We start from the raw sequence: 144,179 nt of genomic DNA on the forward strand, positions 1-144,179 counted from the left end.
TTCAGCGGAAACCTTTTCTTATGCACGATCTTTCAGTTATTTTTTTAAAAACCCAGAGGGTCGTTTATTATTTTGGGAAATATTTATATGTGCCAAAAGCTAGATGAGTAAATAAATGCCACACGTTTCTCAAGCTAAACCAGTCCAGCACATCATCAATCACATCATTAAAACAATGTGATTTTAACTCTTCAGTTATTTCAGTATGAAGACATAAAGGTAATGTGTAAGCTTTAGAGGTGCTGCTGTGTACAGATGTTATACTTTTTCACAGAGCCAGGATATGCATTTCTAGTCTTTTTGCAAAGCTGTATTAATGGGCTGCGATCATATGGACAGATAAGAGAGAGATATTGACATTCATGTCTAACTCTCCACGAGAAAACAGTGCGAGTTTCCCAAAATGTTGAACTATGCCTTTAATCTTAGGGGAAAAGAACATTCTTGGTTTGACACGGTTTTCAACGATCTTCGAACAAAACACTGTTGATCCTGACTACTAAGTCATGGAAATTCATGCAGCTATCATCACTCACCAGGGTCTGTCACAGTTATGACAGACCCTGGTGAATGACGATAGCTGCATGAATTTCCATGTTATTTCATATTAATAAACTGTTTGGGTTAACACACTTGGGGGCTCCGAGTTTCACCGAACACCGTGAAAACCGATACTCCTGTTTAAACACCCATGTGTCTGTCCAAAGCTATTTTCCTTTTGTACTGAAATGGATTCTGATGTCTCCACGATGAACCTTTTACGTAACATTCGCTTTGCTCCATTTCTGTTTCGCCAACTTAAAATTAAATTGATCAAACTAAAGTCCTTCTGAATTAACTACAATCTCTGAGTTTTTTAGAAGCAACTGGTTGCTGCTTTTGAGGCCAGCAGAGGTTTTTTTTTTGTGCTAATCAAATACCAGACTGAGCTTCCTGCTCATCATATCCTGGTTGGCTGACAGCTCATATTGTGACAGGTTGTGGTTGGTGTGTGTGGTGAGGCCTCAATCTTTACTTTCCATGTGAGACCGGGGGCTTTCTGTTCTGTTCTGCCTCTCTATTCTTTTCTCCTGAGTACAACCTTGCGTTTACTGTTTTTAATCCTTACAGCACTCATTCAAATTGTAGTTGATCTATTTCTTCTCTAATCTCAAACAAGCAAGGGATGTAGAAATATTTGTAGCGTTGAAACTGAAGGGGAATTTATGCACCATTTAAGAAGAATATTTATGTCCTGCTTGCTTCAACTGAACATTCTGGCATGCAATACAGTGAACCCTCGTTTATCGCGGGGGTTACGTTCCAAATAGAGACCGTGATAGGTGAAATCCGTGAAGTAGTAACCTTTTTTTTTTTTTACAATTATTATACAATGAAATACTCCATAATACATTGAAACCAAAGAACAAAACCTTTTTACAGGCCCAAGCATTTGTTTAACAAATAAAAGTACTGTATAAATGTTTTTTTTTACAAATAACTACTGTACTGTAAAATAATAATTTGAATCATCAATACGAACTGAAGGCTTCAAATTGCTGAGATCGGCACCGCCCCACTGCGACCCGAGTCATTGGATTAGAACGGGAGGAAATGAAAAATGATTATGAAAACAAATACAAAGTACAGTAGGACAAATAGTGACTCGTGTATTTCACTGCTCTTCTGACTGAGCCGCTGCATCCTGACTCCGCTCTGCAGCGGTTCTTTCTTCTAAAGCCGGCGGTGCAGGTGTGGTTTTTCAAGAGAAGAACATAGTTATCGGTAGTTGTTGTTGCTCTTTTTTCTTCTGGGCAAAAAGATTCTTATAAACCGACATGCCACCATCGATTATTTTTAATTTGGCAAGCTGTTTTACGTACGTGTACATATTAAACCGCAACGTTATTGACAAACAGGTAGAGAAGAAGCGGAGAGACTGTTTAGCCAATCAGAATGCAGAACACAATGCACGATGCAAATCCGTGAAGCAGCGAGACCGTGAAAGGTGAACCGCGTTATAGCGAGGGTTCACTGTAATCGAATAAAAACAAAAAAAGGAACTTTTTACACGAACGAGGCAGGGGTTCAAACCGTTTGGGCGCTCCTCTACGTTTGCTTTCAATGTATTCTCTCTGCAAATCATGCTGCCAAAGTACAATATTTCTGTCACTCATACCAAGATTATTGGTTTTGTTCTAACAGGATCCAATGCAGACAGTAAGCGCAGATTCAGGGGTGCCGGAGCCCACTCCAGAAGACTTTGGCACTGCTAACAGCCTCAAGAGAAGCTCCCTAAACATTGAGGCTGTTGAGGAGTTTTCTCAAAACATGGCAGAGAACATAATTCAGTTGTTTATGAGCCAAATGGAAATGGTAGAACCCAGGATGCCCGCTTTCAATGAAGACCGGGAGATGTTAGCGGAAAAGTTGGCGTCAGCAGTGATTGAGATTGCCCTGAGGGAAGTGCGTCGAGGTCGAAACGTTGAGGATCAGACTTCAAGATCCGCCGGGGTAAAAATGGATCATGAAATGGTTGAAAACCCGTCTTTTGTTGATAAATCAGGAAAAGAAAAAGACTTGTTGGACACGGACACAGAGATGGATCCAGCTGGAGAGCTCCAGACTTCCAGAGACACCCGGCCCTACTACCCGCCTCTATCCCAGTCAGGCCTTCCCGTCGTGGGATCCCTCGACTACCCCGACGCCCCTCCGACCACCCCTCTCCTCCCTGAACTCGAGAAGAGCCGACAAAGCTTTACCCGAAAGCTGAAAGGAGGTTTGGCAAAGGTTTTCCTGCCCTCACCTCCGCCGCCAACTCCGAAGGACAGAGAGGACAACTCAGGCGGCCCCATCAATGACCCTCGGGTGGAATTAATGGAGTATCTGATGCATTCGCTGTCCACGGATGATTTGGTAGAAGGCGGTTTAGAAGGACGACCTCAGTGGGGAGCCAACATGGAGGCTTTTGCGGAGGCTCTGGCGTGTGATATCATGGACTGGGTCTTGAGGGCCAAAAACAGAGAGCAGATAGCAGCCGATAGCGATCTTCACCGCCTCGCCCAACAACTGGCCGAAAGCATCATCACCTCCTCTCTTGATGAATCTAAAATGCTCGTCTAGGATTTTAATGGGATCCTATTTGTGATGACCAGCACATATATACGCGCACACACGCGCGGTACCTCCGGGCTGACCACCACCGTCTGATATTTTCATTGAAGTACGGTTTACTTCAATAATATTGTTCTGTAATCTCAAGTTGTTTATTATCTTTTTTCTTCTTCAAGAATATATTTCCCAATAAAGTTGAATTAAAGCTTGTGGAGATTGTTTGATTGTGGAATATTAGATATTCGTTGGAAAAACTGTCCACTGATCCAACAAAAAGATGGTCTGGTACTTGTTAGGCAGCACACATGCTGGACGATGAGCCTCAGGTCATGGTTTCATTCCAAGATGGATAAATACCCTTTGTGATTGGGATCCAACAGCAATAACCATACGTGTCCATTAGATGGCAGCACAGGAGAGTTGTTCCTGTTTACTTTCAGCATTAGGTCAGTAAGGTTATCCTCCACATGACAAGAACTTGGGTTTTCCATCCATAAACTAATTTGTGGCAGTTATTGTAGCTTTATTTTTCATTTGTTTGTTGGTTTGTCAGGTTTTCTTTAAAAAAAAAAAAAAAAAGAATTAACAAAAATAAAGACTAAATCCACTGTGGCTTGACACAACTATAACAGAATCTTAAACTGGGTTGTAAGTTAATTTGTATCACACCACTCTATAATGAAGTTTAACAGTGGGAAGTTGGTTGGTTAGCTCTTCTTGTAATCAGCCTCAAACTCTTGGTAGATGCAGTGTGATTCATTCATCCCCTGGACTGAGCCAGCGCGTTGGATGAAACTGTGCTCTGGCTTGGAAACAACCCATTTTCATAATTACTTACTCACTGAGGTCAGATCCAGGAGTAAGAGGGAACCACGGTTCGTAACCAAGCAGAGAAACAATGCTGAAAAGAAGTCAAATCAGAACACAATCGGGAGAATGCCAGATTCACTGAAAATGAAAAGCTTTGCTGAACTTTTAAAGAGCTGTTTCGAATAAAGAGTTTTATTTTCCTTCTTAGTCATCATGGTTTCAGCCACTTGTTGAAAAAGGGGCTGCTCGAGTACACACAGGCCTTCAGTTCAAGAAAATGCGTAATCAGGGCACAAACACTTGGACTTTTGTTTGCTCTCTCATGTTTCCACGTGTTTGTCTAAACACTCCAAAAAAAATAATACAAAGCACTTTTCACTCCTACAACACAGATGGAGCGAGTGGGAGAGAAAACAATGTATGTGTGCACAAATATTAGTGTGTGTTATCACTTACAGCCTTTTCTGTGTGGGAGAGAATCAACAAGGAGTTTGAGCACAACCTAGAAACACACAGTGTCCCGAATAATGACTTTATTCCATTTATACTTAGGATTTAAAGTTGAAAGATTTAATGGATGGATCGCTATGAACATGTACATGAACAATCACGGTCCCCAGAGGACTTTGGTAATCCCTTGTCTTCCTCTAGCAACGCCGAAGAGTTCACAATCGTGGTTTTAAGCCAAATGTCTCAACAACTGTTGGATAGATGGCTATGAAATTTGGAAGCTGCAATAGTGGGGCAATGCTCCAATGAAACAATGAAATTCAATCCAGTCTGACTGATGTGTGAATTTAAAGGCTTCTCAGATGCCAAAATGCCGCAGAGCCCCTTTCAAATAGGCCTTCCCCGACACTGATGAACAAACGTTAATCCACCAGGGACGAGCCCGTCAGGTATTCATGGCGAACACAGTACCGTGTTGAACGACAGCACAGTACGTTCAACTCTTTTGCCACATAAATCTACGCTATTTTGGTGGGGCCTTCTGTGTTGCCACGGCAACTGTACCACCAGACTGGTCCCATTCACAGCAATTCGAAGGCGGGTTTTTTTTTTCCACACAGAGCTAAAGTCTGTCTGAACGTGGATTAATAACGATGATCTTTGTCAACAAAACATCAGCCCGCCTGTGTTGCCATTGTGAACATTGAGCAAGCTACTATTAGATTTTGGCATTTGCCGATTCTAATCGAAGTAGTCGCTGCTGGACTTTGGCGGTATTTTGATTTGTACATGCTGTTGGTTGATGGCGTTCTCCATAAAGTTCTGCAAAATCCAGCGCTACATTTGTTTTGGACCGTGTTTGGTGACCTTTGCGTCGATGAAGCACACTGACACGGACCCAAATTGTAGTCTGGAACTGGGTGAGCGCGGGGATGCCACAGCCACGAGCTGACCTTCACAGAGCCACGAACATTGCGAAAGACTCTCAGTCTTGTTGGCTGGGTGTTGCAAGAAAAGAAGTGGTTTGTACAATACTGTCCAACCATGTCAAAACCGGCTCCTTTCTCAGCTCCACACAGCTGGCCAATATGCTGGGGCTGTCGGTTTCAAGGAGTTACAGAATCCAATCGGTCACAGGAGAGATCCAATAAGCACTATTGATGGACTATATTGGCTACTTTCAGTGACATTTTTGTGTTTAGATTTACGCTTGTTTGGTAGAGCCAGCCAAAGGAAAAAAAATTTGCCATTTTCCCTTTAAACTTTGAAAACAATCTGACCGCTGTTCTCAAAGCTTTTCGGAGTTGAAAATCGCAAAGTTTAGCAGATAATTTGAGGCACGTACGCAGGCAAACAGAGCACAACACACAGACACAGACATAGACACACAGACACACAGACACACACACACACACAAACACACACACGTGGACTTGGCTGCAGTATGCGATAGTCCCTCAGCTCTGATACATAATATGGCACGGAATGCTTAGTCTGAACTTTTAACTCCTAACGCTGATCACCATTATGTTTTCCTACCACTGGATGCTAATTGACTGACACGCTCGCAAATATGCGCGCTGACGTACCGGTACATAGATAAGCTTGTGGACAGCTGTGGTGTCAGAGGAGAGAGACACACACACACACACACACACACACACACACACACACACACACACACACACACACACACACACACACACACACACACACACACACACACACACACATCTGGAGAAAAGCTTGTTGTGTTGCAAAGGGGTCGGCTGCCAGAAAGCGAGGGGGACCGAAGGAGGAGACGGAAAAGGGGAGAAGCGTGATGACACGCAAGAGGATGTATAGCAGGAGGGTTTCTACATACAATAGTAGGAAAGAAATGGCAGATCATATTTTATCTTGTCTCTCTTAGTGAAGGGTAAAGCCCATAGAGATGACATGTATTCACCATGAAACAAAATTTAAAGTAACTCCAAATAAGAAGTATTTTCCATGGAGCAGGGCAGGACTTATTGAGGAACTCACTTCATTACTTTGTTTGATAAAAGTTTAACATTGTATGGCTACATTGGTTCTTAAACTATTAAAGATTATCACGGTCAGGCCGCAAAACAAAACAGTCTCCTTAACACGCACAGTATATTCTAAAGCATATGGTTTTCATCTAATTGTTAAAGCAAAATTAAATTGTTTTGGCCACATGCTGGACCACTTGCTTTGCGTCCCTCCTGATTCACGACCATTTTTCACCAACTATCACACTTGATCTTGTTTGACCGCGTTATAGTCACCAGCAACACACAGCTAAGGCATGTGAACGTGGACTCTTTTGTTGTTGTTGTACGCATACAAAGTCTCCTTCGTCATTTTCTGGGTTCAAACTTTGGACATAATCTGAAGCACATGTTTCGTTTTTGTTCCAGATGAGTTTGACTGACTCCATCGGACAGTTCAGACGCTGTCAGGTCGGATTAAATGACTTTTCAAACATGGAAGTTTCAACTTCTTCATAGAGCACTTTGTAAATCCAATCTCCTGGCAGCAGTACAAATAAATAAGTAGAACTGCAGCTGCAAGACTGCTGATTCCAGTAATGTCTGGGAAACTGGTGTCCTTCATTCAACTTACAAAGAAGTGCCCTTTAGGAAAGTGTCAAACCAACAGATGTTTTAAGCAGCTTCCAGGTTTCAACAGTAAAGAAGCCGTTGGCAGAAAAAAAGCTTCTGTGCTCGACTGAATTTTAAAACATGATAAAACGCAGGGGAAACTGAAAAAAAGAAAAACTCTGGAAATATTGTTTGAACACGGTCTGATGCTTAACTAAGTTTAGTGTCAATGTAGATAACAACAAGAGCAACATTTGGAGGCAGCCGAGAGCACCGATCAGTCTGTTTTTATGAAGATACCATTGACTATTGGTTTTAAGTTCGTAAATCAAAGTGAGGCATCGACGCCCCCGCAGAGTGGAGAATGGAGGCTCAACCACATCTCTACCGCTGTTTCAGCCATGTGCCACACAAGGTTCTGCTTTATTTTTCGATATTGGCTCCCGATATAGTGACTAAATCTTATTATGTTCCTATAGAATGTGTGTAAAACGGGAAAATAGGCCCAACAAAGTTGACTCTGGATTTTTTTGAAATGCGCAAGAAAACCTTTTTCATCGATTCTGATGGCAGGATATTGTGCACAAAAGTTGTTTCAATTCTTAATTAAATTTCCGATGACTCTAACTGTGATAGGTGTATGTATACCCCCTTCCCACCTCGTGCACATATGGTTTTAGTAGATTATTAGTCTTTGACATGTTTCAAAACTGCATGTTTTATTAAAAATAAATATTATTTTGACCCATCACTAAGGCCTCTCTAATTTGGTTGTCTCATTCTCAAAAGTTACTAAAGGGGAAGGCGTGCTGGGAAATGCTCATTTCTACATACATTGACCTCACTGCCTGCCATTTATGATATGTCGTGTGTGTGCGCCGTTTGGGGCGAGGAGAAGGGTACGAGGAAGTCAAGTCCCAGCGAGGAGTCCCACTGGGAAGCATAGTTTTCACATCTGGTGCTAAAAACCAGTGAAACTTCGACATATTGTACTTAGGAAGAACATTTTCACAGCTTTCACGAATCAGAAAGCATTTAAAATGTTCTTGTGGACAGAAGAACGCTCTCGGATAATGTTGTTGCAGAGTTTCACACATCAAAGTGTCGTCCACTTTTCAACACAACCGAATGAAAAAGAAAAAAGAGGGAAAAACGCCGGGTAATAAAAAGCCTCCTGTTGTTTGAACGGATACAATTTTGTTGTGCTTTATTGTTCGTTTCATGGCCCTAAAAGTATCTGCCTGTTTCTACAAACTTTAAGGAGACAAGTTCCTCCAAATGGCAGCGACCCAAACCCGCCTCGTTTGCCTCCCGTCACTGATAAACAGCTCTGACGGCGGGCACACACACGCCACTTTCCAGCTGTTTGCACGAATAGAAATGAAACAAAGGGAAGGCCTGTATCTGAGCTATTAACACCGTCTCTGCCTCTCTCATTCCTTTACAGCCTTTATTGAGTGTTTAAGGGGAAAATATGAGCTGCAGAGCGATTCCGTGTCCAAACAAGCCAAGATAAAGATATTAAGTAGATTTGAATAGGCTCGGTTTAAAGGTGATTTACTGGAAGTCTTTTCTTCTTGGTTGCAATAAAATCTAGATGTTGTATTTATCCCTCCATGAGGTCCCATCCCTTCGGTGACCTGAGAGCGGCTTCGTGATGTTTTTGGAAACCGCAGTTCAAATATTGAATTGCGGCAGCGCTGATAAACTGGAGGGCGTTGGGTAAATATTTGCTCTCAAACAGTGTAAAGCTCTAAAATAGACCATAGATGCACTGGACACACAAACACCAGAGCCAGCCGAGAACACACGAGATTAAAAGAGGGGACAGAGAAGCAGGAAGTGTGTTTGTAGTTACTTCAACATTAAAAATAAGCTTTGGTCTAGTGGTGCACCAATTTCATTTTTGTTATCAGTTAATCTGTTGTTGATGACTGAATGTTGAGTATTAAATGTCCAAAAATAGTCAAATCAGCTGGGTTTTGTTAAAAGATTGTATATAAAAGTGGACATAGCTTCCGGGTTGGAAAAATGAGGTCAATGCAGAAGTGCCTTAAACTGTAATACCACCGGGTGCCACTAGAGGCTGACTCCAAAAAAACCTCTGGCTTCATAGACTCCCATTCAAGTTCTTTCATGAAATACAAAGTCAAAAGTTTTTTTCCCACAAGTTATTTCATTGTTGCTGGCTAAAGCCAGTCCTTCTTAATAGTTTTCTAGTGGTCCATCTGAAAATAATCCTGTCATTAATTAGAAAAAATAATAAATTTAATAAATAAAATAAAGATATTCTCTTTATTGTTTTCGGGCATGAAGAATCAAGCAATTATTCACATTTCAGAAGCTGGAACGAGTGAATTTGGGGATTTAAAAAAAAAAAAATTTAAGTCATTCATTTTCTGCAACTCAACCGATTAATCTCCAACCTGAATCTGGAGTGTCTTTTTCAGATTTCTTTTTTTGTCCACTCTTTATTGCTACTCTGTACTAAGAGGTCAAGACACAGACAAGGAGAACGCGCTATGCCAGGTCATTCTGAAGCTGAGAAAAAAACAAACATCAATCAATCTGGACCAAAGAAACCTGTTTCAAAACAACAAAAATATTGCAAGATATTTCGGTAAGAATTGACAAAATTGTAACATTTGACAGACACTCTAAAATACGTAGAATATTGGTCGGGACGGGTAAGGACACGGTAACCATATACTCTCTCTGCCACTGACAAACATCACGTGAAGTGTGATATATTCTGGAATAATATAAAGTACATTGTAAATGTGTAAATCTTTAGTTTTCATTGTAATATGAGCTTCAAAACATGGCATGTGTTCACTATCTGTTGGGGAAATGAGGAGCCACGCTGCTTTTAATAATCTACTTCGTTATCTGTTATTAGTTTCCTAGTTATCTTGTGCTTTGGCAAAGACTGGCATGAGTGTACGTGCCACCATTAAAAGTGAAAGAAACTGTGTGCGCGTGCATGAGAGAGAGAGAGAGAGAGAGAGAGAGCATTCCTCCCCAGCTCCAGGGTGATGAAGAGGTTAAGCCAGCCCCTCTCTGCTGCGCTCTCTCTCGGTTGCAGCCCACCACTCCGGCTGCCTCCTCCTGCAGCTCCAGTCCCACTTTACACGGCAGCTGAGCGCTGACCAGACATGGACCCATCCAAACTTTAACTTCCAGGTCTTCTTCTTCCTCCTCCTCTCCTCCTCCTCCTCCTCCTCTCCTCCTCCTCCTCTCCTCGCCTCTCCCGCTGAGCTCCGAATGAAAAGCTCCATTGGCAACTGCGGACGCATGGAAATCTAATTTCACACCAACTTTCGCTCAGTCGGTCAAAGTCTGTGGGGGCTATTGTTGTTTCTGCTGCTTCCCATTGGTTTCGTGGTCTACTCATGCGTCGGGAATGCCATGGCCACTCCGAGCGCACAGCAGCAGCACCAGGATTATTTCAGATCGGTGAGCAGCGAGTCCACGACCTACATGATGGTCCCGGCCGGCGGGCCGAGCGGGACCGGGCGCAGGGAAGCGCCGTCCAAGATGTGGGTAGCGATGGTGGTCATAGTGGTGGTGGTGTTGCAGATCGCCTCCACCACGGGGCTCTTTGTCTACCTGAACATGTCCATATCACAGGTAAGAGCTGCTTTCCAGCCGCGCTGAGTGCTTGTTTGGGGTTTTGGAAAGACGTGTGTTCCTCTGTGGGAATTTTGGTTCTTTATGAGAGACTAAAGCCTTAATGGAAAGACGTGTTTGCGCACCGAACTGGCGAATCAGTTTCAGTTTAAATTTACAGTCGAGTACCACATATAGAGTTTACTTTTGGTAAAGTTGTGACGCCAAAGAAAGGAGAAGAAATCTGTCAAATTGCGCACAATATTTGCTGGAGTAGCTTTTTTTTTATTTAAAAAAAAAAAAGAAAAAAAAAAAGCAACTCTATGTAAATCAGCGACAGAAAAGATAAAAGATCCGTGTTGCAGCTTTTAGGGAGACATTAAGTGAAAGCGTTGTTTCATTTTATTTCTGCAGGGAGGTCCGCCTCCGCAGCTCGACGGGTGTCAGCCGTTCGGGAAAACGGGCTCTGCCTTGAACGGACGCGTTAAAACAATGCGATGCGGAATTTACAAGCAATCAAGCCGCGGGGAGAAAGAGCGGTCTGTCCAGCAGCAGCAGCAGCAGCTTATCCAGGAGAAACGGGTTCGATTGCGTGCGTAAAAAAAAAAAATTAAAAAAAAGAAGGGAACATATTGGAGCCATTTGGGCTGGGCAGAGAGAGAGAGAGAGAGAGAGAGAGGAGACAGAGGCGGCAGGGCTGCTTTTAAGTAGGTTGCAGATGGTGTGCGCAGAGGTGAACTATGCAGGTCAGTGATGCTGCTCTCCCCCTGGGGGGGGGGTTCGATTTAAGCCGTATATATCTCCCGCCGTGATAATATACAACTGTAACGACTTGTCTGTAGTCCTCAGCTGTGAAAATACAGCGACCACACTGCGCTTAAAGAGCTATTTCGTCAAAGAAACAACTGTATTATTCCGCCGATCTTCGCGGGAGGGAAAGTTTTGCACAGATTCATCCGCAGGTTAGGTTCGAGTGCACCGTCTTTTAGCTCTAAGAGTTCAAAAAAAAGAAAAAGAAAAAAAGAAGCTCCAAGTTCAATCTGCTCCTCCTTGTGCCATCTTGATGTTAATCGAGTCCCAGCAGGGGAAACCACACTGACAAGTGAAAACTCAAATCATGTTTAAGCCCCTCGTCTGTTGCTACCGCTCAGTGCAGGGAGCCATGAAATTCGGGAGATAGGTTTATCAAAGAGGCCCCTATTGTTACAAGCACAACGGCAGGGGTTCCCCTCCTCTTCCTCCTATCGAGGAAAAGCGAATCCGACCCATACACTTGGTTTTAAGGGCAGCGGCATGGTGTATATATATATATATGTCGAGGTGAGGTCCAGGAGAGAGGTGTTGCACATGGTTCCTGGTACCCTTCATGGAGGAGGCGTCCACGTCGGACCTTTCGAGGAAGATCCGCAGGGGTGGAAAAAGGTGGAACTGATGGACGATCGCGACGATGCGTGAATTCCAGCGAGGGGTGCGTTTTTAAACTAAAGCTACGCTGCCAAAAGGAAATTGGCTTCGATGGTGCGCCGCGCATCTCTACGCGAGCGCCTGCCGAAGCTGCCACGCATGAAGGAAGAAAGATGAAATAGAGCGTTTTACGCCGGCGTCTGCAGCCGGTCCTCATTCAAAAACAGGTGAGATTCACTGGAGAGATTTCAGGCTGGGGTTGTTGTTGTTTTTTTTTTTTTTATCTGGCGTTCTTTCTTTTTCTTTTTTCTTTTTATCAGAGATGAGTGACAGGAAGCCAGCCATGCAAAGGTCAGTGTCGAGGGTCAACACGTGTACGGTGAAAGGATCGAATCTGGGAGTTTTTGGCCGGAGAACGTAGTTGAAACGAAACGAGCAACAAGCGGAAACATCCATTTTGGGCTTTTCGGCATCTCCATCGTGTCACACGCTACGGATTTGGTGTGTCTTTGGGGAAAAGCTCAGACGTGGAGTAGGGGGACTGTTGAGCTCAAAGGTTGAGCTGCTGATGTTTCGGTGAAGAGTCTTTGGCTTAAAAACACCCATGTTTACCCCAGGTAAGGGAGATCCGGGTGGAATACACTCATAATGCAAAGATACCCCACTTGAAATAGCACCGACTAACGAAATGGTTGGTGGTTTGTCTCGCGAAACCGAACGTGGCACTGCTTTCCCAAGCCCAGAACAGCCGGTAATCAGAAAAAAAAAACAAAAAACGAAGTAATTAATAGCCTGTAAGTGACGATGTGCAGATGGAGGGTCAGAATCAGACATTCAAATATCGGTATTTTAGCATTATTCCAGTCAGAGACACTGATTTCAGTGACTTTTCTTACAGACAGTTTACCGACAAGGTTTAAAATGGAGTGTGGGATAGAAGAAGATTGTGATATAATCTATGTTTGTGTCAGTAGTCCCTGCAATTCAAATTAGAATTCAACTATTTGATCTTTTTGTGGACTTTTACCCAGCGATGCGCATCAAACTTTGACCCTGTCTGCTTCCAATTGCCGCAAAGGCAACAATCCCACATCAGCACTTTCGGCTGTTGAAGTATCTGAATGTAATAACAATGTTTGCCTTTATTCAATGACAATAAATGGCCCTTCAATGTGAATATGTTACCAAGTTAAAATGTTCATTTATGGTTCATCTTTTTTTAGACGTAGCCGGAATTCGCATCAGGAACAGTTTAGAGACGACACAGGACAGAGACCAGATGAAAAACACGGAGCTGTGTGTGTGTGTGTGTGTGTGTGTGCGTGTGTGCGTGCGTGCGTGCGTGCGTGTGTGTGTGTGTGTGTGTGTGTCGGCCGCATGCGGGGGAATCCCCCGCTTCTCATGCGAAGGCCAGCTATTTTTAATCTGGAAACAGGCCCTGCTTTCTATCGCTGCGGAGTTACGCCCCTCAATGCCAGCTTGACAAGACAAAAGGTATTTGGAACAATGAGCATCGCACAAAGAGGAATTCTCCGGTGTCACCTCGTCGCTGCGGCACTCGCACGCAAACAAACCGGCACGCGTAAACACCGACGGCGCGGGCCTCGCCGGCGCGCGGTCGTCCGCTGGTTTTCAGGTACTCACTTTAAACCCGAATGCTGCGCAACGAATCGTCGAGAATTCCCAATCTCGATTCGCGCCCCTTCAACCAATGGCAACGCGGCATTACACCACGTGATGAGCAACAACAACAACAACAACAAAAAAAAGGATCGTGAGCGATAAACCAAGAAAAAGACAACGGTCAGAAAAGTACTGGTTCACGGGTTGAATAAGAAACAAGAGACTGAAGCCGACTGGTTTTATGTTCAGTGATTTATAAAGTTTAAAACGACGCGGCCACCTTTCTGTTGTCCAGAGGTGATACGCAGGAATCACACAGGTGTCCTGCCGAGTTGTGCATTAAATGCAGCTCGCAGCGCAGCGAGGGACACTACAGATATTGAAATGATTTTGCCTGCTGTTTAAATACGATGTCATCTTTTCTGGTCAGGTTCATCCGTGGCGAGAAATCATCTGGAGTCTGTAGCTCTTGGAACATTTTCAGTGTTTTATTAAATTTAGTAGTTGCGTTTTATTAGTTGCAATATTTCTATTAATAATACAATTACTATATATATATATATATATATATATATATATATATATATATATATATATATATATATATATTAATTTACTAGAATATCTTACATCCTACATCGGGCACTTCTGTCCAGTTCATGAGGAGCTGCAAAAATACACCCGTGGCTTGATTAGTAGATTGACAGAGTAAGAGTTTATAATCTTGCACCGATATTAATAAGACGTCATGGCGTCCATGAGCTTCATCAATACTATAAATTACAGTTAGAAATCAAGACATTTGACATCATTTAATGATGACCTTTTCTCTCGTGGATTTAAATTGAAAGGATAAAGTACGAGCAAGCCTTTTATATTGTATGTTTATAGTTCACAGCTCCTTTAAGCCGTCACAGAAGATGTACATACGCTCTTTGGTATTAAATAAGTGATCGTGTATGTAGTACATCTCTTCATGTATTTCTTAAGAACTTTTTCTCCGCTGTGGGTGAATAAACCCTGAAGATAAAACCCGACCGGCCGTGTTTCAGTTGCAGTTCCAGTTAACCGGTCGTCGGGAAACTTTCTCAATGTCGCAGCTTGTATCTGGGATCACATGAGCCTCCAGATCTGTAACAGTTACAGCATTTGATTTTATATAAAACTCGAATGGGCGTTCGCTGCACTCGGACAAGAAGACACACATCCAGACAAGCGGATCCATTCGATCGGGGTATTTCAAGGATAAGTGGTCGTATTCATGCGCGATTGTCAGCATTTCAAGGTTCTTGTGTCGTTTCTGTTGATTTGGGTGTCATTTCAGGCTTTTCTGCATCATCCCCGTGTGTGTGTGTGTGTGTGTGTGTGTGTGTGTGTGTGTGTGTGTGTGTGTGTGTGTGTGTGTGTGTGTGTGTGTGTGTGTGTGTGTGTGTGTGTGTGTGTGTGTGTGTGTGTGTGTGTGTGTGTGTGATTGCCATTGCATTCCTTACACTTCACTGGTCCACTTTTATTATTGTTTGGCTTCACCGATAGGGTCTGACTCACCCTCGACATTCAACAATATACCCAGTGTGTGTGCTTTTGTGTGTGTGTGTGCATGTGTGTGTGTGTGTGTGTGTGTGTGTGTGTGTGTGTGTGGTCTAATTTACCCAGACAACGTTGTCACTTAACTTGGGTGTTTGTTAGGGTCTGTGTAGATGTGTGTGGTCTCTTCAGCCCAAAATATCTTACATTTTTGCCCCTTTGTTTTTATCTGTGTATATGACTTACGTGTGTGTTTGTGTGTGCATGTCCTCATGACCGGATGACTTTCAAACTGCAAAAAAAAATTGAGAAAATATTGAAAAATACTGAATAATGTCCGGTTTACAAAGTGCCTACACGAGCTCGGGGTTGTGGTTTAAAAATCACACCAGATGCTGGGGATGGATTAGGGGTTGGCCTCAGGTTACGCGAGGTCAACGGTTAACATTACGAGACTCAAAAGTAGATCAGAAAATCAGATGACGTAGCAGTCATCTACCAGTCCTACTAGCGGATCTCTGTTCTCGGATGTCCGTATAATTACCTTTCAAAAGCTCCTTGTTACGAAGATTGAAACAACTGGACTTGTTTCTGTTCCGGTTTTCAGCGGGAACCGATCAATTTACAAGCGACGGGCTCAGTTTTGTGTTTCTATTGCGTCATCCTGTTCGCCAAAGGTGGTTTCAGCACAGAGAACGACTCTCATAGCCAAGAATGGATGGATGACGCGCTGCAGTTTCAGACAGAGCTGCAAGCTGGTCGTTCATTCATTGATCAGTTGATCTGCAGAAAATTAACCCGGAACAATTTTGTTTATTAATTGTTTTCGGCAATTAAAGCAGCTTCTTAACTGCTGAAGATTTACTCTCCTTCTTTCTCGCTCTCCGTGTTTTACCTTTTACAAAATCCATGTCGCAACAGGAAGTAGCAACAATAACCCCCGAGCAGCAGCTCATCATCATATAAAAAGGCCGCCCTGCTTGGTTCTTTTCAGTCTTTTGAAGGGATTTAGCATTTTAATGCATCTGTAAATGTTACACCGAAACCGAAAAGCTCCTCCCTAAAACTAATTTGCAAATTCAATGCTGCCCGATGTTCGTCAGCGACCACCAGGATGATAGGGATTGGGTTGAAGAAATACGTCTTTTTCCAGATATATAACAGTGACGTCACCCGTTGGTTTGTGAACGGCCGTCATGAAGCCTCGAGTTCGGATTTTGGCCGGCGCCATCTTGCTAGTTCAGAGCGGTTTGGAGCAGGAATGGGGGGGGAGCCAGCGGTGGATCTGATTGATCTGATTGGAAACCTGACAATACCAATTTAGTGACTTCAAATTTCTTGAGAATGTTAAATGGGAGTCTATGGAGCCAGAGGCTTTTTTGGAGCCGACCTCCAGTGGCACCCGGTGGTATTGCAGTCTAAGGCACATAAGCCTTATTTTTTTCAGACCCGGAACATGGATTACAGTCTACGGTGCAGCCAGATCATTCTGCAGCCCTGGCACAGCGAGGTGTAGATAGGTGTTGCTAGACAACAAAACATTAAACTGAATATTTGGATATTTGCCATCATTGCGTTTTAGTCATCTAAAACACACAACCGTGTAATCACGTCGTCAATCCGATTTACAGGTGGCCACCTTTGTTTGCACACCAGCCATCTGTCTGGCGGACTAAATGCTTTAATGTGACTGTTAACGCCCGCAAAGGTGGAAGCAAAACACTTTCATCGTGATGCTTTTCTTCACTAAATAGCGCCATTAGAAGAGCCAGACAGCAAATAAGAGAGAGCCGTCTGACTTTAAACAAAAGTCCCCGAACCACAATTACACTCGCTTCACGTGACAGTACAGAAGTAAGCCACGAGATCTGTCCTGCAACATGTTACCGCCTACTAAAAGCCGCCTACTAAACAAGTAATCAAACGTCCTGCTGCAAGCAGATCTGATTCTAAAGATGACTGGTAGGAAATAGATCTATGAGCGTGCTCATGTCGGTGCATACACGTTTCCCCAGTCCGACCTCCCCGTGTGGCCTCAGCCGCCCGCGCCAAGACATTTCTGACGCAACCTCGTAGCGCAGGATGAAACAACGGAGGCCAATCACTCCATCGGTACATAAATCTGCTTCACATTTATCACACACACTGGATCGGGTTTTATTGGTGAGAGGTGAGGTCAACGTGACCGTTAACGGAGTCAGAAATACACAGGTGTGTGTGTGTGTGTGTGTGTGTGTGTGTGTGTGTGTGTGTGTGTGTGTGTGTGTGTGTGTGTGTGTGTGTGTGTGTGTGTGTGTGTGTGTGTGTTGGGGAGGAGGGTGGGGGGTGGACGTGCAAACACGTGTGGATTACAGGAGGGTCTGTGTCAATGGGTGGGCATGAGAGTGTGTGTCGGACTTTAACCTTCACACACGAGTGAGAGCACACACACACACACACACACATTTCACATGTTCATGATTAGCAAATCATTTTGAGTAAAATCAAAATCGTCACCGCAAATATTTTTGATTTAATTCAAAGCTACTAACAACGAACCCACCTCATGCCAGACTCCATTGCCAAAATACACAATTCTCCCTCTCGGTCTGTCGTTTCACCTCTTACAGTCTCCCCCCCCCCCCTTCCCCGTAGTCCCAGTGTGTTTTGCCTCAGGTCCACTTCAGAGAATCGAGTTACAGTCAGTTTTAGGGCTCAAGGGTGGGATGAATATTTCAGGAGTGACACAAGCAGTTTTTTTTTTTTTAGTTTTTAGTTTTTTTTTTATTTTCTGAGGTGGGAGTTTAGAAGTTTAAGTGACTCTCTGGCAATGTGCTCTGTGCATCTAAACAGGCCTTGGGCACATGTCCAAAGTTACATAAGATGTTTATAGGGGTGTAAAACACTAGGGGAACTAGGAGAATGAGAAAACAAGAGGCTTATATGTACTTGCATAGGATCAGTGGAAGAGCACATATTCCGCCCTGGTTTCTGCCTCATGTCTTCATGATTTAAATTAAAATGACAAAGCCAAAGTGACATCAGTGAAATGATATCTAGCACAGACATGTTGGCTCGAGCACACAAACAACCCTGAACTTTTTAACTCAACAATTTTTTTTTTTTGTTGGGTTTTTTTGGCCTTCGTAAGACACTACGATCATATATGATGCATGAAGTCATTTTAATCCCAAAAAGAGAAGCACATGCAGAGGTCAACTCGTGGCGACCCGTCCATGAGACGCAGCGTGGCGTCCGCGCACGGAACCTGCATGCGCGCTCACTGTTTTCATGGCCAGGTCATTTGGACGAGGATGAAAAGGAAAGCCTGGATCACAGGGGGGGGGGGAAGAGAGAGGAGAGAGCGAGGTAAGATGAGAAAGTGGACCTGAGAGTTGACAGAGCCGGAGAAGTGACAGAGGAGGAGGAGGAGAAGAAGGAGGAGGAGGAGGAGGAGGAGGATAGATGGACTTTAATATTTGAAGTTTTAGCCGAGTGTGGAGGAATTTCAAAACACAAAAACAAGTACAGGGGTTTGAGTCCGCTGAGGGTTCTGAAAGTTAGCAAAGATACTACACATGTCAGAATTAGTTTAACTATTGGCAATCTGGAGTACGACTTGAGCCTCTTGGCCAGCGGATAGAGATTTTGTATGCCATAGCGTCAGACCAAAGCCAGATCTGCGTTCCGAGGTTAGGCACACATTTCATTTTACAATGTCTCCGTCATCAATTTTGCCGTTAGCCTTTGCAATTACTCTTATCTTTTAAATACTTCACTGCAATTGACATTTAATATCCCCCAGATACCAAGACTTGCATAGAAGATAGAACAACAACAAGGTACCGGGTAAAAGTCTTTGTTCAGTGTCTTTAAAGTCACGTTAAATCATGAAACGGTGGATTGAAAATGAGGAAGGGGGGAATCTGAAAGAGACGAACGACGGAGAGTGGGAGAGCTGCTGCAGATAAAAAAAAAAAGATGACAGGCTGTAAGTTCAAACAGAAGAGGAGAGGAGAGGAGAGGAGGCTGCTATACGTTATACTACATCGCCCGGCTGCAGACGTACAGGCGCGCCACACAGAGACCTGGGCTGAACATCTTGACACGCGAAAACAGGATATTTGCGTTCCCACGTTGGAATGCTCATTAGGATGTGGCTACAGCTGTGTGTGTGTGTGTGTGTGTGTGTGTGTGTGTGTGTGTGTGTGTGTGTGTGTGTGTGTGTGTGTGTGTGTGTGTGTGTGTGTGTGTGTGTGTGTGTGTGTGTGTGTGTGTGTGTGTGTGTGTGTGTGTGTGTGCCAACAGCTGCGCGTTATCGCTTTGTTTGCTCAGTCAACATGGCTATAAAGCGCAGATAGATGCTGATTTGAGGCCCCATGAATCTCCTAATAGACTTAAGCTACATCTGTTAACTGCTATCAGTGGGCGCTCACCTTCCATTACACCTGCTGGCAACGCTATCTGTACTATCTTTACAGCACTGCAGAGTCAACTGAATTTCTGTTGACTCAAGGGACTAATCTACATTCATAATTCAGTTTTTGCAATAACCGTTGCTGCCCGACGACACACAGCAGCGATTTGATCATCGGAATCAATCGGAGGCAGGTCTTTAGGGAATTTGTCGTTTCGTCCGACCAAAATTCCGAAATCTAAAAGTATTTCATTCACTGTGTTAAAAGAGTGAAAAACATTTACATGATGAATTGTTTTTTTCTTCGTTCTCCAAAAAGAAAATTCAGGCAAAAATCTCAACATATTCCACCGTACAACTGTTTCAAAAAGGACAACAAAATGAAGATATTACTTGTAGCTAAACTTAAAACACTCGTGAATAGAATTGTTTTAAGCTCAGTTATAAATTTGTCTAATGTTTTTGGAATAAACAAAACCACAAATTGGTTGGAAGAACGATAGGTTTAACAAAACATGAAAAGGGACCTACTCAAACTTTATTAACAAACGAACTATCAATTATAAACTTGAAAGGAGTTTGGTGGCATATTTTGAAAAATATCTCTTTCATCCACACAAGCAATAAAAAAGTGGCATGAAAATGTCAAAACATTGAGTGTCAGCATGAAGCCGCAACTAGCTCTCAAAACAAAATTGTATATTTGATCAGTGTTCAAATTTGCACATCAATCCAAAAACTGCAGCAGATATGATTCTGTTATTTATGATTTCTTCCAAATGGCATTTGAAACACTTGAAACTGTACTTGTTGGCATTAGATCAGGCTCTTTTAATAAGTGTTTATTAAATGATACAAACTTTGCAAGGTAATCAAACCCATGCTTGGGCGTTTGGTCAAAAAAGAGGCTCCAGAGGCTATCTTATAATTCACAGTGTTACGAGGAAACGGATGGATATTAATGCAAAGCATACAAGTAGGAGAAGAATGGGGCACCTCTGCATTGACCTCCAACAAAATGTCATTCCTCGCATCTATCCAGCTTCCCTCATTTCCAATCTCCACTGTAAGGGTCCATATGGCTCCCATCACATTGTAACCAAATCCTTCCCATACTTTCTATACATACATCATATCAAAGGAGCTACTTTTGTGACAGTAAATTCAATATATCGGTGTTTGACCGTTGGCAGAACAAAATATTTACACTGTAAAATCTAAAAGATCAACCAATTAATTGTGAAAATATACATTGATTGCAGCTGTGGCTAAATTTAGGGCTAATTAACTGGCGCTGAATTGAAATCTTATGGCCTCAACTGTTTTGTAATGAGTGTACTGATGAATCAAAACATGATGGTGATGAGCATTGATTATCTTGTAACAATGGCACATGCGGTTGTTATTATGCACAGCCAGTCATCATGTTTTGGCACATCGCTATGTCGTTGTACTTGTGATAAATGCGAGTGGTTTTGCCATCTAAACCATTAAGCACTGGTTTTTTTTCTTCTCTCCAAGTGAGGGAATAAAATGTTCGCAGTTCTTTTGATTTGCTATTGTTTGCCCTGTTTAAAGTTTCTACATTACACTGTTAGTACAAATTCAACACTTTCTGCATCCGTTTGAAATTAAAATTCTCTCTTTTTTTTTTGTATTCTTTTGGAAGACAGAAACCCATCTCTTAACGAGGCTTTTATCGTGAAACGTTTTCAGGAATGTGTTGTGACTGAAATTGGACAATAATTTGGATGGTTAATCCAGAACGACTGTTGAAAACAGCAGGATTATATTGTTGATTTGATTAAATTATAGGGATGGAAATATACATTAACTACTTATTGTATGTGAACTTGCCACCATAGAAACTAAACGTCTGTTATACGGGGGAGAAAATGTGGTGGACTAAACTGAAGTGACTTAAAGTGAGATTTGAGTTGTATGTTATCGTATAACTCCTGTTGAAGTGTGTGTGCATGAACGTGTCTGTGTTCCCTGATTAGCCAACGGTTGATTGGATGGAAAGTCTCGAGCTGGTTCAACATGATTTAAACCTGGGAATGGGTGTGCAGCTCCGTCCTGGCAGAATAAGGAGAGCTTGTTAGTGTCTACTCACAGACACACACACACACACACACACACACACACACACACACACACACACACACACACACACACACACACACACACACACACACACACACTTATTGTGCCTATGATATCAACATTTTGACTTGTCCTTCTGTCAGCTCTCGTTTCTGTTCTAATTAAACAACTCTAATCTTTCCCACATTTTACCACCCACTCAGTGATTAGCACTGTCGCCTCACAGCAAAAAGGTTCCGGGTTCAAATCCGGTCCTGGGCCTTTCTGTGCGGAGTTTGCATGTTCTCCCTGTGCTTGCGTGGGTTCTCTCCGGGTTCTCCGGCTTCCTCCCATCATCCAAAAACATGCACCTCAGGTCAGGTTACCTGGCACCGCGCTAGTGGCAGCCTGTTGCAGCAGCTCCCCCCTGAGAGCCCCCCTGCTGTAGTGAAGAAATTTCCCCTCGGGGATTAACAAAGTGTATAAAATCCAAAAAAAAACCAAAATCAAATCTGCCTCTTCCACAACAGTTGCCTCCTGACACTGAAATGGTTTTCCCATTTGTCTTTCTGTAATGTGACATCAACTACAAAGAATCCTGTGGTTTGGGCTTTCAATGAAAGCCAATCATAACCTTTGATCATTGCTTTCGCAGACCGAAAAAAAAACCACAAACACATTACCACCGATGTTCCAAACATCCTCAGCCCTTCACTGAGCTCAAGACTTAAGCAGAACTCTGGCTTCATTTTTCATAGAATAGCATTGCCTCGTTAGAAGCTCGTGAGGTTGTTGGACATGCGAGAGCGCAGGTCATCCAAGAATCAATGAATCAACCTCTGAGCACCCATTTGGCTTTGTCGGCAGCTGCTAAATGGAAAACCTTAACAAGAAAAATTCTGGGAAAAGAGATGAAGTCATGAAACTGTCAGGCAGCCGGTCAAAGCTTCCCTTTAGGCCTTGACTTTTAACTAATGGTGTCATTTTTAGTAGATGGTTTTGTCTGTTAAAAGTTGGAGGCAAGCAAGGTCAGGAAAGCAGATACTGTCTCAGTCGCTAGGTAACAGCTCTTTAACGCTGACATTTTAGCTCTCGGGGAAATTACTCACCAAACTGATTATGTTCGCGCTACAGAGGAATTAGAAACAACCTTAGCTTTTACTCTGGCTTGCATTTTATATGATTGGTATTCAAAGTCTTAATTTAGGGCTCAGTTGACTTTATTTTGAGTGACTAAATCAAATAAAGTTATCCTTTCCAGACTTTCCAGAGGCAGAAAAGAACCATTCACATACTATACTTGTTTGGACAGACACAGATGTCCTGTTTCCAGAAATAGCTACATGGATAACTTGGCTTAAAAGCCTAAAAATCTCATGAATACTATGAAAACATGTCCGACCTAGGATTGGGCTTTCCAAAATATTATCTACGGGCAGTGACCGCCAAGAAACCTCTAGATTGTAACAGATAGAGATTTTAATGGTTGAAAGGGCTATTTTTAGACTGATGTCAGTATGAACCAATAAAATAAGACTTTTATATTTTTAAACCAAAGATTAGGCTCAAATGTTGACCTGATAATGCCACTAAATCAAAAAGTCATGGGATCCTCAAAGTTTTTATAATTCAGCCTGAGGGTGAAATGAATAAGCATACCAAATTGTTGATTTTGAGGAATATCATGAAGCTATAGTGCCAGAGTGGTTAAAACATTTTAAATATCAGTGTTTCTCAGAGAGTGAGGACAAATGCTGCTTTCAAATGGAACTTGTGAGCTTAAGTTAAGTCGTAAAAACAGCTTTGCCTGTCAACATGGACGCCGTCTAGAAGCTACAGAGGCTAACAATTTAGCAAGTTAACAGGGCGTGAAGCAGGAAATACAAAGGCAAAGAGGGAAAAGATGATGCCGTTGGGAAGATCAACATTTTCCTCAGATGTAGGCTGTTATCCAAGTTATGAAGGCAAACTCTACATGACTAGAATAATAATATATTAGCTTAACATCCAACAAAAAAATAACTTTCATAGCTTATGCCATTTCTGTAAATGTCAGCAAACACATCACAACTCGAGACCTCGAGGCTTATTGGAAATTTTTAGCCCCAACGTCGTGAATACCACAAAAGTATCGCCGTTCATATGAACTCTTCTCGCGTACATGGTAAATGCGACTCCATTTGAACGCAGCAAAGACCCTGACATTATGTAAAGAGCCTTGCGATTGGATGAATACAAGAATCTAGGACCTTATTACCTCCTCCATAACCTTAACTTATCATCTGGAGGAAGGCGTTTAGTAGTCTGTAAGAATTGGAATAAGTCCATCGTCTTGCTTCTCAGAAAGGTGAAGGAACAACAAGATGGCTGCAAAGAATTTCCTCAGTTTGGATCGCAAACAGGTTCTTTGGCCTTTTAAAGAGTTGGCCGATGTGCGACTTGACAGCTTCAGCAACATTCAACACATCTCACTAGATGTTCAACATGTTTCTCAATACGTAGCACAAGTGCACGATGATGGCTTCAACTGAACGGTGAAAATAAAGCACGGCAACACATCACTGGCGCAGGAAAGGCTTTAATAAGCATCACACTGCTGTGGCTTTGTACTGCAAGTCGTGCAATAGGTCTGATTGTTACCAAATGAAGCCCAATTGAGCCAAGTCACAACTGAAATGAGCAACACATTGCAAATAATATTTGACATTGAAGGGACAATGTGTGGGAGCCGTAAAATTACTGACTTTAAACTTGGAGTTATGTGTTATTAGCTTCTCCATAATGCAAGTGAAAACGTATGCTTTATTAGATTTAGTATACCTATTTCCGTGCTGCTATCATGATGTTAAACCTCATTTCTCACCTAGTTATCTAAGCCTTCTCTTTTAAGGATTTGCAGCTTCGTGATCAGTCACAGTAGCAGTGACAGCTGGTGATAACCTTTGACCTGGGAAGTACAGCAGAAAAGTTTTGCATTAAGTTCTCGTGTGTTTGCTTTGGTTTATCTTGTAAATGTTTAAACTGTTCGCTGCAGGGGAGAGTTTACTTTGGGGGTCTCAAGGTTTAATGAAGTTTACAATTACACTTAAAGCCGGTTTGTCGAAGAAAATCACGTAAGTCCCCAAGTCGTTAATGAACAACCGCTGCCGAAAGAAATCCTACCATCCGATTATTTACTCAGCCTAAGAAGTAGGACGGAAATAGAACATGTAGCAGGGAAGGAAGATTTGAAGAGGAATCACTGGAAAAGTGCAAAATATTCTCTTAAAGTACTGTTTTAATATACAAAGAGGTCAAAAGTTTGTGGACAAAAAAATGCATCATTTGAGGAGACATGTTGTTTAAGTTGGGTTATTTTAGCAAACATTTGGTTCGCTTTGGCAAAAACTGCATTTCAGTATTTTTGTATATTATATTCAAATTATATAATATTCTGCCTTTTGTTAAGACTTAATGGAAGTATAATACATTTCAGGCCCCACTGATTATAACCACATGCGGCCCCTTTCACCAATATCTTCTGATGGGTTTTCTTAAATTTATTCCTTAAAAAAGTCTTGAGAAAAGTCTACATGACATTCATGACTTGTTCTTAAACCGCAGATATGTTTGCACGTGTTCATCTATTGTTGAATCCAATTTTCCTCGGAAGTCGAAAGCGCGTGCCAGTTGTTCCTAATTAGCATAAGTGAAGGCCAATGACCATATGAGGACATGAGGCCGATGAAACTGGAAGAGAAACAAGAAGTTGAGCGAAACTAAATCAAAATCAAAATCTTTTAACATATACAAGAAGCAGAGCTCTGTCCTGTTATGTTTTATACCTCAAATAACATTACGCTGACTGAATCAACTTGACTAAACCTTACAATAATCTTCACCCCAAACTTTAATGATTTACGTTTCGACGATTTGCTTTCTGTCTTCAAAAGGGAGGAAAGTCTCAACAATGTGACAGATTTATGTCCCCACAACATGAGTAATACAATTAGACACAGAAACAATACAGAGGTGCAGCATCCAAGGAGTTGTGTTTTGTATGAGACGGTAAGGACGGAGAATTCCCAGAAGGCAACAGTGTGTTTATTGTGGTGGCTGGTGACACTCGTGCCAGAACAGTGGCTACACAGGCATGCACTCATCTATGCATGAAAACACTTGCACAAACACACACAGGAATGATGTCACTGCATTTTACCTCAGGGATGTCAGCTTGCAATTCCCATTTTAGAAAACCTTTATGAAAACACTCGTGAAAACTATTTTGAATAATAGGTTTTGTCTCTTCTTAGACGATGGCAAAAACGCCCTTGTCAGCTTTTCTATTCCCCTTCTCGTCCCCTTTTCAGACTTAAAACAATGTCCCTAAAAATAATTCTAACCTTCATCTTAAATATAACCTTCTCAGTCATTCAAAGTGCCCACTCTCCTTGGTTTTTTTCCTCCCCATTCTTGTGGGGACGTGTGGACCCCACCAGAGAAAACGGAGATCGTCTACAATTTCTGTGATTATAACAACATTATTATTATAACAACCTACTGAGTCATACCACCTCCACACAAAGACACATTTACACAACACAATTGCCCACCCATGCTGGACTTGCCCACCCACAGGCAACCAAAGGCCCCCACAGCAGCACGCTGACCTAAACGGGTTTATAAAGTGTCGTTTTACCGGACTTAGTGTGCGTCCTTTGGTAAAGCCTCTGCCTCTAGCTGGACTTATTCGCTCCAGTTTTGATTCATCCAGTGGTGGGAACTGCAGTCTTGAATTTAGTCTTAACTTACAGCAGAATTGTCAAGTGGGTCTTTGGAAGAAGCGAAAACCAGTTGTTCAGCCAGTCACGGCTGAACAACTGGTTTTTGCTTCTTCCAAAGACCCACTTGTTCCAAAGACAGCTGAATAGTTTAAGGTTACTTTGGGATAAAAGTTTATACCAAGACTACAAATGATTTCCAGCTTACACCCATTTCTAAATGCTAGTTGTTCCTATTTTGGGGATGGCGTCGAAGGCTGAATGTCTAGATCGATTATGAAGGTGTCAACAGATATTTGGATTTCTTGGGTCTGATTGGAGAATGCAACTAATGTATCTTAAGCTACCGTGTAGTTGTCGTACTGGTTGAGTATGTGTGTGTGTTAAGTATCAATTCGTTATTGTTCACATAAAAGAAGCTTATTCAGCAGTTTGGGTGGAGCTCAGCTATGTGAATAAATGTTACTTGTTTGGTCAAAATAGCTCTCAAGAGGAATAAAGGTTCGAGACCCCTGCTATAAATTAATAATGTAGATATCAGAAACCAGAAAGATGCGCTGCTGTGTATTGTCATTAACAGCTTGGGCATGTTGTTATTTAAAAGGTTTAGAACTGAATACAAGTTGCGTAAATGTATTAATTATTAACCTGGTGCAGTATTTGCTTGTTGTACCACTTTACCAGCTCGTGTTGAGATTCTGGGAACTATTCGTTGGCATCAACCTGGTGATAAACTTTGGAATGATTGGCTCTCGTAAAGATAACCATTAGATTTAATTTCAGAGAGATTTCGCCGTCTTATTTTGGAAGTTTCATAGTCAACATACCTCAACATTCCAGCCTTTAAGCACAGCATCAATCTCTCCCTTTTTCTGTGTCAACCACATCAACTCAAAAGCCGCCCTCGAGCATTTCCGTCCTTACCTATGAACAGGTGACCGAAACAAACTGGAAAGTCCTGACCTCTTCATGCTCCTTCCTCTATGCCCGTCATCTTTTTTTCTCTTTCCACATTCTCCAGAAAACATGACGAGAACCAGAAACTTAACCCTTGGAACCGACCCAAACATTTATGGCCACCGTCACCTGATCAATTCCAGTACACAGCTCATGTCCCCATAAACCTACAGTTACAATAAACTCTTGAGATACCCGCTCTGTCTGTATCGTTATCATGTACTTAACAGCCCCTTCTAAAACTAAACAGTAACATTCTCGATTGTTTTAAGGAACGAGGAAGTTAAAAAAAAGAAAGAGAGAAATATCAGCAGGCAGGTCCGCCCTGCTTTTGTATGTCTTTAAACTTTATTGAAACTGGAACGAATCCAAAACAGCAAAACTGACAAAGAAAGGTCAGAGTTCCACACGCAAGAGCTGGGAGTGGTATTCGGCCGTCTTGCTGTGGGGTTGTGCACACTATCAGGGATATCATGCAAACATGTGCAAACACACAAAGCTGCATTGCATTAATCTGCATTGCGTTTGGCAGGTAAAACAATCACCAGGAAAAACACGGACAGCTCGAAAAAAGCAAGTACTGGTTAGGTAGGTTCCAGCATTCCTCGTGATAAAGAAGAACCAAGTACATACATACGGCGAAGACACAAAAGATCACACAAGGACACGAAGTAACCGCCTCCCACCAATGCTATTAATACCTTTAAGCAGAGGCAGGCTAGCTTCTGGATTGATTTTGAAATTATTTGGTGGGGAGGGCGGGGGGGGCGGAGCAAGTGAAGAGTTTTTACTTCCTTAACTGAAGATTATCCTCGAATACTTTAAATTATACACAAAATCCAGGTTGTTTCCTATGATTTAAAGATCCAAAAGGGAACCTCGACTTAAGACAGGTTTCTTTTTTTAAGTTGATTGGTTTTCCTTGCCGTAAGTCATCGCTACGGCCGCAATGTCATGTATCTGACAGCTGAATTGAATCTAACATTTGTCAAATCAGACCAGGAAGGTTCATTCATGCAGATTCCCAGGTGACCTTTAAGCTCTTTGTTTTGATTCTGGAGAACTTGATTCCTGAGCGGGTTCAGTCGCAAGTAAAAGCAGCTCATCAAAGCAACGAGGGCTCCCGCTCGAGCTGCAACAGCTACTTAAATGTGCAGCAATAAAACACGTATTGTTTGACTCCAGTGAAATATGTGGAGTCTTTTATGAGCAGCACTGTCTGCTCCACACATGAGGCTCCGTTACAGTCATGTGATATGCTTCTGTATGTGTTTTTAATTTGTCTTTTGAGGCTCAGAATTAAAGTCACAGGCTGATTCTTGTTCTCTGGTTGTGCACCGTGATTAAAATGGAGATTTGTTAAGAAAGACCTCCTTCATCATTGTAAAATTAGCCTTAAAGCTCCACATCAGAGCAGCGTTTTCTTTTTTTGGGTTCGCAGCTATCGGCTAAATCAAAGTGAAAAAAGCAGAACTGAAACTTCAAAGGCAACATATTTAGGATGAGGTCACAGCGAGAGGAAGGCTGAGTCGGTGAGTTTATGGCAACAATGTGATTGAAATTTAAAAGCAATAATGGGCCCATCTAGATTCATGTACCTGCCCGATAGCGGAGGTGAAAGTGATTCCAGGCCATATGAAAGAAATGTGATGCCTACAACAGAGAATAATCAACCACACATCGTCTAAAACTCAGTATTTGTTGCTCACAATGAAGGTTCTTTCACTGTTGCAGGGTCAGAAATGTTAGTTCAAATGTGGTGTGAAATGTCATTTTCCTGTCACAGGGCCTGAGTCAGGAAATTATCTGTATTGCTTCTTCTTATGCCATTTTGAAAAGTACATGGGCATGACCTGGGGGGAAGTGAGCGGTGGATCTGACTCTTTGTGATTGGAAACCCTGCGATATTTACATCTCGCCCACCGATAGCAGAAACTTGAATGCGCCACAGACCTGTCAATCAAACAGACATGCCTCCAAAAACCTGTCTTTTTGATGCTTAGTTCCCAATTAATGACGGGATTATTTTCAGAAAACTAATAAGAAGGAGTGACTTTAGTAAAAAAAAAAAAATTAAAAAAAAAAAATTAATTTAAGAAAATGTATTGACTGTATTTCATGAGAAGTTGAATGAGAGCCTTTTTAGAGCCACCCTCTAGTGGCACTCGGTGGTACTGCAGTGCAAGGCACTTCAGCATCTGCCTCATTGTTCAGACCCAGAAGCTACAAACACTTTTCTATTCAGTTTATTGCGCCTGATGTTGACGAGGACAACCGATTTCGACATTCTAAAAAAGAACCAGCTGCTCTCGGGGGAAATTTACCAAGACCAAGCGTGCATTCTTGGATGAGTGGCATCTCAAGGAAAAACAATTGAACCACTGAGAGGGGGGAGGGGGTTGAATTCAGAAGTTGAGGATCAGTCCTGGTGGTTTTTTAATCACCCTTAAGCCAGAGTTGTAACTTGAGGATAACTTTCCAAAAGCCAGTTTCATTCACTGTGACATTTTGAAACATCCACATTGCAGATCTATTAAGTCTTTCGAGGGCGAGGACCATGAAGCAGGTTAATGCCCATTTCTCATTTAATGTCATCTTTTAAACTGTCTGTCTCCCTTCCTGACTGTCCAGTTTGGCTACTCGACTGAAGTAAACTGATGGTGGCATGTGAAGCCGGGCCTGGACTCGTGGTTGCATGAACCCATGTTAAGAATGGCGGTTTCTTTTCCCCAATCCTCTAATGATTGCGTCCTTGGCTCCGATTTTCCCAAATACTCCCCTGGAAGCTGTTATGTATGTGTGCTAGGCTCTGGCAGGTCTCCTGTGGGGGATTGGGGGGTGGTCTTTTCACTGCAGCCAAAAACTTGGCCCGCACTGTGGGGGTGAGGTAGAAACTCACAGTTTATCCACGGTTCTTAATCAAAACTGACTTTACATTTTTTCCTCTTGTAAATACCTTTGTGTATGATTGGCAATCAAATGCTCCTTAGCACAAAGTGCTCAGTCAGATCGCTCCTTAACAAGATGGATGGCGGAGAAAGCTGTTGGTCATTAAACATATGCCGGGATGAATCGGTCAGCTTCACCAAATAAATCAATGTCGGCACCACCCTGGCCGTTCGCCAGACACATCGAAGCCCTGGAGGGATGATAAAGTGGGCAAAAACACACGAGGCTGCGCACGAACCCGCAGGCACACGCATTTAAATCAAATATGAAATCATGGACACAAACCCGCATGCAAACACTTCATTAACGCAAATCAAAATGTACACGCAAAAACTTTTATGTTCATGCAAACATGATTCTCCCTGCTGGAGGTTTTAATGATCGCTTTTGGCCAGTTTTTTTTTTTTTTTTTTACCAACGAAAGTGTGTGCAAATGTCTGAGCGCAGCAAAAAAAAAAAAAAAAAAAAAAAAGCCAATCTCTCATCTTAACAGTCAAATACCCGCTGCTCGAGTTCAAAGGTCACCAATCACGCGCCCGCCAGGCGTATAGTAAATCCAGTGGGCTGGTGTTTATGACCGTACAGACTTTCTCTGAATTCGATCAGCATTTCATTTCCATTACTTCCACAGCATATGTGCTAAAATCCACATGGAACGCTGTTCAAAACCCCAACAGCCTTACTTGTAAAGTAAAAACATTACGAATGTGGGTTTGGTGCTGGTGGTTTAATTTTGCACACTTTTTAATAGGGAAACCAATGATACGACTGTGTTGCTTTTCAGAGATCTGGCACCAGGATACACATTTAAGGAATCAAGAAAATATTAAATCTATCAAATATCGTTAAAGACACGAGCAAACATTTCTGCCCTATTTTTGTCAAAAAAAAACAACAACTACTTTTGTAATAAATATATAGGAGCACCAAAAGAATTTAGAAAATGTAGAAATTCTCAATTCTGCAACATCAAATTTGACTTGTTTTTAATTTGGTTGTCTTCTTGTTAGCTCCAGAAGCTAAATGCTAACAGGCTAACCATACACGCCCCAATATTTGGAGATAAATGTTTATCTTTTTAAAATATACTGCATTTTTTTTTGTATGAACTTACTGTATATATGAACACCTAAAATATTAATTTAACAGCTGCCTCCTTTTGTCCGCAAGTACAGAACGGAAAGCCGAACAAAAACAGCAAACTTCTGTTTGTTTATTCAAAAATGGCTCCAAATTCCACATGAATCTTTTTTTTGGTCGAGACACTGCAGCTGAAGAAAACCCCTTTTTGTTCCCTTGTGCTTCTTCGTCTGTACTTTTCTGACTCTCTCTGCCCGAAGACTCATCACATCTGAGATTGACGATAACTTTTAGAGCCTCATATTTCTCTGTTAAACCAACCGAAAACCCACTAAAAATGTTTTACTTCTTCAGGCACTTTAGCGTGGACTAGTTGTGACTCCACATGATGAAGGTGGTTTTGTACGCTCGCCGTGTTTTATTTAACTCGCACACTTGTGTATCTCGCTGCCTCCCGTGTTTGGATGAAGTGATTTATGTGCGGTGCCACTGCAAGCGAGGTCTCAGCTGTTATTTCACCCTGCTGTCTTGTCCGCTTCATCACATAGCAGAGAAAGTACAGTGAAATACAGCCAACTCTCTCTTTCTCTTTGCTGTTCATCCCCGCACACACACACACGCGCACACGCACACACACACACACACACACACACACACACACACACACACACACACACACACACACACACACACACACACACACACACACACACACACACACACACACACACTCTTGGTCCAAGCCTGCTGGATTTGAGTTACGTGGCCGCCTTCTCCTCTTCCTAATCCCCTGAAATGAGAGTTCTGGGCTGCCAAGGAACTCCCAGAACACCCCACCCCCACCCCTCCCACACACACACACACACACACACACACACACACACACACACACACACACACACACACACACACACACACACACACACACACACACAGAAACACAAAATTGTAACCGGGTTTCCAAGTGGCCCTCTGAGATATTCTTTTCAGGGTTTGGTGTCCAGCGAGGGCCAAACACAAACACACACACACACACACACACACACACACACACACACACACACACACACACACACACACACACACACACACACACACACACACACACACACACACACACACACACACACACACAGTCAACTCCATTGCACATACACACCGAGGGCAGGCCACACACACACAGACACGCACACACATAATACATATGTACATGCACACACACACAAACGCTCACACTGGGAAGGGAACAGTGAAGCATTGTTTGCTGCTTCCTGAGAGAGCCGGCATCAGGATCACAGGAGCTCTGTCAGCCTCTCTCCGGAGCCCAGTCATCTAATTCAGTATGGACGGCCATCAGACACCACATGTCCTCTGGCCAAGACGGGATATAAAAAAAAAAAAAAAAAAAAAAAGGTGCATGGATCACTCAAACGTGTGCGTGCATGCGTGTGTTTCCTCTCGCTGATGATTTTCGAAAAGCAGACCCAATTGAGACGATCTCTTTTTGACTCCGTTGTCTGGAGAACAGTAGAGCCATAAATTATTTAGGTTCAGGTTCAGAGCTGTAAAATAACTTCCTGACAGTTGGGAAAATGTTTTCAAATTAGACACATTTATGGCTTTTAACAGCTCTGATGGTGCACCGCAAAACCAGCAAGAAGGAAATTGATGGGGTTGGACTTAAAGGTGCAGACAATACTCAAGAGTTTCACAATGTATTTCAGCATATGTTAAAAAGGGAACTGTGACCCAAAGTAAAGCTGATTTTCAATACGGGCGTCGGTACAATATACGAGTTTCAGTACCGATACTGAAACATCCCTTTTCGATGAGAGGATTCATTTCATCATCAAATAAAATGATCAAATATTGAGTGAATCCGGACTCAAAATGTGTCAACACATACGATTGTGTGTGTTGCCTGACTGGAATAAAGTCTAAAGTTGGTGAAGTTATGATTAAAACCAGAAGAAAGAGATCTAAAGAATCTGAAAATGCCTTTGATGCCGAGTTTTGTTTGGGGAAAACTCCACTACATATTTTTGAGGTTCGTTACTCAGTCCTACTGAAAGTAAACAGCAGGTGCTTTGTTAATTTTCTTTCAACAGCGGAAATGACGCAACAGGAGCACTTATCATTACAATGGAATTTATCAGTACACCGATATCTTATCAGTGCCAGAGATTCTGCACGTAGCAATCGAAGATAAGTCAGGTAGACCGGACTATAAAACATTCAGCGAAACAACGCATCCCTTTTCACTCCCCCCCCCCTCAAATCACCGACTGGGAGATTAGATTAGATTTGACTTTATTAATCCCACGGTGGTGAAATTCTGTAATTCGGAGGTAAATCTGTACTGTGTTTAATAACTTAGAAAATCATTGTCTCACTTTTTAATACCAAAATACATCTTTTCGTGCGTTCTTACTAATTCTTATCCTTAGGTAGATAACTCTATGTTTAACTGATTCTAAATTCAATTCAATTTCACTTCAGTTAGCATTAGCTAACATTACCGAGCTGCCGTAGCTCATTGTTTGGTTATAACAAAATAACTTCGTTGAAAGCCAGCTAATAAGTTGAAATATACAGACTGTTTACTGAAGACACATGAACATAATTTGATTTATCAAACAACATATAAGTGAAAAGACAGTCATGTCTCTCCAGCTGGAGCTACCTGAATGTCATCACAATAGAAAACACTAGACCCAAAGCATATGAGTTTTTGAAAGTTGTGGAAGACGTTGATAATTTGCCTCTTTTGCTATATTCTATTTTAGGTATGACAACTTGTCACATCTGCCAAAGTCCTAACTCGTGCTTGTAGCCAGATGTTTCACCTCCAAGACCCCGGAACACGCTTTTATTCCATCTGTGCGTAAAAAGAAATGATCGGGGACCGCGTATATTGAACTTCAGCCAATCTTGTGTTTAAAGTGCTTTTGCTGAAACGAAGTGTCATGACCAAAGTTGGTCATGTCCACTGAAAATATTTACAGTTATTCTCACCCAGTCCTCTCATTCTTGATATCTGGACCGGGGTTATACAGACGTATTCAATCTCGTTTAACAACACATTGGAGAGTTACATTAGATGTTATATGCCGCAAATGTTTTTAGCATTTGTTAACCCGACGGAGTCCTTGCTCTGGAGCCAAGGGAGGGGACGAGTCGTCAATGTCAACACACTGAGAAAATACATCGCTCTGGGGACAAACTGCACTGGGAACAGAATATAAGATTCCCCCCCCCCCGCCCCCCGCCTTCCCCAAATAGGAAATTTCCCCTCTGAGATTAGTTAAGTATGCTTTCATAGAAGAGCAAAGGTACAACTGCAAAACAGATTATGGGCTACCAGTAAGATTATAAATCCTTTTTAGACTTTTGTCTGGGAATTAAAAGTGATTAATCAATTCTTCATCACAAGTCTTTTCTGTAAAACACAGAGAATAAATTGGGTTTTTCTTTGAGCTGAGGTGGACCTCCTGTCAGTTTATTGATTTTTTTCATGTTGGATCATTTGGGTGTAACTAATTCCTGAAATGATAGCTAATGGAGCTGGCTCAGAATTTTTGGGATTTGGCAAAGAGGAGTTGGGGGTTTGGCAGATAAACTGCTGTCAAAGGAGCACTCGGGAAAGGGGGAAGGGTCTTCTCCTCTAACTGTTCATATTTAAAACCTGTGGAGCGGTTCCAGATGCATGCTCCCGGGGCAAGGAAATGATGTAGAGGCCGAGTCGCCCGTCTCCGGAGGCATTGCATGTCTCCACTGGCCTACAGAATATCTCACATTTTCCCTTCTGTTTTCCAACTGAACCAAAAAGCGCGCGGACTACGAGAAATAACTGATACAATCACTAGAGCGAGGATCTCATTTCAGTTTCTTGGCCTCAAAAAAGGCAAAGGGTAGAGTTATGATGCAAATAGATGACGGGACAATGTAACAGAATAGTCATGCGAGAGGGAATAAAAGACCACGGCAAGCTAACAGACCTGCAGAATTACAGGGTTTGATAAGATCAGAGAAGTAAATGAAACCTAAAGGAAACTTGGAAGAAAGAAGAGCCATCTTGGCTCTGAGGCGGTTCTGACGTCCAGTTCGAGCCAGACGTGTGCAGGAGAGCCCCAGCATTTCTATTGAAAGCATAAAGAAACCGTCCACATGTTTAAATAAATTCAGACATAAAACAAGTTTCTCGGACTCCTCTCTCAATCGGGCCTGGAAGGTATTGACCTGTTCGACACAAAGACTTTATTTCTAATCGGTGTGGGTTGAGAAACGATTATGTAGATCTGTCAGTAGGTTGGTCTACTTTGTTCTAGACTGAAGTTTGGCAACAAAAAATCAGATGGATTGCCATAAAATTTCAGAGATGTTCAGGGTCCGCAGAAGATGGAGCCTCCTGACTTTAGTGAAACCCTGGGTTTTCTTTAAGCACAACCAGCAGCTCGCCTGTTTTTTTCTAGCCCTATAATGCAGAATGTAATGTTGCATCACTGGTTGGCCTTATGACTGTTACATTTAAAAAAAAAAATTCAATTCCAACAAATATGAAATGACAAATTAATTTGTCATTTTATTTTTATGTTAACATTCTCCCAGTGTCCTCCTTTTTTCTTTTTTTTTTACCTTCGTCTGATCATTAATCATCTGGTCAAATACAGTCAATAAGTGAAGCTGGTTGTTAGAGCGCCCTCTGCTGGAGGACTACTTCAATCAAGCTGTTTTGCATTGAGACAGTAAGTTTGAAATTCAAAAACGTTCAAACAAATGCTCGAATTTCTGTATCCGTTTACAATTAAAAGCCTTCCAGCTGTTCATCCACAGTGAAGTCATATATTAGCTTGTGCTTTCATCAGGTCCAACTCCAACTTAGACCTTGCCCAGTCATAAATTTTTGTTTATGATCAAATACTTGCAAATCTAATAGCATTCCCGCTGACTTCAGGTGTACTTTGTGTTTAGTGCTAATTAGCAAATGTTACCACGCAACACAAGATGATAAACTTAATGTGAGATTGTGTAAGTTTGCCTCGTTTGGATGATTACTTCCAATATTGGCAAGAAAACCTGCAAGTCAGAAATAGATTTTTGGAGCGAGATGTGAAAAAAAAAAAACAACAACAGCGAGTGCTTCAGCCAACAAAAGCTGCACTTAACAACAGCACAATTAGTAAAAACTGGAACTATGGTTTACGGACAATATATGTTGCATGATTTATGGTTAATATAACTTTCATGCGTTCAGAAATTGAATTATCTCCACTTGCTATTCTTAGGGAGACGTTTCCTCATGCGGATTGAATCCAGAGAAAACAAAGTACAGTAACTTGGTGATAATGTCTTTCTCCGTTAAGCCTCTGGCCTCTTTCTCGCACACTAATGGAGCACAAAGTTGACTTCTAATCGTGTTTTTTAGCTCAGTGCAGTGATGTGCATGGGCTTTATCTCCTCACCAACATGGACAGCACTGTTTCCCATAATGGATCAAACACTCCCTACAGGCCCTGTCAAAACTTAATAGACACACACGCACGGTCTGCATAATCCAACCTTTTATTCTCACACACAAAGACACTCCCCAATAACAATTAATCCGTCAACCAGATCCACCAAAGCAGGGAGTGTGTTTTGGCAGAGGCGCCACGAAGGATCGAAACCTACTTTCAGTCCACTTCTTGTGCCGAGTGAGCTCAGGTCCGCTCATGCATGTGTGAACCTCCCCGTCCCTCCTGCCTGTGGTAGCCGTCATCACACGCCTCCTCACAATAGATAAACTGTCTTTGCCCAGACTGCACTGTCAGCGGGTTTTTTTTTTGTTTTGTTTTTTTGGGACGTGTCCCGTTTGTATGCAGATGATGCAGGATGACTTACTGCGCTTCCTTCTCTTTCAAGGCGAGACTGAAACACAACAAAAAGTATGCGGAGAATCCAGTGATTGAAGTTTTAAAGCTAAGTCTTAAACAGTGGTGGAAAGTGACAAGGAACAATAACAGTCTGTACTTATATCCAAGTTTAACTTTCCCATCATACTCTTTACTTTTCAGATTATGATGTCATTTGAAATATAAAATGAGCGGGGGGGTTGAAGACAAAGATCCTATGATGGAGTGGAACAAGTCCATGGGGGGAAGAGGGGGGGGGAGAGTAGGTTAGGGGTGGTTGGATGGAGAAACAGGACTTTCACCCAGAAGACGGGTGTTTGAGTCTTAAGGATGCAAACATCAACGTGGAATTCTTTTAAGAAGCTTACCTATGTATCGTAACATATTTAACTTCAGTAAAATTACGTATTTCTACCAAAAATAAAAATAAAAATTCTGAACCCAAACCATGTGGTTTTGGTGCCGAAACCTAAGAAAGCTTGTTCCTATCACTAAAACGCCAGAATGGTTGGAGCAAACCTATAAAATAGAATTTATCATTATAAATCAAACTACCCAACAGTATATAAGGCGTCTCCTCTCCTCAAACAGGGACGAGATTATAGTACTATTTACACATTATAAATAAAAGTTTTAATATTCCAACACTGCAGAACTTTTACTTTGTTTGGATAATTCAATACAGCTGAGCAATGGGTGGATCTTTAACAGAGACGGGTTTTTTTTTCTTTTTTCAATCCTTCAAAAAGTTTGTCGCAATGAAATTATCCGCACTTTGTTCACCACAGGAAAAAAACAATTCCTACAAACCAGCAGCCCATTTAAACAGCTGTAAAGCGAGAGAAGACTCAACCTCCCAACATTGTGTCTTTTCTCGTGCTTCAGTTCGAAAGCAGACTGTTTCGGTTTCACGCCCGAGCACGCCGCGTGGAGTTTACTGCCAACACGTTACATAATTTTTTTTTTTTTTTTAGGTTTCTGGGGCGTGCAGAGTTTAAACAGCTCTTCAAAACCTCCTTCTTTGCTTTTATACGCTGTGTAAATTTGTCCCAATATTTCGGCCCTCCCAAAGCTGACCTCAAACTAGACGTACAGTTGTAACTGGAATGTGCGACCGAGTGGAGCGCTGACATGTGTACCTAATTAAAGACATGATTTGTCCCAGAATAGACAAGCGAAGCCATTAAAGACGTGACTCATCTTTTCAGAGTCGGGCAACGTGGTGAGATGTGGCCCCATTATTTTCCCGTAGGACCCCCCCAGACTTTCCAGTAAACGCCCCGGTGCCTCCCCGCCTGGTTTGCAACAATTTAAACAACACGCTATCTTCAATGGGAACAGGGAGATCCACTTGTGCATCAACACGAACGGTATCGCTGTGGGGAAATGTAAAAAAAAAAAAAAAAAAATACAAAATTAAAAAAAAGGGGGAGGGTGGGAAAGGAAGGGAACGGGCAGATAGAAACCACAGGAAAAGAAAACAAAAGAAATGGGTTTCATTAGAAAGGGAGGTCGAACGGGAAAGAAATTAATAACAATAAAGAGAAGGGGTGAAGGAGGGCAGCTCTGTAATCTCTCCCTCCTCATCAGCGCTTGTTACTGAGTCATTAGCAGGTCGTTCAGACCGTGACGCTGACAACCTCCCTGAAGGATACACACAGGCACGAGATACACACACACACGCACACACACACACACACACACACACACACACACACACACACACACACACACACACACACACACACACACACACACACACAGCGAGAGAGAACTCTACCTTTCCGTGTCAAACCTGGGAGGTGTAGCAAAAGAAACAACTTCCCCTTCGCCCACAGAGGAATCGCTCATTTAATTGTCTCTTATTAGACGTCTTTGATACGGCCGTACTTTGCACGTGTGTGGCTTTTCTCACCGGGAGAAAGCCTGCACTAAAACACATGCACTCCCTGCTGTTACACAAGGAGTTGTGTTGCAGCTGCCCGATCCAGTGATCCTCCATGTGCGCCAAAACGTTTCAGCCGCATTTTAATCTCCGGCTGCTTCGGTTTTGGATTCGCAACGCTTCACCGAGCGTTTTCCTGTCTTTGTTTTTTTTTTTTTGCCGGAGGTGGGGGAGATTTTGGTGTCTTTCTACAGGACGAACGTATCGTTTCTCCCGCCGACAGTGAAAGGACATGTGCACGTCGGCCTTCTGTTTGCGATCTGTCTTCTTCTTCAAAAAAAAAAAAATATGAATGATGCGGATTCTGCACCAGAGATATATTTGAGGAACTGAAAAGATAAAATGAGAAACAGGTGCAAGATGAAACCGAAACTCATGAAAGTACAGAGAGAGTGATGAGACACCAGAGGACGAGTAGTTCGACTCGACGTCGTGCGCGAAGACGGAGGGAAATAAATGACAGCGGTGATGTCTATATGAGCTCACAGGAGCTGTTGGAAATTAATACACAGAAAAATGAACATTGATGATGACGGTGATAAAAAAAATTGTCGCGTTTAGAATGCAGTTATTTTGAGTGTTAATTATAAGATTATCTTGATGCTTTGTGCTTCTCATGAGGGCCAATTTGCATAAAACAGTAAGAAACTCTGATGTTTGTCCATAAATACCAGAAACAAGAACAGTTTTTATCCGCAGCCTGTCACTGTTAAACACTTAATGTGTTCAATATGACTGGACCTTTCTTTCTTTCTTAGCTGTACGTACGTCTATTTATGTTTTATATGTCAATTTATGTCTGTCCGGTTGTTGTTTTTTGCACACCGAGAGAACAAGTTACAACCGGAGTCAAATTCCTTGTATGCGTTAAACAATAAATAAAGCCAATAAGCCAATAAAGCTGATTCTGATAAATCTGATGAAATTCCTGTAAGGGAAATAAATAAGGTATACATAAATATGACAGGATCAAGCGAGGCAGCATGCAAGAGTTTAATTTTCAGTCATATTTTGTGCTGTGGTAGACTGATGAACGTCTAGCTTGCTTCGCCATATTTGACCAGAGCTCGGTAGTCATAGTAACATGTTTCTGGTATTAGGAACACATTAATACCAGATTCTGGTCTAAACAAAGGAATTAAGACAAGACGATAGTTGCGTAAACTTTTTTTTTGGTTTTTTTTGTGTGTTATAATGAAGTGGTCTAAATTACATCTGCTGTTTTTTCTGTTTGCCCTTTAGGTGCGTAGTCAGGGAGTGACGGAGGAGCTAAAGTGCCTGAGTTTACTGAACGCTCTGGATAAGGACCAGGACATCCCAGACCAGCTGGCCCAGCTCTTCGGAGAACCCTGCATCAAACTGGCCGAAGGCATCAAAGCTTACATCTCCAAGGTTAGAATATTTTTATTTATTTATTTATTTTTTTAAACTACATCACTGGCATTTAGAACAACACATGCGGGGTTTCACTTAAAGTTTCTATACATTTGTTTTGAACATGATGATTAATGGTCAGTAACTGAAACCCTGAAAACATTCTTGCTTTGTTTGATAATCTTATTGTAACGTTAATATGGGTACGAGTCCAGCCTCCAGCAGAGTCAGTCTAATAGGTAGTGGTGGAGATTAAAGTCTCACACACACTCACATAAAACTACAAAAACTAAAAACAATTCATTAAAGTTGGATTTTTAAGAGCATTATTTCACCATTTAATAACTTTTGCTTTTGTTGTTGGTGTTTTGGGAACGGAAACAACAGTTAAAAAGGAAACCCGTTGGTCTGCAGAAAATTAGTGCCGACTGATATTTCTGTGATTGCGTGTTTCACGGGGCAAATTGTACATTAAACGCATCGTTTCCGGGCTAATATTCCTCCCACATTCTCCATGACCAATGTTATATGTCAACAGAGTTACTGGTAAAATCATAGTGGAAGCGTAATTTTGTAAACCCCCTCCCCGCCACCCACCCACCCACCCAAAACTTGATATTTGTGATATGAACCCTGAATGACATCAGTTGGTCGGGCTCCACTGTCCCGGGGAACCGAACAGATGGAAGCTGGTTTCAGCGTGAAGGAATCTGCTCGGTTACAGTGAGCTGAGAAACATCTGCACGACTGAGCGTCTGGGTGGGAGTTTATTGGGCGTGCTTGTCACCGTGATGGAGAGTCCTTCTGCTGAGACTCATCGCATTGACAAAAATATAAATATTAACGTGCTGCCTTCAGACTGACATTTTGAGAGGATGCAATCCAAAGATTTTTGTCTTAAATTGACAGCATCTCATGTAAAATACTTAAAGAAAATGAACTCAAATATACTTCACATCTAATAAATGTCTACAATTACTGAGTTTCTGGTCTTTAATAACTGTTTCCAGAATAGATTATTTCTCATGAAGCCATCATATGGGTGGCTGATGGAAGTTTTTGGACCAAACTTTTTCCCCACGGTTTCTTTGGATTTTTTTTTTTTTTTAATTAAAAACATCAGATGCACTGCATTTAATAATAATAATAATAATAATTAAAAAAAAAGGAAGAATGTTTTTTCACCATTTAAATATGACTTTATGGCTTATTTTCATCTGCTTAATCATCAATTACAGTCAGAAAACTCAAGTGTGCTCTTAAAACAATAAGAAAACAATATAAGACAGTAAATACTAATCATATGTGTATACTTGGAGTGAAGAGGAGTATTATTAGAGCTGGAAATGAGAGCGAGACACCTCGTTTGTCTCAGTTTGTACAAGACTGACAAACTCATTTCCTTTAATTCTGTGGAGAGACCGTCGGCGGTTTCAGTCTTACGGGAATGAGCCTGACCTTTGACCTAACAGCCTCCGAGAGTGTGTGTACACAGTATAAACAATAATGTATCACAAAACCAATCAATGATTGATAGGACCAGGTGTGGTACCACTTTTTTTTTTTTTTTTTTAAACTGGTGTATTTCACGAGTGTGTTCCTAAGAGTGTTTTGTGCCTCTGGCTGGTTTGAGGCACATGTCAGCACAAAGGCAGATTTGCAAATCCACGTTCATGTGTTTGCATGCCAAGTGTTTGGATTGAACCTGCTCGGCCTCTTATTATCGTCTCAATCTGTGCTGTCATTAATCTGCTTGTGCCAACTCAAATAAAAGTCGGTGCTCACCTGCAGGCAGCACGACTGTAAACAAGTCTTGTGCAAATCCTCCCGCTTACAAACGAACCCTCAGTGGATGTTGTTACTCGGCATTTCGGCAAATCAGTCAACGTGCGTGAAAGTTGCTGAGTTTTCGCCTGCTGCTTTTTTTTTTTGCGTAGTGACACAATAAGGAAGAAATGTAGGGCAAGATTGAGCATCAACCAAAATAAAAATGGTTTCGATTTAAATGTTAACATACGAAACGTTGCTCTTACGACATGACCGACAACGTGAACTCTGAACAAACCATGTTAGCTGTTGAACAAATCTATGTGACGGATCCTTGACTCATTTTATTCAGTGAATCTTTGCTCTTGAAAAAATGTAAGTACTTATGATAGTGTATTTGACCTCATGCTGTATGTTGTGTCTACATCTATGTTGCTGCAAATGTAGCTTTTCCGTTTCAAGCATTTACTGAATGTGCTGTTGTGTCAGACTTGAGTTTCTGGCTTCTGTTGGAGGATCAATGCACCTACTGCTGAAAAGCACGCGTACCAAGGAGATACACGTTCTTTTAAATTACAAGCCTTCATATATTCTTCAGCAATCAGTAAAACAAAACACACTACAAATGTTAATACCCTCAAAGATGTCGCCGCAATCAAGGGGGCCTGCGCCAAAGTCTATCATTGGGAATTACGTTTGCTTGTTTTATTGCTGACAATTGAGAGCCAGGAAAACATGTAAGACATTAGGACCAACAAAAAGTTTTTTGTTTTTTTGTGCGCATTGAAGAAAATGAGGAGATCATTTGTTCACCATTGAGGATTAAGGGATTTGATAGATGGAATTTGTTTTCTTCATTTTTTTAAATACTAACACGAGTGTTGGCAGAGAAGGGAGAGAAGGGAAAGAAGTGCTTTCCGAAGTGTTTCCCATCCCACATGCTTGGTTTTCTCACATCGAGATGGTAAACTATATACAGAAAATGAGACGAGGACATTGTCGTTGTGTGGCCTGAGCAAAGTCTTTCCTTTGCTTCGGGCTCCAGATAGGTGGAAGCTTACTGAGTTGTGTTCTTTAAAAGGGTAATTACAGAAGAAAAAGGAGCAAATTGTTCTTTTTTGCTACATTAAACGAATGTAAAATGATGGTTTGGTTTCTTTGCTGTGACTGTACCTCAGATGGCAGAGAAGCCACCGATCATGGAATTTCTTTTCCGGGCCGAGTGTCATTGAGCAAAACCCTGAACCCCAAACTGCTACTAAATTGTGCACGTGGAAGAAAATAAAAAATTGAAATTTCTCCGGACAAAAACATCCACTGAACGAAATCTCAAACACCTCAGGGAGCCTCTTCATCCGTTTCAGCCAAGTTTAGGCTCATAAAGACCTGGCTTTGTTTCAAGACATCTGTTAAGACAAGTGGTGATTTTACAATCTCCATTTATTTTTTTTTATTTTTTTTTTTAATAGAGATGGAAATCTACATCGTATTTTGCACGCACAGATGTGTTTTTATACACAAGAAAACAAACAGTAGCGGGTAAGCGGTTCACGGTAATTCAAAGTTGGTTGGATCTTTTACTGCACGTCATTCCCTTGCTCTCCTTACCCACATTTCCAGACTCTACACTGCAATCTGACTCGTGAAATAGTGAATTACCGAAAGGCAAAAATTATCTTAAAAAAACAACAAAAGAAACACAACAGCTGGGATCCAACCTCGTATTACGGCAAAGCGTGAAATTGACACACCCGGCCACTTCAGCCGGACGTGAGATAGCTACGCTCGGGGCTGTCTAGGCGTAGGAGTTACACGTTTTGCTGTAGTGGACCGGCGTGTATAGTAAACATTTTTTGCTTACATGCGCTTAGAATCAGGTGGCGAAGGGTCACGTGACCGTCGTACCGCAACGTAGGTTGTGAGACCAAGTACAAAGCAGATTTTTTTTTTCCACCTAACCACGTGGTTTTTCCACGAACGCTAACCGAGGTTGTCACTTGTTCTAACCACAACCATGTGGTTTTGTTTCCCTGTAAATCACATGATTGGAACCAGGCAGCAGGTTTCATTTTCCGTTAAGTCGCTACAGGCCGAAGCGTGTAATAGACACGCGTGTCCACTGCACCAAAACGTGTAACTCTCACTCTAACTCTCCGTCTACGCTGCAATCTGAACCGCAATATAGTGAATTACTGAAAGGCGAAAATTGCCAAAAATATCTATTAATTTTTTTTTTTTTTTAAATAAAATAAAAAGGGGCACGCAACCGCTGTTAACACAGCAGGGTTATCAATAGTTCTTTTATGTATGGTTTCCTCTTGGGCCGGAGGTGGAAACTTGGTCGTTCATTGCCAGACGAAATAATCCCACGTAGATAAAAAAAAAAAAAAAAAAAAATACACAAACAAACACGAGTCACATTGCTATGAGCCAGACGGTAGTAAACAGACTGCAACTGACACACATTAGTCACGCTCGTCTCGATGCATATGTTGAATCAGCATAAAACTACCAGCGACTCCAGGGAGCTACTCACACACACACACACACACACACACACACACACACACACACACACACACACACACACACACACACACACACACACACACACACACACACACACACACAGTAATTCATAAGCCCACCGAGCCGCTCCATTCGTATAAGTCATCTTCTAGCAGACATAGCCAAGAGGACTTTTCCCACTTAGTCTGAATGCCTGGACACTTACAGCAGTATATCTTCAGCCCCCTCAGTTCCTGCCCCCCCCCCTTCCTCCCTCCCACACACACACACACACCTCTGTCTTTGTTTAACCCTCTTTTCATATTTTTTTTCCCTTTAGCTCTCTTGCTGGTTTACTTTCTCGACCAGTCTTCTTCTCTTTTTTTTTTTTTTTCCCAGCTCTCACCTCTTCACCCCGCTCCGAGTTGCCCTCTCCGCTCTACTTGCATGATACAATCAGAGAGTGCTGCTCCATGCCGCTGTGCACCTCAGCGGACGGGAACAGGAATGTCTAGTTTTTTTTTTAAAAGACAGAAAATTCAGGCACTCGCTGATGTGAGACATCCAAACAAATTAACATACCAACACAGAGACGCAGCTAACCCAAATCCAATTAAATCCGTCGTCTGCACTTTGTGTGGTTTTTTTTGTTACTTGAAAAGAGGAAGTGGAAATTTTAGCCTAATTATTCAACCAGTTTGGTGACTAACACTTTCAGCATGCGGCGAAACCAACCGCTATAAAAAAAAAAAATGTAATGGGAGCACAACGTTTCTTTCTCACGGCAGCAGTGTGACGAGTCGCTGAACGTCACCGAGAGTTGAAAAATGCTCACCTTTGAGTGAACCGCTGCGCTCGTCACCGTCACTTTCTACCCGACCGCCCTATCACGGTGAAGTAGGGGCGGGACATCCGCTGAGCGAACGCTAATACTAGCAATCACAGCTGGCTTAGGAATACACGGAGGTAAAAACAAAAATCTCTACCGAGATGTTTTCCTTGTTTAAATTGCGCAGAAAGTGCCAGACGAGCCATTTCCGCCTGCTCATTTCAAAACCTCCGCGGTGGTGCTCGGCGACCAGATCCGTCCTTTTCCTGACGTGCGCGGTAGGAGCTCGGTGTGAATCTGCCAAAGCCAAAAGGTCACTGTTAAACAACCAGCGTCGCTCCAGATGACACGTACAGCTCGCGGCCGACCGCTCGTAAAGGGCCCGTTTCTGCAGCTCGTCGGTGTCCGCGAGGCGTCGCAGCTGTTAGCAGCTGACAAGGTGCCAAGAGGGCGGGGCTTGTCACAGCTCCTTAAAACCATCGGGCGCGGCGCTTTTCTGCAACTCGATGAAATATTTTGGACTTTTATGACTGGACTCGAGTGGGAAAAAAAAAAAGAAGCGAATCCCGTGGTGCTGCAGAGATTACGCAAGGGCGAATGAAGCGCAACGCCGGTACGCAACTGATTTTGGATTAGGGGACGACGTATCTGACAAATCCAAGGTCAAAACTAAAGTTAAGCACACACAAAGATAAACCTATCTAAACCTCCAGGGACACTGTGTTCACCCGCTCCAACACGGTCTCCTCGCCTGTTCTGGCGCAGAACCGACAGTCCAACAACTCCAGAACAGGTGCTTGGATTCGGTCCGCTGATGATCCTCGGGTGCCCACCCAACCTCACCTGCACGTGACGGTTATAAAAAAAAAAAAAATTTAAAAAAAAGAAACAGAGAGTGAGACGTTTCGAGTGTGAGAATTAAGAATGAGGCGGAGAGAAAAGAATGGAAAACGTTAAAACGGCGTTGGCTCGCATGTTCATCTTATGAAACGTGTTGGCTCGGCGTCGGCCGGAGATTCCTCCGTGGAGCGCAAACGCCAAACACATGCACGCAAACTGCATTCAGTGCGAGTGAGTGATGACGATGATGATGATGATGATGATGACGATGTGACAAATACGTGCGCGTGACAGGATGACGGACGACGATGACGATGACGATGAAGAACACGATGCTGAGTGTGCAGCGTGCGCTGAAAGACGGGAGAGGAGAAAAGCCGGCGCCGGTGAAACAGGAAGGGGGAAATAATAGAAAAGGAGTGAAGGCAGGGATGAGGAGAGGATTAACAAACCCAGCTGGACAGAAACGCGTAAAAGAAGAAGCAGGTGAGAGGTGAAAGGTGAGAGAAGAGAAAAAGCTGCTGCGTTCACGGCCAACCGTGAAAAAAGGAAAAAGTCATCATCATGTCAACAGTGTGGAGAAGGAAAAAAGAAGGGAAAGTAAACAGGCTTAGTTGAACCTCATTAGGTTGAAGTGATGTTAGTTTAATGGCCAAACATTTACAATTAAATGAATGATGTCATTAATTAGAAACCACACTGGTGTTTTTTTGTTGTTTTTTTTCCCTTTTTTTTTTTTTCCACGTTTTAGCTATTTACTAACTCATTGGCACCACCGCACGTCAGATACGCTTTTATTTTGTTAGTTTTGTTCCTCCTGACACAACTAATATTTACACTTCAATTTCGCACGATCTCGCCCGACGTACGTTTAAACCGTCGGTCAACAATTAGTCCGTTTCCCCGTCGGAGTGGCGATGGAAAACACACACCTGGTGACATATGGTTATGATATAAGCTAACACGATGAAAAGAAGTGCGACTCTGACGTAGAAAAAAAAAAAGTGTAATCAGTCAAATATTTCTATGATGTGCAGCGTGCTCATTAATATAGGACGTGATTACACATTCATTTTTATCGGGTAGTTTAAAATAAACCTTTTTTTTTTTTCTTGACCTAATTCCTGCAAATTCACCGCAACAAAACTAAAACTAAATCATTTTTGATCGCAACAGTCACAAAAAAAACCCCTGCTGCTTAAAGACTCTAAAATACAACGTAAGGAGAAACCCCCTTTTTTTTTTTTTTTTAAATCACCTCCATTCATGTGAAGTGTGAAGTTAATAGCATAAACAAAACAGCTGGTGTGAGTCTGTGCTCTAATTGGCGAAAGGAACGCATTAAAGGAACGGCCATAAAAGCTCCGGCCTTTCATCCCTTGCTCGCACACTTGCGGCATAAAATGTAAGAATGCGTGAAAACAAGTGGCGTCCGTTCAACCCCTCACACATTCATTGTACTTTCTTGCATAAGCGAGTGAAAGATTTAAAGCTGGAAAAGTGAGGAGGGGGATTTAGGATGGCACGCGTGTGACTGGGGGTGGAGGGGTTGGGGGCGGGGGGGTTAACTCGGACACGGCGGGAGTTTCTGTAAAAGTTTCAAATGTCATCTCCTGGACTCCGGCTGTGGTGGACCGTTACCTTCACTCTTATAAGAAGCCGTCTGTAAGATTTAGGAACGTAGCATTCATGCATATGTTCCCATTCGGGCATAAATCGAAAAGTCGGCGTGTTTTACGAGCCCCTTCGGCTCTTTTCCACGGAGCTGCCGACGCCGCCGTCGCTTCTCCTTCACACGTCGAAGGTGAGGGCTGTTGAGTTGGTTGCAATTAGCAAACTTCACCACCAGATGCTACTAAATCCTTCACACTACTCCTTTAATTTATTCATCCTGGTCTCACTGAGCGGAGAGTTGGTGGTCAATCCGCGAAATGAAACTGGACGTAGCTTCCGGGTCGTAAATGAGGCAATGCATGTGCCTTAGACTGCACTTCCAACGATTGCCACCAGGGGTTGGCCACGAAATCCTCCGATTGAACTTCTCTGTTGAAATAGAAAGTGAATAATTTTTTTCCCCACAAATCTTTATATGGTGTCATTAGTTAAATTCCCTCCTTCTTATTAGTTTTCCATCTGAAAATAAGCAGTCATTAATTTGAAAATAAGCTGTATTTTCAAAAAGCATGTCTGTTTGATTGACAGGCCTGTGGTGCAGTCAGGTTTCTGCTTTTGGTGGGCGGGGGCGTCGAGTCTGCAGGTTCCCAATCAGACTTATCGCGAGCTCCCCCTCAGCAAGTTTAAATATGGTCACTTCTGGCTCTAAAATAGCCAAAATGGCGACACCAAAATCCAAACTGACATCACGGTCGGTCGCCGCTTGGCATCACACAAACATTTCTTGACATATTTCACCGCTGCTGTTAACCGACTGTGTGAAAACGGTCGGATGCCACAGTGGCTGAACAGGAGTTATTTTGTTTGAGGAAGAATGTGGCTCCTTCCTCCGGTTCAGGTCAAAAGGGTCGAAACCGGCTCCTCTGCACTTGTTCACCTTCAGCAGAGGAAGGAAAGGGATTTACCTTTTGCCTGAGAGAGGCCGGGGTTAGACCAGGGCTAGAACAGAATCTACGGATTTACCAAGGAAAACTCCCCCGGAACGAAACCCGATCATCATTTTGCCTGCAGGGAGCTGAGGTCTCCGTCTCTCTGCAATAATGTTGGACAAGAACACCAGCTGATTGTAATAGAAGACAAACAAGACAGCAGCCGAGTTTCAGAGTTCATCTTTGGCAACGGAAACAGAAAAAAAAATAAAAAAAAACCCCACTTCTATTGAGTATCTACTCTCAAGCTTTAGACCACATCACCTCGCCCAATCAGCAGATAGAAGCTACGTAGTTGTCGTGGATGTTTATGCCTATTTAGCGGCTCTGTGACCGCACCACATGATCTTGCTCATTATCGTTTTCTTCATGGGCCAACAGGGTTCCATGCAAACTGGGCATCTGCTGCTGCTTGATGATTAAAAATAAAATAAAAGTAAGTATAATAATAACAATAAAAGTCCCAGAACAGCTTCTGTTCGGAGGAGATTCTTTTGTCATCAGAGAAGCAGAATATTGCTCGCCATCTGCCATCAGCTCGACGTCTTGGCTCGCTTGTGGACTCAAACAAGCTGCTGAGGGAACATTTTTGTGACAAGAGAAAAATGTAAAGTCAGAGGCTGTAATTCAAACTTCATCTGACAAAGTTCGCCGGCACCTCCACCTTTATGAGTAAACGCCACCTATAAAGAACAAATGATTTAAAAAAAAAAAAAAAAAGGTATTTTTCATTCATATTATAATAGTTTTAGGATATTAATAATGACAATAATTGGGCATAAACATTTTAAAAAACAATTTTATTTGAGCCCACTGACCCGTTATGCTCCGGTGTTTGAGATTGTTCTCCTCTAAAACAACCGTTCACATTGTCTGTGCGAGCAGCTTCATACAACCCATATTTACGCTGCGATTATTTTGCGACTCACATTACGCCCTCTAGTTGTCGTAGCAGTTATGACGGGAGCAACGTGGGAAGTAAGGTGACGTAGTAGAAAGTTGGCATAGGGAGGAGGTTGGGGGGTGTTCAGATGAACCCAACGGGACTTCAACCAATGAGAGCTCTATCTGAGTCCCGCGTAAAAACAGAAAAGTCAGCGTTGGCGTACTGAGTTCGCAAGTTAACTTCCATAAAACGTATAACCGAGGCTACTTAACGTACATAGTGAATTTAACTGAAAACGGGATCTTATCCGAAACCCAACCAAACGTCAACCATTTCACAAATTGAACAACGTTTTCATTACTGTTGCCATGACGACAAAGGTCTCGTACGCCTGCTGTCGTCGTCAAATGAGCTTTTGAGGTGTCGGTTCCGTAGATGGCGCTGAAAATTTGAACATACGCGGTTTCGATGTCTCGGTGCGAGGACGTGTTGGTTTATATCTAATTGAAGGGTCTGACTGTGAGAGGAAACAGAACTCCGCCGGTCTCCCTTCGCGAACGCGTTGTCGGTGCCGTATCTCTAAATCTGCTCGCAAATATTTGGCTTTTGAGAGCTGATGCAAAACAGCTGTTTGCACATCGCAGGTCAGGGCGTGGACAGACCCGCTGCCGGCTTCAAGGTTTTGACCTTCAGGAAACTGCGCTGCCCGGCTGAACAGCCCCTTAAAGCTATATTATGCACTTTTAAGTTCTCTGACGAAGGAAGTTATTTGGATGTTCAAGGTTCTGTTTAAGGGCTTTTTTTGTGCCGCGCTATAATTTGTTTAATGTTATTAATGAGGTTTTTTTTTTAAAAAAGAAGTGTCTTCTGTGCCTCCCTTATCTGACTCATCGCTCAATGAGAATCTGAGTGGCCTCTCTGTTCCTTTCATGCCGGCCTCTGCTCGTCATGTTTGTCATATGAAAGACCGTTCGTGTCTAACAAGTGCACGGTTGGAAATCGGTGATGAAATGGTTCTTTTATTGAAGGAGGAATCAAAGACTAATCTATATAACAGGAAAGTGAGTGGCCTGAAATTACCCCAAAAACAAAATGGCAAAGAACAGTGTAAAAAAACAACAACAGTATATTGTGAATTCACAAAGCTCTAATTGAAGCCATAGAGTCCGAGGCACATGTTTCACAATTCATCAAGCACGGACACTTTATCACCGTGAGTCCTGTAGGCGAGACTTTTATACTGAAATAACTCTTTCGATAACTGCTTGAAGTTTGATCAAACGTCCTTCTATTCTACCACATGTGGTGCGCTTTAAGGAGAAGGCCGGCATTTATATTGTTCTTTGATTTCTTTATTTAACAACCCAAGAAAACCAAAATTGGAATTCCCTGCAGAAACATCTGGGTCTGGGTGCGCTCCGTAGGGAATCGTTGGCAGTCGTTCCATCCCACTGGACGTAGGCACAAATTGTTTTTAATGGTGGAGCCACATTTCTTTTCAAACATCAGCAGTGCGACGAGGTGCCGAGCGTTTAATTCTGCACAGAGATGGTCAACGTTGAGTAAAATGGCTGGTTGCGCTCGTCACCGTCGCTTTTTAACCCAGCCGTCCAATCACGGTGAAGAAAACTGGATCTTGTCGATGAGACCAATTCACTGTCATTGTTCAAAGGAAACATACAGAACACTGTGTGTGATGTGTGTTTGTTAAGGCCGGGTCGGCAGAAAATATAGCTTGTAACTACCTCATCACAAAACAATACTCATCAAAAGGAGGTTGTTCCCCCATTGGAGAATGATAAAGCGCTGGAGGACATGACGTAACCGTGCCAACGTGTTTATTTAGAGTGACCGACACTTGGTTTTGTCTGAGGTTTGTTTCAAGCCGAAGGAACACGTCGGCCTCTGGGCGGCACTTCCTTATCTTTCTCTGCTGTACAGTTAGCCATTGAAAAGCAAATGTCAGTCACTGGTATGTTTGAACACACACACACACACACACACACACACACACACACACACACACACACACACACACACACACACAGAGAGAGAGAGAGAGAGAGAGGGTGGGGTGGTGGGCTGCAGTGTTGTTAGTGATTTCCAGCTGATAGACAAACACAAAAGACCTCTGTGTCTGGCGTCGACCTCCTTCCCTCTCTCCATTCATCCCTCAGGCCAAGTTCCTGTCCGGCCGCCCCTGAAAAATCCTCCCCTTCCCTCCATCTTTACATCCCAGCTCCTTCTCAACTCGGCTGAGTTTCTTCAGCATTACCCCAAAAAAAAAAAAAAGAAAACACGAGAAGCTTTGGCGTTGTCAGGACATACAGCTAAATTCCAAGTCTCATTTTTATCTTTGGAGAATTTTCCCCAAAGCAGAACTATTCCCCTGAAAGGGAACAGCACATTCATCTGTACGATGTCATATATCTACAGAGCATTCCTGGGTATTTCAAAACTCATAATAAAGCTCAGCGTCAGACTTCCCGCAGCACCTGTACAGCTTTAAGTTGTACTACGTGAACTCCTGCTTAAAGCCAAAAGCGGCCTTACTTCTCCACATCAACACACACACACACACACACACAAAAAAAAAAAAGATTTCCACGCCACTTTCATTACCATCTAAATATTGAAGTTAATTTAGTGAATTAATAGAAGACTTGGTCTTCCCGGCCGGGATTTTGCACCAGAGCCTCACTGCTCAGAACACATATGGCGCGGACCCGCGCCGAAGATTGTTTTCTTTATTTACAATTAACAGATGTTCCACGAACGCTTTCACAGAGACGCTGTGATGCAACGATTTACTGATGGTCCCTAAATGCCTCTCACGCGCTACCAGTATATGCTCGCTAGCCAGCCGCACTCAGAGGAGCCAGAGGAGTTACTGCAGAGGTTTCAAAATGTACGTAGGAAATGGAAAAGGCGTTTCCGGACAATAGACGGCACCGAAACAACTCGGACCGTGCCATAAAAGTGTCAAAGTACAGAACCGAGAGACGATCAGGTCCAAACATCTATGCACACACGGTATATGATATATAATGTGAGCTTTTTTTTTATTGCTTTTGATGAAACATGGCGTGAGATTTGCGACACACTCAGCTCACACCTGGCGAAGAGAATGTGACACCAAACAAGACTTGGTATTGTACCGTACGTCGTGTTCAGCACGGGGTGAGTGGGAGACCTTCAACAGGGACTATTGCGATCGGGGAATTTGCTAAATAAATCGCAATAAGTTCAACGTTGACAAACTTTGACACCAGAAACTACTGATTTTAAATGTTTCCAAAAAACAAAACAAAAACAAAAAAATCCTCATTCATTCAGATGCTATTAAAAGCTCCCGTTTTCTTTTCCTCCATTTTTCCTCCACCGTTTTATCATATCGCATCGGTGCTTTAATCATCCTCACTTTGTCGTGTATTTTTTTTTTTTTTTTTGTCACAGCATCCTTGATTTACTGCATCTTCAGAGTTAAAACAGGCGGCTCTGATAAACCCGTATAAGGATGTAAAAACCTCTGGGAAGCACCGTTCAGCATCCACATATTTGTCCGTGGAACATTTACAGACCAAACATTGTTATACCATCACAACTGCTGGACTCATTCTCTCTGGCTTCGAGCATCGGTTAATAACGCCACCAACGGGTCCCAACAGTATCTCCTTGAAAACATACAGCAGGCTTTGTTCCGACCTTGAAAAATGTGACATTTTGGTTGCGTCTGATGCAGCCATGGTTGTATAACCACAATCAAGGATGTTTTTGTTGATTAGGTTTTGCTGAGTTTCCTTCTGGGGAAAAAAAATAAAAGTCCCTACAGTCTTCCCCCAGCTCGAGGAAGAGCTTCTGTGAGTCCTTAAATTGTATTAGTATTATCACTTGACCAGAACATCTCCTTGGCTCTGCTTTTTATCTTTTTTTTTTTTAAATTTTTTATTTATAGCCGTGCACCGACGTCTCGGACCGCAGTCTGGCTTTTTCTGCTGTCGGCATGAAAAATAAAATGGATAAATTGGTATAAACACAGCTGTGAGATAAAAGAACTCGCATGTTACGCCAATGAAGTCATCTCACTGTCAGCAGAAAGTCTGAAACCGCGCTGTATGTTTGATAAATGGAGCACGATTTAGACGAGCTGAAAAGCCCGAGCTGAAGGTTCGCCACCTCTCACCCTCGGAGAGACCCAACAGATGTGTTTTTATATGAAATATATTTCTGAAGGGGCCTCACAATATTTTCAAAAGAAAGCTGCGGTCCTTATCTAACACTCAACTGCAATAAAAATGATCTAAAGTCTTAACATGAATATTCTGAAAATACACCTGAAACAAAATAGATGTAAAAAAAAAAAAAAAAAAAAAATCTAATCCAATTTATTTTTTTATTTTTTTTAAATCAACTCAGTCCAAATCTTCGCTGTCTGCTGGATTTCACCAAACTTTTTAGCCTTGAGGTAAATCCCATTTTCTGCCAGTGGAGGTCCAAAAATCTGTCCCATGTTCAATCAGAGTCTGGACGCTGCTTGACAGCAGGACTTGAAGCACTGTCAGCAAGTTACAGCTGATTTTTTTTTTCTTTTTGTTTTTTGTGTATCTAATACAGCAACTCCTGATCTGGTACAGTGGACTGCATCTCTGGTTTACTTACCGGTTTACTATTTTTAGTACCTCTGGAGGGTCGTCAGCATGAAGTCACCGACGTGTCCCGACCGGGCAATTTTTCCTTTCAGCCGACGCGTGTTCGACGCGCAGAAGCAGGACAGCGACGTATTCTGACCCCAACCTATTTTCAGTATCTTCCATATTCAGAACACACACAAAACCGTGCTTTATTCATATCAGAGCGTGTAACGTACCTATTTAACCGAACGTGTTTAATTGGCTCCTACATCAGGTCGGGAGTTTCCGCTGAAACTCGCGCTCAGCGTTTTTTTTTTTTCTCGGCACTGCAGGCCCATCGGAAGGTTTCGTTGTGTCTCGCACGTCACTGGTTTAATGTCTGTCTATCTGTCTTGTCTCAGCGTGATAAGCATTGACTGACAAGGTCAAAGTCCCGGTTGAAACAATAAAAGCGATCGCGACGGGAGATAGGAGGAGGCCGCGGAGGCCGATTGTGGTGCTTACGTGCGCCGAGTAGTGCCGAGGCAGGCCTGAGGGGGGTGGCCTTTGTTTTCACGCTTTATCACACCGCAATCAGAAATGGGTTGGGTTTTTTTTTTTGACAGACAGGAAACCGAAGACTGCAAGCCGTTTTACATGCCGCAGCTCCGACGAGATCGGGGCATTTTCAAAAGGGAGTTTTTAAATTATTACTTTATGACTTGATATTTAACAGCGTTTATTCCCAGGGTTTTCACCGGTCAGGGAATTTAAAAAAAAAAAAAACAACTCTTTTCCAGATGGGGAAAGTCAGGGGGATTTGTTTTGGGCCAAGTCGTGGAATTTTGTTTTGATTTAAAAAATGTTAGTTGCCATTTATACAAATTTGTATATTTTCCATGTATGTAGCTATAACTATCAGTCAGCCGGTTACTGTCGGTGTGTATATTCGGTAGCACTGACGAACACTTTAAATGTCGCTTATTGGTGCACGAGCCGATTACCGTTATTGTTCGATAAATTCTTGGCGTCTGCAGCCAGCGTTTAGACATGGATTTCATTTCGTTCAATATCAGCCTATAATTAACGGATATATTGACGCGTCTCGCCTGCTCAGCACAATGGGAGCCCGTTTTCTGTTCATTATCTAGGTCACTGAATGTTTAGCCGTTTACTCAGTGGGAGTCAGCGACTTTGACTTTTCGACTTTTGCACTCGCGCTGTGACGCAGACGACGTAAGAGGCGACACGTCTCCGGGCACCCGCGACCTCGCTGTGACGCCTTCGTGCGGGTATTTGTGCCGAGAGATTAGGTATTCGCTCGCCGCGAAGTGAAGTGAAACTTAAAACACGCGGAGTCACAGAAACAGAAGAGCGAGGCTGTAAACCGACCGCACCTCCGGCCTACTTTCACGCCGCTTGTGTCTTTAGGAACGAGCGCCGCGTTGTGAGGGAGATCAAGTTCGGCAGACAGAGAGGAAGAGAAACTACGTCGTCTTAAGTAGAAACCCCGCGGGAGATCAATACGCGGAGAAACGCGTATCAGAAAGTAAACGCACACGCAGGGCGAGGCCCGATAATTTCACTAATCCACCGTTTGTTGTCTTTTATCCTGTTTATATATGACCTTTATTTAACCAGGTAAAATCAATTGAGAACCAATTCTCATTTACAATGATGACCTGTCAACACAGTCCACACAGTGACACAACTTGTTGTTCTCGGTTGCGAAACCAAACTGTGAAGTTGATAAATGAGCGAGAGGAAGAAGACCGAGTCAATAACACAGAGTCGCAAACCTAAACTCGATAAGCATTAAAAAAAAAAAAAAAAAAGGGCTGATGCCAATCTCCCTTCTTTCTTTTTTTTTCTTCCCCTCCATGTGTGTGTAAAAGTCGACCGCTTCCTCGACTGTACACAGCATTTGTCTGGCAGGAAACTACCACAGAAAACAGGTCAGTTATCAGAGGCCGGCATCGACTCGGCCACTGGTGCGTTACCTGTCGCGAAACCTGCTTCTCGGCGATAAACCGCTAACGATCGACTCCTGTTTGGACTCAAAGGCAGAAAATCACATTCAGATGACCGAGCGCACGCCAGCCTCTATCGCTCAGACTTACCTCAAACCCATATGGAGCCATGAACTACAGCATGTATCACTACATTTGTGGCCTTTTAGCTGACTGCATGTCAGAGGTTCTTTGAAGACATTTTTGTCAAACATTTCAAAACTCCGGAGAATGAATTATGAATTCGTGTTATCGCGTCTTTGCTCCTGCAGAGTTTTATATGTTGTGGTTTCAGGAGATAAGACGGCTTCTCTACTTTTAAGATTAGATTAAAAGCTTTTCTTTATCCTGAAAGTATACAGTTAGCGGTGACACTAAAACCAAAAGAGCCCAAATTCTATCCTATAAAGACCCGACAAAGGAATCTGGATGGAAGGCAGCGGGTCAACATTTGAAATGACATTTCATTAAAATGTAAACATTTAACAATTAATATTACAATTTCTGAATCAGTAAAATACTGCTCTTTCTTGTCTTGCCAAGGTTTTGAAATTTTAACAGCACATAAACATCAGCAGGAGAGAGAATCCAATCATTCTTCACGGATAAGAAGTAGGAGAGGAGTCTTCAACCAATCGGCATCTAGCCAATAGATTAAGGAGCGTTCAGAGGGAAAAAAAAAATAGCTGGAGAACTCTTGGCGTAGGCCAGTGTTATATAATAGGGAAGGTTAACAACCCTCTGCTGTACCGTGCCATAAAACGAATGTTATGAACTCTTCAACTGCACAAAAGTTACAGTTGGAAGTCGTTACGGTTCAGATTACAGCACCTATGGTTTGCTGCACGGTGTTTACACACTCTAAAACAATTCAAATTTAATTAAAACAGTACAGATGTTACTGTACGGCGACGTCACAATACCCGGCAAACTCCTTTTTTAGCGAACGAGAGACTGTTTATTGAATATTACAAACGGTGTAAACCCAGAACTACTGCTTATGTTTCACATAATCCGATCCGAACAGTGTCTGACGTGACCGTCTGCGTCACCGCTCTTCATCCTTCCTCCTCTACTCGCACCCGACCATGTGAAGGAACCAGTGAAGTATTGTGGTGAACACAAACTTGGATACCGTGAAGCTGCAGCACCGGGTGGGGATGCAATGAATACAAATATTTCCACTTTTTTTTTTTTTTTTGGACCGCGATCATATCGGCGTCTGTCTGTTTCCCCCACGGAGAAGCCGGAGGATCGCACGCCGACGTGACTCCAAAACCAAATATAAACGTTTCATAAGGAAGCACTTTTAGCCAAAGCACATCTCTGATTCACTTTATAAAGTTTCATGTCACATGTGGACTTTAATGGAGCGCCGAGTAGATAAAACGATCATCTTTTCACCGCTGTAGCATCTTTACTGCCTCTTCAAAGTTGCTTTGAAGTTCTGATTTTTAAGATTTCAGTCCAACAACAGCGGTGGCCTCGAACCAGAGCTGAAAAGTGTCGATTCTTTAAAAGATTAGTTGTTAAACCGTCAGTAAGTTTGAACCTGAAGCTATTTTCAGGGTGAGGTCACTACTTTCACTTTTAAGCTTACAACTTAGTCATTAAAGGGGCAGAACCATTCATGCTCTATCTTGTTTTTGTTTTTTTCAGGGCAATCAAGGCTAACCACATCTTTCATCATTTGATTTGACAAAGATTAAAGTTGTTTTTTTTATACTGGCCTTTATATAAAGGAAAACAAATGTGTCTTGTGAAATTGTCATGTTTGTGTCTCACCAGAAAATATTGTCAGTGGAAAAGTCTTTTTATAATTGTGTACGTTTGCGGGACGACGACGCGAATTCAAAGTCTTCACACAAACGAAGCACTGACATTTCTGGAAAGCTCAAGATGCGCAGTTTCATAGAAAATAACAAACATCTGCTGGTTTCAGACTCGTGTGCAAAGAGTTTTAGGATTTTGTACTGAATATAGTCGACAAACTAAGCAGTTTTACGGCAAAACAATAGACTCTGGGAAACTGACACAGCATCGACGCGTCAATCAATTGATTCATTGAAAAATAATCGAGAGATTAAACAATACTGAACGTAATCACCATCAGCCAAACCTCGAACAGCTTTGCAGCCTTGTTGGGAACTGGATCGATACTGGAATACTGTTTTTTTGTTGTTGTTGTTGTTGTTGTGTTGAATGCATCCTTAACTAAAACACGACAAACTTCATCATCAGCGTAGAGATGTGTGCGTGGTCAAATTTTTCCCTGTCGGGCATAAATCACCCGGCCTGACTCGGGGGAGGAAGTATTAAGGTCGGAAAGAGACCGTGAAGAAGAAAAACAAGGTATTGTAGAAGAGCTGTTGACTCAGCGAAGGTGTTTGCTTTGAATCGAGGCCAGCATTGCGAGGGAGCCTTTCGGAAGCGCGCGGCCGTGAAATTTCTGATTTGTGTTCCCGTCACGTCGGAGCCGGTGACACTTTTCCAGCCCGACGGTCGTCTCCCAACAGAACTGGGTCAAAGCGACGTCTCGATCTGGCTTCAAAACAACCTCCGAGCCGCACGTTGATCTTTGAGCAGCGGCGCCGACCGTTAAACAACCCGTGGCTGCTGCGTTTCGCCAAGAAGCCGGACGGCACGCACTCAGACGGTGAGGAATGAGTCGCCTCTCAGACCAGAGATCAAGGTTGATAAGAGTTTGTAGCGCGGAGAACCCCACACACACACACTCACACACACACACACACACACACACACACACACACACACACACACACACACACACACACACACACACACACACACACACACACACACACACACACACACACACACACACACACACACACACACACACACACACATCAGTCCAGGCCTGTCGGGGTCGAGCAGCATATTAAAGTATTGGGTTCCAGCTACTGCTAATCTGCAGAAGAAACGCTCCTTCATGTGCATACTTGTCACTCTTTCACTCTCCTTCTTCTCTTCCTCTTTCAGTCCTACCTCTGTACTTTTTTTTTCTTTTTTCTCACAAACTTGTCCACTCTGACTCGCTCTGTTTTCCCTACTTTTTTTTTTTTTTTTTTTTTTTTTAACCTCATTCCTCTTCTTCTCTCGTTTCCCCATAATTATCCATCATCTATCGCTCTCTGGTTTTCTCTCCATTTTTTTCCCACCAACTTCTGATTTTCGCCCGCTGCAGTTTTGTCCAACCCACATTTGATTTTATTCCCATTTCTTCTGCATTGTTTGGACTAGTTTTTGCACTGTTCAAATGACCACATAAAATCATTTTAGTACCTATTATGTCAAAAGAAGGCAAAGTTGAACATTGACTTTGTGCCACCAAAACAGTTCAATAAGACATTTTAAAGTTTCAATTGTGGCAAAAATGTTAAAGGACTTCAGAGTTTGAGCAGGTGGAAATTAAGATCTTTAGATATCAACTGTCTTGAAGTGAATCTAACAAAAAGAAAATACTCTACGGATTCACACTCCGTCTGCCATGTGCAGTTTCCAGTTAAATATCGTGATAATCTCAGTATCTGCTACAGTTGTGATAATTCTTTTGATAAATGTCTTTTTCCAATTGCTCCACCTGTTTGGACATCAGCGTGGCACATCCAGGACAAAACCTGCCAAAACCACATTGTTAAGGGTTAAGCAAGGTCTCGGTCTCGGCTGACTCTCTCCTTGTATAGTAACCTTACATTTTTTTCCCCCTCAGTCTCTCTGATGTCTTCTTTTTTTAGCTTTCGGCCAGACAAAGTCTGACTTGAAGAAATCAGTCTATTTTTATCTCTGTCCCTTGTTCCAAACAGGGTGAAAGATGAGAGTTCACAGCTTATCTGTTGTTGCTATTGCAGCTGGAGAAGCTTTTTCAGACTTCAGGCTGACTTAAAGCCCAAAAACACACTGCAGTGCAAGTAAATGTTTGAACGTGAATTTATAATAGATTATCTTTATCGTCACCGCAGTAAAATCAGATTAAATATTGAAGCAATATTTACTGGAAGCTTTAAAACAAACAAAAACAAATAAGTAACAGTAAAAAGAGCCTGAAACACCTTTAACGCTCTTCACTTCAGAGGCTACGTGATGATTTACTGAAAACAAAAAGTGCCGACGGCAGGAGCTTTTTGCCTTTCACAGTTAAAACACCGCATGACAAACAATACAAAGCCCCCGAAACACATAAACGTGACCGACTTCCTGGTGGGAGGTAACGCGTCCCAAAACAAAAACATCGCTAATGAAGGCAAGACGTTGTCATTAAACCTCGGACAAGGTCACGCGTCGGGGATTTGTTGCTCTCCCAAAGGGAATCGAAGCGTCACAAAAGGTTCCCGCTGTTTATTTAGTGGTTTTCGTCGGGGTGTCATTCATTTTCCTTCACGGCCAACAGACTGCATGATTCCTGCAGGTTCAAGCTTCGTGTCCAAACAACGTTCGCGCCACAAATTGTCCTTGAATTGTCCGTCCACGTGGCGGTGCAAGTCAACAACAAAGACGAGAAGTCCATCGAACGAGAGACAGGAAGACACAACCGATCCGTGATGCTTCCAGATAGTTAACGATGAAAAAAAGCGTCCTTGTTTTTATTATTTTCTCTCTGCCAAACTGTTTTATGAACCATGTTGTGTTAAAACCTTTCAAATTCGTGTCTTTGCGTTGACTTTTTAATGCCAATAACTTGCTTCTCGATTGGTCTGGACACACCACTTCGGCCTCCTGGACTTTCACAAAGTCCACTGGATACAGAACCAGTCTTCTCCTTTGCTGCAGCTAAATGCTGCAAACTGCTCGTATGAGTTATGTTATTTCTTTCCCCTACCTTTTTGCGCTTCTTCCTCTATTTCCTGTCATATTCCTGTCGGCTTCCTTTCTCACGACATCAATCTTACAAAATCATCAATTTCAGCGACCGGGAAAAAAAGTTCCCCAAATTTATCGGAGTTGAGAAAAGATGCAAACGTCTTAACACGAGACGACATGATTTACACGACATCCAAACGTAAACTTACAGAGTTACCAGGGTGCATCATAAAAAAAGCTGCTGCACGCCAACATAAACAGGTCTACGAAAAAAAAGCAACTTCAAAAGGTAGAGAGGAGGAAAAACGGACTTCACCTGGAAACACTAAATATGGCTTTGACATGTGATGTACTATTTAAGTGCTGCACGACTCGGATAACTGTCTCGACCTCCGACACGCAGTAACTCTTTCCAGGTTTCAGACTCCACGTAGACTGTAGCTGCAATGGAAGTTACCGTGTATCTGCCATGTGTGTTTTATATGTTACATGGGGGTACACAATCTGCTCTGCCATCCCGTGACTACTGTATCAACCGTCGACTCGCCCTCTGATTCAAAAGTCATTTAAATAGATATCAATCAATTTATGTGCTGATTTGAAGTTATTGTGCTATGTTTGAGTGACATTGTCAGCTTGTATTTCGTGTTGATTTCTTGGCATGGCACCGACTTTGCCCCCCCCACCCGGTGCCACCGCAGGGTCGGTATTTGTGGGGTCTTCTTTTTTGTGAAATTTCTAGACAAATACTGGTTGGCCAGCCATTAAATTTGGTAGAGAAATTCATGTGTTTCCCCAGAATTAATTGTAATAGCTTTAATTATCCTCCTTTTAATTTGGGTTTTGACCAAAAAAAAAAAAAAAAAAAAGGGCAAAACTACTGACGTGAGGTACTTTCCGATCAAATAGTTGTGGGTACTCCCTGAGAGGAACTAACCACCGTCCATTAAACAGGGTCCCAAGAACTACAATAGTCCTGAGTTCCTGTAGTGCAGATACTTCCGTATTTTACTACTGTAAAAGTTCCTCCGATCAAAGCATCGTCCATCTGTCTCAGCTCTACATGGCACGTTTTAATCCATTAATATGCTACATTAAGATGCCGGACATTGTAAACCAACTCAAATCAGCATGTCAGCATGCTGATGTAAACAAGTACAGAAGTGTGCCTGTACATGTATCTCGTTCTCGTTTTTTTTTTTTTCTAGAAAAGCCAGACATCTCTGTCCAAAGCTTGATAAGCGGATAAATCAGTCTTCCTTCTTCGGGGCTGCTTTGCCGTGTAATGAGGTGTTGACACTGCTGGAAAAGCAACGACTGTTTCAGATCGTTATAGTAGCCTTAATACCTGAAGAGACGGGCATGGGCATTTGAAGAAAAGCCCATTAGAGTTGCCCCGACTGTGAAATGACCCGCGATTGGCCGAAAGTCTTGGTCACGGACTCGATTTTTCTGAAGCCTGAGAGCAGAAAGGATCTGCAGAAATCTGGTGTTCCCTCCGATCACTTCAAACAAAACACTGAAATATGTGTATGGAATCTTTGCCCAGTGGTGCCAAAAGAAAAATTGAATCCATCTTGTTCACTTGGGATGAAACCAGATCCAAACAAGCACGTAAGAGCTACTTTTATTGACTAATACTTTAAGGCCTTCATTCGAAGCAAAAACAATAAAACACCTACGAATATCTGCAGCCAGAAACAACCGCTGTGCACTCTTTTTTCTATCTGCTTAAACCCACAATTATCCTAATAAAGCCTTTCTGCCTTGCAGTTTATGGAGCGTCATAGTACAAACAAAGCATTTCTGATTTATAGAATTAGATAATGGAAAGGCCAATTTCTCGGGGAGTTCATTAAATGCTGCTGCTGCTGTTGTTTGCAGACTGCTACAACAAGCCCTTACTACCTAGAATGATTCTGTGATGTTAGTCAAGACAAGCAGTTAAAATTGCTGCGATCATGTCGCGGCGGAGGGAAATAGTGTGTTTGATCATCCGCGAAGAATAACTGTAAAGTAAATTACTGTGTTTTGATGCCGTAGTTACATGTTGAAGACATTAGAAGTCGTTTTTCTCCCTTCAGAAGCCATTTTACAGCTGTTGAGTGAGAAAATTCAGACTTCGTCTCGGAGTTTCCGTTCAATGAAACGTTTGACACGTTTTACTTCATACAATGTGATTTAAACACTAACCCCGAGCAAACAGTGAGAAATAACCACAATAACTCTACTCGACACCGGTGTTCACCTTTAACCGCGGAGTCTGTCCTGATGCCACCGAAGGCTCCCGCTGCTGCGTCGAACGTAATAACCACACGCTGCCGCTGATTTCGCTCTTCAGCCGTCCGACAGTTTCCCCCCGTGACCTCTTTAAGCATTAAAAGACAGCAGAAGGTGTTGTAATTTGAAAGCGCGCCGCTCTGGAGTCGCCCTGAAAGAAGCCCGAGAGCCTCCAGTGGGTCCGCGCTCCTGAACAACAACGTTATATCATTTATGTTCAAGCGCAGCCACATGCCGGGCAGAAAATCTGTTGGCAATTTTCTCACTCGTCTTTCCGTGCGTCTGCGTGTGTGTGTGTGTGTGTGTGTGTGTGTGTGTGTGTGTGTGTGTGTGTGTGTGTGTGTGTGTGTGTGTGTGTGTGTGTGCGTGTGTGTGTGTAATTTTCTCCTTTCAGAACTTTAAGGAACGTGAGGCAGAGACAGGCATGCTAAGCCTCGCGAAACGAGCCAGCCCTGCTGAGTCGCCGCTCTGTACTTTACTATATTTGGTTCTCCTTAGTGTATATAAGATATACATAAATAATGGGGGGGGGGAGGCACCCTGCCTCCATCCACACACACACACACACACACACACGCACGCACGCACGCACGCCAAACCCCAGAGCGATCATGTCCAATTTGCAGGTCGTGTTGAGTGTTCGGCGCAGGAGAAACAGAGCGGCTGCCAAGAATAACAGGCATGTGCAGCTGGGTGACCGTTAAAAAAAAAAAAAAAAAAAGCCGAGGGGAATTTAATCATACGCAGGTTTTTGTGGCATTTTAGCAAATTAATTCTGGAGATTTCGTCTGATGGGGGCTCGGTGCCTTGCTTCGGGGCACCTCAGATGCAGCGAGGAGGCGATTAAAACGTTTCGTTACCAGGCGAGCGGACGTACAGCGGGAGGAAAAAAGTATAATGTCGGATGGAAATATAATGAGGGAACAAGAGCAATGGGTGAAAATGCGAAAGGAACTATGAATAAAAAGTGAGAGGGAAAAATAGCTGGTGTGGAGCTGAGTTATATATATATATATATGAAAAAAAGCCACCTGAGGTTTGATTTATTAAGTGGGAGACTAAGAGTCGATGCAGAAGGCACGAGTGTGTGAGAGTGAGAAAATACATCTGTGTGTGTGTGTGTGTGTGTGTGTGTGTGTGTGTGTGTGTGTGTGTGTGTGTGTGTGTGTGTGTGTGTGTGTGTACACACATATGTATTTCTGTGACCTGGCGGCCATACATCTGGGGGAGATGAAACCGTCCGGCGGGAGTGAGGGACAACACGGAGGAGCAGGAGGAAATAAACCAGAGACAGGACGCAGAGGACACGTCGGGCAGGAAAAAAGAGAAAGCGCCTAGTTTATTACGGCGAAGACAGACGGAAGAGGAAGAGATACCGGAGGGCGGACGGACGGGAGGACGGGCGGACGAGGCGTCCCGTCGTCCGACTTCGAACCGAACTGAATCCCAGCTTTGATTAAAATACGACGCGGCATTTACGCTTTAAAACTCAAGGGTAGTGTGAGCAGAGGCTGTTGTCCCATGATGCAACACGATAAAAGAGAGGGGGGAGCTATGAAGAGCTGCAAGAAAAAAAACAACCAAAAAAAACATATGCTAGTATTATAAGTTCCCAGGAAGTAAAGATGTTACGTAGTCTGAGATGATAACATAACTATCAAAGATGCATCGACGTGCCCAGAAACTGTTTAGGGCCCCCCCCCCCTCCCCAACAGAAGCTGGACACGGGCCCCTTCACACACACTGTTGAATGTAACAATACAAATTTGCCAGAATTTTATGTGATTATAATAACCACCTCCTTTCCACCTGGTGTATAACACTTAGGTTTTTTTTTTTTTTTAGTTCTAGACTTATTTCATGTATCGTTATTTTAATTATTTTATTGAAATGTTCCAAAACTACAAGTCTTCCCGTCATTTCGGCCCGTTTCAAAAAGTTACAACGTAAGACGGCATGCTGGGAAATGACAATATGTTTGTCCAATGACCTTGCCCCCTCTCGTTTGCGATAGCTTGTGTTGACATTGTGACAATTTTTTTCCTCAACTGTTCGACCTTTTCCTCCGTTTTGTTCGGGGGCGCCAAAGAGGGCCAGTCACACTTATGTCGCACCGCAGGTCTAAAAAGACACTTGTTATACGAGAACAATGAAAGAAAATACTGATCCAGGATGCAGAATTACTTTACTTACTTTATTAATTTATTCAACTTAAATAATAAGTACATTTTGCAATAATAAGTTTATTATGATGTGATTTTACCTCCATCTCCAAAGTTATCAACTTAAACATCGTTATATTTGGCTTTAGAAGCTACTCTAGTACGTATAAAACATGCATAAACATTATTTATTCTCTGAACTTAATTAACTCAATATTTACATTTAAATTTACATTTGAAACCTAACTTTTTTTTGCATTTTTATCAGATTATTCCATGAGTTCAATGTCTCTCTTCATTTTGTTTTGCTTTCAGTTTTGCCTTCAAGTTTTATGCATTTTTAATATTAATTGTGAAGCAAAAACTGCATGGTACACACAGCACTTATATTGCTTTACCGTTGTGTACATTTTCCACTTGTGATCAGAGGATGATAACGGTGACAAAGATGCTGTTAAGTTCTTTGTTCATTTCTTTTTGTCTCAGTTTTGGTGACCGACATGTTTCCAATTTTCTTTCAGGTGACAGAGAACATCATCTCCAAACAAACCTTCATTGGTAAGCATAAAAAAAATAAAAAAAAATACACACACACACACACACACACACACACACACACACACACACACACACACACACACACACACACACACACACACACACACACACACACACACACACTCTAATCCATCCGTCTCTGACATTCTCTGAATTCCTCTCTCCCCTCAGAGGCGAGAACCATGCCGCGCACTTTCAACAACTCGGGGTCAAAGTTCATGACCTCTGTGGCCCAACGGCCATCTGCCCACCTGACCCTCAGAGACACCAGCTCTCAAGGTGAGGAATAACAGATTTTTTTTTTTTTTTACTTTAAATGGTGAGGGATCTGAGGGCGATGAAATGAAAGTCACATTATTAGAGGAAGGTTCACCGCCGGATCACTTGAATTCAACATATGTTCTCCATTTCTGAAGCAGTAAAATATTTCCCCCCCAAACAAATTAAATGCATAAAACACAACAAGTAATAATTCCTCTCCTACATGCGCCTATTTAAATGGTGAAGACATCTAGACCGAGCAACATTAAGGCACCGACAGCGTGCTGATTTATTTTAACAGAAGTGGAGCCCTGACAAATCACAGCGGGTCAGGGGAAATTTTGTCAGAAAGCATCGGTGATTAAATTTTTTCAGAGTCAAACATTTAGTTGTTGCTCCAGCAGACAAAAAAATATCCGTTGATCTTGCCTCAATCATCTTTTTGCCTCTGCCCAAACCCTTAAAGGCAGTCTCAGGCTACTTAAATACACCTCAGACGACATCTGTATTCAGCCATCTAAAATTTAAAACCCCGTTTCGGTGTGAAAACTTTCTTCTTCGCCGTTTTTTTCAGTTGGCAAGCAGCAAAACTGCATCGCGGCCAACATCTGGGAACATCTGGAGGCAACACAGAAAGCTGCGCTGGCCGATGATATATCGGTCACGATGTCCTCTGATAAAAACCAGTGCAAATCGAAGCGATTGAAAACAGCTCTGCCGATGAACAGGCAATTAAAACGAGGAGCCGCAGAGAAAGTTGGAAACGAAAACGTAACGGGCGCTGCAGCACGAAGTCTTCGACCCTCGCCGTGCTGGAAAAGTTCGGTTTACCTTGTAAACACCGAGCTACGAGACAAAGACGCTTTGTTTCGACGGAAGACAAACTTAAGTTTTCAGTCTGGAGGGAGTGTTGAAAAAGAAAGAAAAACGTGGCCGTACAAATCCCTTCATCATTAATGTAAGGACACCAAACGCAGTCTGGGAACTCGCTCGGCCACTCCGGAGAAGGACCGACGAGCGACCAGTGTCGGTGGTTAAACCGCCTTTGTCCCGCTCCTTCATCACTGTGATTAGACGGCCGGTGACGGGGACGAGTTCACATTTTTAAACTGTCGGTGAAAAGAACCCGGGAAAAAAAAAACTGAAAAAAAAAAAAAAAAAAAAAGGATCAGCACCTCGTCAAGCTGCTGGCATTCATTAAAACTATTTTTAAAAAAAATATGCTGTACTGAGGGGAAAAAAAGAAGAGAAGTAGTTGCAGCGGTGGCAGAGTGTCGGACGGGTTTGGCGCATGCTGATTGGTTCAAATGAACCCGAGGTCCACGGCCAGAAGTATGGAACGACTGCAAACAGTTCCCTATGGACGGTGCCAGGTATTGCCAAGTATTCTGCTTCCTTTTATCTGCCCACCTTGTCTTTTTATGAGAGACTTGTGTGTCAACAACTCCGTCTTCCAGGAAAACGTTTTCATTAACTTATAGGCTGAATCGTTGAGGAATGCCAACACACCTGACGGTAAAACAGCCATTTATGAGGACAGAGTTATATCAATAATACGAGTGTCTGCTGTGAAACGTGGGTCGCGTGTTATCCAGACTTTCGTATCACCTGAGACTCGCGTGCAAGCTGAAGGGTGTCGACAATCTGGCAAAAGGATGCCGCATGTTATTTCCACTAAGTTGACAAAGGCCAAGGAACTCTGTGTGTGTGTGTGTGTGTGTGTGTGTGTGTGTGTGTGTGTGTGTGTGTGTGTGTGTGTGTGTGTGTGTGTGTGTGTGTGTGTGTGTGTGTGTGTCACACACACACACACACACACACACACACACACACACACACACACACACACACCCTCGGCCTGGACTTCTCATAAGGAAGTACAGCAGCAGCGAGGGAGAGACTCCGAGGCGTGACCTCTGATGCTTTTTGTTTTTCCGATAAGCGATTATTTCAAAAACTTGAGAAAAAACAGAAGAAGGAAAAAAAAAGAAGAAAACTGCAGCGCTACTTCACACGACGAGCAGGAAACAAGCGAGCGATGACAGTGCAAAAAAAAAAAACAACCCCAAAAACCAATTCAAACAGTTCCCGAAGCGAAGGCAATTACGTGCAAATCCTTCAGAAACAGTGGGCACTTTATTTGCACTGCAGCTTCTGTTGCTGACGACGGAGTCTCGCATTCCTGCACGATATGCCAATACGCGCACGGGTACGTACGGCAGGAGGACGCGGGAAATGGAGAACGCACGCGCGGGGAAAACACGCAGGTCCAGCACCGAATAGGCAAATATCGTTTCCGCACGGTCATCAGTACGCAGAGCCTTGAATGAATTATGTCAAACTGGAGGAGACCTTTTAACAGGACGCCACGCGGCATTGCCAGTGCGAGTCTGTTAATGGACTTCAAAGTGTACCGTCGTGGAAAATGAGGGACTCGGAAGGAAAAGACACCTTCAAGCGCAGCGTTGGGTTGCGACCGGAAGATATTTGGACATTATAAAGCCGTTCTTGTATCACTCGGCCGCGCAGCTCCGACGCAAGCGCTGCGAGACGGTCGACGCTGCTGCGTGCGTGCGGAGGCTAAAATAACATCGGCTGCTTCGGAAAGAGAACAGCCCCCAAAATAAAAAAAATATATATATTTTTTTTTTTTAAAAAGCCGCAGGGAAAACAAAGTTGCCAAACGGAGAACGGACTGCCGTCTGTTTTAAGGGTGCGACGGCCGCTTGCTCATCTTTCGAATCCAACAATAAATGTCAAACGTTGCAAAAGAAGGTGTTTACGGTTATTAATCAATTATCAAAAGACGGACGGTAGCAAAGATGTCAGACTTGCGCCGACTTGTCTCCAACAACATGCTACTATTTTGAGTATCAATTCCTTACTGTTGACGCCAAAGAAGCGTGTTCCAGTGGTTTGGGTGGAGTTCAGCCGTGCGAATAAATGTTAGTGTCAATTTGTCAAAGTAGCTCTAAGAGAGGGAGGGGAGGGGGGGGGAGAAAAGAAAATAGGCTACATGCACGCCGCGTTAAGACGTCCGCTGTTTGCATTAAACTACCAGAGAGAGGCGCATAAAGGAAGAAGATGACAGCCGAAAAAACAAACAAACTGAAATTACGAGTTTTACATGACCGCAGCTGTGCCGGAGAGGCTTCCAATTCAGAAACGTTAAGCACGTCGGAGCATGAAAAGGTAACCGGAGAGAGAGAGAGAGAGAGACTTTATGACCTAATTCTTGTAAAATGACAGAATAATGGCATCAGAAAACAGACATATAAAGAAATACTTCCAGTCGTGATCTCCGGTGTGCGCCGCCTCGCCAACGGGCTCCGTCTTCCACCGTCGGCACCGATCAACTGTGCAGGAGCGCGTCGCGCTACCGCCCCAAATTGCGACGACAAAGTTGCCTCCGGCGTGACGTAATGAGATTGTTCGCGTTGGTTAAGCAACGGCACCAAATTTCGGCCCGTAAACTTCTGAAAACCCCGAACTTTTAAGTCCCCCGTCGTGGGTGTATTATGACGTACTACCATTTTCTACTGTCATAAAACTGTCATGGGAATTTCAAAGTTTATTGGTCACTCGGTGTCTCAGATGTTTTTCGCAGCATAACTGAATCTACAGGGAATTGCGCATCATATTGCTCAACTCTGGCAGCTTGAAAACCGGCAGAGGAGGAGGAGCGCTGTATGTCATCACTGATTTATGCATGATAACTTTTATCAGTTGCTGCTCCTCTCGAGCTTTTGGAAAACGATCGCCCTCATCATAAAATACACCTTTCATTTTGCTCGACCAACTGGAAGCCTGGTTTACGTTTCCTTTTTAAAAAGGAACCAGGCTACGATTTCCAGACAGGAAAACTTGAAATATTTGGATCTCGGCTTCGTTGTTTTTCCCTGTTGCGTTTTCATTTCCGTCTCTGCTTTTTAAATTTTTCCAGCTGTGGAGTTTTATCGTTCCTATTTGTCTTCTGAATAATTTTTGTTTTGATCGTCTGTCGTCAGGGTTCCCTCCCTACCCGAACCCCGCGCCGGATCTCCACCAGTCCTGCCGCCACGTGGTCCGCTCATGGGCCAATCAGAGCTTCGGCGCTCACCTGCACAACATGACCCTGTCCAATGGGAAGCTGCGAGTGCCTCAGGACGGGCGGTACTACCTGTACTCACAGGTGACCAATCTACGCAATTTAGTCAAAATGACAAACAAGGCCAAGAAGATATTCTGCTCAAAGATCACTATGTTTCGCACTGTTTGTTGTTGTATTGTATTGTATTGTTTTTTTGTTGCTTTTTTATAAGGTAAAGACATACCTTTGCTATTATCAGGAGCATAAAGTTGCATGTTATAACTGTTCAATCTAAAGAAAAGCAGCCGCGGAAATACAGACAGTGAGCGATACAAATTTACAATCAGTTAGGGATCAATTTGTGGCGGAGTTGCACTTTTTGACACACCGGTCGCCTTTTTATCAAAGTTTATTATTCGTATCAAACGTGTCCAAATAGCATCAAATTTGGCAGCGCGCAATCCTCGGGTCCCCCGGCAACACGCCCACCAAGTTATGAAGCAGGTGGGACGAACGCTTGGCAAGATAGGCAGAAGGACAAACCTGCGTACACACAGAGATCTCTGGAGTTCTGGTACGCCTTCAAATTGTTCCAGGCAGCTTCTGCAAATGTGTTTGTTCACCAGAAAGAAAGAAAAAAAAACGCGGCTATTGGGCAACAACAACAACAACAACAACAAACGCGTCAACAGAGCCCCTCGCGAAATGTGACACTGCGCTCCGTCTACCTTAATGATTTTTGATTTCTCCGACTCAGTCCTGCTAAAACAATAAAATCAGAAAGCAAACTCAATGGCACCGTGCAGACACCTTAATCACCTCCCTCCTTTCCTTCACCTCTCTCCAGGTGTATTTTCGTTATCCCTCCCCAGCGGCGAGCGACGGGGACCAGCGCAGCGTCAGCCACCAGCTGGTGCAGTGCGTCTACAAGAAAACCTCCTACCCCAGCCCCATACAGGTACAGCAACAGCACTTTTTTTTTTTTACACCCGAAACCGATCGGAGATCACGCCGACCGACACAGAACCCATCGTGTAACGTTCCTTACCTTCATGTTTCTTCCAGCTCCTGAAGGGGGTGGGAACCAAGTGCTGGGCTCCGGACGCCGAGTACGCCCTGCACTCCGTCTACCAGGGAGGACTGTTCGAGCTGAGGGCCGGCGACGAGCTCTTCGTCTCCGTCTCCTCCCCCACCATGGTGAACGCCGACGATTCCTCCAGCTACTTCGGCGCCTTCCGTCTGGACCTCTGAGAGGACGGGACGGGAGAAGGGAGATCAGATGGGGACAACGGATGGATAATGAGCGAGGGGGCCTTTTAAATGTCCATTGATTGGAGAAAAACAACAACAACAACAACAACAAAAAAGGGTCATTCAGACAGACAGAAGTGCGGGAGGTTGGCCTGGATTTCAGACCCGTTGGCCGGATACGTTGAAGGATGGAAGAGTTGGGGTTTGAAATATTCCCTCGAGCGATGACCACTGCAAGAGGACGGCGTGAAAGGGAAACTCCATTAAGAGAAACCTAACCAATCCAAGAGCCAGATTATACAGCGATAAATGTACAATCACGGAAAAGCTAAAATGTGAGGATATTGATTTACAGTTGATTCTTGAGGAGGGAATTTGCCGTTTTAATGTCAAATAGAGAAGCAAGCCGTGGGAAAACAATAAACAACAACAACAAAACACTCAAGGGCTTTCCCGCGAGATGAGAGTCGCCCAGAAAATTAGACCACCCTGCTGCCTTGTTTCCCAACTTAACACACGAATCTCGATGCATCTCCTCTGTCAACGGCCTGTCTCTGTCTCGCGGGAAGCAATCGGACCTTAGATTTGGATTCCTGGACCGAAGAATGTACACGGAGTAAAAAAACAAAACAAAAAAAACTCGATCCTCCGCATCGAAAGATGTGAGGGAGGACTGTCGAACCGTAGCAGAAGGAAAAAAAAAAAAAAAAAAAAAAAAAATCAAACCAAAGCAACAATTTGTGGAGTATAACTTTTTTTTTTTTTTTTTTTAAGCGTGCCATGAGAGTACTGTACATATGTATGGCTGAGAATGAGATTTAAACAATGAACTGTGGTGATTTTTATTTTTTAAGAAATTCATATGTATTTTACTATGACTGGACTTAAAACCACTCGGGCTATCTGTGGACTATCTACTCGCTACGCTAAAAAAAAAACTGTGGAGTTGATGCAACGGCTTGTAGCGGAGGACGAGGATTTGCCTCTTTTCGCTGGACACCGAAAACAAACTGTGTAAAAGAGGCAAGGGCTTTTTTTTTGTTTTTTGTGTGTGGGGGGGGGGTGGGGGTGGGGGGGGGGAAGGGGGTCAAGAGCCTGCAAGAAAAAGAGGAATGAAAACAAGGAGGAGGAAAGAGGCCGAAACCTTGTAAATGGCAAGAAGAACGAGCCTGGCAGAGGAAGATGAAAGGAAGAGAGAGAGAGAGAGCGAGCGAGCGAGAGACGTGGGTGTTATGCAGTCGGACCAGTCGTTTTTCTGTTTTTCTGGCGTTGTTAAGCTCTCATCTCCTCTCTTTTCACTTCCCCTCTGTTTTTTTTTTTCTCCCCCCTCTCTTTTCATGTGAACAGTTCTATCTTTTCTCGTCTTTCTGGTCGAGCCTGTGAAGCCGCCTCATTGTTGAGTTTAAGGATCAGTTAAGCAACCGGCCCTGAAAACAACAAACACAAGACCGAGGCGGCAGAAACACGTGCGACCGAGGGCTCGTTGCACAATCACAAACATTCAACTTCTTCTTTTTTTTTTTCGACCGAGACGCTTTTAATCTTGATATCCAGACACGGGTTGAGTAAACAAATCCAGAACTGGTGCCATCGCAAAAAAAAAAAAAGTCCGCTGGGGAATTTGAAGGTGCACGAATCGGAGCGGAGTCGACTCTTTCTGTAAGCCTGCACGTGCATTTAGCACAGACGCCCAAAGTAAAGGATTCGACATTTTGGGGAACACACTTTTACGTTCGGTGCCTTTTAAAAAAACAAAAAACACATTTCTTTTAAGCGTGGCACAAACACGTGACGAGGGGAAAGGGCTCGCTCGCCGGCAGGAAGGTTTCGGTTTAGACAGAGCCAGGTTCGCTGCCCCCTTCCTCCTCCCCTTATTTCCACCTTTATAGCGCAAAGCAAATCTCACGGCCTCGCAGCTGTCGCTTCATATTTAATGGCGAGTCGAGTAAATGGTGACAACATCCACATCTGGTGGCAAGGAAAATAAACAGAAAACGATTTGACGTCTCGGTGCCCAAACTGTCGTCTCTTTCAAACTGAAACAAACAGCTGACTGAACACGGCCACGTAAGTAACAAAAAGAAAAAAAAGAAAAGGACATTTGGAGACATGGACCGCGCGCAGACTCAACTCGTATATCTTCTGTTTTTTGTTTTCTTTTATCCTCCGGCACGTACGTGTGCTTATTTACGCAAATAAAGGAGATTCACACATCATCTCGCACTATCCAGAACGGCCTGTGCTCCGCAGACACGCACATCATCCAGTGTCCCATCCAGCGGAGAGGACGGACGCGCACGCGCACACGCACACACACACACACACACACACACACACAGACACACACCTCCCCGTGTCACCTGGTCAGCACCGATCAGGCCATGCAGTGCACGTACTTATACTACTTTTTTCAAAGGGCCCGGTTCACAAGGACAACGCAGAACAAACAAAAAAACAAAAAACGAGGTCAAACAAAAGGACAAACACCTTCCTTTGTTTCCCTCGATTTGTTTTTCCTTGAAAGATGAGGATTTATTATTTTTCTCAGCACCTCCTCCCGTTCACATGCCTCACGCCCGTGTGTATACTCTACTCCATTGCAAGGTCGCAAAACACATCCCGTTTATTTTTCCGCTCGGCGCACAAAATTGGAGGCAAATTTCATTTCGTGTCCGATTGTTGTTTTAGCCGCTTTCTTTCTTTCTTTCTTTCTTTCTTTCTTTCTTTCTTTCTTTCTTTCTTTCTTTCTTTCTTTTTTTTTTTTCCGCACCTGGTCACGTTCCTGTCGCGCATACCGAGCTCGCACTCCGACTGCTTATTATCCAGGGTTAACTTCAACAGTCGTGATGGTAACCGACACACACACACACACACACACACACACACACACACACACACACACACACACACACGCGCGCGCGCGCGTATTGTAACAGCCTGAACCCCTCCGCGCTTGCCGGGGGAAGCCTTTGCATTGAATGTGTAATGAGCTGTGTTTGTACCGGACAGTTTTGTAGCTGTGAACACGTGTAGCACAGTGTTGCCAAGAAAATAAACAAATATCTGAACTTTGCCTGTGTACGTGAAGATTTGCAGCACGGTGTGGCAAAAAGTGGATTTTACTTCAGCCGAAGAGACACTTCTGCCGCTGCACATTTAACTGGAGGCATGCCGGGAATCACGGCGTCGGCAATTTGAACGCCAAAGGACATCTGTGGTAATCATTGAAAGTAAAACTGGTATAAAAATCGGTTGAAAAGCTTGTTTTTAGACATTGAATTAACATATTTCAGCACTTAGGACGTTCGCACTGTCATTGAGTAATATAAATGCTTCAGGAACACCAGCGGTATGTACTCCAGATCGGCGGTTCCCAACCAGAGCCCTTCCAGGAGATCACAATGTAGGAAATGAGAATGTAAGTAATACAAAAAATAATAAAGTTCTGCTGCACACATTTATTCAGTATGTGTGAGTTTGCTCTGACACCTGTTTTCTTTTTTCTTATATTTGGTCAAATGTTCAACGGTGTCTGTTTGATTTTTGCAAACCATGAACCAGACTCCGGGTTTTGTGAGTTGAATCGGATTTGGCTGTTCCATCCGAAGATTCAGTCACTCTGTGTTTCCCATACGGGATAATTCGGCAATCATAAAGTTTCACTGTTTGCTTTCTTTTGTCTCCGTGTCCGCTGCTGGCTGAGTCGAAGACTGTCCAGAGAGTGGACGTAGCTGCCGGGTCTGAAAAATGGCCCCTTGTGGGATTAATAAAGTATCTATCTATCTATCTATCTATCTATCTATCTATCTATCTATCTATCTATCTATCTATCTATCCATCTATCTATCTATCTATCTATCTATCTATCTATCTATCTATCTATCTATCTATCTATCTATCTATCTATCTATCCATCTATCCATCTATCTATCTATCTATCCATCTATCTATCTATCTATCTATCTATCTATCTATCTATCTATCTATCTAATCTATCTAATCTATCTATCTATCTATCTATCTATCTATCTATCTATCTATCTATCTATCTATCTATCTAATCTATCTATCTATCAATCTACCAATCTATCTATCTATCTATCTATCTATCTATCTATCTATCTATCTATCTATCTATCTATCTATCTATCTATCTATCCATCTATCCATCTATCTATCTATCAATCTATCTAATCTATCTATCTATCTATCTATCTATCAATCTATCAATCTATCAATCTATCTATCTATCTATCTGTCTATCTGTCTATCTGTCTGTCTGTCTGTCTGTCTGTCTATCTATATCTATCTATCTATGGCCAACACCTTAGCGTGCAATACCACCGAGGTCCGCTAGGGGGTTGGCTCCAAAAAGCCTCCAGTCAATCAATACATTCAGTCATAATGGTGTCATTCACCAAAGTCACTCCCTCTTATTAAGTTTTCTGGTGATCCATCTGAAAATAACCCTATCCCATTAGATGTTAGGTCTCAAAACGAAGGGGGGGGGGAGGGGGTCTGTTTGATTGACAGGCCTGTGGTGCAGTCAGGTTTTCGCGCTTTGGGTGGGCGGGGCCTCGTGTCCTCGGGTTTTCCAACCACATCAAGTCCGATCCACCGCTGGCTCCTCCCCCAGCTCGTCCAAATATGGTCACTCCCGGTTCCAAAAAAGCAAGATAGCAACAACCAAAACACCAGACCGCAGGCTTCAGAGCGGCGGTTCAGAAACCAACGTCGCTGCTTGTTTGCAATCCAAAGCACTTTAAATCATAAAGGATGTTTTACAAAACCCTTTTCCGTCAAATCTAGTGTTGTTCTAACCCTGACATCTAAACAGCTTTTGACTTCCTAACCTACAAATCCTTCCCCCTCTCCCCCCCCGAGATGTTTCACTCCGCTGAGGTCGAGGAGATCTCACCGCTGTCTGCGGTAGACCCCTGACCTTTGACCAGCGGGGTGCAGAGGAGAGGAGAATACCTCCAGAGATCCATAAAGCCTGCTTTTAAAAAGTTGGCAGTTGTTCTGTTGGGATTTTATTTATCGATTACAGTTTTTCGGGCCCAACTCGTGAATCCCGCTGGTTGGTTAATCAAGTTCGTGCACTTGGAATGTTTTGCATTTGCAGAACCCTGCGGTTTGAACTGTCACGAAACATTTACTTTCTGTTAGATGACAAATAAATAAGCCACAGGTCCACATGCTGTCACACTTTGTTCCAATCAGCCCAACAATTCGAGACGTGGTCATCAGATGCTCTGACACAAACACCAAGTATTTCATTGTCACGAGTAGCAGATGGCGGTTCAAGATGTAGGTCAGTCCACGCTCAACCTACTGCATTCCTGAAGACTCGAGAGCGTTTATAACTTTTACAAGAGAAGCGTTCCCGCAATTATTGCACTTTAGTACTAACCCTATTAGAGTCAACATAATAAGGATAACAAAAACAACAAAAAAACGCATTTACACCGACAGGCATTTGCAGCTTAGTCCGGGAGCATTAAAGCAGTGAGGTCTGTTTCTGTTTTGCAGCTTACATTTGAAATCAAAGACAGACGAGCAAGGTGTTCGTGTCCGTTGGAATGACCAGGTGTTTCGCCCACTGACTTTCTAAAAGTAGTTTCAGAAGCCGCCGCTTCCGGGTTGGAAAGCCGCATCGCCACAGCAACCCATGCAGATATGTTGGTGACGTGAAGAAAAAAATGAATCCGATTTGCCTGCAGTCGGTCTGAACAAATCCTACAAGCGCCACGACGGTGCACCTGTAACCATCCACCTTCAGACGGCACTCTCATCTCAAAATTCACCTCGAAAACAAAAACAACAACAACAACAACAACAAAAACCACAATGCAGACACCGGAAGAAGATGGAAAAGTTGCCGGCCAGTCAGGTCGGGTTCAAATCTAAGACTTCACTTCTAACCACTGAGCCACAGTTCTGCCCAAAGAAATGTTTCAAAGCACCGCCAAAGTTACAGCCTGCAGGAGCATCATCTAATATCTGGGAGTTCTGGAGCGAGTGAGTGTGAGTGAGTGTGAGTGAGTGTGAGTGTGAGTGAGTGTGAGTGTGAGTGTGAGTGAGTGTGAGTGTGAGTGTGAGTGTGAGTGAGTGTGAGTGTGAGTGAGTGTGAGTGAGTGTGAGTGTGAGTGAGTGTGAGTGTGAGTGAGTGTGAGTGTGAGTGAGTGTGAGTGTGAGTGAGTGAGTGTGAGTGAGTGTGAGTGTGAGTGAGTGTGAGTGTGAGTGAGTGTGAGTGTGAGTGAGTGTGAGTGTGAGTGTGAGTGAGTGTGAGTGTGAGTGAGTGTGAGTGAGTGTGAGTGTGAGTGAGTGTGAGTGAGTGTGAGTGTGAGTGTGAGTGTGAGTGAGTGTGAGTGTGAGTGAATACTGACATTTAAAACTAACACTTCCAGGTTCGTGGTCTGCTGTGAAGCCAACGTTCGGCCAGTTCAAATCAGTTAAAGTTTGAACGATACCGCCGTTTAACTTGGCAGGTCACCGCGTATTATTAAATTATGGCCGTTTATGCGTTTCCACCGTGTGTAAAATATTCTTTTCTATCTGTAATTATATCTGGTGTGTTTTTGTTGCGTGCGGCTTTGCAACAAAAATGTACAAAAAAGAGGTTTTGGACAACGGCTAACGGCATTACAGTAGAAGACGCCAGACCACGAGTCAAACTCGGTTGTCCATCGCACCCGGACGAAGATCCTGAGCAGTCGCCGCGTGTTGAATCGGCAGCCGGAGCAGTTTCTATCTGGGTTTGGTTTTCGAGCTCCCGTCCAAGACTAATGCTGATTCGATTCGCTTAACAAGATTATATATTTCAGAGGGAAGTACATCACAAGTGCAATTTGAGGTTTTCCAAAAGCAGCAGTTTGTCTTTGCTTTGATTTTTACACGAAAGCTGGAAAGCTGGAAAGCTGCTCAGATGCCTTTACCATTTCTTCCCAAAACACAGTGTAGCTTTGAGAACCAATAAACATGCTGAAAAGATATTTTTCCTCATAAAACATTTGCACAGATGAACATTATTGCAGCCATCTTCCTTATTTTTATTTTTTTAAGATTCCAAAGAAAATCAAATCTTTTCCTTTACCCGACATGTCCTTGTGGTGTTTTTTGTCTTTTTTTTTTTTCCAACATGCTAAAAAATTAAACAAGCCCACCTAATACGCCGGCAACCTCGTTGCTGAGCGTTTCCACTTTGGAACTTTAGTGCAATATCAAAAACACAGATTCCACCAGTCAAGCTTTCATACATCACAAACCTAAAGAACCAATCCTGTCAACTTGTGGGCGGGGCTATCTACCTCATCGAGCTGCAGAGCAGTGGGTGGAGATGGAGGTGGGGACTATTTGCATATTATTAGATCTGCATGTACTGAACACAGTGGCCACCTCCAGGGCTGAACAATGAAGCCAATGCAGAAGTGCCGAAAGCTGCAGTTCCTGAAATGGCCACTCGAGGCGACAAAAACAAATCGATGTTAAAAAGCCCAACTTTACAGCACAGATAAACATGTTTACAGCCTGGTGCAGCAAACACGTTTGGTCCTAACTGTACGAGAGGGGGGGGGATTTGTATATAACTCCCCTGTTTAAATTGTATTAAGGCTTTACGATGTGCCTGATCTTTCCATTTTTTTGGATAAGCCCAGAGTACAGCACCGTCCCGGGACCCCAGCTTCAAAACTGCTCTTCAGGAAACCTGCAGGTGGCATCAACGAGGTTATGTCCATTTTTTTATGTCCAATCTATGGTACTGAAGGAAGTCGAAGGTGTTAAGTTCCAATAATTCACTCTAAGACATTAGGGGAGGTTTTTTTTTTTAATTTACAAAAGAAAAAAGAAAAGAGAAGAGTTTTTCGGGCTTTAATCAAAGCCAGAGGAGGAATTTTAACACCATCAGTAAATTTGCAGAAAAACCACAAACCAGACTGTTAGATATTAGAGTTTAATCCCGGTTTCTGCTATTTTTTTTTTTATTTAACCAATTTCATCATTGTGTTTCTACAGAATTGGTTCCCCGGCCTCTCCAGGTGTGACTGACTTTTCTTTTTCCCACACCATCTTCAACAAACATCTGCAACAAACATCTGCAGCTTGTAAAATAACTCCCTCTGGCAGGAACGCCTTTTTTTTTTAATTTATTTTTTTTAAAACAGTTGCTGGTTCACCACAATAAGTTTGGAGCGTATCGATTTTGCCGTGATGTCATGTTGCTGGCACCGACACAGCCCAACACACGGACGCATCACAATCAGATGAGTGACAGTTTTCTAGTGAGCGTAACGTATTTCTGCTGCGATACTTTGTCTGATCACCGAACGATAAAAACGATGTTTGTAGTGTTTGGCAAATTTACCAAACGTGGCAACTGAGGAGGGTAAATTAAATCCAGACCTCCGGAACTTTCTATTTCAGAATCAGTTGGAGAAAAAAACATAACCGTGTTTGGACTGTTGTGCATGCGAGGATCCTAACCTTAAATCAGAGCGTGGAAAAACTCCCCTCGGAGAGGTGAGGAAAGGAAAATCGCTCCCACATTTCAGGACTGAAACTGTACAGAGCTCAAATAATTAAAATACGACAACTCATATTTAGCAAACAAAAAAGGAACTGCATACCAAAGATGCAATTTCAAACCACAGTTCTTATTTTTTGGCTGGTTTTCTTTGATCCTGTGGTCCTCCAGCTTTGTATCGTCAGAGACTGAGCAGCTCCACTTGTGTGACTAAAAAAAAAAAAAAAAAAAGGAACTTCGTGCTTATTGTCACCATCTCAAATTTCCCATTCAATTTATTTTCCCTCCACAACTAAACTGGCAATGCCACCTTTATTTCGTTAAGTTGGATAACTTTCATCTGTGATTTCCATGCCATCTTTAAATTCGTACCACTCCTCTAAAACGCAGTCTGTGAATGAAGATATTGTTCAACGCATTTTCTTAAAATCACATCTGGGTAGCACCCGAAGACTGTATCTGTAAAGTTTGGCTGATTGTCTTTCAAAATAAAAGTTCCTTCCTGTTATTTTGTGCTCAAATAAAGTGCCTACTGTCAGACAGGAGAGTCAGCGCCACGTCATTTACTTATTTTATATAACCCTCATTCAGTCCTTTTTAGTTTTGTTTTCTTTTTTAATTTGATTTAATTGTTTCAAGTCTATCTGATTTGCTTTAATTGTCTTTAATACTGTGGAGCACTTTGGACATCATATGTTGGGTATAAATGTGCAATTATCATATTATGATCCATTAATATAACTAAACTAACTTGGCCTTTTCATATGGGGATTTCTCTTCTCTACAGGAAGGTTTGTTTTGGCAGGAAGATGGAGATCTTTTGGTAAATTACGCTGAAAATTGAAATAATTTCCCCAAATTATACAAATTGACTAAGTAATAGTGGCTCTGAAACAACTCTGAAATGTGATCTCTTCATTTGGGACCCAGAATCCCAGAACAATCCCGGAGAGCGGCTGTGATCGGCCACAATGGCACACCGATGCGCGTACTGTGTGTGCATGTAATCCACCGTTTGCCTCCATCGACTCCCTCGAGCTTTTATAACAACAAATGTGCTTTAAATCAATTTGTCGGGGGTCAAAGGTTAATCCAGAACTGAGGCTCACCTTTTGTTCTGCGTCTTTGACCACCTGGGGACGTCCCTGTAATTTGTGATAATTGCAGTCCAACAGTAATTGCGAGCCTGCGTGGATTTATCGAAATTCCAGCAGACTGCCGGCCCGGTGTTTAGTTCGGTCTCTTGAGAATACGCTGATCCTGCGCAAACTGCAGCAGTGATTTGGCTTTTGGCAGGAAACGTATAATTGAAAACTGTAATACGGACGCGAGGGTGAAATTAAAGAGGGAATGTTTCGTTTTACTTTATAGAGCAAACTTTGGCTCCGGCTGAAGCTAAATGACAATGTTCACACGCTGGGTTACAAATGTGCAAGCGGACTGTTTTGCAACGACCTTACGAGCAAAAAAAACCCAAACAAACAAAAAAAACGTCCCAGCGTTATCTCGTTGGCGTTTCATCAATCAGGAAGACGCCTCTCAAACAGATCTACAACCTTTTGATCTCGCGGTTGTTTTTCACTGCTTGTCATATCATGTCAGCGCTACGTGACCCCCGAATGTACGCAGCAGGGAGACGAGAGCAGGAGGAAGGAAGCAAGCGGAGAAGGTTCAGACGGCGTCCCGTCTAACCCCAATACAAGTTTCCCAGGATCCAACGAGGCGCTACGTAGAAGATAAAACCAGCAGCTGGCTTTCTGTGGACCAGAGAGAGAGAGAGAGAGACACACACACACACACACACACACACACACACACACACACACACACACACACACACACACACACACACACACACACACACACACACCGAATACCAGCAGCGTGTTCTTAGTTGTGCAGGACCTCAAAGTCATCAAAACCAAAACCAGCTTTCACACCGTTCGACTCATAAACCAAGACACGCGCATGCAGGCTGGATTTTGGTTCAGCTCAGTCGTACTGCAGCTCTCTCGCATGTTATCCTCTCGATGCTACTTAAAGACTTGACCCGATGCCCGGGGGGGAAAACACACACACACACACACACACACACACACACACACACACACACACACACACACACACACACACACACACACACACACACACACACAAAACGCAGTACGCGAGGCCAAAACAACCGACGATCTGCATTTTTTTTTCCGGACCGAAGTTGGCCGGTGCCGAGTCAGCTAAACAAAAAAAAAAGACCCGAAGAGAAGTAAACTGGATTTGCAAAAAATCATGCAAACCCATAATTTCATTAAAAATAGAACCGAGCCAACATGTCAAATGTTAAAACTGATAGATTGTATTGTTTTATGTATTTTATAACGCATGCTCATTTTGAGTTCTCCAGTTGCAAAGTGACATGAGATGCGAGTTTTTTTTTTTTTTTTTTCTCATTCTCATGTTAGTTAACGGAAACATGTCGCGGTGGGCCTTCAGGCACCGTGAATTTACTTCCCTGGGATGATCCCCCGCCGTCGGAGGTCGCAGACGCCTGACGGGGGGGGGGGGGGGGGGGGGTCCGGGATCAGTTAACAACAGCACTGCGAGATGTAGTCGAAACAACAGGTGGGGGGGGGGGGAATCAGACCAGTGTTGCAACAGCTTTTCAGAGTAGCAAATAAAACAACAACAAAACATATTTTCATATTATATGTTTCATATTTTGCAGGGTTTCCACCGCGATAAGAAAAAACAGAGCAACGGCAGCTTTTTCACCGGATTCCTCCGGTCGTTGCGAGTACCGCGCGTCGGCGATGGCCGCCGACGGCTTCTAACCACAAAAAAAAAACGAAACAAAGCACCTGAACGCGCCGTCGGGTTCTCAGCGGGATCGGCGGCATTACGTGGAGTTTACTGGGAATTGTTCCAAAAAAAAAAATCGGGCCGAGCAGCGACCGTAAATGCTAAATACCAGATCGCATTGCATCATGGGATTTTAGCAACCGTACCAGTGAAGTGGCCAGTTTGTCTTTTTAAAAAAAAAATATTGACAATTTTTTTTCTGCAAATTAACAGAAGTGATTTTTAGACAGTGAATTGTTTTGAAGTTTGAACAATGAAAGGGGAACATTACAGCCTTTAAATGTTATAAACTGCAGCAGACTGACGTCTTGATTAATGGAGAACAGTCGTATTGCTGACTTATCTACGTTTCCCCGACCCCATGTGTTTTCATAGGAGCATTAACAAAAGTCAGATTGCTTTTTTTTTTTTTTTTTTTTTTAACCTGCCTCCCTCATCCTCCCCCCGTCCCGGCCCCCTCCATTATACAGCACCACCCTTCCTAACGCACACACACACACACACACACACACACACACACACACACACACACACACACACACACACACACACACACACACCACTTAGTCACCTACATACAACGGTTATCTCCATATCAGCATTCTCTCCATTTTGCACAACTTTCCCTGCGTTTCCCTTTCTCACACACACACACACACACACACACACACACACACACACACACACACACACACACACACACACACACACACACACACACACACACACCACAGCGCTGCCACACACCCGTCATATCAACAGTGCCGCCGTTCTCCCCGCGTCTCCTGCATTACCCAACATACTCTGTTTTCCTACGAACCAGCCAGGAAATTAGTTTTATAAAGCTGGACAGGGCGCACGCATACACACACACACACACACACACACACACACACACACACACACACACACACACACACACACACACACACACACACACACACACACACACACACACAAAACCCAAAACATCCTGAAGAGACTAAGTGGGGCCAGACAGGCGCTCAACCTGACACAACACACACGCAAACTTTTTTTTTTTTTTTTTTTTTTTTTAGCAGAACAATACTTGTGCTTCCACCCCGCTGCCCCGACTACCGGCCCATTGGGAACGGGAATTTCAGCATCAGTGGGAGTGGTGCGATCAGAGTACCTTGCAGGGCACCTAAACAATGCAGTTATTCCTGCAGCGCGACAACAAACACTATTAGGCCTTTGATAAGGTCTTTAAAGCGGCTCTGCTGGGCACACAAAAGGGTTTTGTCGCAGGAAGCGGCAGGAGAAAGAATGAAACGCCGTGTGGCTCCCAGTCGCCGCCTTTTCACACGCAGGCCGGGACGCTCGGAACGACGCCGAAATTCACAGCGTTCGCGGCGGCTGTGAGAAGAAAAGAAAAAAAACGACGGCGGCACAATGAGGTGACGATCGGCACCAACCGACTGGACGCGTAACGATGAGAAAGGAAGGAGGACGAAGAGGAGGGTGGAGGAAGAGGTTCACCAAGCAGAGCTGATCGAACGTCGTCAGCCAGTGTTGCGGAAACATCACGAGAGAGCACCGAGGCACTGAAGACACGTTCGAGCCACTTACAAATGGATAACACTGAATTTTGCATTTCTATTTTATTAATCTGGTTATTCATTGCTTCTTCTTTGGTAATCCTTTAGTTCTTGGTCTTGTTTTTGCCCCATAATTGACTTTTTATTGGTTGTTTATTATATTTTTCTGTCTTTTGATGATAATGTTTTATGTGGCGAGCTGCCGGATTTTTTTTTTTTTTTTTAACGCTCCATGTAAAGGACCTACCCGTGTTTTTATTCTTAATTTGACTTTTTTTTTTATTATTATTATTTACTGATCATTTATGTCCTCATGCGGCTTAATATCATTTTTCATTTAGTTTTGTCTTTAATAACCAAAATATTTCAAGTCTATCTGACTTCTTTGTTTCCGTTTGAAGTCATGCCGCACTTCGGTTTAACTTTCGTTGTATTGAAATGTTCTTTCAGGTGATTTTTTTTTTTTTTTTCTAAAGTTGGTTTCTCATTAATCCAAAAATCTTTTGGAAGATGTACCGTTGTTTGATTTTTTTTATTTTTTTTTATTACAGCTGCACGAATCAGTATTTCCATAGAAAAAAAAAACATATTAAATGACGGCATGTGTTTGAGAGGAGTCGCTTGTGTAGACAAATCCACAAATAACGACCTATTTTAAGAAATAAATGGATCATTATTGGTTTGGTAAAACGGCCCTGGAAGAGGAATACGTTTGTGCTTCTTGATATTTTTTTGAAATATGGATCATTTATAGACGTGAACCAACATCTCTGGAGAGATTCAGAATCTGCTTTTCCTGTGTGGAAACTTAAAGAGAAAAATGGGGAGGGGTTTCTTCAGTCCGTCACGACAAGAAACTGAATATTATTTGGTTGTGGACGGTTAGTCGAAAAAAAAAAACAACAAAAAAACAAGACGTTTTGAGCTGCACGTCCAACTTTGGGAAACACGAGTCGACATTTTAGAGAAAACAGTAGTGAAAATAACTGTTTAGTTGCATCTCGGTAGGTAATAGCTTTCTAGGAAACTATCCTAACTGTCCTGCGGTTTGTCACGTCATTAAAATAAAACAAAAACATAAAATCAGAGTTTATTGAGGTGTTTTGTTTATAAATTGCAAAATGTCCTTTGCAGCCGATCCTGCACCAAATGAAGCGTAAACATAAACTCCATTATTGTGCTAGTGTTTAGAAAATTGTTTCCACCAGGCACGAAACAATGAAGCGCAATTTAATAGGAGTGTTGACGGGCGATTTAAATCAACACGTCTCTCCAGGTGTCCGGTGAAAAGACGTCAAAAGGATTCATCGCGGTGCCGTCGCTCCGGATCGTGTTTACGCTGCACAGATGCTTCCAGTTGTTGTTTTGTTTTTTTTTGTTTTGTTTTTTCCCGGCTGACATTTCATCCCCGCCCAAACTTCTCTCAATTCTTCTTTTTTTTTTTTTTTTTAATCAGAACGTGCTTACCAGACAGAAAAGCGCAGAGCCAGACAAGCGTGTTAATAATCGAGCGAGCAACAGCTGATTGACGTGCAGCTCCTTCCGGTTGTGTTGCCGCTGAGTGTTTTGGATAATGCGTGTTATTTGTAACACCTGTGTTTCCTACTACAGCAAGCCAAAATGTCCAAAAAAAAAATGTCTAGTTTCATTTATCTCGCCGGGAGTCTGTTGAGGCAGGATTTTGAACTTTATATTCTTCTTTTTTTCTTTTCTTTTCTTTTTTTTTAGCTTGAGATAAACTCATTTAATCAAGAACATAACCTGCATGCTGCCAATGGAAGGAATTATTCAGATTTTTTTTTTTTTTTCAGGTGAAACACGTTTATTTCGTTAGACTGCGATCCAATACGGTCATGGACTTCCAAGAAACACAGTTTTAACCCGATGGGATCGTTTTCATGCCACAAAATGTTCCTTAAAATGGAAATTCAGAGAGACAATTAAGTTTTCTTATACTTTGGGGCCTGCTTGGCCAAATTCCATTCATAGAAAACAACAGAATGAAGGTTAAATAAACCAACATTACTTCCAAAATGAAGAAATGACCAAATCCTTCATCAAACTGAAAGCGGACAACATAAGCAGCTTTTTATATTTTAATATTGTCCATATAGCAGCCCTTTAAAAAAAAAAAAACACTTTAATATCTGTGTGGGGATAAGATGAAAGAGAAGAATAGATGAGGTCGAGTGCGTCAAACAGCTGGAAGTCCTTCCATGAACTTTGAAAAAGCGCCTGGTTTTATGCAGAAATAGGTTTATATTGCAGCTCGGGGGACGTAAACTGGCTCCGTTGCACTCTATGACCTCAATCTTTCGTTTCCAGCGTCAGTGGAGGAAAAAAAAACAAAATACAAAACAGGAGTGGAACAACATTAAAAACCCGACGCGCCCGCGGACCTGCTCTTCTGGCTCGTCACGCCGAAGAACGACTCGATCCAGGCTTCTGGACGCTCGGGGAGCCCCGATAGGTGATGTTTCTGGGGTTAAATGAAAAAAAAAAACCCACCGGAGAGAATATAAAGTCATGCAGCACTTGGCATCATTTTAGATTAGTTCCAGAGTATGTCTTGGCCCCCGCGGCCGTTTTTCTTTCTTTCCGTTCCCCCCCCGCCGCCACCCCGCCGCCCTCCTTCTTCTCTGGATTCAATCCCGCTTTTTTCACCTCCTTAAAAACTGTCATTTTGATCAGGAGTTCAAATCATTTTGGCCCGCGAGCTCCTTAAAATGAAGCAGCGCCCGCTTGCGTCCGAGCCGTTTCATTTGATTAAGTACCAGCGAGAGCCAAAAAGGCTAAAGCAAAAAAAAAAAAACTCGCGGCCCCGTCGCCGCAAGAAACTAATTCGGGGCGTAAATAATACAATTTCATGGTAGCGGTTCCACGAGTCGCCGACACAACTCGGGAATTAAAAGGTGCAAGTTGTACCAGAGCGACACGCTGTTTTTGAGATATTTTCAGACTGGCTCATCATTTTGGGGTTTTTTTTTCACACTCTTAAAAGCTTCTTGTAAAACTTCCAAATATCACCGGGGCATAAGTTAGTTTGTCAACCTCTCTTGACTTTCCTTAAAAACAGAGACACACTTAAGTTCAGGAACAGTTCAGACTATTTAAACGCCAGTTCGCTCCGGTCCTGTCGGGAGTATTTCATTCTCCGAAACCTTTCGATTTTTGGGGAAACAACTGGCTTCGCCTCAACTTCCTGAAAAAAAAAACGACCCGGCGGCGCCTCTAAAGTTCACTTAATTATCGAGACATCGTGTGTTGTGCTCGGTCGCGCGCTCAATTAGCGCTTAGCTTAGCATCGGCGCGGGAGTTGCTTCGCCCGGATTTGCTAAAGGTAACAAAACTCCACCGAGCAGCACCGTCAAGGTTCACCAATCACCGGGTCACACATTATTGTTTCAACGGAGGCGTCGTGGGTCGCACTATTTCAGGGGCAGGCGGGGGGAAGCTAAGCCAACCAAGCTAAACATTTACGAGAGCGGTGTTGATCCTTCTGGTCTCCAACTAGAACAGGGGCGTCAAACGTACGGCCCGCGGGCCGGATCCGGCCCCGCCGGGGGGGTCCAGCTCGGCCCGCCGGGTGACTTTGCCAAGTGTGAAAATTACAGAAAGACATAAATTGCATTTCTATGAGAATATGGAGGTTTATGAGTACAAACGTTTTGTAATTTTTTTTTAAAATCGATCCAGTAATTGCTTCAAAAACTGCGTGAATGCGACGTCTGCTCCGGAGGAAGAAAGCGCTCGCTGCTCGGGAATCTGCAGAGGAGAGCCGGGGCAGATAAACAGCGGGCTGATGTCTGAGTTTTTGGTCTTTATGTTTCTAGTTTATTGTAGAAAGACCTTAAAACAGGGGTTCATCATCCAAAAAAACCTTCACCGATGATTTAAACACAGAGAAATATTGTCGTTATTATGCCGCGATTTCACCGGTCTGGCCCACTTGAGATCAAAAGTGGGCCGTATGTGGCCCCCCTCAACTAAAATGAGTTCGACACCCCTGAGCGAGAAGGTAAATGTTGGACCCGACCGTCGAGAAAACAGCGGAACTAATTCCCCCTGGTTTCATCTCGTGTCTGATGTTCGGTCGCGAAAAGGGTCGGCGTTGCTATAGCCTGCGTTACCCGAGCGGCAGCGGAGACGGCGGTGACACCTCCAATTGGGGCCGATTACCACACGGAAATGTTTTTGCTGCTTCGCAACGCGCGCCGAGACGACGGCGGGTCTGGGAACAGGACGGCTGACATGAGAAAAGGAAGAGAAAGACGGGAGGAAGTTCATCTGAGACGGACGACGGAAAAGAATCACGACACGGCGAAGAAACGGGGAAATCAAAAGCCGTGAGGCAAACGGGCTGCGCTTGCGCGCGTGTGTGTGTGTGTGTGTGTGTGTGTGTGTGTGTGTGTGTGTGTGTGTGTGTGTGTGCGTGCGCGCGTTGAGGTGTGAGAATGTCGAAGCCACGAGCAGGTCGGTAACTCGAGCCCCATGTGAAGTCTCAGCCGCAGGAACGAAGCTCAAGAATACACCGAGTCATTACTCGCTGACTACAATGCACTCACATTCCCCAACACACACACACACACACACACACACACACACACACACACACACACACACACACACACACACTAATTCAGTGACGGAAATGTCAACCACCAAACATGCAAAAACTGAATCCATACGCGCGCGCAGCCTCCCGTGTTCGGACCTCTGACTTCCTTCTCACAGAGATCACGCGGCCGCAAACGAGCTGCGACTCGCCGTCGGAGACGCCGAGTCGGCGCCGACCGCACCCCCCCCCCCCCAAATTTTTTTTTTCTAAAGTATAGATTATGTCATTTAAAGAACACGACGCATGCGTCACAGAAAACGATTCATATCGTTGATTTAATCCATCCTTTATTTTCCTAGTTCATCAATAATAGATCAGAAAATAGTAAAAAAAAAAAGAATTTTTTAATTTTTTTTATTAAGAGTCTAAAACGTAAAGTTTTGAGCTGAAACATTTGAATTTGTGGTATTTTGTGCCCCCCCCCCCCCCAAAAAAAAAGACCAAAACAGTTAAAAAAAAAGATCATCTATTGCGGCCTGAACGGTTTTAAGGAAACGTCAGCGTTACCGCTGTCGAACATAATTCGATTTCCTGGTCAATGGAGCTTTGGCTCACACTGTAAATGTGTAATATGTAATAATAAAAACAAATATGGGATCAGATTAAGATGAGTCCAAAAAAAAAGAAGAGAAGAAAGCAAATTGACGGAACACAAATTCGGTCTGAATGATGCAACACATTACGCATAAATCGTTTTCCCGTTCTCGTCGCACCTCATCATTGTTCAGCTCATGTTTTTGCTCTCCGCTCAGAACAGTTGACGTAAATGAACGATCGCGTGACGAGAACCGTTTCCCGCCCGAAAGCGAGCCGTAAAAAAAAAGTCCTCGACGTGATCGCCGGGGAAACGACGGCGCCACGCGTCTGGAGTTCAAATCAAACTCCACCCGGTGAATTTCAAGGTTATCGTACGATTATACAATCGCCTCTATTGGTTACTCTCGTTCGGACCAACAAAAAAAAAAACAACAACAAACAAACAAACAAACAAAAAACAGCCTGTGATCGTCTGGAAAACGATCTGAAACCAATGAGCGCAACTCTGAAGGCATTATTTCTCTGGCAGCGAGGAGGACAAATAAATTATGGGGAAAGCTGAGGCTGATTTGTGCGCCGGGGGTTTTATCTCGCGAACGCAATCGGGAACAGATGCTTTAATAGAGACGTGACAAAAAGCTGGCGCGCCGCCGCGAACGGAGTCGGGGCTCCCGGGACGTGTCACGCGTTTAGATTTTTAGATTTCTCCTCGTGCAGGCGAGTCCCATTAATTAAATCAGGCTCCGTTCGGATTAAATCTCCCTTTTGAAGTGCCGCGGCGTCGCCGTGGCGACAGTCCCTCCCGCTGCTTCATCGATCGGTTTGCTTCGCGGGGCGGGGCGGGGCGGAGGGAGAGGAGGGGGTGGGGTGGGGGGGGGGGGCAGAAGATAAACTACTACGTAAAGAAATTATACACTAAGAAAAATAAAGAATTTTGAAATTACATTTCACAAACGGAGTGAAAAAATATTGGGGGACTAAAGTCAAAACGCCGACACCGAAGAGCTGAAATTAGATTTCGTTCGATGTGACTTTATAAAACTTTGTTCCCGACATTTCGACCTCTGATATTCCGCCGTGGTCCGACAGCAGTGTAAAACGCCGCGCGGTGAATTCAGTTTGCCGTCCCGAGCTCCCAAAAACAACAACAACAACAACAAAAAAATCAAAGTTATCAATCGAAGGAAAAAAAACAGACACACCCGTTCACGTCGGTGAAATAATTTAGTGTGACAAACAATTTTTCACATTTACATAACTTAATTCATGTCATTTTTCTCTCTCTCTCTCTCGCGGACCTTCCACAGCTGCCCGGAGACACCTCCGTCAGGCGGGACGTGGTTGTTTGTTGGGTTTTTTTGTTGGTTTTTTTTGCAGCAGCATTGTCTGTGTGTGTGTGTGTGTGATTTTTGGATGAGAATATTAAATGCCATATTCCTAATCCGAGAGTCTGTATGGCAGGACGACTAACTAAAAAAAAAAAAAAGAGAGTTCCCAGGCTGTCGTCAAAGTCTTTGTGGAGTGTAGGTATGTGAATGTATAAGGTCCTCTTCTCTTCTCACGCTCCCGTGTCCGACGCCCCCGGGGCGGCACGGGGGGGGCGGTGAGCATCCATCAGCCCGGCCTCAAGAGTGCCCCGTCTGGGCTCGCCTGTGGCGGCCGGAGGGGGGGAAGGGGGAGGAGGCAGGCACGGAGCTCCCCGAACATCCCTTTGCGCCCCCCCCCTCCTCCCTCCCTCCCTCCACCTTAGTGTCTGCAGATACTGAGAAGCAACATGGCGAAAAGAGGAGAGAGTTTTTGCGTGCTGCGGTGAATCACGGCTCCCTCGCTCGGTTCGAGTTCCTTCGAAAAAAAGACAAACAAAAAAAACAAAAACAAAAAAAAGGGGGGGGGGGGGAAGAAAAAGCCAAAAGAAGCAGACGTGAAATACTCCGTTTGCCTCGTTTCGGTCCTGAACACGGCATCGGGTCCAGCGGAGTCAGTAAAAGATGAGTCATTGTTCCGAATCACGGAGAAAAATAAATCCATTGTTCCGGCAGCAGCCTGTACGAAAGCGAGGCCCGGCTTTCTCGGCTTTCTCTTTAAAAAAAAAATTAAAAGTTAAAAAAACAATAATCTAGGAGGGGACGGCGCGACGCGTTACCAGCTGGCGTCGCCGTATACGCGGTCCCATCCCACCCTCCGCGGAGGAGGAGGAAGAGGAAGAGGAGGGACGGAGCGGGTCAGTTGAAGAGGATGGAGTCGGGGTCTCTGTTGGCGATCTGCGCCATGTGCTTCAGTATGTCCTTCTTCGTGATGATCCCCAGCAGCCTCCTGACGACACACGGCGAGAGAGAGAGAGAGAGAACAGACGTACATTACTTCACATCGCGTTTCGGTGCGCGTCGCCACGGCAACGAAGAGGCGACGGAAAGCAGGACTTGGCCTCCTATCTGCGCGTTTTTAAAAAATAAATAAATAAATAAAAATTATTATGGGAGGCGAATACCGCCGAGTCGACAGCTCCAGAACAACGGCGGATATCGTTTGCCCCCCCTCCGACGAAAAACAACAAACAACAAAACAACAGTCGATGCAAAAAAAAAAAAAAAACAACCCCGCGTCCGGAGACGTGTCCCTGACGAGCGTCGAAGAGCTACGCAGAGTGAAAACACTCAGCTATAAATAAAAGAAAAGATTCTGCGGCCTCGGGGTCAGGGTGGGAAAAAAACAACAACAACAACAAAAACAATCAAATCAAATAACAAAGAGTGTTTCTCACAATATTTCTGTTTAAATCAGAGCCGAAACACGAAAAGAAACCGAACCCGGCGAGGGGAAGTCTGTTCTGTTCTTTTTTTTTTGCTTGGAGAACAACTGATGAGATGGTTTTCAGGTTTGACTCCAGTCGAAGATCAAATGTGGGAAAATACCGTCGTTTGCCCGCCTCGTGAGGCAGCTTGTTTGACAGTCTTTGTAACATATACTGTTTCTGTAAACCCATAAGTAAACACACACACACACACACACACACACACACACACACACACACACACACACACACACACACACACACACACGCGCGCGTCACATGTTTGAACATGTCAGGAGCTCCGGCCAAACAGCGGAGGTCTGCGAGAGGCAGCGGGGAAACCAAGGAGGGAGAGAAAAAAAAAAAAAGAAAAGAAAAGAAAAGCAAACACCGATGGGAGTTCACTCTCGGCCGGGAGGATCGTCTGTTCTGGTCCCGTCCGAGTGTTCTGGTCCGGCTGCGTCGTCACGGAGACGGATTGTGGAGCCCAACAGACCGCCTTGTGCCGAAATGTCCGGCCCTCTGGGCGTCAGCGGAGCTGCGGGTGGCGACGATTTCAAAACAAAGTGACAAATATCTCTGGCAACTGTTTCTACGCAGGTGAGCCGATCCGACACATTGAAACCACCGGACTGTGTTTAGCCTTCACAGCTGAACTGATTCATGATTAGGGATGGATGGGTACTCATAGGGTTTGATCGATTCTCCTATCGATACTTCTCTCCGTAAAAATACAGTTTGTGGGTCTGTCTGTGTGTATTTATTCATAGGTCGTACTTTTTGAAAAACGTATTTTTACCTGTCTGTCTGTCTGTCTATCTATCTACCTACCTACCTAAATATCTATCTGTCTGTCTGTCTGTCTGTCTCTCTATCTATCTAAATATTATCTATCTATCTATCTATCTATCTATCTATCTATCTATCTATCTATCTATCTATCTATCTATCTATCTATCTATCTATCTATCTATCTATCTATCTATCTATCTATCTATCTATCTACCTACCTACCTACCTACCTACCTACCTACCTACCTACCTAAATATCTATCTATCTGTCTGTCTATCTATCTATCTATCTATCTATCTATCTATCTATCTATCTATCTATCTATCTACCTACCTACCTAAATATCTATCTATCTATCTATCTATCTATCTATCTATCTATCTATCTATCTATCTATCTATCTACCTACCTACCTAAATATCTATCTGTCTGTCTGTCTGTCTGTCTGTCTATCTGTCTATCTATCTATCTGTCTGTCCATCTGTCCATCTGTCCACGTGTCTATAATTTGGCACGAAAAATAAGGACAACAAAAGAAAGATGTGACAAGATGTAACGATTATTTTATCACGCCTTTTATGGCAAAAATAACGAGTTTAATCGCGTATCGATCCAATATGTATTAGCAACAAAAAAATAGATCAACGTCTTAATGAGAAATGGAGTCGGCGAGATCAAATGTGGAGGATAACAAATGCAAAGCAATAATAAATGCCACTTTTTTCTTTTAACTGCTCAAGTATTGATAGCAGATTGACTGCGGCGCCATAATCGAATTTTGAATTCATCTCAAGCTATTTTCATAAAAATGACTGCTGGCCGAAAAAAAAAAAAAAAAAAACACATCTGAAAACGGGGGTGAAAAGTTTTGAATCGTTTTTTTTGGGGGTTTTTTCCCCCACATTTTAAAAGACAAAACAAATACTGAATCGATCTTCGTCTGGCAAAACACTCCGTCCCAAAACACTCCGGAGAAGACGGCTTGCCAGTAAATAAATAAACACACACACACACACACACACACACACACACACACACACACACACACACACACTCTGCTCAGGCTCCCCGAACGGACCTCGTCACCGAGGCACGCTTTGAAGAATTTTATGAGCTGCGCGGAAAAACACAGAAAATAGCCGGAAATTGGTCCGACGCCAAAAATCGGGAGGACCGCTTTTCTTCCTCCTGCGTCGCATTCGCGCAGGTTGAAGGTCGCATACCAACGCAGGAGAGAGAGAGAGAGAGAGAGCTGCATACGAAAAGCCTTCAACTTTTCATCCAACAACTTGTTTATTTATTTGTCCGCCACGTTTCCTCTGCTCCGACAGTAAATGACTCCAGATGAGGTTAATCTGTGGGTCAAAACTGAAGACATGAACTTCTGTGTCAAATCTGAGCCCTCCTCCTGTCTGTCTGTCTGCCTGTCTGTCTGTGTGTGCGTCTCTCACCCGTTGTGTGTGACCAGACACTGCCGCAGCCCCAGCTTCCTGAAGATGTCCACGGTGATGTCCATGGGCGTGTGGTCGGTGACCGTGAACGGGCTCAGGTCCATGATGCCTCGGAGGCGCAGGGGGGGCGGGGCGTCGGCGGCCTGGGAAGGAGCGTGCTCAGTGAACACCACCTGAGAGGCGCTGACCACGCCCTCCTGGCGCTTCCGGGCGTTGTCTGGGTAGAAAAAAAAAAAAAAAAGAGCAAAGAGGGGATTTTAAAATGGGTATTTTTTTTGATCGAGAACGAGCCGGAAAGACAACGCCGACGTTCTTTCTCATTTTAAGTGAACGTTTAAGTGGCAGTTGGGTTCACTCGTTCACTTCGGTTTTGTTCTCTCTTTCGGCTCCCGGAGGGGGGGGGGGGGAACAAATATCTTTCTGTTTAGCTGCTAAATGCTCCACTGAGATCACAACTAACTGTGTGCTTTGTTTTTTTTTTTTTTTTTTTATAGCTTTTTGTCTGATAACAGCCGCTCGCTGCGATACTGAAACGAAACCGGACATCTAAATAATGAGCTCCAACTCCCTATGAAGCTCGATACTTCATAGATACCGGTTATTATAATAACTGAATGAGAAGTAAAAAAAAAAAAAAAAACAACAAAAAAAAACAACAAATGACAACATTCACAGTATAAAAAAAAAAAACCAAATACAAACATTAAAAAGGGAATTTTCAACTTCCATAAAATACTGCATAATGCCATATTAAATATTTTACGCCTTCAGCTGATGATCTTTTTTTTTTTTTTTAAATTTTTTTTAGAACAATTCAGACCGATTGATATGAGCAGGTCTCTTCTGAGGACGAAGCCGACGAGCCGCTGGGACTCCTGAGAGACGACCACAGGGAAGCCGCTGTAGTGAGTGCTCTCCACCAACGTCTGGTAACAAACAAACAAACAAACAATATACAGGATGGAATATGATTCAGTATCTGCAAAACAGGGCTGAGATGTCAAATGTCAAATTCCCTGATTTTCACTGACTTAAAAGTAGAAATTCTATGAAATGTAATGAATAAAAACAGTCTGGCTGGTCAGACAAAGCAAAACCAGCCACATTATTTTATTGCCATCAATTTGTGGTTTTTTTCACAAGTTCGCAGGCAATTCCAATACAAAGAGTTGTTTGTCGATCGATCAATAGTAGTTCGATCGACAAACAATCGTACAAACACAACTCCATGATATTCCATATCTTGCCCCCCCTTCCCCCCCCCCAAAAAAATAAATAAATCATTAAATCCCTCAAACTTCCCATGTCTGGAATAGACTTCTTTATTTTTTGTTTTTTTTTATAATTCCACGATAATCCAGAACCTCCAGGACCAGTAGGAACCCTAAAAGAAATGATATCTGCCCTCTGGTTTGGACATTACAATCTCCTTCTGGATACTGGACAATCAATTCAACTCACTTTACTGGCTTACTTGGAAAAGAACTGAAGCTGTTCCCGTGTCATTTTATTCCCGTTCCCCGGATGAATGCAGGCAAACGCTCGTTAAAAAAAAAAAAAAAAAAAAAAAAAAAAAAAACGCAACCCGTTCATCCAACCGCACGCCGACGTACCTCCACCTCCCCGACGGTCATGCCCTCCTGCGTGAGCAACGCCAGCGCCGGGTCCGACCTCCTCGGCCTCATCACGTCCACCGCCAGGCTGCTGTGATCGAACTCCTCTTTGGGCTCCAGGAACGGGTATCCGTTGAGCCGGATGTGAGCCTGCGGAGCAGCGCGGAGGGGAGCATGAGAAAAGGTCGCGCGCTGAACGGCGAAACCGAAACGGGCCCTCAAAGGGCGCGGAGAAAGAAAGAACAAAAAAAGGGGCGGGGGGCGTCGGAACGTTTCCTAAACGCTCACGGACTCCTCACCTCGTAAATCCCCTCTCTCCCGAAGGCATCTGCCACCCACTTGCTGGTCATGGTCGCGGCCATGAGGGGAACGATGTACTCCAGGCCGCCGGTCAGCTCGAACATGATGACGACCAGCGACACCGTCATGCGGGTCACTCCGCCTGAGAGGAGCGGAAAGGAGACGGGGTCAAAGGTCGGAGCGGCCCCGCGCCAGACGGAGGCATCTGGAGACGAGGCGCCGGCGAGGCGCGAATCCAAACGCGGAGTCATGTCGCCGGACATCGAAGCAGCTGCGGGGACATTTTTTTTGGTGGCAGATTTGGTCTTTTTTTTTTTTTTTTTTTTTGTTACCCGACGGTCTGCGACGTTTGTCGTCCTCCGTCTTTATGAGGACGTTTTGATCAACAAGTCAGAATCTAATTACGATCATCTTCTTCAGCTGCAGATAAAAATAAATCAATCAAATAAAACCACAGGCTGCATTTTTAACTCGATGCCCCGGCGCTCTTCTCCGTCCTCCAAACAGCAGGCGGAAGTCGGAGAGCTCCGCTACGAGCGTCTTGTACTTATTTGCAAGTTGTGCGCGAGTTTCTCAATATTAAACAAACACCCTCGGAATTGTTCCCCGATGTTCGCGGTGGAACAATTTGCACATGTCTTTCAGCAAGAGAATTAAAACGAACAACTTATAATGTCCCCAATAACTGCTTCAACAGCAGCTGTGCGTCTGCCTGTTATTTTAATGCCGGCCAGACTTCCCCGTCCTTCAGACCACCAGCGGGTTTTTACTTCCTGTTTCTAGCTGGTAGGTTTGTTGTGTTTTTTTTTTGTTTGTGCGAGCTCGCATCAGATTTAAGGCTCATGTTTGATACCGAACTGCCGTTTCAGGTCCGGTTTCAAGTGCTTGTGCTTGCTTTTTTTTTTTTTTTTAAATTTGAGTTCTTTTTGCGTGGTAGCACCTGGAGTCGGTGAGGGACGACGTTTCCTTCAGCGGTGTGCTTGTACGTGGATGAACGACAACAAAAGGAACTTGAACTGCGAATGACTACACTGAAAAATGGCAGAAACTGCTGCACTGGCAGAGCGATGCGCGATATTGCATTTAAAATAAGAAATAATTTAAATTCTGCCGTTGTTCCGCATTTTCGTCATAACCGCGCACCCATCCCGTTTCCTCGTCCAAGAGTCGTACGTGCTGTTTCCCCCCCCCAATAACTAAACTGAGACATAAAAAAATGACTTTTATGCTTAAAAGAATAATAAAATAATAATAATAAAAAAAAAAAAAAGATGGACAAGCATCCACGAGGAGGTAATCAACGCAACGATCCGGGTACGACGTCCACCTTCATGCCCCATGAAGGACGACAATAAAAACAACACATTGTGGACTCAAGAGTTAAAGACACCGACGATACGCTGAGGAAATGCTTTGCTGCTCGCCTTCTTCTTTTTTTTTTTTTTAAGAAATGAGGAGGAAATTAGAAACAGAATTTCATCTTCGGCTTTTTTTTTTTTAAATCAGATAAAATCTACTCGTTGCCAGAAGACATCTCTCAGCACGCTAACGCCGCTACACGCTAATCACGAGAGCTATCGTCAAGAGGGGGGGAGGAGGGGGCCGTTAACAAAAAGTTGCATCACTCGTTAAGACTTGTGGAATTTTCGACGGTGGAAAGCTCCGCTCGGGTCGACGTGTGTCGTAACGCCTTTCTGATATTGTGCACTTTTCAAACATTTCTAAAGGACTGCTGCAACCAAAGGCCTCAAATGCCAGGACCGACGGTCACATCTCCAAACAAGAATCCCACTCGTCAAAGACGCTTATTCAATGAGAAGAGGAGCCTAACAAAGCCCGCGTCCAATAAACGAGATGATCTGCTGATAAGCCAACGGGATTTTTTTTTTTTTTTTTTTTTTTACGGTGGAAGCGTTATTTCTGTATTTAAATGAACCGCAAAAAAACCTGACATTTTCAAGCTGTCCCTCCTCCCCCCCAAAAAAAACAAAACAACAACTTTGTTTCAAGAGTGTTTGTATGTTGGAAGGAGAAAGACTCGAGCACGTAGCTCAAAATCAATTTTCCATAAAAATTACAGGAGGTAGTGACGTCTCAGACTTCCTGCTGAGCTCTATTGGCAGCAAATACTTGATGATATTCCAAAATATACCGTTACCGTGTTTTATTCTATTGTATGGACTTTGTATTTTCTTTTTTTCCTCCCTCTATCTCTTAATACCTCACGTTTTAATTCCTATTTTAAATCAACGTAGCACTGTAGTTTTAACGTAGATTCCCCCCCACCCCCCCCCTCCCCGCTGTGTGCAAAATAAGCTACGAAACTCGCAATAAGTTTGTAAGTCTCAGGAATTGGGATTGGGTCCATAAAATAAATCAACTTGCATCACGGTTTGATAAGATGGGAGCCTGTACGGTCTCCCTCCATCGATCCACCCATCGGTCTGGGGATCAAACTGAGGAGGACAGACCAAAATATTCTTCTCCTCCCTCGCATCCAGCTGCATCCCGAGACATTCCCGACACGTCGTTTTAAATCTCTCCGGCATGTTTTTTTTGTTGTTTTTTTCCCATCAGATCAGCACGTGTCCTATTCAAAGGTTCCTGGTTTCCCCGCAGCTCCCGGGTATACCCGAGCTCATCGCTAATCGCCTACTCGGGACCTCGGCGGGATTCCCGTGTGGACGACGACCGTTCCACTCGCGGCGGAACCCGAAAGCAAACGGCGAGAGTCGGCCGGCGCCTCACCCAAACAGGCGGCGGCTCCCACCATGGCGTACAGCCCCGGCGTGATGCAGTCCGCTCCCGGCGAGCACCAGCCTTTGAAGATGAACCAGTCGTGGTTGTAGTAGGCCAGCTGCTCCATGCCGACGCCCAGCAGCCTGCCGGTGATGGCCCCCACCGCCATGCTGGGGATGAAGAGGCCGGAGGGAACCTGGACGAGAGGAGGTCGGGAGGAAGGAGGAGACCAGATGGAGCTGAAAGCATTTCCGCGGGAGTTCGGCGAGTCGTTTTTGCCGTTTTGCTGACGGGTGACGGTGGAAGACCCCGGAACTGAAGAGTTAAGAGGCGTGACCGAGTTTTAAAACACTCGATGTTTCTTTTCTTACGTTTTTTTTTTGTTTTGTTTTGTTTTTTTGTTTTAAAGATGTGAATTTCTGGGAAACTAACGGTGTTGTTTTTAACTCGGGGCTCCAAACTCGGGAGTCAAATGTCAAATTCCCTGATTTAAACGGACTAAAAAGAGTTTTCTCCTGCCTGCCGTTGCGCCGAGAATAAAATCCGTGTCTGAATCCTGGTCGCAGAGTCAAAGGATTTATCTCACAATAACGGCGATCAGCTGATGAGCGACGTTTTCCATTGATGTCAGTGACCACTAATCTTACCAAAAAATACACAATAACAATAACTAGCGAACTAACGTTATGGCTACGTACGTGGAAAATATGATAAAAAAAAAATTAAACATGCAAACAAAATTCCCTGATATTCCAAGTCTCAAAAAGATTTTTTTTTTTTAAATTCCCTGACCAGTTGGAAGCCTGTTTACTTAGTCTGGATTGAGAAAAGTAGAAAAGAAGGCTCCCTTCTGCAGACAATAATCAACTTTTCATCATCCTCTCTGTGTTTCTTGTAATCTCGGCTTCTCTCTTAAAACTAGGTTAAACAAATTGCGTGTTAATTCAATGTGAAGTTTCTGTAACGGTGACGATTTGCCTTGTCTGATCGATAATAATAACAATAATAATCTTTCTTCATCACCCGTCGCAGTCATTTTTTTTTTCCCTAACGAATGACTCGACCCTCCAGTGAGCCACATGACATTGAGTCACGTCGCTGTGACTCAATTATGAAAAGGGGAAACATGAGTGACTGGAGGCAGGACGCGGGTTCACATTAAAGACAGCCGCCCTGTTTGGGATTTTCAAAACGCTTCTATTGCGCCGCGGGGTTTTGTTGTCTTAACAAGAAAACAAAATGACCGTCAGCCGTGAAAAGCTGAGCGACGATGAGTTCAAAAGGACAGCAGAGGCGCTCCGAAAAGTGAGCCGGTAAAAAGTGTTTCGCGACGGTGACGAGTGCGTGCGGACCGACCTTCATGCCGAAGGTGATGACGGTGATGAGCATCTTGAAGATCAAAGCCAAGGCCAGCTGCCACAGAGCCGTGTAAAGGCCTTCCCCCGCCGGCCGGTCCGCAAGGCTGTTGCCCACGCTGGTTTCTGACGTGTTGGTCGGCTGCGGGTGCGGCAGGAGAGACAAGATTGACGGACATTATAGAAGGAGACAAGAAGGGCGGTTTCGTCTAAGGAGGGGAGCCGGAGTTGTTCTCCCGCCTGAGCTCCGCGTCGACCCGGCCGTTCGGCGACGAGCCGCCCGGCTGACCTGTTTGTAGCCGCAGAGCTGAGAGGAGTCGAGCAGCGAGCAGTCGTTGAACAGCTCCGAGATGAGCTCGGCTCCGCTCATCCTGGTGTAGCTGTTGGGGAAGGCGATCAGGGCGGTCACCGCGGCGACCAACAGCACCTCCATGACGGGGTAGTGACCCAGACGGGTGGATTTACCTGGCGGACCCAAGGGGGGGGAGGGAGGGGACCACGACGACAACAACAACAACGGATTAACAGACTGCGTGTTTGTCCGATCGGCCGTTAAAGACGCCCACCGCCGACATCTTGCACTCACGTCTCCTGCACCAGGCGATGTTGGCCTTGATGAACAGCGCCCCCCAGAGGCCCCCGAAGATGCCCAGCAGGATGAAGGGGCCCAGCTCCACCAGGTGCCATGGGGCGTGAAACTCCACGTAGAACAGCACCAGGCGGCTGTTTCCGAACGGGTTGATGGAGCGCAGGGTGAAGGCGGCCACCAGAGCGGCGAAGAAGGAGCGCCACAGGGTCTTCAGGGGGAAATAATAACTCACCTGGCGGGAGAGAGACGGGGCGAAATGTCAAAAAAAAAAATCCGAATACTAACCGTAATTAATACCCACTTGTATGAAAAAAAATTTTTTTTAAAAAAAAGAGGCAAAATCTAAAAGTACTCAGAAGAATTCACAAACAAGCTGGACAATTTAAAAAAAAAAAAAAAAAAAAGCAAAATTTAAGATTAGGATAATTGTTTTTATCATTAATCATTGTAAAATTCAGATAAAATAGCATACTGAAGTATGTGTTTTTATTTTAAGTAATTGTAAAAAGTACAAATTGTCATTATATTATCTAGTAATTTAAATTTAAAAAAAAAAAACTCCTGTAATTCACAGTTCTTTTCTCATTTCTGATGTTTGTTGCCCTCTGAGGTGGTCTCCTCCAAAACACTCCCAGAAAGGATTATAAAGCTGCCGGGAGACATTTATTCGCCAATCTGTCGACGCAAACATTGTTTCACGGGTTTATTATGTCGCCGTTGAGGGCGTCAGCGAAGAAAAAAAATCAAACAAATCTCTGTATGTTATCGAGCGTAACTCGTCTCAGGATGTACGCCGATGCTGTCGGAGATTTCAGGCGAACGCAGGCGACAAATGCTCACCGGACAAATGATTGACAGCTGGCGAATAAATCCAACTCACCTCCTCGAGGCTGAACAGGACTCCTCCTATCGGAGCGCCGAAAGCCACCGACACTCCCACCGCTGCTGCTGCTGATAACACCTACACGCGAGATAAAAACACACAAAACGTGTTATTGTAATATGACCCCTGAGATTAAAAAAAACCAAAAAAAAACATTTAGATCTGAAATGATAATACGAGATGGTGGGTTTCTTCATTGATGGTAAAAAAAAAAAAAAAAAAAAAAAAAAAAAGGATTTAAATGACTGTAGAAATGATTGTAATGCTTTTATTGTCTTTTTCTAATCTGTGCGCGAGTTTTATTTGTGCGATTTAATCAATAACAATGAAAGCAGCGCTGCCTGTTCCTTATTGGTGGATGTTCATTCACCAATAAGGAAGTGTTTACTTGTTCTTGGATACAGTGAACTTACTGGAAAACAGCAGTGTAAATATGAGAAGCAGTTCCCCGTGATGTTTTCGCCATAAACCGACAAGTCATTATTTCATGACTGATTGCTCTGTTAGGTATTTAATCCAATCATTTGATCCGATCTATTAAATGCTGGGAAATGGAGGGAAATTCCCAAAGTAAAGTCGTGAATTTGCATTTTTGTCGAAAAAAAGACCAAAAAAACCCTCAAAAGACCTTTTCCAATGACGTGAAAGTGAGGAGAGCTTTAAGCCGTAACAAGAAAATATTTGGCTTTTTTTTTTTCCAGACAGTCGCCGTCTTTTGATCAAGTTACCGGCTGCTTGTTTTGCTTTACATGCAGTGATTGTAACTATGTGAGAAATACGTCAAATATAAGCCTTTTTTTTCGGGATTTCTTTTCTTTCCCGACCCTAAAAAAAAACAAAAAACAACACGGTTGACTTTCCACGGTTGAATATTTTTCTGGTTTGTGACTGTAAATTAGAAACAAACTGAAAACAACTGCCGAATTTGTAATGAGACAGAACTGGTAACGACGCATCACGGGCAGACCACTTCAAGACGACCTGCGGCTTGAACTTGTGTTTAGCCGCGTCATCTGGCGTCCTTTTCTATCTTTCCCGCCGAGTTGCCAAAAACCCGGATCCCTTGAGACTGGCGCTGAAATCCCATCGGTGCGTCTCGGAGGGTTACCTCTCTCCGCTTGGCCTCGTTCTTGCGGTACTTGGGGAACAGATGACAGAGGATGTTGGCGCAGCAACAGGCCACGTGCACCAGAGGGCCCTCTTTCCCCAAACTGAGGCCGGAGGAGACGGCCAGCACCAGCGTGATGGTCTTGATGATCAGGGTCCACTTCCCCAGGTAGCCGCGGATGATGAACCCGCTCAGGATGGTTTTAATCTGAACGAGACGGGAGAGGAGGAGGAGGAGGAGGAGGAGGAAGAGGAAGAGGAGGATTACTGCAGAGTGGAAGAGGATGTGCGTTTGTTCTCGCGTGTCCGTTTTACGTCGGGGAGGCTCCGTTTGGACGTGCGAGAAAGCGTAAAAGCAAGAAATGAAGTTTGTGTTTGGGATGTTTATCTTCATCACGCAAAGCGTGTTAATCTGCGCGCGTGGGCCGGCTGACCGCCGTCTGACCTCCGAGGGACCGCGAGGAGAAAAAAACGTCCCAAGTTCCCTGAAACCGGGGAGGGTGTTCGCTCGGGAGGCGGGAGGGGGAGGGGGGATGTTTGTGGAGCAGGAAACGGTTCCGTTTGTGCGTTTAACGCCGAACGTGACGAATCGAGTTTGGACGTGTTCGCGCTCGGTCGGGTTTTCCCGCTCGTATTACACGAGCGTAAGCAACTCTTCAGCTTCTTCACTTCATTTCTGGGGGACAGAAATAAAGAGTGGAAAGAAACGGAGACAAAAAAAAAAAAAAAAAAAAAAGGACGTGAACACTGACAGCAGAAAGTTGGATGTAAATACGGGGTTCACACTCTCGAGTTAAATGTCAAATTCCCTGACTAAAAAGTCAAAATGTCATGAGCTCTAATGAACAGAAAAACAGGTTGCTGTTGTGCTGAGTAGACAAAAAACAGCCACATTGTTTTATTCCCATTAATTTGAAAGCTGTTATCGGGTACAAAAAAAACATTCCACTGTTTAAACCTGCTGCCCAACCAGGTCTGTACACCCTTACAAACACACTGAGCCTTGTGCGAAAGTTTTGTTCCCATAGGAACAGTAAAAGGCCACCATCCTTCCTACCGTTGCCGTGGCTACCAGAGGCTCCCTCTCCCGTATCTGACAGATCTACAAGTGGTTTTTACAAACTTTACATTTTCTTTTCTGTCGTCTATTTTTTTTTTCACACAGTCTTTGAATTTATCATTTTGTGTTCAAAGCGCTCGAACGTTGAGAAAAGACACATCTTTACCGAAGTGATTGTAACTCGTCGACGAAGGGAAAGAGGATAAAATACACGAGAAATAACTACATGGAAAATATATTTATTTTGATAAATGGCGACTAAAATTGAAACGGGCAAAAAAATAATCCCTGACTTGACCAAAAAAAAAAAAAAAGATCAAATCCCCTGTCTGGGAAAGAGTTTGTAAAATTCCCAGGAAATTCCCTGACCCGTGGGAATCGATGCCCTACGGGAGAGCGGAGGACGGGAGGATCCTTTTCAAAAGTAAATAAGGCTGCTCAAACACTCCGCCAAGTAAAAAAAAACAACAAAACAACAACATCTCGTCATGCTGTAACTCAAAAGGCAATAAATAGAAAAACCCGCAGACAGAAATCCCCGTTCGGCCCGTGAGCGAACACGCGTGCGCCGGGAATTAAGAAAGGAAAGGGAGGCGTGAGAAAAAGACGGTCAAAAACTTTAAAACGAGAAACGTGTTCGATGTTGGATCGCTGCCTCACCTCCGGTATTCCTGAGCCGCATGCGTACGGAGCGAACGCCCTGACCAGCGTCACGGCCAAGAAGGCGAAGAGCAGAGCCCAGAATATGTACATCAGGTAGTTCACTATGTAGGCAAACGCACCCTGCAGGACGGACACACACACACACACACACACACACACACACACACACACACACACACACACACACACACACACACACACACACACACACACGGTTTCTCAATAATGATTACATTAAAAAAAAAAACATGCAGAGGAAAGAAGAATATCAATTGCGTTTCATTTGGGGTTCTTTTGTCTCATGACAGCTTCCAGCCAGAAGATGGAACCAAAGCGCCATTAGGACCGTCGTTAGTGTGTGTTGTGTGCATGAAACTCCACTCATATGGTGCTAGGGAGCGGGACTGTACCATTATTTATAATTTGGAAAAAAAAACCAGTCCCGATCTGGCCTCGGAGTGAATGTGTTTTCCGTGACAGGCTTTGCAACTAAATGTCAAGTTTCACGGCGACGTGAGCAGTTTTTCCGGCACTGAAGTCTCAAGTTTTTTTTTTGCCGGACTCTCGTACCTCCGGAGTTCCCGTGATGAGCTCGGCCCAGGTCTTCCACTGCGGACAGCTGTCCCTCTCCTGGAACGTGGTCTCGTTGGACTTCCAGCAGCAGTGCTCGTGGTTGAACCAGAAGCCGACGAGACACACGCCGCCTTTCAGGTCCGTCAGCCAGTGGGCCGCGATGTCGATGCCGCCGGCGAGAGCACCTGGAGGAGGCGGAGGAGGAGATGGAGGAGGAGGAGGAGGAGCAGGAGCTCAGGACGAAGGCGACGAGGAGAAGCGTGTGTGGTGGAAGATATATTGAAGCTTTTTTTATTTTTTTATCTACTTAAGACAACTATATGACTCTTATCTACGTTCTGGGCGAGTTAACCTTCCAGCTTATCTGCCGGGGCTGTTAGCCGACATAATGAATATTGATTTTCCGTCTAGAACCCCCCCCCCCCCACCACCACCACCACCACCACCACCTGACTACTTTCAGCGCTACCCTCCTCGTGCTACTTTGTGGCTTCGCACCTGCCTGCCGTCCGTCACCACATGGGAATTAACTCCCAGCCGCCGACGCAGGTAGCGATGAAACAAAAGGAGAAGCGTGAACAGGTACGGGCGCTGCTGCCTTTGTGTGTTTAAGGAAGCCACGGAGGTCAATTTTATCTGCGGAGATTTGCATCGATTGCTAAATACCTTTCTCCGCCATGTGTAAAGACTCAAACCACAGTTATCAAATATGACTTGTATTTGAACAGTTGCACACCTCGTATAAACAACGCACCAGCAGAGAGCTGCGTTTTGTAATAACATTTCGACATATAATTTCCTATTTTTTTTCTCGTGTCGGTTTTAATCTGCTGTGGTGTCCCGGTGTCTTCCGCCTCATTGAAGCGCCCAAATGAAATGACGTGAATCTGGTTTGTGGTGTCTAAAAAAAGAAAGCGTTTTTCCCCGAAACGCTGCCTCAGATCTCAGATTCAAAGCGGGCTTTTTCAAACTGCAACATACAGAAACAAATATTTACCCAGATCCCAGCTTAAAGCAGTAAGGGATGTGTGTGTGTGTGTGTGTGTGTGTGTGTGTGTGTGTGTGTGTGTGTGTGTGTGTGTGTGTGTGTGTGTGTGTGTGTGTGTGTGTGTGTGTGTGTGTGTGTGTGTGTGTGTGTGTGTGTGTGTGTGTGTGTGTGTGTGTGCGTTATACCTGTCTTGAGTCCCACCAGCAGCATGAGCAGCCATCCAGAGAAGGCATCGCTGACGCTGTGCAGCAGAGCCACCGTCGACTGTCGGCTCTTATTGGTGATCTGGATGGAAAGCAATAATAAGAGGGATGATATTAATCTAAGATATTTGACATTAAATACACTTTCAGTAATACTGATGTTGCTTCACAAATGCATAGTCACTTATTTGCCAACTTAAACACGGCACTCTCGGTCCAAAAACACCATTCGCGTAGACTTGTAACCAAATAGACGTTTGTTTTTGGATGTATTTTCGACTTCCTTTTTCGATTTTTCTGCTGCTTTTAACACCTAAATTTGACACCTTCACACCCAAGAAATGCCGTCTTGCAAACGAGGTATGAAAGCCACACTTCAAAAGAACTGCACCCGACCTCAACGTCCTCCGTGCGCGTAGAGCTACAAATATAATCGTCCCGCTCCGCGTGAAGAGCAGGACATCCTCCTCTGCGGAAAAACAGGTCAAACACGGCGGTCGTCCTCCGCTGGCGCGACCGCGAGGTGGAGTTTAATATCTTCCACCGTGTAAAGTTTAAAGCTCCGATCCGTCTCACGACAGGAAGCAGCTCTTTTGGGTTGAATACCCGAGAAATCTTTTTTTTTTGTTTTTTTGAACGCACTCCTTAAAAACCACGCCGTGCCTTCCCTCCGTACCTCTCGGTGCCTGTCGCGGTCCTTGCTCTTCTCTCTGACCCAGTCGATGGTGTTGAAGTCTTCGTAGGTGCCCACGCCGGGCAGCGGGTCCTCCAGCGGGTCCACCAGCTTACTGGGGCCGGTCCCGTTCATACCGGCTGCTCTGCCGCCGCCGCCGCCGCTGTACTCCTCGTAGCCTCCTGGGAAAGAGAGAGAGAGACAGAGAGACACCGGGAGGGAGCGGAAGAGAGAACAATTTGAGACACACGATGCCACCGTCACACTCCAACATCAGCCTTTGCTGTATTGTTTCCCGTGTTGTCGAGTTTTAGAGTGAATCGGAGTTGTGTGTGTTGTTGTTTTTTTTTTTGCGATCAGAGAAGGTCGTACCTCGCCAGAGTTTTAAAATACAAGAAAAGCATGTGGACTGCTTCCCTCACGGCGAGGCGTAACGGCTACTGCAGGGGTTTCCCACGCGTATGCACTGTGTTTGTTTTGAACTGTAACAGTAGTATGAAATCATTTCAACACGTGTTACGAGTAGAATTACCGCCCGGCGGTCGTGTGCCTCCGCTAACCGCTCGGGTTTTAGTGTACATGCAGTTCATGTAAATGTTTGCGCCACGTTTGTAGAGACGTTCCCGAGATTTCCCGTTCATAGCTGGAAACACGCGGGAATTCATACTGACCTTTGACCTTTCACTGCCAAAATCTTATCAGTTCACCTTTGAGTTAAATTTAACATTTGCGAGAAATTGGAAGAGATTCCCTCCGGACGTTCCAGGAATATCGTGTTCACGTGCAAGGGGCAATGTGATGGCACAGTGACCTTTGACCTCCAAAAAAAAAAAAATTGGTATCAAGTGAAGGTTTTCGCCAACTTTAAACAAATTCCCAAAAAGCGTTCAAAACGGATGAGAGGGTCACGAGGTCACGATGACCTTGAACTTTGACCTTTCACTACCAAACTACAAACTGTTTATCCTTGAGGTCAAGTGAACAATTGTGGAACATTTGAAGAAATTGCATCTGGGCGTTCCTGATCTGTAATGTTCATGTGAATTTGTAGAATTGAGGTCAAAGCGACCTTTGCCCCCCCCAAAACCTTTCGCCTTGCATTTAAAGAAATGTCCTGAAGGTGTTCTTGAGATATCGCATTTACAAGAAGAGGACCGACATGAACCGGCAGAGAGGCATAAAAAAAAAGCCAACATCTCATCTAATAGGCAAATTCATGCTTGAAATGTTCCTTTCTTTTTTTTTTTTTTTATAACATATGGATAATTTCAATTGATTTAAAGCCTGACAATTCAGTGTAAGTTGGTCCTGACATTATTAAAATCAAAAGGTCAGCCTCCTTGGAGGGTGAATTTCAACACATCTAAGGACAAATCTAGAACAGATTTATCTTTAAAAATGAATAGCAAATTGAAAATGCATCAATTTTAGTCTTCTAATCTGACATGTTTGCCAACTTCTTTGTTTTGGGTGATTTATTTGAGCATAACAGTAATAGTTTACACAGAATGAACCGCTTTACAAGAGGAAGTATTGTTCTTTAAAATTGGATTTGTCAACAGCAGCAACATGGATGCCTTCTTCTTTCAAATCCCATGTTTTATATATAAACTCATATATACACACACACACACACACACACACACACACACACAGACAGGCCTTGAGAAAGTGCAAACAGTGGCAACCGCACGATTATTGCTGACTTTTGCTCCAGAGAGAGAAAAAAAAAAGAAAGAAAAGTAAACCGTGCACAAAGAGCAACAGAAAAACGTGCATTGTGGCTCCCTGTCGTGATATTGACAACAATACTCTCAACAATACTGTATTGATTAGCGTCTGAGGCGAAGACACACCAAGCCCGAGATCAACTTCATTTTTCTCAAGCGGGTCCAAAAACAAAAGAGCCCGAGTTACGTGGCAACATCGGAGCTGCAGCGAGCGGCAACCAATCAAACGCAGATTACAACTTAAACAGGAAACAACACAGAAAGTCAGGCCTGTTTTGATTTAAGATTAGTGCAGACGTATCATTTCGGGGGTAAAACCGAAATGATACCAGTCTGAGCTGGAATAAAAACTACAAAAAAAAAGTCGTTTTCAATTCAAGTATTAATGGAAGGCACGACGTAAAGCCTGCCGTCTGCGGGAACAGAAGTTGAACAGATGTTTTCTCAGCATCAACCAACTTTCAGAATATTTCATCTGACATTTTTAGAAACGTCTCGCTCAGTCACAGCTTCTGTTGCAGTTCCAGAATAAAGCCGCTTTGAGGACGAGACCCTGAAGTGAAGTCACATTTTAAGATTTAATAACACACACACACACACACACACGACCGGAGGTGTGGTGGTGGTGGGGGGGGGGGAACAACGTTAGCTGTACGAAAACGAGCCACACTTCCAACATGGCAGCGGGGGAAAGCTGCTATGGTATAAAAACAAAAAGGAGCATTTACACACCTGACCTGACAAGTAAGACTGGTTTTAAATCTCCACGCTCACGCCAGGAACCTGCCCTGGGTTAAAGTGTGGTACGGCAGAAATTACAAAAGAAAGAGGAAGGAGAGAAGGAAAAGAAGTGAAATGAGACGAGGAAGAAGAAGAAACACGAAAAGGTGAGAAATAAAAGAAGAAGAAGAAGAAAAAAAAAAAAAAAGGCGACAGAACCGGTTTATTTTTATCTTTATGCTACAAAACTCTCATGTTGCGTGACCGTCTGCGAGCAGAAGTCAGCTGATCCTAAAGAGGCCTATGATGTCACTAATCCCAGGTGTTGCGGTGTGAGACGGGGTGACGAACTACAAGCAGGCTCTGTCTGCACTTTTAAAAAAAACACAGAATGGTTTCACTTAAACGGACGCAAAACGATTCGTTAGGTACGTTCGAGCCCGGATTCATTTGCCCCAAAACCGTGCCAGGAGAAGCTCCGCTGGTGTTTGACTTTCTGTCTGAGAGGCGCTGAAGTGTTGCTCGGATGCAAAAAAAAAAAAAAAAAAAAATCACTTAAGTCAGCATTCATTCTTTAAAATAGAGCTTTTCGAGGCTCTTTTGAGAATCTCGACTGGGACAGGAAACGTCACAAAAACCGCCAGACTCGACTGTTCAGACCGCAAAAACTGTGTGTAAAAGTGAACGGGAGCTTCCGGCCCTGAGAGATTGGCCCGATGCGGAAGCGCCTTCATTGTCTTAAGATGCAATACCAACGAGGGCCACCAGAGGTTGGCTCCAAAACGCCTCCCAACTCAACTTCTCTCATGAAGTTCTCAGTCCATAAAATTTCTCCGGGTGTTGTCACCTGAAGTCGCTCCTTCTTAGTACTTTTTCTGGCGCTCCATCTGAAAATAATCCCGTCATTAATTATAAACTTTGCTTCAAAAAGGCGCCGTCCACCCAAACTCACCCAAATATAGTCACTTCCTGCTCCAAACCGCTCGGGACTGGCAAAGATGGCGCCGGCCAAATTCAGAAACGGACCCTCAAAACTATGGACATATAAACTAATGTGCTGATGTGGTTCAATCGGGCAGCGTCCGCTTTAAGGCGAGAATAATCCCCCGTGTTCACTATTTACTGCAGCGCAATCGCTTGTTCCCGGATCTCTTCCACGCCGAGACACTCGGCCATATTTTTGTAGATTTTGAAGCGTTTTTTTGTCCCCCGTCTGAGAAGGCGCGACAAAAGTGCGACCGGCCTTTGCACCGTCTTCACGGCAGCAGAAGCACGCAGTCGAGCGAAGCCTCGAGAACATCCAATCACGCGGAACCCAAACAAACTCCCGAGACGCAAAACACAAGAACTTCTTTCCCCCCCGACACGAAGGGCGCGCGGGAACTAAAACGCAAGAGCCGAATTTATGATGGAAAAGCTCATTGAAGGCAGCTTAAAGATACCAACAAAAAAAAAAAGAGGAAAAAAAAAAGCACACCGCCTCAGATTAACGGTGAAGGAGCTGAATATATACGAAACGCCCTCGCTGAACTCCACGATTCATAAAACTACAGGAAATACGCGACAAACACACACACACACACAGAGAGAGAGAGATTACCGTGTTTGATTTCATCATGTATTTCTTACCGTTGACCTCCGTGTGACATACGACGACCTACGCAGCTGTTTAAACACACACACACACACACACACACACACACACACACACACACACACACACACACACACACACACACACTAAAAAAGTTGTGCGAGCTCAAGCAGCACACAAACATTCAACCACATGACCCAAGGGCTCACCGGGTTGTAAACGGTCTTAATGATTAAACCCTCTTCGTGGCGGAGTTAAAGGTACCAGCAAAAAACAAAACAAACAAACAAAAACACAGCGAAGCCGCATTCGACGGCAGGATTTAACACTCGGAATTTGAACGCACAAATGCGGACGCACACAAATAAAGGACCACCGCAGGGGGAGCTGCAGGGAAGGCGTTGAAGAGGTACAACTCGCTGCTCAGGCACTTTTTGGTAAAAACTTACAAGGAGGCAAAAAGAGAAAAAAAAAAAAACTACAAACTGTCCCCCGAACTCACCGCACGCGACCAGCTCCTCCTCGTCCAGCTGCTTAGTCCAGAACTCCCAGTCCATCTCTCAGTCACGACCCCCGCAAACTCAGCGTCACAGCCCCAACTGGAAATCCCCCCCCCCTTCCCCCCGCCCCCCCCCTCTACCTCCTCCAGTAAATTGTCTCAGACAGATCAGCCCCCTCATTGGCTCGGGGAGCCGTGGAAGTGAGTCACGATTGGCTAATCTGTCTGGGAAGCTGAAATGTTTTTTTGTGGTGTTTTTTTTAAAATTTTTTATAGGCTGTGATTGTTTATGAGTTCGAGCTGACTGGCTGACTGCATAAAAAAAATAAATAAAATAAAATGAGATCACGTGTTTATGAGGTCTTTCACCTCTTGAAATCCTGCAGGACCCCGATAGCAGTCAGGACGGGAGGTCGGCTGCTGCGTAACGGGGTCGGGCTGCGGTTCGGTTTAGTTTCCGGGAATTCAACCTTTTTTATATTAAATACTGAAAAAGCTCCTGTTCTGATAAAAAAAAAAAAAGACTGGCTTCTAAAAAACAAAAAGCTGTGGAGGATTTTTTTTTTGAAAAGATTTGTTCCACGTCTGATGTAATTATACATATATATAAAAAAGGTGACACAAAGTTCACAAAATCAAACAAGGGCAAGTCCTTGGTTAAAAACTAGAATAATGGTTCACTGTGTGGGTCCTTCACGATTCAGAGATACACGATGAACAATTTGGAAAGGAAACAAACCTGAAATTAAAGCAAAGTTCACCCTGCGGCGACCTCCGGAGAACCGCGTTATCTGGCTGTCACACAGCAGAGTTTAACTTCCAGGAGATATCCCAGCACTGTGTATTGAAAGTAGATACGGCCAAAACCGCATTCAAATTCCTCTTAACTGCCGAAAGGTATTGAGTGGGCGGCGGCCATTACTCTGTCAGATCTTTAGTTTCTGTGTTGAGGTGATTTCTCAGGTGATATAATCAACTGGGAGCCAAAGTCCTAATGCTGCTCAGTGGATTTGACTTCTCTTTCATAACAAAACCCGCCCAAAAAAAACAACCGTCTGCTTGGGCCTCGAGATACAAAATCATAAAATAGGTTCTTTAAATCAAATGTGAAAAGTAAAAAAAAAAATAAAAATGGTGTTTTCTGCCAAAGCTTCATCCACAAAATCATAAATGATCAAGCAAACATAATGTGTTTAGTTATGGCTTTGGATGGAGGCCACGAGCCACAAAGCTAAAAAGACGACGCTAACTACGAATGCAATTTAGGAAACCTACTCGTTACGAAGAGAGACGTCATAGAGGTTGAGCCAAATGTCGAAAAAAAAACAACTAAGAAACACACACAAAAGTCCCGTCTATAACTTTCAATTCTCTGCGCTTGCTTTTATAATTCTGACCGATGGGGAGGGGGAAACTGCATTTTCCTACTCTGCACCTTGGTCATCGAACACACCACAAAAAGATCTAAAAGGGGCATCATAAAGAATGTGGTGACTGAGTTGTGTTGGTCTTTTCTTAAGGAGGTGGCTGTTTTATTGTGGATTTTGTACATTATGTTGTGGATGCTGCATTTTATTGTTGGCTTTGTACAGAAAAAAAAGAAAAGAGGCTTAGCACAATATAAATATCCAGCAATATATTAGTTATCCAGTGTTAGCACTCCTCTGAAAATGGGTCATCAGCACAGAGCAGCGCTGCTGGTTTCCAGCATGGGATGTCATCCGAGTCCGAGTGTGTCTTGAGGGGGACAGCGCGGACCGTAATCTCACAATTACACACACACACACACACACACACACACACACACACACACACAAAGTCTTACAGATACAAAAACACACACACACAAAGTCTGACACACACACACACGCGAAGTCTGACAGATACAGATACAAACACACACACACACACACACACACACACACACACACACACACACACACACACACACACACACACACACACACACAGACAGGCAGGACAGACAGACAGACAGACAGACAGAGACACACACATACAAAGTCTGACACGGATACAAACACACAGCCTCCAGTGAGGGTCCGAACCCTGAACTCTTCATGTCTGGTTGCCATGGGAATCGGCGTCACATGTGACCCCTGTGATGCTCGCTGACAACAAACAAGACTCTCTGGGACGTGTTCATGTCGCGGAGTTATTTACGACAAAACAACATAACGAATAAAACCCAAGACGACCCTCCACGGGATTTCTTGCCTCATGAGCGATCTCCGTTTCAAAAGACTCGTGCGGCATCTCATACAAAACCTCATCAACATAATGTCAGATTTAAGCATTCCTCGTTGCTCGAGGCTCATTTCACTCAGTTGTTTGAGTCGCACTTTTGCGCGCATGAATAAAACTACACGTATGAATGTGCGGCGGGTTAAATGCATTAAAAAAAAAAAAAAAAAATGGAGGCAAAGCCGTGACCGATTGGCAGCCGTTACGAAATCGAGGGCTTTAAAAATGTCCCCGTGTGACCTTCGCTCGACCCATTTTCTTCGGGAACAAGTATCGTAAGAGAGAGAGAGAGAGAGAGAAAAAAAAATGCTCCAGCCCACGTCAATCATTGTGATCACCGGTGAAGGTGCTGTCGACCTGACTGAGACGGCAAGTAAAATCCAATAAAACCAGCAATTAAAGTGTTATGGCAACAGCGACGATCCCTATTTCTACAACGGCGGTCATAAAAACACAGGTGGATATTTAAACAAATAAAATCTCTCAGCAATAAAAGAAAAGAAAAGAAAAGCAAGCAAGCAAGCAAACAACTGAAACGTAAAAGCGCCTTGTAAAAAAAAAAAAACACAAAAAAAAACAGGCAAACCAAGAAAAAGCTAAGAAACCGCGAACGAGGAAGTCGACCCGCTGCGTTTACCAAAACACGTCATTAAATATCACCCGCTCTGTTTGATAAGGCTCAACGTCGCGACTGCACCTCGTTAACTTTGTACCTTCTCCGCAGGCGTTTTGTTTTTGCTCCGGAGCCGTTTCCGATCGACAGTCGCCGTCCAGTACGGGTCGCGGCGGTCGGACGGCCAACGCCGAGTCGGCATCTTCCCGTTAAAAAGGGAGTTGTTGTTGTTGTTTTTTTTTCTTCTTCTTCTCTCCAACTGTCACCAAAGCTCGCTGGCGTTGGAGTAGTTTAGGTTTCTCTGCTTTACATTCTCAGCTCTCACCTGCACGACGCGTAGTGAAATGACTCGTGTTTGTTTGGTGCCACATAAAGTAAAACATTTTGATAGCGTTGCTACATAAAGTAGCAGGTGGTGTAAAAAAAAAAAAAAAAACAACAACAAAAAACACTTTGATGTAGAACTGCACAACTGTGGTTTGATTGTTTTGTTTTTGGCCTCATCGTCGTGGTAGGAAATTGTGGTTTCGAAAAGTCCCGCAAAACTGTCTTCTGGTTTTACACTCGTCTCTCAGAACATACAGTTTTACAGCAGCTGTTAGATGCCGTACACTTAAAAAAAAAAAAAAAAAAAATATGCACATAGCTGAGCTCCACCCAAACCAGCTAAATACACTTCTTTTATGTGAACAATAACAAATTCATAATCAACGCGCGCCCTCGTTGAACTCCACGATTCATAAAACTATAGGAAATACGCGACAAACACACACACACACACAGAGAGAGATTACCGTGTTTGATTTCATCATGTATTTCTTACCGTTGACCTCCGCGTGACATACGACGACCTACGCAGCTGTTTAAACACACACACACACACACACAGTAGGTAGGTAGGTAGGTCACTCGTACGTCGTCCAGTTTATATTCAGTTTATCATCAGTTGTGAAGTTCAATTATTCACACTGTAAAAAAAAAAAAAAAAAAAAAAAAAAGATCATCGAGCTGAAATATTTTACATTTTAAAATGAATAAACTCCCAGTGCGCTCATCCGTTAACGGCTGTGAATAATGATAAAACAACATCGTTGTGCCTTTGGGCTGCACGGATTTAAGTTCCTTTTTTTCCTGCTTTAATCTTTCTTTTTGTTCTTCAGAAACTACCGATACCGAGCAGGGAGCGGAGGACGTGAGGTTTTCACGGGGAAGATGGTCTTGCTGTTAATGAACGCTTTACACAGTGAACAAAAATAACAAGGAATGAGAAGCAACCATTTAAAAAAGAAAAAAAAAGAACAGTGACTGTTTTTAGGTGTGTGTTTTTTTTTTTTAACCGGGGCGATAAAGAACGACCCGTTTCAGAAGAGACACTCTGCTGCCGGAGCATTTAGAGGACACCTTTTCTTCCACACTTGCTATTGACAGAAGAGAGCAGGGTACTTCGGGCCGAACTCTCCTCTCCAAACAACCGGAGGGCAATGAGTCCCCGAGCGGCAGGTCACACGAGGCCAGAGCGTTACGACGAACCCCACGAGGGGCCTTTTAACAAAACGCTCGCTCGGCAACGGGTTCCAGCGCACCTCGAGGTCGCCACGGACGCTTTCCCTTCGCCGCGAAGGGGGGAAAGACGAGGGTGAAGCGCGAGCCGAAATATGAGGAAGAAGAAAAAGAAGAAGAAGTGAAGAGCGAGCCGAGGCCGCGTCACACTGCAGACACCGCAGGAATGCGTTTCCTCGGACGACGTGAACTCTGAACCCGTCTGGCTCCTGGCGGGGATCTGTCCTCACGAAGCGCTTTTCCGACGGCATCACCGGACTTCAACCGTCAACCCTGTGTGACCAGAGGGTTGACACGAACCCAAAACTTGGGAGCCGAAAACCTCCTGATTTCACCGGACGCTGACGCAGAATCATATAATCTGTCTGGGGGCCGTGAAGCAAAACCGTCAGACCGAAAAATCCTGCAGCTTCGGTTCTGCTGATTCTCCAGTTTCTTACTTGAACACACACACACACACACACACACACACACACACACACACACACACACACGCTCTTCTCTGGGTTATGATTTTCTTTCACAAACCACTGTGTAATTTTAAAACGACATGGTTGTCAGTTTAGAAACAAGGCAGCGTTTCTTCGCTCCCAAAGAGCTGACACGGCGGAAAGCCACGGTTCAACCCAGCAGCAGCAGACATGACGGTGGTGGTGATGACGATGTCACCGTGACATCATCAGTAAACCGGGCAGCTGAGATCACCGTCCGACCGAGCTTTTCCCAAAGAAATCCAAATTTTTTTTTTTTTTTGCCGATCGTCTTATTGCACCGACCGAGAAACGTCGGACGTCTTGTTTTTTAGTCGAACCGAAGAAAAGAGCAGGATTGTAAACCGTGTGATGACGACATCAGCAGTAATCAAGCTACATCTGGCATCGCTGGACAAATGACGCTCGTCCAGTGTGTGGAGTAAATCAGGAAGGCGTTTGAAAAGTTCAGTTAGTGAAGAGGAGGCGCTATAATATTTACAAATAAATCCAAAGTGATAAGAAAGCATCAGCCGGTTGGCAGACGGTTTATATCTACGGATGGATGACATCTGGATAAACTCAAAATATATTTTCAATCGTGTTTCCTTGTTCGGTTTCTCCAATCCTCCCCTCCCCCAAAAAAAAAAAAAAAAAAATCCAGCAATGTTTTAAAGGGATTTCAACCACTTAAAAGGAGAATTGAAGAAGATTTGGACTTCTCCAAAGCAGACATTCACCGTATCACATCTGCAGGAGGTTAACAGGATTGTTAATCAATACCAATGACTCGGCAAAAATGGCCAGGAGCAGCAGGCTTTAAAAAAAAAAAAAAACGAGGCACTGCACTCTCTTCTGAAGCCAAAACGCAAAATACCAAACTCTTCTTTTATCTCTTTAGTTTACATGCTAATGCCGTCTACACAAGATTTAACTGCAGGCACGTCTACAGGCAGCCTGCTGATGAGGCGTCACAATGACATAATCGGAGTCGCCATACATTTGTTCTCTGCGCCCTGAAATTTGATAATTAATACCGCAAGTCCTTTTTTTGTAGTAGACGGCGACTGGCTCTGGTGATGACATCATCAGTAACCGGGCAGGCTTGGTGAAAGAAAACAAAAAAACAAACAGTGCATAGAAATTTGAGGAACTCACTATGTTCACTTTAAATGTCTATTTTCATGTTGGGAGGTGAAGTTATATAAACACAGAGTAAATCTGGTTGTTACAGTATGCTCCCACGCCTGTGCGTAGCAACTGATTATCCGGTAAGACCACGACTCATTGAAAGCATGTGACACACACACACACACACACACACACACACACACACACACACACACACACTGACTGACTGACACCGTGTATCTTTATCACTACTTCAGGGCACAAACAGACACACTGCAATGTGCAAATTCTCACATTTGGTTAGGAAAAACAAATTTAAATAAAATGCTGTTCGGGGAATTCTTCGATATTAACAAGCTCGGCAACGACTTTTGAGACTAAAAAGTCAAACAAGTGGGTCATTGCCGAGCGACAGCTCTGGGGAGTTTAAAAATAAAAAGGCAGTGTATTATCGAACGTGATAAGATGGGACAGATGTGATGCTGCTTTCACGCCACGAAACAACAAAATAAGGAGTTGGACGATGATCGGGAAACACGATCGTCAGCCGACTCGTCGTAACTACGACTCTGGAGAAGCTGCGGTAAGTCGAGAAGTCACCGAAAGGCGACTTATAATGAACCGGAACATCATCTCAATGAGAATTGCCGATTTCTCTGGGGGTCGAACGATTTTTGGAAACATTTTGGGGAAAACGGAAGTGCAAAACTGACCTCGTTTTTAGACATTTCAGTGCAGAAAACGCACGTAGTAAACCTTTCGAAGTACAACTTCTGAAAGGCCCAAACTGCTTACACTGTAAAACTAATCCTGTTATTAGTTCACGTACAAGGGACACAGTGCAGACAAATCTGCAAGGATATTGAATTTGAACTTTTTTTTTTTTAGGGGAGCAGCTGATGAGCAGATGAAACGATCAGCGCCCTTTAAGTTGTTAAAATCAGCTTTTAAAAAGTGATGAAACCTTTAAAAAAAAAAAAAAAAAGGTTGCATTTTTATTTATTAATTTTTTTCTTTTTCCCCCTTGCAGTATTTTGTATTCCCGTTGCGGTGTGTTTACGGTAAACCGGCTCGTTTCTGAAAACACGGCGCCTTTTGCGCGCTCACCCGAGCCGAGAGGAGGGACGTCGTCCGCGGCGGAGAAGTCCAGCGTGGCTTCGGCGATGTCCACCAGCTCGTCGTCGTCGTCGTCGTCGTCACCGGGGCGACGAAGGGCGTCGAGGCTCCCGCTGCCGTAGCCGGGGTTTTCCATCCCTCCGGGTCCTGTTTACAACGACAAGAAGGTTTAGAGCGCGGCCGGCCGCGGGACGAAGATCCCCGGGAAGCTTTCGCTGCTACCTCCGTTCAAGTCGGCTGCATATTTCCGATACAAGCGCGTCCAAAACTGAAACATCGTCCCCGACAGACGAGAGTCTGAACTGGCTCCTTTATTCCCTCCTGAAATGTGGTTGTTGTTGTTGTTGTTGTTGTTTTTTTTGCAATAAAAAATAACGTGTTTCTTGAGACAGCTTGCTGCTACCGCAGACAGCAACGATGACAGCTCACGTCCAGTTCCACAGAAGTTTTTTTCGCAACCATTTCCGCTCTTTTTCTTTTTTTTTTTTTTTTTCCCTGCGCTCCTATTCTTGCTAAATCTGCGGTTTAGGTGCCAAAAAAAAAAAAAAAAAAAAATAAAAAAAAAATAGCGGAACAAAAACGCCTCACAGTGGAAAAGAAAAGAAAAGAAGAAGCAGATTATTAGCCTTAGCTCGGAGCTTCTCCTCCTCTCACTCGGACCGGAGCTGTCAAACCGAACCGACTCGGCTCGGCCCGCTTCGTTAAACACGACCGCCGTGTACCGACTACATTTGTATAAACGAAGAAGGAAAGCGGGCCGACTCGAGGCCTTACTTTACCTGTGTGGTGGTGGTGGTGGTGGGGGGGGGGAGAGTCTTGTGACTCGGGGTCCTTCCACCGGAGGTCTCGTGTCAACAACAAGCAGCCGATGGAAACTTCACCGCACCGGGAAAAAAAAAACAAAACCCTGCGTCACTCTCCGGCTTCCAGAAAACGCGCTTCTAAAAACCCGCGCTGTATCATAAAGAAGGACATTATTTACCGCGTTTCGCCGGTAAAATGAGTAAAAACCGGAGACGAATTCCGTGAAGTATTAGTTAGTTTTGCCGCTTTAAAAAACAAAACACACAAAAAAAAAAACGGCAAGCGAGGAATCAAGTTAGCGCAAACTCAGCTGCGACTTCCGTTTTGTTTTTCGTTTTATAACGCTATTTACGGAATCGTTGCCGCGCTAATAATGAGATACTTTTCTACAGTTTTACACCAGCAGCCGTGTTTATTGTAAATCTTAAAAGTGTATATATATATATTTTTTCTGTCTAGCGTCTTAAATTCTTCCTTCTTATGTAAAGACATCGGATTGTGGAGTTTTATTTTGAAGGCCGGAGCACTTCGTTTCCGGTTTAACGCTCCGCATCGCGGCTGTCTTGACGTAAAGCACGAGGGGAATCAGTCGAATGACAAGCACATCGATTCTCCAACTGGGTCAGTGGAGCAGTACGACGAATCGGTTATCGATATATAAATATATATTGTCTTTCCATTAACTGTTATTATAAGATATTATTAATGCTAGAAAATACTGAATAGCGTGGCTGGGGTATTTCAACACACGTTACAATCAATATCTTCCACTTTGAGTAGCACGTGTTTAAACATAAATTAATTATTTTTTTTACAGGCCTACTTTTGTTTTACTTTTTAAAATGATGGTGTGTAGTGTTCTCTCATCCATTGTGTTTCTCTGGATAACAACGCTTTTACTTTGTTTTCACCGGTCTACTTTGCAGTAATAGTGTACAGTGGTTAAAGGGCGACACCTTGTGGTTATCTGTAGAAATGAAAAGGGCCTTTTCTTTCTCGTTTTATTTTGTATTTTTGTGTATTTTTTTTTACAGAAAAGACCACCACAGCAGCCTTTGTGGTCTCCTGTTTCATGTCTGGGAGCTTTGATTAACTACAAAACTTCCCCCGATGCCTCTGCACACACACCTCCCACTCGTTCACCTCCCTTCTTCTCCCCTCCATCACTCGGCTCCTCGCAGCCCAACATAAACACTTCTGCCTCCCACATCGTTTCTTGTTTCAGCCGGCCTGTTTCTCTTCACCTCCTTCCTCTCTTTTACTCTAAACTCTTCATTCAAGATCATTTCTGTTGTTGATAAAATTACATTAAGATGATACAAATATATATATCTTGTATAAACTTCCCCGTTGTTTTGTCCTTTGTTCTTCCCTGAAGAAGAACACACTCCTCACTTCTACAGATGGTTTCTCTATTATTTCCACCACATGACCGCCTAAAACGCTGTTTTCCACATCCAGTTTCACGGGTTTAAAGTACCACTCAGTCGGATGATGGATATATGTATAATATATATGTTATATATAACAATCAGACTGCTGCCTCTTCCGTCTGCATGGGGAAGAATGTGAAATTACTTCAGATTAAGGCTGAAAAAAAGAAAACAACAGCGGAGAAACGCCCCCCGTTTTTGCGAAGTAATAAATATCCAGAGCTCTCAGGTTCCTCCCAATCATTAATCTTAAAAATTAAAAATCAGTTGCTGGCATCAGATACATACTCGGCAGTAAAATACAGCCTGGTGGATTTATAATGCGATTAGGCTCTTCTTTCCACGGAACAAACTCCAAAATAAAATAAACTAAAACAAAAAACAAAAGTGGAAATGTGTAATACAAGTACGTATTTTTAGGACCGATCTTTTTTTATTTTCATGGCAGCATTTAACTTCGATAGAAATTCGAGTAAAAGACAAACTGTATTTTATTCAAGGTTTGTCAAAGCAACTTCTACAATTAAGTCATTTCATTCACACTCTTGTTTTTGTTTTTTTTTCTACTTAAATGGCTTCATGTCGTGGTCCTGTGACGGTAGTTAACTTCAGGTCCAGTACTTCGCTTTGACTTAAACACGTTTGTGGTAAATCTAAAATCCCATTTCATACAGAAAACAGATTTCGTCAGCTCTCATTAAGCACCAAAACTGGACATGTGTAAAAAAAAAAAAAAAAATTAAAAAAAAAACAGGCTCAGAATCAAGATGAATATTTACAAAACTGCAGGCAGTGCACATTATTAAAACGCTTCCTGTTTCCTTCGAGAGAAAAAAACTGCGGTTTTATTTTGCCGATTTTTTAAAAAATATATATTTTTTTTAATCTCTGGTCTGTTTTTGGCCGTTCGGCCTCCACAACCACCGACATCACTATGTTTTAATGAGCCCTGCTTTCAGAGCTCGGCTCAAACGTTGCTTTTTTTTAGTTTTTTTTTAGGAACCACCGGCCGACAGAACATCAGTTTTAATGACGCGGGCTTCGACGTGTCTCCTCGGTGAAACTCTCCGGCTCCCGCAGAGCTGCTCGGCGACTCCCAACTCGTCACCCGTCAACCTCCATTTAAACCTCAGCCATATTTCCCACCGCGGTCAAACAGCAGGCCCCTCACCCCCCCGCCTCCCCTTTTTCACCCACGACAGCATAAATCACATCAGGAGACGTGAAGCCAGTTTAAAACATTATTATTATTTACGGTACTTTTTTTTTTTCTTTCTCTCGCACGAGTGTTTCTGCAGTTACAAAAAAAAAGAAAAGAAAAAAAGAAGCAGCTTTTGTAATAAATCAAAAACTACAGAGGAAAAACATGAACAGAAGGAATCTACTCTCTTCAACGGTCCAACAAGCAAACGTCTTTCCTCTCTTGTCAAATCAATGTCCAAGTCAGTTTATAAAAAATGGATATTATAGTACACGAAGACATTTTATATGTACAAAATTGAAGAAAAAAATTAAGAAGCACATGTAGACATTTTAAGTTGGGAGTTGTTTGGTATTAAAAAAAACAAAGAAGTGAGTTAAACCACACGAGTGAGTGTAAAACTGTAACTTTTAATACACTTCAAGCTGCTTCAAACCAGAACACGCTTAATTAATCAACAATTAACCGCTGAAACCGATAAAGCAGAACGCGATAAAGGCCTCTGTGTTTTCAGAGATGCTGTAGTTTTACTTGGCTTCAGCAATTCCACCTTTCAACAGCCAAAACATACACATTTCCTCTTCCAAATCCCAGCCATCTTTTCCTTTTCCTTTTTTTCTTGTTGATTTGCTCAGGAAGGCGGCGCTGAACTCCTTCTACCTTTCCTTTCGGTTCAGGATACCAGATAAAGCTCAGGGGGAACTTTGGCCCGAGGACAACGAGGCAGAATGCAGATAGCAGTTATTTCAAGTTTAACAAAGGGATGCGGCGGCGGATGGTCACCGAGAAATAACAAGAAATTTGCCGTCTTCTTTCAATTCTGCGTTTCAGAAAAATCTACTGAGAAAACAAGATGTTTTTTTGTTTTTTCCAATTTAAACTTCAAACTTACACTTTAAAAAAAAAAAAAAAGTTTTTTTTAAGAAATAGTTTGAAATGCTGGGAAACGCACTCCTTTACCCCGTAGACAACATTTAGATGAGAACATTGACACCACTCAAATATATATGTCTTTTAAATACGAAGCGGCGGCCAACGGCCTGTTAGCTTAGCTTAGCACAAACAGTGGATGCAGGGGGGAACTCCTAGCGCACTCCTGTGTTTCTATGGACAGAGTACAGCCAGCTGTTCACCTCTGTTTCCAGTCTCTATGCTAAGCTAAGCTGAGCGGCTGCCGGCAGCGGCCTCGTATTTGCTGTACAGACTTTTCCTCCAACTCTCAGCAAGAATGCGAAAAAGCAAATTTTCCAGCGTAGGTTTTCTGGAACTTGCTGAAAGACAAAGTTAGGGGCAAAAAAAAAAACAAAAAAAAAAAACAAAAAAAAAAGGGCGTCTGACGAAAAACTTTTTTAAAAACTTCACTTGAACTAGCTTATTGACAAAAAAATAATAATAAAAAAAAAAAAAAATACTCAGGTGCAACTTAACCAAACGCTCCTCTGGATTCATTCACCGTCAAAATATACAGTAAACTCGGACTCTTCCCGGGTCTTCACGTTCATCTTTTACAACCATTTCCAGTCATTTCAAATATCAAAACCACATATATACACACACACACACACACACACACACACACGTTATAAACACAAGTGTCTCCTGTACATAATGGTCATTTCATGGGAGTGTCAAACTCACCACACGGTAACACAGCCACGGACGTTACAGTAACGGGTACGCAGAGCGACAGTATGCTCGATAATACAGGATATGTGTCGCTGAGTGCAGTTAATAACGCTGCAAATTGCATTTTCACAATATTGGCTGTAGTGTGGTTAACAGAAGCACCCCCCCCCCAAAAAAAAAACAACAACAAAAATTCTTCTTTGAATCTCTAAACCAGGAGATTTAAATACAAGAGAAAACGAAACAAAACAAAAAAAACACATCGAAAGTGAGCAGCGTCTTAGTGACACATTCAAAGCGAAAATGTCTTTGGCAACGTAGTGTGATGAGTGTTTAGACGAGAGGAACAAAAGTGTGGAGTTGTGAGTACAGTTTTACGGTACGCGGCGTGAAGCGGAACGTTTCAAGTCCTCCGAAAGCTCCGAAATGAACAGGTTTTATTTTATATTCGTTCGGTTTGTGACATTTTTTTTTTTTTTTTTTTAACGACATCCAGAAAGATGACATCTTAAACAAGGATTTCAGTTCCTTGTTTCCGTTTCTTCAGGGGCGTGTGACCGCTAAGTGAGTCCGGTCCTTTTTCATTTTGACACCTCTTTTGAGCTGCTTTTTTTTTTTCCTTTTCTTTTATTGGTCTCTCTTACTGAGAATCCACCCCCCTCCTCGCCCCCCCCCGCCTACCTAAAAACCTTCAGGGGGGAGTTTGAGTTCTTTCAGCTGTTTGTTTTGGCCCCGGAACCGACACGTCTGCTAATCCTTAAAGGAACAGTTAAGACATTTTGATTTGTTAAATATGAAGCTACAGAAAGACTGCGCCCCGGCCAAGAACTAGTCCGGCTCATAAATTGGGAAACAGCGAGTTTAACACTTTCAAACACAGCCACTCTTGCTGTTTCCTGTCTTTATGCTCTGCTAAGCTAAAGTAAAATAAACTAAGCCAAGCTAAATTAAGCTAATTGGCTTCATATTTATCCCAAGAAAGTTTATATGCAAAATGTCAAACTATTCCTTTAAGAAACTGTGCAAATCTGGGTTTTTTTTTGCTGTTAAAGGTCCCATCGGCTTCTTTCCTTTCTGGTTTTGGACTTCACTTGGACTGAATGTAACAAAAAAACAAAAAATCCCCGCTTCTTCTTCTTTCTTTCTTCTTCTTTCTTTCTTTCTTTCTTTCTTTCTTCATCTCTGTTGTTGATTTTTTTTTTAATAATGTCCGTATCCCATGGACATCCCAATGCCCAGCCCGAGCCCCAGCCCCAGCCCCAGGCTCTCCCTCAGCCCCCTCAGCTGCTCCTCTCCCAGCCGGATCTTATCCTCCAGCTGCCTCTGCTCCACCAGCAGTGCGGCCTTCATCTTCACAAAGTGGCTGCGGGAGGAAAGAACACAAATAAACGCTTTAAAAAAAAAAAACAAACAAACAAACAAACAAAATAAGTGCAGCTTTGCTTCGACACTTTGATCCGAGACTTCGTTCACTTTCATTCACGATTTGTTTTGACGTTAAATAAACTCTACCTGTAGTCTCGGTGCTGCTCCGGCGACAGGCAGCGGGCCAGCACCCGGCTGACGGCCTGCTCTCTGCGGTCCACGTGGTCCTTCAGGTCCTGAGCCTCGGACAGCTGCCTCATGAGCTGGCGCTTCTTCTCCAGCAGGGGGAGCTGCAGGGCAGAGAGAGAGAGAGACACAGGTAAATACTTTTGGGTTTTGTTTTTTTGTGCACCTCTGCAGGTTTTGAACTGGAGGGGTGAAGGAGGGGGGGTGTAAAGCTGATGATGAATCGGTGGAGGTTAATAGCTCGGCCTGTGTTACCTTTTTAAACGAGCCTTTCGCTGGAGTAACTCCTCAACAATATCTCAACTTTCAATCTACCAGTCCTTCCTTAACTCTTCTCGTTTCAGCCTCTTTTCCTTATTTTTATTCTTGATGGCATAAAAATTCAGTGCATTTTAAATTCAGTGCGTAACAGAGAAAAAAAAAAAAAACCATTTGAATATATACGACGGAGAATTAGGCCCACATTAAGGAAAAAGAATAAGCGGGCGATTTCAAAAAGAAATACAAAATTGTTCTAAAAAAAAATAAAGTTGAAATTATGGACAATATAAAAAAAAAATATGGTCAAACTTCTGAGAACAAATCAAACTGCTTGGTCCTCACCGTCCACCTCCTCCCCCCTCTTCCTGCTCCTCACCTTCCCCCTCCTCTTCACCCTCACCCTCTTCCTCCTCACTCCTCCTCCTCCTCCTCACTCCTCACCCTCTCGTGGTGCTCCGTCTCGGGGTCCAGTGTGTCCAGCGTGGTCTCCACCCTCAGCAGCCTCCCGGACAGCGACAGCAGCAGACTCACCACTTTGTCCATGTCGCCGATGAACATGCGGAACTTGTCCACCTCGTTGGGCTTGCACACCGACACCACCATGTTCTCCACCTGAAGGACGACCCGGTCGAAGCACAACATCCGTGCCGGTGAGTGACTGACTCCTTCCTCAAACTGTCCCTCTATACGAAGAGTGTGGTTTGATTTTAGCGCATCACAAGATAAGACTACCGGTGAATATGAAACTGCTTCCTCTTAAAGGCACTGGGCTCATTTCACATCCCTCAATAGTTGACTTATCAATCAGTGGATAGACGGATACGCAATTTAATCAGATCATTTTTCAGATGAGAATATCAGCTGGTTTTCTAAAGCATCACGTGTTCTGATATATATGTTTTTGTTTTTTTTGCTGGTTGGACTAAACAAGCGGATTTAAGTTACTTCCTCATTCAGTTTTAGGAAACAATTGAAACGCCGGTCGGTCGTGAGCGTGCGGAGTTGCTGCCCCACCTCCTCTCCCAGCTGTGCGTTGGCTCTGATGTCGTCCTGCAGCCCCCTCTGAGCTTCCCTCAGCACGCCCAGCTTCTTGCGGAGGCTCTCCATCAGCTGTTTCTGCTCGGGCGTAGGGAACGGACCCGTGTCAACAAACTCGCAGTGAAAACAAACACGTCAGCGCGGTGAAAAAAAAAAAAAAAAAACAACCCCCCCCCCCCCCCCGCGCGGCGGCGCTACCTTGTAGGTGAGCTCGTCGTCGTCGTCGTCCTGCTCCCTGTGGTCGGTGAAGTCCTTCATCTGGGACAGGAGCTGAGCCTTGGCTGCCGACGTGCTGTAATAAGACGAACAGCTGGAGCTCGCCCCGGACCGCCTGGGGGGGGGGGGGGGGGGGGGAGAGATAAAGCAGACACACTCTCATGAAAACACAGCGATTACAAACACACACTGATAAGAGACACAATCAATTAGAAGAAGCCGACAGCCACGAGAAAAAAAAAAAAAAAACGACTCAGCAGAGAAGTAAAAATATGGCGGTATAGAAGAATTCAAATTATTGATACACGCCAGGAGAAACGGGGAAAGAAAGAGGAGGTAAAACTTCACTTTTAATGGGTTGTGTTTTGTTAAAAAGAACATAAATATAAACATAACCGATGTCTGTATGTATTATTGACATAACACTGTATGTCAATAATCTATGCTTTAATACAGACGGCCAGATTTGGGGACCGCGGGCCAGGGTTTGGTCCACTGCTCCATCAGATTAACTCGTTTATTCTCCTTTTTCTGAAATGCTTTAAAATCTCTTTTGCGCCTCTGAAAAGTACATAATATGAGTTTTACAGCGATGCAGTGCTGTTGGGCATAAATGTTCTGTAATTAGAATTTGCTGTGTGATATATTACAATTTAATCAAATGTAATTTGAAACAAAAGAAATGCTTATTTTTGGCCCCTCTAGCTCTCCATCCAGATTCAGATTTGGTCCTTCATTGAAAAGAATTTGTTATAAAATCTGTGTTCTTTGCTTTATAACTGGAATTTCTTTGGGTCAAATATTTTATGTAAATGTTTTTTATTTTTTTTTTTTTTTTGATCCATATCCAGAATGAATCCAGAGTGAATTGAAAAACGGGCTTCAAGCTACGATCAGATGCGAACACAGATTAAGATGTAAAGTCGATTTGCATGTTTGAACGCTGCCTTCAGCTTTTTGTTCCTGAACTCTTTTTAGTCTTGAACTTTACATGTAAACTGACAATTCAACAGGACACGGAGCTCAAACTTAGAGCCGGAATTTGAAATAAAGAGCCGGACGTTTCGAGCTCCTTTTCACCGCTCACGCTACAGCAGACAATTTAAAGCCTTTAACTGCTTCAGTTTGAACTGTAACGCTCACATTCAGTAAACGCTTCAGACGTTCTTCGGGAAATTAAGCCATCTGTAGCGTTAAATGGGATTTTGCATGCGTGTGCCATTCAATGATATCCTGTACAGCGTGTTACTGTAAATTAATGTTCGTGTCGATTTTCTGAGTTTCATCGTAAACAGACGAGGCTGTCTAACTTCACTTCCTTCCTGTCCTGGTGTGGCACCAGTTACCCATCAGCCAACCTGTGTCCGCGAAAACAAAACCGTTTGTAAAGTTAACGGGGGACATAAAGAGAAAAGTGGCTGCAGGAAGGAGATCTGGACGGCTCGTGGGAAAACCGGGGAGGAGCTTAGTGACGGGAACAGTTCGGTCTTGTACAGATCAAATGGTGCGTGTAATTGACGCACAACGCACACGCAGACGCACGCAGCTCCATTTAGCCCGTGGTTACCTGTCCAGGCTGTCGGTGTTGTTGTGCTCCACGGTGTGGTAGGCTCCTCTCCAGCTCTCCGTGCCCGACTCGCCCTCGCCGCCGTGGGGGAAGAGCTCCTCCAGGCTCAGCCCCTCCCTGCCGCTCTCCCCGACCTCCAGCTCCTCCTCCAGAGAGCCGCTCTCGGCCCGGGTCCGGCGCGGCGGCGAGGCCCCGGGGTCCGGCGGCGTGTCGATGTCCGTCTCCAGCACGGTGACCGGCAGAGCGAAGCACGGCAGCTCGCTGCTGATCGGCGCATCCGCCGCCGGGAGCTCCTCCTCCTGGAAATCGTCGATGTCCGTTTCCATGGGGACGTCCAGGTCGGCCTCCAGGCTGTGCGCCGGGCTCGGGCTCAGGGTGGTCTCCGATTCGGTTCCCGGTTCGGGGATCTTCTGCTGCTCTTCGATCTGGAAGCCTCTGTTCGTACGATGCTGCTGCTGCTCGTAGTCAGTCCGACCGTAGTAGGATTCAGAAGGTAAAACCCCACCAGCGCCTCCATTTTCGAAAACAGGGGGAAGTGCTGCGTCGCTATGAACTCTGGGAGAAGGGGCTCTCTCCCACTCGGCTGCAGGTCTGACGTTGGGCTGCTGTTTGTGAGGTTTCACTGTTGTTCTGTCCCGGTCCGGGCTGCGGCTCACGTCCATCACAGACAAACTGCACAGACACAAAATCAAGTCAAATAACAGGTCACATCATTAAAACATGAAAAATGATGAAAATAAATTCACAGACTGTTTAAATGACTCACCATGCTGCTATCGAATCTAGAAGAATCTTATGTTTTAAGCAATCTTTCTTTTTACATGACATCCAAAAAGAAGTTTTCAATTCAACAATTCTGCACTCTTACTTTGAAATTCTGATGAAATCCTTGTTAATGAACAGAAACAAAAAAAAATATATCCGCTGATGGTCAGTGACTGAAATAAGATGGGACAGTTTGGCTGAAAATCTATGACAAAAATGTTTTTAAATAACATATTTCAAGAATATACTGATGCATTTTTTTTTTTGCCTCATTTCTGCTGTTCCTGTCCTGTTAGGACTTCTGTACTTGAACCAGTCACTCATCAATATAAGCAAATTTTGGTTAATTTTGAGATTTATGGCTTTTGGAATTCTGCTTATTGGATCGTTCTTGTAAGGTGAAGCTCTCCTCCTAATGTACTGATGCTACAGTGTGACTTCAGCATGAATTTTTTTTTTTTTTTTTAACCAATCACAAATGTGTATAGTTTATCGCCATCAAATTTCAGCGTTTTCAAGAGGAAATCTGTTCGATACGCCAAAAATGTGTAACATGAACTTTATTTCAGGTCTCCAGAGAGAAGCAGGATAAGCCCACTTCAATAGACTATCGTTGTAATGGACTGAATGTTACTTTATAAACATTACTGAGTGTCATATTTTAAGCCAAACAACCCAAAAACTACCTGTCCCAGTTTCCTATTTGGGGATATTTGAAGACGGTTACGAAGGAAAAAAACAACCTTTTTCACAATTTTCTGTCATTTTCTGGACAAAAACTCACCAATAAATCAAGAAAACGTTACATACATTTGGTGCATCTAACTGCTATAAATCTCCTCCTGTCTCACCTGCTGTCTGCTGCTGCTGGAGGTGAAGGAGGTGGAGGTAGAGACGGCCCAACCTCCGCCCTGAGGTGCCCCTCCCTCTCTCTCGGGGGCGGAGCCACCGGCCTGAAGGCCCTCCTGGAGAACATAGGACTGGGCGGGGCCACGTTAAAGGGGCGGTCCTGAAACTGGGCCTGGCTCTGATTGGACGAGGATTCCTGGGTTTGGTTGCAGCTGCATCGCGGGCAACCCTCGGACACCTCCTGCCTCTCCGGAGGCAGACTGTAGGACCTCTGCCGGGACGTCTCAGGTGGAGGGACGTAGGAGGAGGAGTGAGCGGAGCAGTGTCCCTCTGCGGGGGTGAAGGAGGGAGGGATGGAGAGAGGAGCAGCAGCAGAAGAAGAAGAGGGGGAGGAGGACGAGGAGAAGAGGGTGTGGTGAGACACACGCCGGCTGTGAAACTGCTCCCACTTCGGGGGCGGCGGCCTCGGAGGAGGCGGCGTCTTCTTCCTGTTCGTCCGGGCGGCGCTCGCTACGTCCCCTCCCCTGACCCCGCCCGCTCCTTCCTCCACCTCGCTGAGGGTCTGGCTGGTCGCCATGGAAATTGACGGCGACCAGCGGTGGCTGCTGTCGAAGCGGAGGTCGTTTTCGGACATGGCCCGTCCTCGGAGCAGAAGCGGAGCCGGCGGAGGAGCGAAGGCGTGCCCGTTGTGGTCGTCGCTGCTGCTGTCGGCCCCTCGGGGGCCCCATCGGGCCTGCTGGTACTGACTGGGGCTCTCCGGCGGTCTGGACTCCCGCCTCCAACTAGAGTAGTCTCTGTAATGTGGAGGGAGTGGAGGAACGGAAGAAAAACACGATTTTCTTTTAATAAACAAATATGCAACAAAGCACCTAAAAACGTAACATTTTTCAATGAAGTCTGGTGAATACGGCTATAGACCACAATCATTTTACTTTTTCCTCACTATGTTTGATTGTTTTTACATTTCAGCAAATATATTTAATTGTTTCCCTTCCGTTAAACATGCAAATGGAGTCATTAAGATGGTTAGTCTAGCTTAGCATAAAGAGAGGAAGTTCTAAAACATAAATTGGAGGCTTTATGGAGACTCATGTGCTGTAACTATTTCTTGGTGAACAACAGGTTGGCGCTCCAACTCGGTGCGACTTCCCAGAGTCTTGTCATCACATTGAGGTTGCCAGATTGGTAGTAAAGACACAAAAACCTGCGCACACCAACTGTACCCGGAGACGTATTCTATAGCTAAATTATTGCTTCTACATATAGGTTTGTTTGTGTACGTGAAATAGATGTATCCTGATAGAAGTGTTGGTGGACAATCGACAGAGCGAGGCTAAGTCTTTATGCTAAGCTAAGCTAATCACCTCCCGCCTCTCGCTTCGTATTAACACACAGACACGGAAGTGTTTCTGTCTTCAAACAATCCAATTTAAAGTTCGAAAAAAAAAAAAAAAAAAAGTAAATATAGAGGGACATTTTCAGAAAGACTTCATGTTAGAGAAATAATGTTACAAACCCCCCCAAAAAAAACACAGACAGTGAAAGTGGTTAAATTACCGTAAATGCTTCCTTTTTGCTTTCCAGACTCACTGAACTGTTTCTGTCTCAGGTCAAATATGAGCCGAGGCCCTTTCACAAGCCATGCGTCTCCTAAATGACGCCTCCCCCCCCCCTCCCCTCCGCTACATGCTAACATACAGAAATCACCGTCCGACCGCATGTCGTTACAGTCACATCTTAAGCATGGATGATTGCTGCGCACACTTAGAGCTCATTACAGTCAAATCACAGCCAGGCATGACCGAGTGGGATTTCCGGCCGACGGTGCACCGTGGTGCCGACCCCACCTAACATCGCCGGAGATGAGCTCACAGAGATGGAATCGGGCGTGCGACGACTGCACTGCCGCGTCAAAGAGGACCGCTCACGAATACAGAAGATAACCAGGTCAGGAAAAAGGGAAATGTTAACTCTCCAAATGAATTCGTTACTCGGGAAGTGGCTCACCTCTCAGTCAGGCTGTACTTCCTGTTGAGCTTGGTTGTTTCCTGTTGCCCGGCGGGATGTGTCTGCGGAGAGATTTAGAGCCGGTTAATAACAGCGGAGGAATGACGGAAGACTTCAATATGGGGATAAGTGTTGGTCAGCACACGTCCCTGCTGGAGGGAAGTGGGTGTGTCACTCCGCCCTGCAATAAAGATTAGGTTAAAAATTAGGTTAATTAGGCTGGAGGTAAAATGTTCTGACCTGAGGGACTTCAGCAGGCCATATAAATCTCTTTTATTTTGAAATTTCCATTCCTTCCTGTTTTGTATGATGCATTTTTTTATTTTTTTTTATCTTACTTTTAATGTCTTTTAAAACTCATTTGCTTGCCTTTCAATTGTTTCACATCCATTTATATTTTTTTTCTTAAGCTTTCTTTTTCCAGTGCTTTCAACGACATCTCCTGGTCTTCATCAGCTACTAGAGTGTTTTTATCTGCATGAGTTAGGATTGTTTCATCAGACTGACCCTTGCACAGCTGCGAATGAACTCATACACACAAGTTTGTATCTGCTTTTTCACACACGTCAAAGTAAATAACAATATATATTTATCATTATAAAAAGAGAATGCACTTCAATCTTATTTTTAACAGGGAAATATCAACTTAAACTATATAGCAGATTCTAAAACTTACCACTGAAATAATTTAGAGATCATTTTATGTAAGAAAGAGATAAAGTGTCAAACTGAATAAGAAAAAGAGACAGGTAAGTAATTGGCAACTATTTTGATCATTTATAATATCTTTTACAATATTTTTTTCAGCACAAATACTAAAAATTCTCTTGTGGGTGAGGATTTGCTGTTTTGTATGTTTCATCTCTGTAAAATAAAGATCTTTGAACTCTCGAATGCTGATTGGACAAAAAAAATAAATATGTGACGTTTATTTTATTTTTTTTACTGTATATTTATAAAGGCCAATTTTGCAATCAACTGAGATCATGGTCAGCACAGTGACAGATGACAAAAATGATTATGAGTCGCAGCCCTACAAGATTCTGCTGTGCAGTCGGTTCAATTGTGACTCCACTGGTGGTAAACTCATTGAACTCTCGTTATTGTTACAAGCAGCCAGTCGGCACACACAGAGAGGCAGCGATAGGCTGCACAAATACACCGGTGGGGTCCACACACACACACACACACACACACACACACACACACACACACACACACACACACACACACACACACACACACACACACACACACACACACACACACACACACACACACACATTCCTGTGCAGAGATATTTTCTGAGCGTCTGTGATGCAAATCTGAACATTCAGATGGTATTTTCTTTGGCATGGCTGGAGATGAATTTTACATATTTGGCCGTCGCTTGCTGTCAGCTGAGCATAAAATGTGATAATAAGCACTGTTTCAGTACCTGGATGGCCCTTAAGAACGTCATTCCACTGTCTACTGGGGTTTAAAGGGGCATTCGGTCATTCATGACATGTTTTGGACACTTATTGGTAAATTAATAGCTGCAATTAAAATGCTTATGGTTTTGGCCAAGAACAGTTATTTCTCAGAATAATGTCACTATCATAAATTTGCAGGAAATTAGGGGCAGAGCTAAAGAAATAGTCCCACCCAAAATGTTGAACTGTTCCTTTAAGTAGACTAAAGCTGACACAATTAGTCGAGTTATTGTTTGTTTTATTTTGATAATTGATCCATTTGAACGTTTTCAAGCATAAAAATGTAGTTTTGTAGTGTTGATTAGAGACAAAGAAACATTTAAAGACACCACTTTGAGCTCTGAGAGACTGGGATGACCTTTTTTTGAAAAAACCAAATCAATCTAAAAATGTATTACTTGCAGCACTAACGTTGATATCCAACAGAAACACCGAGTGAAAAGAAAAACTATCAACATGCAAACTAACCCACCATGAGTAATAACGATGCTTCTTTTTCTTGGCATTTGAACTGTTGCTCTCCCCAAAACAGCTGAAAATTAAACTTTAATTCAGCTCCTTTCTTGTCCAGATTAAATTTATAAAACCAGGCAAGTGTTCCAATTTACAAAACATAAACTGCAAATTCAGCATGTGAATGATCGCTGTGAATGTGTTTCATTTAGAATATAATGAAGGCTTTGCACGCCATGTTTTCTTTACTGATCGAAAATCAATGTCCTTTGAGGAAAAGGGGCAAATTGCATCAAAGGGTAAATTTAATGTTCAAGTAACGAGGTGGGATGTAAGAAATCATTTAATCTGATTGTATAATTTTGCCAAAAAGAATTCATGTGAAAACACAGCTGGGCCTCTAAAATGGGAACGCACTGAAATTGCAGCCTCGATTTTCACATTCTGTTTCCTTCCTGCGTCCAAAACACATACTGGAACATGAAAGCACACACCTTAATGAATAAACCCCAATTCCCCGTTTCATTTAATATGAAATATGTGTTTGTGCCTCTGGGGAATCAAACATCCAGCACATCTGTTACTGTTGAAACTTCTGGACGTCTGACGGATTTCATCGCGTGGGGTTATCGCCGTGGCATCCAACCAAACAACCTTTGATTTGAGACTCCCCCCGAGGGAACGAAACCTTACGAAGACGACGAAACTGCGTTGGCTCGAGCCCGAAAAAAATCTTGAACTGAACTGATATTTAGTCCAAAACAAACGTCAGGTTCGATCGCTCAGACTGTCAGACGACGAGGGGACCAATAGGTCGAAGTTCGAAGGAGCTGTAAAAGTTCAGACGAGGTGCTCCAACCCCCCGCTGAGGCTCCCGAATCAATTTGCGGTAAAGATGTAACCCGACGCCGCTATTACCGCTGACACAAGTGTCCGCCGCTGTTGCCCAACCTCCCCCTCAGTTCCATGAACTAGTTCAATGATCCGCTCATTTTTACAATGAGGATTTCAGACCCTGACCACACATGCAGGATGTGAGGTTCGACTTCAAACCAGTCGTTTAAACCACAGAGCACTTGGACCGAGTGGCCACTTAGCATTCGATATCCAAAGAGTGGCCGCTCAATTCCCTTTTCTGGTGCTGGTTGAAAGATCCCGGATAGGTTTCAGTCTCCAGTGGTCATTTCAGTTCAGTCCAAAACCACAGTCTGATTTCAGTCATCTGCAAAGTTTATCTTTCGCTGTGAAAGGCGTTACTTGGTTTCCTTGCTGGTATTTAACTTAGCAGAACTGCTGCTGGAACACCAGCTGCGAGGCTCGTAAACATACTTGTTAACGGATGTACAGTGGAACTACTAACGTATTTATATCGCGAAAAGGATAGATACCTTGAAATAATCTTGCTTTAGTATAGAAATTCACAGCACTTCCGATGAATAATGTTTTGGTTGTAGGCCGTCCAGTCGAGCCACTTATTAGTTGTGACAATTTAATAGTTTAAAATACTGAGCACTTTTACCCACAATAAATTCTACTTAAAGAAAAAATGTAAAGCCACTCTGAATAAGTGGAATAAGGGTAAATGTGCTGACGTGTCTTTTTGCCTATAAATCTGAGAGTTAAGTTAAAAATCCAGATGCCTGGAAAACAGAAAAGTCTTGACTCTTTCATGAACCTTACAAATGCCATTTAGTTCAACAACGAAACCAATAAGCAGCACTCTTACCTCTGTGGGCGTGTAGCTCCTTGCTGTGTAACCCTGGTGCAGAGCTTGCTGATTCTCCAGCTGCCGGGACTTGGTGCTGACTGGATGAAAAGCCGATCGCGGGACTTGATTCTGGGGGAATGCCGGAGGTTTGGGCTGGAGGCTGTGGAAGTTGTCCTTGTGCTGGAAGTCTTGATTTCTTTCTTTGATGCCAGAATTGCCGTAAAACTCCCGTTGCGAGGCGAGCTGAGAATCTTCCTCCCTTTCCTTCTCTCTTTCCCTCTTGAGCTCTTTCTCCCTTTCCTTTTGGAGTCGCTCCTTATCTCCGGCTCTCTCCGTCTCCTTTTCTCTCTCCGACTCAAGCTCCTTCTCTCTTTCCCTTTCCCACCGTCTCACCCTCTCCTCTCGTTCCCTCTCCCGCTGAATCTCCCTCAGCCTCGCGCTCTCCATTTCCAATTCCCTCGCTCGTCTTTCCTTCTCCTGCTGCCGCTCCCGTTCTCTTAACCTCTCTTCCCGCTCTCGTTCCCTTGCCCTCTTCTCTATTTCCCTCGCTTGTTCCCTCTCCTTCTCCTTCTGCCTTTCCCTGGTGGTACTCACAGACTGCCTCCTGGCCTCCGTCGTGTTCGGAAGCAGGGCACTATCCTGCAAAAGCCCCCCCTGGTAGGAGTATCTCCTCTGCGATGCGGGTTGACCGGGCTCCCCTCCCTGGTGCTCCTGATGGCGGGAGTTTTTTCTCTGCCTGGAACTTGACAGACTCGAGATATTTGGTACGGAGATGCCCTTGCTCGTCGCCTCGAAGAACTTCATTCTATCTGCGAACGGAAGGATGTCCGACTCGTCCGTCCGAGAACACGAAGAGGAGCGGCTGTAGGAGGTAGTGGACGAGGGGGTGAAGGAGCAAACCCCGTGACGTGACCCTGAGACGCCTAACACCTTCTCACCCAAGCCACCTTGGTCTGGATCAGGTTCCGGTTGGAGTTTGTGCTCGGGGGTCCAACGCCAACGGCGGGCCTTGCCAGCAGGAGCTGGTTCCTCCACAACTCGGATGCCGACACCAAAACTGGCCGTAGGTGGCACACCTGGGTCCAGAATCTGAACGGAGTTGGATTGATTATTGTCCTGAGGATAGGTCGTGGACTGAGTCTGCGAGGCATCGTGGTTCGATTCCCTCGCGTTGTTTGATGTCTTGACCGGTGCTGTGGTCGGGGTTTCTTGGGGAATAGTAAGGGAGGCAAATGCAACTTTGGAACCTTTTTTCTGGGCAGGCAGGTCCCGGCCTGCCCCGTCCTCACTGAAATCTGGACCCTCCTCCTCTTGGACAGTCTCTCCACTGCAGAGTAACCCTCCTGGGCCACGACTGCTCTGCAGCTGGGCCTTTTTCCTCTGAATCTCATTGCGCAGGTTGGTAGCAAATCGCTCGCTGCGTCGACGGTTCCGTCGCAGGTTCCTGGATGAGTTGGACTTCTTCATGGCTGCCTCTCCTATTACGTCCTCCACTTTGTACCCTCCGCTTTTTTCCCTCTCGACGTCTCTTTGCTCCTCCAGTAAGGAATCCACACTGGCAGCAGCACTAAGTGGCACAAAATCCCTCTCTAGCATCTGGTCAGAGCTCAACCTTTCCTGTGTTGCCGAGCCCGTGGGTTCCCCCGGTACACTCACCGAGCGACCCCAAGGGATGTGATGATGGATCGGTGAGACGGATCCGCCGTTCATACTCCTCTCTTCCAGCCTCCCACTTGAATCTCCATCGTCACCATCGCCTTCCAAGAACACAGATCCTGGGGTTGAGCATCTGCTGCCTCCCCATTTGTTTGACGGGGCGTGAAGGTGGTTGTGACAAGCTTCCTGGTCTTCCGTCGTGGGCTGAAGCGAAGAAGGGGACCACTGTTTGCTACAAGGGGGCGATGAGGGATCACAGGGGGTTGATGGATTGTAAAGCTCCAAAGAGGAGGTTTCACTGTTGAACTGCAACAACTTAAGTCGTGAAGCGGGCAGCTTACCGGGGGCGCTGTGCCGGTGCAGCCCTGTAGAGGAGTGCTTGGTCTGGGAGTGCGTAATGAGAGACTGCCCTTGAACTTCCATGGGGGACTCTGCAGGTGAGGAGCCAGGACCAGAGGAGGCGATGGGGGCTAGGGAGGCAGTTACTGGGACAGAGAGGTGATCTGAGGTTGTCTCCGATTTGAAGTCTTTATCGGCACCAGTATCACATCTGATGTGTCTAGTGTCTTCAGTCTGTCTTTGGATAAAGGGCGAATCGAAGGCATCCTCTTTGAAATTCCCAGTTTGCTCGCCTTCCTCTGGTGCAGGGAAGCCATTATGAATTCCTGATTCAGTATTCAAAGAGGACTTGTTTTCCTCATAATAACAGGAAACACTGGAATTTTCAATAGGAGCAGAAGTGCAACGTTTGTTGACAACTTTAGGACGACGGGTTGCCCTGAAACTGTCCTTCCTAGTTGGAGGCTGAGGGGGGTTGATCTTTCTTTCCGCTCCCCTTTCTCCATTTCTTACAACCTCAAAGTCTCCTCCTCTTTTCTCCACTTCATAACAGCAGGACGAAGGCCTCTCTTTTACTACAACGGGCCTCGGTCTCAGCCTGGTCAGTGATCTGGACTTGTGAACGATCAGCGGCACCTCATCCGGGGCGTTCCCAGACGACCTCGCCAGGCTTGAGGCGTCACCACCAGGGTAGCCTTGACAAGTCGGCCCCAGGCTCTGGAGGAGGTTATCCATGGAGCAGGCTTCGCCGGGCCTGAGCGGCACCGCCGCGTAGTCGGAGGTGTTAGAGCTGGCGGAGAAGGAGCTGTAGGCAGAGTCTCTCTTGTCGTTGAAGAGGGTGGGGTCGACGGGCGAATTATGGGAGTCGGAGTATGGCTGCGTTGTGGGCGTCGGCGTGTCCAAGCTCTCCATGGAGCCCAGGGAACTGCTTCGGTCGGTGGAGGAGTACGGTCTGGACAGCTGACCCCACTGCATGGACAAGTCACTGCGGAGAGATGGAAATTTACAAGATCAACTTAAGCGCTTCGAAAACAGGCATGAACTAATGCTTTCAGATGCTTTACAGACAAAAAAAAAAAGAAAGAAGCAAACTAATGTGTCCTTCGTGTGTGGGAACTTTTACAAAGTTACTAATTGCACATTGAGAACATTAATTGCAACTCCCTAGTAGTAACTAGAGATCTGGGTTGTAAAACAACTGTAGAATAGAAATCAAAGTTTCCGACGCGTTCAGAGACTATACGCAGCAAGTCGTCTTTAATTTGGAAGTGGCAAGTTGCAATTACCCCTCCAAACATATACAGTATATTTGGTCTGGGACAGCTGGGGAATCTGTTTCCTATCAGCCATGAGCCGAAGATCCACGGCGGCACCATGTGTTTTTAAAGCCCCTCGGAGGAAGCCTCTTTAGGCGGAGAGGGATTTCCTCCTCATCAACTCCTACTGCCCGGAGTCAGAATCTCTAAATCTTCCCGATTCCTCTCATCCTCTTTCGTCTTCCCCCTTCATTCCTTTCTTCCGCTTTTGGATTCTTCCTGTCAGATCTCCTTTACATCAAACGTAGATTAATACCAAAATAATACTGGCTTTTTGAAACAATTAAAAAAAAATCTTGTTCTCTTGTTTTCCTTTCTAAAAAAAAAATACCAGAAAAAAACAAAAAACTATTTCATCTTGATAGCTCAAAATTTCCCTTTGCACCCCCTGCAATCTGTAAAACAGATCTGTATACACTTGATTTAGATAAGAAAAGATTCTTTCGAAAAATGTTAACGGGAATAAAATCTGAGGATGAGAAACACATGAGGTTTTTTCCCTTCGAGGGCAAACAGACATTGCAAACTGTCAGATGTACTGCATATCGAATGTTGCTCAAATCAACCACGAAGTCCTGAGTTTGGATCTCACCTGTGTAACCTCTGCGACACATCACGACACATGTTTGCCAGGCCCCAAAAAAATGACCCCAAAATCATGCAAAACGGTAATAATATAATAATCTGAACATCGTGGGGAAAGCCACATAGGACAAAATGTCGGGGAACTAAAGGAGAGCTTAGGGATAGAAAAATTCATTTCACACATTTTGGCAATGAAAATTCAACCCAAGGGTAAGGGCACCGAGCTTTCCACATCCAACCCGTAAAAGCTCCCAACACAAATCTGCAGACGTTTTATTGTGGTATTTCCTTTTCCTATAAAAGAGGAGGGAGCAGTTGCTCACCCTCTTTGTATTTCTTTGGTGTCTTATTCAAACAATGGGAAAAGTTGCCAAGGAGACAAAGGAGGGAGTTACAGGGGAGAGACATTTCTAGAAGGCTTTTGATCTCCGACCGGTGAGGGTGAAAACCACCGGCCGACTATCACCAGGCTGTTTCTGTGGTATTTATGGTTTACGATTCCAGCTTTAAAAAGCATTTTTTTGTTTCCGACCTCAACTCGGTCTTTCAACCTCAGAATAGTATTTTCAGAATAAGACTTTGTGTTCACGTCGTCCAGTGGTTTGATTGGCAGCCGTTGGTTTCAAGGCTGTATTACAGCGAAGTGATGTGATTTTCTGAACTAAACACCCTTACGGAAAAAACACATTAAATTTCACATGTGCAAAACTCATGTGAAACATATATTTTGTCCACGGGAAACATGTGGTTTAGGCACATCATCATGGTGTAATGTAAGAAGCCCGTGTAGATTCCCAGGAGAAAACTGTTTTTCACATTTTCCCAATGTTATCATTTCCTGCAACATGTGTCACAAGTGATCGCACGTGGGAAACCTGTGTTTTTTTCTGCCTTTGCTTTTTTAGTATTTGTCGTCACCCACTTCGCCCTTACATCAACATGACTAATATAGTTAGTCGTCGAATTTCTCATTGCAGTGTGTCTGAAAGAAACAAAATACGAACGTACTCATAGAACTGCAGTTACGTCCAGTAACTACTATATTTACTTATTTCCTGTGCACCCGTTTTGGGGGGGGGGTGACACTGCATTATTTAAATATATATTAAAAGCACAAATAGACATGCCTACAATATTGTTGCCATATCGAGGTATTTGGTCAAAGACATCCTGATTCTGTCCATTTCGCCCACTCCAGAGAACCTATATTCTTTTACATCATGCTTACATCAGCTTTGTGCAAAGAAATCACCACAAGGGCTTCGTTATCTGCATGAGAAAACCATCTTTGAAGGAAGTGAGCGATGAATGAGAAAGAAGTGACTTCTGTACGGATTTGACCTGGGTGACGGAGAAGAGAGGAAGGGAAGAAATGAGACGGGAGCTGGACAGGAAATGACAGTCACTCCTGCCCAATCAGACGGCAATGTGATGTGGAACATGTGAGGGCCGACACAGATACAGCAGCACGGCCACGCACACGACGGGGGCATGGGAGACCGTTGGATTAAATCAGTCAGGAAACTTGAAAACTCTCAACTGCTTACATGAAGACACACACACACACACACGCACACGCACACGCACACACACACACACACACACACACACGCACAGACTGCACAAAATGTCCCTCTCCTTCACACAAACACAGTTTATTGAATGTCTTCCTCTCTTTGTCCACATGTTCTGGGAGTCACATGCCATTGTCCAGAGTTATGCCGGGAGCTGCCTCCTCATCAGATGGTGTGTGTGTGTGTGTGTGTGTGTGTGTGTGTGTGTGTGTGTGTGTGTGTGTGTGTGTGTGTGTGTGTGTGTGTGTGTGTGTGTGTGTGTGTGTGTGTGTGTGTGTGTGTGTGTGTGTGTGAAAGATCAGACCCACATACACACACACACACACACACACACACACACACACACACACACACACACACACACACACACACACACTGCTATCTAATCCACGTGGGACTATTAAATCTAATAGCGGCATGTTATATCACTGATTCTTATCGAAAGGAGAACAGTACGAACCACTAACATCACCGAGCTGACAACAAAGACAGAAAGGCTATTTTTTTTTTTTTTTTTTTTTTTTTTACTGTGAGTCAACATACAGATGGTGGCGACTTCCTCTTTTTCTCTTTAAAGGATTACAGTTTATCTTGGTGAGATCATTCTGTAATACAAAGACTTCTTTTATTCAGCCTGCCTGGGCGGCCGCAACCGACGGTCATTTTCATTATCCGTTGGTTATTTTCTCGATTAATCGGTCAGTTGTGTTTGGTCGTCAACGTTTACGGCCAAAGTTTATGGTGCGGCCGAAAATGTCGTGTTTAGTCTCGACCAATAACCACAACCAAAATAAATTTAGTTTATTATCATGGAGGACGAAAGAAACGAGAAAATATTCACATTTAAGAAGCTGGAATTGGAGAATTTTCGCATTGTTTTAATAAAAGAGAAAAGGCTCAAAATGATTCATCAATAATTAGAATAGTTAGCTATTAGTTTTGTGTCAATCAAATAGTCGATTAATTAACAAATCTCTGCACTTTATATTTGAAGATAATGTTGAAAAGTTCTCTTTTCATTATACATATGCTTAAAAGCATTTGAGAAGAGTTTAGAGTTTTATTATTCCAAGTTTTGACAGTTTTAATGTAAATGTATATCTGTTGCAAATATATCTTTCTTTTTTTTTGGTCTCCTTGATTTCCAACAATTGGTATCGGCCCTGGAAACACCAAATTGGTCAAATAAACACAACGGCCTTATTGGTGTGACTGGTAACTTATGGTGGATAATGTTGGCCGGGCGCTAAGTGATCGACATTTTACGTCCGATCTTTAAACCTCCTGATTTTAGCTAGAAAGGCCAATAAGTGATTAACGCGAATCCGTTTTTAGCCCAGGTGATCAATCGTAGGACAAATAAAACTAAAGCTGTAAAAAAAAAAAAAATCTGTTCTTAAAAAAAAAAAAAACACAATTAGGGACATTTCAATCAAAACGGAACGATTTCACCACCGCGGACAAAAACCTCCACCTGACCCCCCACAGACGGACAAACAGCAGCTCCCCAGAGCGATCTGATTGGTTATCGCTTTTGGAATGTTTAAATACAGGCCAAAAATAGACCAATGGGCTTCCTGCGTGGGCAGTGCCGACATTATAACGCGGTGATGTCACCTTGTTTCCTGTCGATTGTTGGCGTTTTAGGGGGAACAGGGACCAAAAAAAAAAAAAATCCCAGACAGGATCACAGTGTGTGAGTTACAACTATGGGATGACACAATCCGGTTAAAAATGCACATTAGGCAATTTGTAAAAACGTAATAAGCTTAATTTCCAGCTGTAATACGCTGTATAAATACAATGTAAATACAGAAAAGGTGTCAATTTTAACCACAATTTGAACTTTGTCAAATTGATTTTGATTGATTTATCATTAGAATAAATAAATAAAGCAAAATAAAGCAAAATTACAAAGAACCTGCTGGTTTTAGCTTTGTAAATATGTACATTTTGATTACTATAAATTGTATAAAAATCTCTTCTTTTTTTTTTTTTTTTACTTAATATCATTGTAAAGGGAATTCATTTAGGTTTTAAACGAGCGGTTGGACAAAACAAGCATCACTTTGATCTGAGGCACATTTTATAGATTAAATGTTTAATCTATTCATTAAAGGAAATTAAAAGATAGATCATTCTATTTATTAAAGTCATAATTCGTGATCTGTCGAGGGT

General features: G+C 43.7%; 4 protein-coding genes across 7 annotated transcripts in view; 2 read left to right on the top strand and 2 right to left on the bottom strand.

Annotated features, from left to right (window-relative positions):
- Positions 1-3,302, top strand: part of LOC138626422 (uncharacterized) — a 4,698-nt gene extending 1,396 nt beyond the window's left edge. The window contains exon 2 of the mRNA XM_069708065.1: positions 2,185-3,302. Coding sequence (XP_069564166.1) covers positions 2,191-3,102 — 912 coding nt within the window. The 5' untranslated portion in view covers positions 2,185-2,190 and the 3' untranslated portion in view covers positions 3,103-3,302. The remainder of the gene's footprint in view (positions 1-2,184) is intronic.
- A 6,722-nt stretch (positions 3,303-10,024) lies between these two features.
- tnfsf10l (TNF superfamily member 10, like) lies at positions 10,025-74,708 on the top strand. Its single transcript, XM_069708064.1, has 7 exons — positions 10,025-10,589; positions 40,425-40,574; positions 66,393-66,429; positions 66,601-66,708; positions 70,695-70,858; positions 71,604-71,714; positions 71,822-74,708. The coding sequence occupies exons 1-7, from the start codon at positions 10,368-10,370 to the stop codon at positions 72,005-72,007; spliced, it is 978 nt and encodes a 325-aa protein (XP_069564165.1). The 5' UTR covers positions 10,025-10,367; the 3' UTR covers positions 72,008-74,708.
- Positions 74,709-92,289: 17,581 nt separating this feature from the next.
- On the bottom strand, positions 92,290-120,064 carry clcn5b (chloride channel, voltage-sensitive 5b). 2 transcript variants are annotated; one of them, XM_069708028.1, is made up of 17 exons: positions 119,800-120,064; positions 119,569-119,724; positions 107,886-108,061; positions 107,192-107,291; positions 106,016-106,203; positions 105,443-105,565; positions 103,724-103,930; positions 102,613-102,693; positions 101,730-101,964; positions 101,433-101,608; positions 101,145-101,285; positions 99,798-99,984; positions 97,049-97,191; positions 96,750-96,899; positions 95,957-96,062; positions 95,137-95,353; positions 92,290-92,414 (listed from the first exon to the last, which is right to left on the bottom strand). In XM_069708028.1, exons 1-17 carry the CDS (start codon positions 119,852-119,854, stop codon positions 92,324-92,326), a joined length of 2,532 nt encoding a protein of 843 aa, XP_069564129.1. In that variant the 5' UTR covers positions 119,855-120,064; the 3' UTR covers positions 92,290-92,323. The 2 variants fall into 2 exon arrangements, with proteins under 2 accessions (XP_069564129.1, XP_069564128.1); XM_069708027.1 differs by having other exon boundaries at positions 107,886-108,064.
- A 4,054-nt stretch (positions 120,065-124,118) lies between these two features.
- shroom4 (shroom family member 4) overlaps positions 124,119-144,179 on the bottom strand; it is a 70,987-nt gene continuing 50,926 nt past the window's right edge. For all 3 annotated transcript variants that reach the window (XM_069708006.1, XM_069708008.1, XM_069708009.1), the window contains 9 exons: positions 136,550-139,511; positions 132,896-132,957; positions 130,891-131,682; positions 129,275-129,946; positions 127,690-127,822; positions 127,468-127,569; positions 126,895-127,065; positions 126,154-126,296; positions 124,119-126,004 (listed from right to left, as the gene is read on the bottom strand). In XM_069708006.1, the coding sequence (XP_069564107.1) occupies positions 125,842-126,004; positions 126,154-126,296; positions 126,895-127,065; positions 127,468-127,569; positions 127,690-127,822; positions 129,275-129,946; positions 130,891-131,682; positions 132,896-132,957; positions 136,550-139,511 (5,200 nt within the window). In that variant the 3' untranslated portion in view covers positions 124,119-125,841. The remainder of the gene's footprint in view (positions 126,005-126,153; positions 126,297-126,894; positions 127,066-127,467; positions 127,570-127,689; positions 127,823-129,274; positions 129,947-130,890; positions 131,683-132,895; positions 132,958-136,549; positions 139,512-144,179) is intronic.

Source organism: Brachyistius frenatus, unplaced genomic scaffold (genome assembly GCF_029030835.1).
Source record: "Brachyistius frenatus isolate BFR_SWC_R1_liver_20210118 unplaced genomic scaffold, ASM2903083v1 Contig_73, whole genome shotgun sequence".
NCBI classification, from domain to species: domain Eukaryota; kingdom Metazoa; phylum Chordata; class Actinopteri; family Embiotocidae; genus Brachyistius; species Brachyistius frenatus.

What these genes read in the sequence shown, in the direction of transcription:
- clcn5b (XM_069708027.1), bottom strand. Translation starts at nt 119,854, where the DNA reads ATGTTTCAGTTTTGGACGCGCTTGTATCGGAAATATGCAGCCGACTTG. An exon ending in TGCAGCCGACTTGAACGGAG is followed by an intron (nt 119,725 to 119,799) that starts GTAGCAGCGAAA and finishes CGTTGTAAACAG; the next exon opens with GACCCGGAGGGATGGAAAAC. An exon ending in ACCGCGACAGGCACCGAGAG is followed by an intron (nt 107,292 to 107,885) that starts GTACGGAGGGAA and finishes CTTTCCATCCAG; the next exon opens with ATCACCAATAAGAGCCGACA.
- tnfsf10l (XM_069708064.1), top strand. Translation starts at nt 10,368, where the DNA reads ATGGCCACTCCGAGCGCACAGCAGCAGCACCAGGATTATTTCAGATCG. An exon ending in CAGAGACACCAGCTCTCAAG is followed by an intron (nt 66,709 to 70,694) that starts GTGAGGAATAAC and finishes GTCTGTCGTCAG; the next exon opens with GGTTCCCTCCCTACCCGAAC. An exon ending in GGTACTACCTGTACTCACAG is followed by an intron (nt 70,859 to 71,603) that starts GTGACCAATCTA and finishes ACCTCTCTCCAG; the next exon opens with GTGTATTTTCGTTATCCCTC.